This window comes from Epinephelus moara, chromosome 5 (assembly GCF_006386435.1).
Source record: "Epinephelus moara isolate mb chromosome 5, YSFRI_EMoa_1.0, whole genome shotgun sequence".
NCBI classification, from domain to species: domain Eukaryota; kingdom Metazoa; phylum Chordata; class Actinopteri; order Perciformes; family Serranidae; genus Epinephelus; species Epinephelus moara.
The window spans coordinates 24885195-25029373 of NC_065510.1; the positions used below are offsets into that span (position 1 = coordinate 24885195).

General features: G+C 41.1%; 5 protein-coding genes across 16 annotated transcripts in view; 4 read left to right on the forward strand and 1 right to left on the reverse strand.

Moving 5' to 3' along the window:
• The first annotated feature begins 839 nt into the window (after nucleotides 1-839).
• Nucleotides 840-4285, forward strand: tnip2 (TNFAIP3 interacting protein 2). Of its 3 annotated transcripts, none has more exons than XM_050044394.1 (6): nucleotides 840-1503; nucleotides 2009-2227; nucleotides 2340-2429; nucleotides 2600-2863; nucleotides 2978-3094; nucleotides 3204-4285. In XM_050044394.1, the coding sequence occupies exons 1-6, from the start codon at nucleotides 1186-1188 to the stop codon at nucleotides 3480-3482; spliced, it is 1287 nt and encodes a 428-aa protein (XP_049900351.1). In that variant the 5' UTR covers nucleotides 840-1185; the 3' UTR covers nucleotides 3483-4285. The 3 variants fall into 3 exon arrangements, with proteins under 3 accessions (XP_049900351.1, XP_049900350.1, XP_049900349.1); XM_050044393.1 differs by having other exon boundaries at nucleotides 844-1503; nucleotides 1922-2227; nucleotides 3207-4285; XM_050044392.1 differs by having other exon boundaries at nucleotides 845-1503; nucleotides 1922-2227.
• A 7247-nt stretch (nucleotides 4286-11532) lies between these two features.
• On the reverse strand, nucleotides 11533-33661 carry fam193a (family with sequence similarity 193 member A). Of its 3 annotated transcripts, none has more exons than XM_050045485.1 (23): nucleotides 33264-33661; nucleotides 31453-31527; nucleotides 29524-29766; nucleotides 25124-25299; nucleotides 24877-25044; nucleotides 24222-24468; nucleotides 23972-24096; nucleotides 22587-22734; nucleotides 22404-22478; nucleotides 22218-22292; nucleotides 22012-22124; nucleotides 20457-20699; nucleotides 20127-20283; nucleotides 19785-19931; nucleotides 18160-18438; nucleotides 17612-17834; nucleotides 17203-17514; nucleotides 16347-16629; nucleotides 16070-16256; nucleotides 15617-15856; nucleotides 14504-15413; nucleotides 13640-13721; nucleotides 11533-12577 (listed from the first exon to the last, which is right to left on the reverse strand). In XM_050045485.1, the coding sequence occupies exons 1-23, from the start codon at nucleotides 33483-33485 to the stop codon at nucleotides 12484-12486; spliced, it is 4824 nt and encodes a 1607-aa protein (XP_049901442.1). In that variant the 5' UTR covers nucleotides 33486-33661; the 3' UTR covers nucleotides 11533-12483. The 3 variants fall into 3 exon arrangements, with proteins under 3 accessions (XP_049901442.1, XP_049901441.1, XP_049901443.1); XM_050045484.1 differs by having other exon boundaries at nucleotides 17155-17514; XM_050045486.1 differs by lacking the exon at nucleotides 31453-31527 and having other exon boundaries at nucleotides 17155-17514.
• Nucleotides 33662-33990: 329 nt separating this feature from the next.
• On the forward strand, nucleotides 33991-52621 carry arfip1 (ADP-ribosylation factor interacting protein 1 (arfaptin 1)). 4 transcript variants are annotated; one of them, XM_050045489.1, is made up of 10 exons: nucleotides 33991-34246; nucleotides 35667-36043; nucleotides 39761-39862; nucleotides 41971-42079; nucleotides 42580-42681; nucleotides 44007-44119; nucleotides 44345-44566; nucleotides 46938-47095; nucleotides 49211-49385; nucleotides 49485-52621. In XM_050045489.1, exons 2-10 carry the CDS (start codon nucleotides 35669-35671, stop codon nucleotides 49638-49640), a joined length of 1512 nt encoding a protein of 503 aa, XP_049901446.1. In that variant the 5' UTR covers nucleotides 33991-34246; nucleotides 35667-35668; the 3' UTR covers nucleotides 49641-52621. The 4 variants fall into 4 exon arrangements, with proteins under 4 accessions (XP_049901446.1, XP_049901448.1, XP_049901449.1 ...); XM_050045490.1 differs by lacking the exon at nucleotides 33991-34246 and adding an exon at nucleotides 34255-34493; XM_050045491.1 differs by lacking the exon at nucleotides 42580-42681.
• Nucleotides 52622-57757: 5136 nt separating this feature from the next.
• fhdc1 (FH2 domain containing 1) lies at nucleotides 57758-107394 on the forward strand. Its single transcript, XM_050045487.1, has 12 exons — nucleotides 57758-57909; nucleotides 79420-80252; nucleotides 83047-83108; nucleotides 88837-88939; nucleotides 89078-89163; nucleotides 90199-90299; nucleotides 92451-92521; nucleotides 94900-95007; nucleotides 95787-95857; nucleotides 97870-97987; nucleotides 98152-98316; nucleotides 99963-107394. The coding sequence occupies exons 2-12, from the start codon at nucleotides 79746-79748 to the stop codon at nucleotides 102138-102140; spliced, it is 3570 nt and encodes a 1189-aa protein (XP_049901444.1). The 5' UTR covers nucleotides 57758-57909; nucleotides 79420-79745; the 3' UTR covers nucleotides 102141-107394.
• Nucleotides 107395-115459: 8065 nt separating this feature from the next.
• The window catches only part of trim2a (tripartite motif containing 2a), a 42879-nt gene continuing 14159 nt past the window's right edge, over nucleotides 115460-144179 (forward strand). For 2 of the 5 annotated variants that reach the window (XM_050044395.1, XM_050044399.1), the window contains exons 1-2: nucleotides 128279-128445; nucleotides 142963-143141. In XM_050044395.1, the coding sequence (XP_049900352.1) occupies nucleotides 143008-143141 (134 nt within the window). In that variant the 5' untranslated portion in view covers nucleotides 128279-128445; nucleotides 142963-143007. Of the gene's footprint in view, nucleotides 115600-128278; nucleotides 128446-139155; nucleotides 139288-142962; nucleotides 143142-144179 lie in introns of those variants that run through there. The other 3 variants (XM_050044396.1, XM_050044397.1, XM_050044400.1) reach the window with 3 other exon arrangements.

The following is a 144179-nucleotide window of genomic DNA, read 5'->3' on the forward strand; positions in this document are numbered from 1 at the left end:
TCTCCAAGAATACAGGGTACTCACCATGCAGTATGATATAGTGGATTTTTCTTTTTAAATATAACTAATTATATACGGTAAACTCAAGTTTCATGGCGTCACAGTGGCACTGGGCTAATCCCTAATAATAATAATAATAATATCATTATATTCCATGTATTATCTTACGGTAACGGACATAGTGCTTTTTGTCCAACATTTCAGAAAGCAGAAATACCCCAAACGACTATCTAAAGCCATTCATTGGTCAGTCATACAGTATGAGTCACCTATTAGTGTGTACATCTCCAATACAGTCACTCACTGACTGGTGAGGCCGTAACTGCGCAACTCAGGCCGCTTAGAAATATTAAATTACATCATAACGAACAGAGGAGAGGCGACCGCACTCCTGATGCCTTCACAGCCATGGGAAAAATCAACACCTCCCTGAGTATGTTATATATGGGGGGGATTTGTTGTGACAGTCCAACTGCACTGGTGTGACGTTTAGGGGGTGGGATGCGTGGAAACCCTGTAAACTACCAGTGGGAAAATTAAATGCTCATTCCATGCTAAATGTTACTTAAAGGGGACTTCATGTTTGAAGCTGCTTTCTCTTGTAGAGTACAGAGAGTTTGGGGTAAACAATTGTTTGTGATGCATGATGCGAACATTTTTCCTTGTAACACCCAGGTTATGTGGGTCAGTGTGCAAAAATAAAACAAAAAGTCATAAACATGCTGCTGACATTTGCGCACTAACAAAAGCAAAAGGCTGCTTGGGTAATCGCACCGCTCCGTCAGAGAATGCGAGTTTCCGAGGGCAGTGAAGGCAGCACTCTTATTTTCAGCACTTGGTGGCACCGACCTTTAACTTCTTTTACCTTGTGTTGAAAATATGTCTGTGTGTTGTCTTTGCCATGTGTGCCAGCAGGCTATAAACCCCCCTTTTACCTCCCTAATGACGGTCGACGGTGAATCTCAGGCAGGGCTCAGTTTGACGCTCAAAAAAGTCCGCGGGGAAGTTCCCTAGGAAATCCCCCAAGACTGTTCGGGGATATTATTGTCGACACCGATGCGCAAAACCCTCGACACAATTGACCTCCTCGGTCCATTTCTAAAGACACAGCGGGTAGAAGCAGAGGCGTCAAATGCTGGATTATTAAAAGACTGATCCGTCTGTCACAAATCTACGAAGCCGACCATGGATAACGTCAGTATAAACACGGATACAGACGCGCTGAAAGACAAACTGCGGAGCTGCAGCACGCTCAATACTCTGTATCATGAGACGCGGCAGGAAATCGAGCTTCTCAACAAGCAGATTGATGTTAAGGACAATATCATTGCAGATTTAAAAGCCAGGTTGGGGAGGTACGAGAGGATCTACATGACTGTGGGAGATAACGAGTCAGTGGTCATCGGGCCGTCCAAGTCTTTGCTGGAGAGTTTGTGTAAGGAGATATGCAAGCTGAAGCAGAAGAGGAACGATATGGAGTTGAAGGCGTCGAGACAGGCAGAGGTAAAATAGTGCTGGAGATGCTTTTAATGTGTTGATCCATACAGATTAGTGTTAGAAAGTTGGCTGATGGAGAAAAGTTAATACAGTGGCACAGGTCTGCCCATGTAGCACACTTTGAGTAGGTATCCTCAAGAAATAATAAGCTTATAATACCCTAAAGTCCATATTTCATTATTTGAGTAATGTTTTTTACCACTATCATTGTCATCTAGGGGTGGTGTGATGTTCAGTGTTGTTTTAATTTGGCATTTTTTACTGTAAAAAGTCAAGGACAACCCCAGTGACATGAACAAAATTAGAATAATACATTTTAATCATATATGTATCTGTACACATCTATAATACATATAATATGACAAAAATATCTCATTAAACCCTGATGTGGTCATGCAATTAACCCCCCTCGTCCTCCTCCCAGGAGATCCAGAGGCTGACCGTGCAGCTCCGAGAGAAGGAGCTGGAGCTGGAGAGTGTCAGGTGTCAGCCCGACCACGAGAAGGATCAGGAGATCCAGAGGCTGCGGTCGGCCCTGCAGGAGAGGGAGCGCTCAGAGGCCACCAGAGCCGTGCTGTGCACATCCCTGGCCGAGGAGGCTGACCAGCTGCGCAGCCAGCTCGGCGCAACGGTGAAGGTGTGCCAGGAGCTGCTGGCCAGGCTGGAGAAGGAGAAGAAGGCGGGAGGAGGAGAGGTGGAGGATGTGGCTCTGCAGCAGAAGTCTAAGGAGGTGTGTGATCGACCATTTTGGGGGGCTTTTTGCTGTATTTACTTGTGGATTGGACCTGTTGTTGTCTCTTGGGAGGGCTATTCCGTGACCTCTCTTGCACCATTTTCTCCAGATGACAGAGTCCTCTGATCTGAGTAGTGTTAACGCTCAAATCCGTCAACTTCAGGAGGAGAATCAGCAGCTAAAGCAGCGAGTGGCATATGTAAGTCTTCAAGTAGATGACACTTACTTATATTTTCCCTTGAAATCAATCAGGCACTTCAAAAAGTTACATTTTAAAATGACTGTGCTGACATTCAACTTCAAAGTGAAATGCAGATCAGAGCACATGATCAGAAGGTCTAACCTTTTATGCTGTAATTCTCCTTTCAGGTGCAAGGTCTGAACTCTCAATGGCAGAAGTATGACTCCAGCAGGGAGGACTATATCAGAGGTTTATGTCAGAGGCTGAAGGAGACCTCTGGGCAGGGCTTGGTGCCAGGGCTTGGCTCCATAAGCACCGGGTTGCTTCACCAGGAGATTTCCAGGCTCAATGGCTTACTCGAGGAGAAGATGAGCGAGTGTGCGCGGCTAGGTAGAGATGTGGAGGAGATAAGGAGGCATGACCAAGAGCGCATCCAGACTCTGGAGCAGCAGGTCGGTGCTACATCGTGGTCTCATTCAAGATTTTGTTTGTAGAATTTGACTGGATACAGACAAGTGATTTTCTGAAGAAACAAAGACTAAAGGTTCTTTGTTTTCCCTAATCAGGTCCTCATCTACGCAGAGGACTTTAAGTCGGAGCGTGCCGACAGAGAACGAGCACAGGGCCAGATCCAAGACCTGAAGGAGCAGGTTTACCAGTTGAAGCAGCAGCTACACAAACAGGTGAGGTGATGGCCCTTTAACAAGGTGGATGAGTGCAGATGTAGACACATTTACTTCCTTTATTGGTTCTTGTGCAATCCTAATGGTGTACGAACATAATTGTCTTCAGCAGGGTACAAGCAGAGACAACAGAGACGTGGTTCCCATGTGCCGTGTCCACATAGGACACAGGATCACCTCAAGGCGACATAAGGACTCCTCAGAACCTCTATTGAGGACCACTGCTGAGATGCAGCAACAGCCTGCAGCTGCGGCAGCAACACCGAGTCCTGCTTGGAACGAATGCCCAGGCATGTCAGAGCTACAGTGCCCGCGTTGCCTCGCCACGTTCAGTGACACGGACGCTGCAGAGTACCTGAACCATTGTGAAGAGTGTGCCAAACTATAAGCGGAACAACACTCATTTTTGGAAAAGACACTTATCTCTCACTGACAGTAACTGAACACTGAAGAGCAGCACTACACGGCAGAAAATAACCTGAGTGGAGTTTCCAAATCGGAGAGACTTGACTACAAATGAAACGACTGACTTAAGATGTTTGTACATAGTGAAGCAAAACTGTACAACCCAAAGTTCCCCTGTCGCAAGAGAAATGAGTTCATCAGTCTGCATAGTTGAATATCCAGTGTCAGGTTCTTAGTTTTCTCCTGTGGCAGTGCAGGAGATTATTGTGGTGGGAAAGTGGATGTGAATGCAATATATCGAATATCATATACCTCAATGTGTCAAATTACAAACCTGTTGCACTTTCATGACATTTAGCCAAAATACTGAATCGTAGGATCGTACGATTAAGAGATTCATGACGCATAAGCTTCTTACTTTGGATAATGTGGTGCTATTAGTTGTTTGTTTTTGATTGAACTTTACATATTTCTGTTCTGTAAATTATATATTCTTAATAACAGATTTAAAATATATAACTATTATATTAATATTTATTCTCTGTACATCAATAATAGGAAAAGGTTTTTTGCCTTTTTTCCACCAAAGCCATGAAATATTTTTTTTCCTGGTAAACTTTTGGGATCAAAAATGTTCTTTATAAATGGAAAAATATATTTGATCCACTTTTTCTAACAGTGTATGTAAGAGTTGCATCCCAACTGACAATAATATGCTTATTTTTGGAGAGTTTGTGCTGTTTTTCTGGAGCTGGCACATTATTTTTGTAATAAAAGACTTGTTTATCCACACTTTATCTTATGGTGATTTATATAGCTTTAAGTATGTTTCATTATCGCGTGGGGTATTTTAATTCTTGAGACAGTCTGCAGCCTGGAGCTGTAACCACAGATCATAGCCTAACCACGAAAATGTTGGCGCTATTTAATCTAAGTCTGTGTGCATGTCTTTTTAGTGTGTGTTTGTGTGTGTCCATCTGTGTCACGTGTATGTGCTTGTGCGCGGTGGAAAACCCCTTCCCAGCGTTGCCTGAATGGGCACGCTGTACTGTGACAGCCATATTCCCAGCTGTTGTGTGGCTGAGGCAAACACTGCAGGGGTACTGAGAAGACCAGAGAAAGAACATAGCTCAAGTTACATCCAACAACAGCCTGCGGATCAGTCAGTGACCAAAACATTCTGCAGTCAGTCGCTGTGAAGTACCTTTTTGACACAAACAGGCCAACGGTGCTGTTTGGTGAATCAGTTGTCATGGGTTTAGTGTAGTAAGCACAGGAAGCTGGACATCCCCTGTTTTAAAGGAAGTAGGCAGTTGCAGAGCACAGTAAAGACGTAGCCAAATAACTTTGTTCTCTGAGTGTGAGTGAACACACACCACCTTTTGCTGCATTGTTTTTAATCAGATCAAGACTGAAAGCTTTTGAAAAATAAGACACACTTTCGACACTTTCTTCTTACAGAAGAGAAGTTGAATACTCTTGCTCAATACTCAGGGGTTTTGTCACTGTACAGCTTTACTTGGTCTGGTACGACCTATAGATTGTTAGCTAATGTTGGCAAACTGTAGGTAGATATTGCTGTGTGATTGTAAAGTGTATGACTCTTAATCTACTTTGGAACATACATTGATTCCCAATGTATAACACCATTCATTATGTAAAAGTCAATATTGGTAATTTTCTTTATACAGTAAACTGAAAATATTTAGGTTGGTTTGGCAATTGTACTCTACTACTACTACTACTACTACTACTACTACTACTAGGGTAAGATGGGGGAAGATGTGCCCCAGGGTAAGAGACCCCAACCCCTTTCATTCCTCTCCTAACCAATATATGGTTCTAAATCAACTCTGGACACATGTAATGAAGGGCTATGATATAGTGAATTGTGAATTTCATCTGAATAGCTGCATTCTTGAGAATTAAAAAAAGGAAGGGAACACTTTACCGTCATAGTATAACACCAAGTCAGCTGAACTTCAGGGATATCAATCTGTCCATTAGGAAGCACAAGTGATTGTAAATCAGTTTCACCTGCTTTTGTGCAAATGAAAGTGACAACAGGTGCAATGGAGAGGCAAAAGCAAGACAACCCCCAAAAAGGAAATGGTTTTACATGTGGTGGCCGGAGACAGTTGCTCTCTCCTTATCCTTCCTGACTGATTCTTCTCTAGTTTTGTGTTCTGCTAGTGTCCTTGTCATTACTGTTAGCATGAGGCGGTACCTGCAGCCCAATCAGGTTACACAGGTAGTCCAGCTCCTCTAGGATGGCACATGCTGTTTGCTGTGTCTCCCAGCACAGTCTCAAGAGCATGGAGGTGATACCAGGAGACCGGCCATTACATGAGGGCTGGACAGGCCCATAGAAGAGCATCAACCCAGCAGCAGGACAAAACTGTCAGAAACAGACCGCATGAGGGCCCAACGTCCTCTACTGGGACCTGTGCTCACAGCCCAGAACCGTGCAGCTCGATTGGCATTCGCCAGAGAACACCAGAATTGGCAGGTCCGCCATTGGTGCCCCGCTCTCATGCGACAGGTGTGACAGAGTCCTGAGATGCCATGGTGAACGTTACACTGCCTGTAACATCATCCGGCATGAACAGTTTGGCGTTGGGTCAGTGATGGTCTGGGGAGGCATATCCTTGAAGGGTCGCACAGACCTCCATGTCATAGCCAATGGTACCCCGACTGCTGTTAGGTACCGGGATGAAATCCTCAGAGCAATTGTCAGACCTTACGCTGGTGCAGTGGGCCCTGGGTTCCTCCTGGTGCAGTGGGCCCTGGGTTCCTCCTGGTGCAGGACAATGCCTGGCCTCATGTGGCCAGAGTGTGTAGGCAGTTCCAGGATGATGAAGGCATCGATGGCATTGACTGGCCCTCTTGTACCTCTGACCTAAATCCAGTTGAGCAACTATGGGACGTCATGTATCAATGCATCCAAAGCTGCCAAGTACCACCACAAACTGTCCAGGAGCTCACTGATGCCCTGACCCAGGTCTTGGAGGAGATACCCCAGGAGACCATCCGCCGACTCATCAGGAGCATGCCCAGACATGGTCGGGAGTGCATACAGGCACGTGGGGGCCATTCACACTACTGAGTCACATTATGAGTTGTCCTTATAAAATTCACACAAGTTGGATCAAGGTGTGACTTTGAATCCAGCCCTCAGTGGGTTGACAATTTTAGTTTCCATTGACTGTTGTGTTTTTTTTTAATTTGTTCTCAACAAATTATACAATGTACATTAGTAAGGATCTTCAACTTTAACAATTAGTTCATCAAGATCTGATGTGTGATTTAAGTGTTACCTTAATTTTTTCGAGTGGTGTATTCCACCAGAACTGTTTTGAGGTAAACTGATCTAATTTTTTGTCACTGGAAAATACTGATCTATGGATTTATATTGGATTGTACATAAAAAGCTGTCATTTTCTGTGAAAGTAAAAATTTAAAGTTAGTCCATTTGGGGCAAGATGTCCCCCTATCTAGTTAGTATATAGTCATATGTGATTTTAGTTCATATCTACATATAGCAGTAGTATAGTAATGTAGTTTCAACAGTTTGCTAACGTTATTAGCTAGCTAACTAGCAATCATGAGCATTACCTATCTAGAATCAGCTAACATTTTTAGCAAACTTGCCGGAGGAAGACATCCCGAAATAAAAATGTAGTTTGTTTTATTTCGTTAGATAGCTCATTTTAACCTTGGGGAAATCTTGCCCCCTCACAAGATTTATATTTTTCGTGCTATAACAACAAAATTGGCTACTCTACCAATTTATTTCTCCCAACCAGGGTTGCGGTAAGACACTGCTTTCAAGGTAACGTTATACCGTGATATAAAAGTTGATGGTTATCAAACCGTGTACATATGACATGTACGGTAAATTGACTTTGTTCTTACCCTACTACTACTTGAAGTGAAGCTGAATATTTCAACCATTTAACCTCTACTTTTAGCTAATTATGTTATCTGTTTAGTCAGTAATTTTAGCTAACCATTTTAGCCACTTATACTTCTAGCTAACTATTTTTACTGCTTGTCCATTTTTGTTGGCTAATTAGTTTACTCAGAAGTCAACTATTTCAACCATTTGTCCTATACTTAGTCAACAGGTTTAACCATTTATCATTCCTTTCAACAATTTCAATCGCTGAGCCATTACAGCTATTTAGATGCTTTAATCCATTTGTGTTATCATTTTTAGCTAACGTTACCTGTTTAAACTCTGGTGCTTACTTGCTAACGCTAGCTTTCACACACTCATAACTGCAGCATGTAGTGTTCAGATGTCACAGCTGACTAATAGTTGTATATTATTTCAATTAAATCATAATTTAATTTTTTTTATTACTTGAGCGGCTCCACACCCTGGGGTACAAGTACTCCAGGTTGTAATGTTATAGATTTATGGGATGGCAACAAATGTGGTTTCTATTTAGCAAGTATTTCACAGACTTTAGTTAAATACTATTAAATATTATATTTCCAGATAATGACTTTGTTTTTCTCACCAAGAGTCGGATAGGAAGATTCCACTCTCATGTCTGTATGAGAAAGTGGTACCAATCTTACCATCTAACTGTAAGGAGGCGAATATTTTCCAAAATGAAGAACTGTAAAATTATTTTGGTGTCTCTCAAAGAAATGTTTTTTGTTTGTCAAATTTCAAATCTTTCCACCAAAATTAAAATTAAGGCTAAGCTTTGGTCAAGAAAAATGCTTAAAATAAAAAGTGTTGAAGAACTACTTGTGAAAACAAAATGAAGAGGTTTGACAGTTGGTACGTCACACAACTCCCCGAGCATTCAAATGACAGCAGGCAGCATCACATGGTAACTTACTCATCAGCTAACCGGGGAAGATATTTGTGGCTGAATAAGTTTCAAACACATTTATGTAATTTACATAACACATCACCATGACTCCAATTCATGTGCCCACAGAACAACTGGTACCAATTTTGGCTTTAAAGGGCAACTTCAGTACTTCGTATATAAAGCCAACCACATGCAGACTGGTAGAAATACACACAGGCCCTAAAAAGGCCATGAGCTGTCTGCTGGGGATTCTCCCCCTCGCCACACACTCCCACGCGTTTACAGCAGGGTCTATAAGTGACTGAACTTCCACACAGAAAAAAAACGCTACCCACCAATCTGACAGTGGAAAAAAATAGGTCACAAGTCCCCACCTGAGGTGTCTGGGAACTTTTCTAAGAAACAATAGAATTAATAAGAAAAGTCAGGTGACAGAGCGGTAGATTAGTTCCTGTTGGAAACTAGTTTCAAAGCGTCAGGATGTGCTGGTGTAGCTGTCGTGTACTTTAACAAAGAGGGAAAACTTCAGCCTGACACTTATCCAGACAAATACAGAATGGATAGATACAGCCTTTAATCTTATGTGTATCCTAAAAGAACGGGAATTTCCCGCCATCACGAGGGAAATCCCAAAAAAGCAGACGCGTTTATTTGAAAATGGAGTGCTGTCGACTTAAGCAGATCATTTTTTATTTATCATACATTGGTTGAGGTAGCTGGTGTGAATGCTGAGTGTTTTTTAAAGGATTTTTTGGTAAGAGAGTCTAAGGTTTTGGCTATCAAAAACAGGATAGTGACAGACTGTAGCCAAAAAAGGAGGAGGGGATTCCCTCTTTGGAAGTGTATGTGATCCTGAAGCGCTCCAGGCAGTTGACAATGAAAAGATCAGCATTCTGATTACAAGCTACAAGGCAGCTGTGATCCCTTCTAATAATCCTATTGGCGCTGGCCCCTGTCATTGTCAGACTGCTCTGAGTGCATCATTGTGTTTTACTTCATCAGCTAGGACCATTTCTTCACAGCAAAGGTTAAGACAGGGGAACATTTTTAAAAGGACACATAGTGGAAATTATTTTTCAAGTTACTTCTACAGATGTATTAATCTATTATTAAGTGAGGGGAAAGTGTTGACCTCAGTAGCTAGTGTCTCTGCAAATATCAAAAAACACAAATCTGTGCCAATTTCATGTTTTATTTAGATCACGGCCCACGTTTGTCTCTGAGACATTTAGCTCGGTGCTTTTGGCTTGTCTACGTTAGCGTAGTTTTGTGGGGCATTTGCTTAAATGTGGTAGATCCCATCTTACATCACTGGTGACTGAGAGCGAGCACGCTCTACAAACAGCCAGCCAGTCATTCATAGCTGAAAAAAAAATTATGAGTCAGATCTGCTCTGGTGGCTCTCACAAACCAAAACCTTTTTTGTCTTCCCTCGTATGAAGTACATTTACCACAGGTCTCTCAATCATCGAAATTTGAATGAGTGGTAATTTTTCATTGTGAAATCCCTTGGTTTGAGGAGAGAGTCACTCTTCAAACAAGTTAAGAGGAAGCAGTCTGTGGGGAGCATAACTGTAACTCACTTCCTCTACACCTTATCCATTTGGCTATAAATGTAAGATATGAACATACTGTACTTGTTAATATTTAACATTTTTCTAAATTAAGAAAAATCCTACTTTTATTTCAGTAAGAGTGAAAATATGTTAACATTTTGCATCCTGGAATTGTTGGGCATCTTATTCTCTTTGTTTCAGATGTGAAATTAACAAGTAAAATGACCTCAAATTGAAACTCATTAGTTCCTAGTTTTCTCAAGCTTTGCCCAGACAGTTAAACATTGTACTGAGCATATTTAACCACTTTACATAAGTAAGGGAAGCTCAGCAGTCATATGTAGCTTTTAAAAAGTTTACAAAAATGCCACCACGCCTGTTTAATCCAAACAAACTGGTGGAAAAACACCAACGGAAACTTTTATTGCTGGACACTTTGTCCTGTCAGTGCTATTCAGTGAAAGGTATGCATTAACTCATCTACATCTAGATAAGCCAAAGCATGACCTCATTTCACGCTCACTTCACCCTGAGGGAATGTACTTGATTTCAAAACGGCCTCAAATCAATTTTCCCTAGAGTTTCATGTGCATGTATGAAATGGGGCTACATGTAAATGCCTGAAGTGGCCCAGTGGCGGCTACCTTTGTTTGTTCAACGTGCTTAACAATTGAAACTGAACCTCGGGATCTACATGACTCAGTTACAGTGGCCTTCTTGACTTATTTTGACTGTCAATTAGTGGATTTCCCAAAAGGAACACGTATTTGTTTGAGGGTGTGACTCACCCTGCAACCATGTGTAGCTGCAGACATGCAGAGCAGCAACAATAGGTGAAATTCCTGCTTTGCCGCAAGCGGTATGTGCGACACACCGGTCCCATACGGGCATGATCGCACTGAGGTGAACTGACCTTGGAAGGGAGATGAGTTTGTCAGTTTTGCTTTAAAAAACAAATTAAAATCCAGCATAAATTGGGGAACTTCTGGAAAATAAACTTTTGCTTTCTTGCCAAGAGTCACACAAGAAATATAGTACAATTCTATTTGTGTGTTAAATAGGAAGTTGCAGCCAGTTAGCTTAGCACAAAACAGGGAGAAACCGTTAGCTTGACTCTGTCCAACAGTAACAAAATCTGCCTCCGAGCATCTCTATGACTCATCAACACGCTATTATCTTGTTTATTTAATCAGTACAAAACAACAATATGCCATTTTACAGATGCTAATGTGCTGGACTATTTAATAGCAGTTGTCACGCAATCGCTGAAGACTCCAAGAATCTATTGGTCCTGGCCAAGTCCAGCACAAACCCTCCATAAAACAGCCTATTGTTGTATTTACACCTTTTTTTGGGAACAAATTAAACAAACACAATTGTGTTAAGAAGTGATTTGCTGGTAAGCGTAGTCCAGTCATGCTAAGCTAACTGGCTGCTCGCTGTAGGTCTGTATTTCAAGGACAGGTATACTCATATCTGTCGTAGTGATCGTCTTATCTTACTCTGCCAGAGAGCAAACACACTGACCTCCCAACAGTTAAACTATGTCTTTACATGTAGGCCTATGTGTAGTTTTAAGTGTCCATGTCCTTTCTACTGCATGTAGGAAATAAGATTTGACACAAGACGCATAATCCTGCCATACTACTGTATTCCATCTTTCAAAAAAGAAAGACAAGATTTAATATTACTTAACAATATGTTAAAAGTAGCCAGTTTGGCTTCAGTGTTAATACAATATACACTCTATAACAGATTGATAGTGTGAGTATTGTTCTTTTTCAATTTCATTCTGAAAGTATTCTGATACAAGCTGGCTACAGGTCAAAAATAAAGAAAACAAAAACTGTAACTGGTACACTTTTACTCAACAGTTTGTTAAACAGAACTTAAAAACCAAAAAAGAACATTGTCAAGTATTACGATTTCCTCCTTTCTGTGAAATAGGGTGGAGGTGGTTGTGGTGGTGGTGGTGGTGGTGGGGGGAGGGGGGGAGCAGGGTGTGGAGACCAGCTGACCAAGCCCATTCCCTTGTCAATCATGTGGATGAGATGCCGTGCTAGGAACGGGGAAACGATGGGATAATAAGCCACAATATCTCAAATACAGCTTTTAATTCATTACATTTCTCTTTTTTTGGAGTTTCCATTGTCTCTTTTTTCTTCTTTTTTTAAAGGAAACCATCCAGACATAGTAAGCATCTTCTGACTACAGGTAAGCCAATATAAGAAAATAATTTCAGACCATGGCTTTTTCAGTCAAGAGAAATGCCCAACTCAGACTAAAAGCACACAAGCACGCAAGGAAAATTAATCAGATGTAAAGTAGCATTTTGTGATTCTTTTTGTGTCATTTAATTTTCATTTTTGTTTTTAGTTCTGCAGGTGGATCAGTCCAGATGGGTCTGTGTTGGAACCACACAGCGACAAGAACAAAGCAAGGCAGCGTGGGTGTGATTTGGGCACAGCAGGAGAGAAGTTCTGGGAGGACAACAGCTGGGTGGAGGTAAAGGGATGGGCAGGGCGGGGGGGAAACGTGTGGGTTGGTATAGCTGTTAAGGTACTGATTGTGTCCTGACAGTCACTCACTAACACCCTCAATGTGCAGCAAACGTAGCTTTCTTCAAACTAAAGTTTGACCAGTTGATGGAAAGCCGTTGGCGGGTCTGCCGTGCAGAATCCAAGCAAAACCTGCGGGAAAAAAACAAACAAAACAAAAACATTAACCTTCTGATGAGCCATTATCCCTCCCTGTGGAGCTTTTCATTAAAGGTTTCTCACCAGAGCCATTTTGTATATCTTTGAGATAAAAGTTTCTTTACATGCAGAAGGAAGGAAGACAAATTTGATGATTTTTAAACCTGCACCGTCTACATCAATATTTGCTAGCTAGTGGTCGTCGTCTTCATAATTTTGCTGGCAACCTGATGCCCGTCTACCTCATTGCTATCCAACTGTCAATCAGTGGAACAATTCATAACTGTGGACAACTTACAAAAACATTACTCCATAGCACCACTACTGTTCAAAAACTCCACAGGTACCTTTCAGGCTGACACCATGAGAAAAGCTTTCAGAACTAAAGCGAAATTTATACTTCTGCGTCAAATCAACGCCGTACCCTGCACTGTAGTCTGACGTGCACCTCCCCAGAAATGTAACTATGCGTCACACGACACAGACCTCCTGTCTATTTTTGTAAGCTGACACCATTTCCAGCTTTAATTTACTTTAATTTCACAGATAAGAAACATTGAATTGTAAAGGCAATAAAGCCTCTACAAAAATAGCATTTTAAGTCTTGTGTGTGATTCATCCTTCGGGATTTATCCTGGCTTAATATGAGCAGAGGAAATCTACGCTCGTTGCTAGGCTAATTTATACAGTGTAAAATGCCATAGGCTTGTGCTAATAACATTAGCATGTTGTGTCTGTGGGGAAAATGTGTCCAGATAAAGACAAGTGTTTGTCTGTGAATGCTGCGAGTTACAGTGAAGCTGATTTGTGTACTTGTGTTTGAAACTGTCTCTATTAAGTCATGTTTAATGTGTGTTTTAAATCAACTAAACTTTACAGCACTTCACAGAAACCTCCGCCACTGACTAGTGTTTTGAAGGTGTAACTGCAGAGTGACACAGACACACCACCACGCCAAGTATGAATGCTCACAACGGTGTAGGCAATGTGCGTAGGGTCTAAATCCCCCCTAACTCATCAGTATTTGACAAAGTGAGTTACTTTTAATGTACATACCTTTTGAAATATTCCACCTCCCTCTCTGTTTCATCCATTTCAGTGCTGTCCAGGTCGATGTCTTTGGGCAAGAATACATCATCTAAGAGAAAATAGCATAAATGTATGTTAATTGCTCTTATTTCAAATATATGTTCATTTTGTAGGTGTATTATTAAATGAGAAGAACTTTGACACGTCAGTCTTGTATGCATCTTTGATACTACCATTGTGTGGTGTCTAAGCTGGAAACAGTGTACACACAGGCTCCAAATAAAAGGGAACGAAGTCCTGCACAGTGTCACGTACAGCTCGTACAGTGAGTGCAAGAATTCCTCTGAAAAAAAGTTAGGTTTTGAAGAGACTCAGATTTGATGAGTCGATTCTACACCAGATTGTCAGAAAAAAATGTTATCTGTCCACTTCCCCTTGCAATTTTATTTTAAGTTTCAGTATTTCTGAAAGCCAGAGTGTGGCCAAGTGTTTGGGGCCTAATGAAACACTGGCACCTTGTCAGTGGAGAAGGCTTTGTACAGCCTCACTTGTCAGAACACAGTGCGACACCAATATTTGTTAGAAAGTAAAACCACTTTAGGCAACACCCAGTAATACCTGCACACGGCAGTGAGACGTAAATGGCAGCAGTGATCTGTACAGTGCACACTTTCACTAACAACACTGGGATGCCATATATACCACAGAATACCCAAGAGACACGTGAGGAAACAGATCGAGCTGTCTCTGGTTAGTTTGTTCTCTTAAGGACACAGTTAATATTTCTCTCACTCGCACGATGTCTGCTATTTCAGGAGTGAGGCCAAACAACTGGACATTAACATACACTTGAACCTTTAAATCAAGCTGTAGACCATGAATAATACCGACCTATTGAGGTGTTCATCTTGTCCCCTTTCTTCTTCTTGTTCTTCTTGGTCTTGCTTTTGGGCTGTGGGGACTCTGCACTGGGAGGTTTGCCGTTCTGCTGCGTCTGCTCAGACTGGGACGCTGGAGGGGGAGACGGGGAAGGGTTTGACACAGGTGGACTTCTCCTGTCTTCCTTTATTTGGGTCAGCGGTTGTTGTAGCTGCTGCTGCTGCCTTTTCCCACTGGCGCTTCTGATATTACACCTGTCCTCCCTCCTTGGTTCAGTGGTCGGGAGAGGAGCCAGGGCCTCGGCAGGCCTGATCCGCATTGCTTTGGTGTCTGTCATAGCGGTGGGGGTGGTGCCGTTAGCTAGCTTTGCTGCCACATCAGAGCTCTTGGGAAGCTCTGGAGCCTTCTTTGCTGCAGCCTCACAAGTGGCCACTTTAGCAGACTGCTTGGACTTCACTTTAATGTTGACCTCAAGCTGAGATGGAGGAGTGCCATTGTGGAGGATGGCCGGACAGTTGGGGATGTTGTTCTCAGTAGAAAACCCCCTCTCACTGGTGTGTTTTGGGCTGTGCTGTGTGCTGGGCAGGGATACAGGGTCATATCTGGGCTCCTTCTGGTCAGGGAGGCGGATGAGGGTTTGAAGCAGTGACTGTGACTTTCCGTTCTGTAGGTTATCTAGGACGTTCTGAGCTGTCTGTTTTAGGGGCTGTGGGTTGTTTTGTGGGGGAGCGGTGTTTTCCTTTGCTTTCTCTTTCTTTTTCTTCTTGGCAGCGCGATGTTGCTGCAGCTCTTGCAGCCGGAGCAGCTCCTTTTGAAGCGCTGCCTCTTCCTCTTCCTGCCGCTGTCGCCGTTGCTGCTCTTCCAACTGCTGCTGCTCCTCCCTTTCACGGGCCTCTGCCTCCAGACGAGCCTTCTCCTCCATCTGAAGCACACAGAGACTTACACTTTAAGCATTACGGCAACTTTGACTAAAAAAAAATCGTAGTTGTCAACAAAAAGATCTGTGCATTTTTAGTACTAGCAGAATTACTGTACTTCCAAGTGCTTTAAACTGGATGTATATACACTGGAGGTCATTGAGACAATTCTAAAAAGACTTCTGAACTAAAAAGGAGGGACAGTTACCTTCTTTTGTTTATGCCTGGCCCGTTTGGCTGCCTTAGAACTGGAGGCAGGTTTATTGTCAGCACTATTAATGAACTGCAATAGGTCTTCTACCCGCCTGTGGTCCTCCACCCCTCCATCTCGTTCTATCACTGGTTGCTGCTCCTCGCGTTTAGGCTGCTCCTCCTTACGTTTTGTCAGACGCAAGCGCAGCTTCTCCCGCATCTCTGCATAGTTTCGACTGGTCGGAGCAGCTGGGGGCTGGGAATAAAACAGAGTATCATCATTGAGGACGCTATAAATAAATACTTCCATGAAGCTAATTACTATGATTCACTAGACTGTACATGCCATATTTCCATATTTTGTTTAACATAATGTGCAGAGGATCAAATGTTTAATTGAAAATCAATCCGTCTTAAAGAAAATGTAAATATGCACTTGTGATTTGCAGCATAAATGTGTGTGTCTTACCCCGCCATGCCCAAAGAATTCGCAGTAGCAGCAGTCACAGTACTTTCCTTCTTTCTGGTTTGTGGAGGTGGAGGTGGAAGAGCTATGCTCGGAGCAGCTGTCCTCATCCTGACTCTCCTCCCCATCATACGGCGGGTGCTCGTATGCCCCATTCCCCTCACAGCGATGGCCTTCACAGTCAGGATCACTGAAAAAAAAAGGTCTCAGTCACTAGTAATACATTTGATGAATGGTTGTCCATCTTCATGAACCTGTAGGATTATGGTGGTGGTCTTACCTGCAGACGCTGGGTGGTGCACTGACAGGACCATCTGCTGAGGAGGCCGGAGGCTCGGCAGGCGGGAGGCACAAACCCTGGTGGGCCTCCATGAAGTCTGGGGCTGGAGCGGCCATCTTTGGAAAGGGCTGGGATCCCATCGTGGGAAGGTGCGTGGTGGGTGCTGGGGGCAGGGTGGGGCCCGAGAGTGGAGGGAGGGAGGTCAGTCCTGTAGGGCAGGTTCTGGGGGGAGCTGGAGCAGGTTGCCTATGGTCCTCTTTACCTAGATTGTGAAATACATCATCTAGAGGAGACAAAGATATGCTGGTTGAGAGCATTGTTTGGTCCTTCGTTGTCCCAAAACAAACTCTTTAAAACACGCAATTATTCAAAAGCTTTCACACAAATTTAACTTCTGTCTTTTGTCTGCAGTGATTGCATTATTAGTGACCATTGTAAACATCAGAAAGCTGGCAAATTAATTAGTCTAGTTTGCCAGCCACAAACATTACCAAAAACTGTTTTATCCTCTTTTTAAAAATGCAAAATTATGTACAATAGCTGAATTATATAGTTTTTTCTTACATTAAAAAGAAGAGGGAATTAAATTTCAGTTCGACATTAAAAGCAGAACTGACTACACTTAGTTTCTCGCTTGATGTTGTCTGTTATGTCTGTATTTTGATTGCAAAGGTAAGAGGCAAAACATTTTCATTGCTGGGTTTCACAAAGGATGTCACACCCCTGTAATAACTGTGATGATTGTCTAAGTGGCTTATACTTTAATCATCAGTGCAAACCTAACCATTCCTCCTACCACCTATATTACCTAAGGAGTTGGGTCTTTTAGATGCTAGGTGGATGGGTGGGTTATTACTTGACTGGACAGTGGTGGCAGTGCAGGACACAGAGGACGTGGAGGCGGAGGTGGCCATCACTACTCGGTTGGTCTCCATGAAGGCATCCTGGAAATTGTAGAGACACTTCTTCTTGGCGCCACTCTTCTTCTGCTCTTTGGCTTCCGAAGAGGAGCATGATGACGACGACGATGATGATGAGGACGATGACAATGACGAGGAAGTGGAGCAGGAAGGGGGGATAGGGGTGGGTAGCGAGGGGTGTTCCCCTTGGGGGCTGATAGATGTTGGGGGGAGGGGCACGTCAGCGAGCGGTGGCCCAAGCATGTCACCTGTTGATAAATAATGTGCGACAAGTCATGAGTTTAACCGTCTTCGACTTGCTGGGTATTTTTAAAATTTAATTTCTGCCGTGTTAGAGTGGCTCACCTGGCAGTGACTCAGGCAGCAGCACAGACGGATTCCAGCTCTTCATCACAGCAGCATCCCACAGGTTCTCAAACTTGAGCGAGAGGCATTGCAGTGAGCTGTTCCAGTCACCTGCTCCACCTGCACCGCCAAAGCAGTTCTGGTAAACGTGCTCCGGTAACGACGGGCTGAAGGCCGGCTGCTTGGCCGCTGAGTGGTTTGATGTAGGGTTTGGGGGCAGAGGCTTGAGGAATAAAAGAAATAAGTTACAAAACAAATCATGTCTCTATGAGATGAGCTGAGCTTTTTACTTCTCTTAGCTTGGGTTCATTCTGACCCCTTGTGGTGTAAAATGAAAACTACAGTGAAACTTAAGTGAAACTAAAACACAACTAAGCTCATTATTGTTCCTGGAAACTTAAAAAAATCCCCAGTGATAAGGAAATGAATCAATTTTCCTTTACAGGGACTCTCATGGTATAATTTTACACACTGTAAAAAGAAAGTAATCAGGAAAATGTAATATATGTGTAGCCTTATGAGTGTACGTGCTCAAGAATTACCCTCACCTTATTGTGTGTGAGAGGAGGACTGGGTGGGTAGAGTGTAGGGTGCAGCAGGGGCCGGGAGAAGTTGTGTAGGGGCAGGTGGCCGTGGATGTGGGGGTAGAGGTGTAGGGCGGGGTGGGCAGGGGGTGTCTTGTTGTCTGTGAAGAACTGGTGTCCAACAGTGGGTGGAGGTGCAGCGTGGAGCCGACTAGGGGGCAGGCATGTGGCAGGGCCCAGGGTGGAGGAACTGGGGTCCTGGTTGCACACGTGGCACTCGCAGGCATGCTGGACCTGTTCTACCTGAGTGTGGTAACACAAATTCACATGTTGGCGACTCGTAGTCTGGAGTGCGTGTATATCTGCACTGCCCTTAAATGTATTAAAGGGTTATTTATTTATATGTAGAGCTGAAACAATTGGTTAAAGGACAGAAAACTTATCAGCAACAGTTCTGATCACCAATGAATTATTTTTAGGTTATTTTTGAAGCAATAATTCTCTGGTTCCAGCTACTTCAAAGTTAGGACTTGTTGTTTTTTTCTGTTCTATACAGTTGTTGATTATCGGTCAGACAAAACTGAAGAAACTGAAGACGTCACTTTAGACTGTAAAAAACTGTAATTAGCATTTTTTTTGCTATTTTCCCAACAAATTTATTGACAAAAGATTGATCAACAATGAAAATAATCGTTAACTGCAGCCCTACGGTCTAGGGCTGACACCTTGGGGTTGATTGGTTGGTCGAGATGATGTTGTCTGACCCAATTTTGATTGGTTGGACAATCAGTTTTGTTACTTTCGAAGCATTTTTCCCCCCAGCTGAAATGCCGAGCTGGGAACACTTGAGATGCACAGCAGTTTTTTAAAAGTTCAGAAACGTTGGTTGCGTCTGGTTGCTATGATATGAAACATCCAACGAAGTAAAACCATCGGCATAAGGTAGAGTACAGGCTCTGGCCTTTGCTCTGGATGAAGGACAAGCAGAGGCTTAAGGAGAGGACCGATTCATCAGTCTACGTGGCGGGCAGTATTCATTTCTCTTCCATCGCTGTTGCTCAGCACTTGCACATGTTGGTTGTGATGATTGGTTTCTGTGGTATTTGTCTTACACCTCCTCCAGTATGACTGGATGTCTGAGTAAAAAGTGACAGTGACGAACACAGCCTAAGTTGAACACTGTTCAGCTCTCGGTGACAAGAATAAGCCGCCAGGTGTGCAGCACTCAGCACAGAATAGACACTAATTTCCTCGTCATGCTGTTGGTGTTTGTAGCATGGTGTAAATAAGCAACGTTTCAACTGCAGAGAATTGGCCACAGAAAAAAACTCTCTGGTGGAGACACAATGCTACCAGGTAGAGCGCACTCAGTGCTCCGTGGCTGATTTAGAATCTAGAGATAATGTGGAGATTTTTTTTCCCCACTGACCGATCGACTGATAAAAGAGAAGGTAGAATTTCAGTCAAACAACATTTCTTATGGTTGACTACAGCCCTACTACAGTCAAGGATGTGACATGGGAACTAGGGCAAGTCTGTTTTGAGAATTATTGGAAGATACTGCAAAGTTATGACTGTGCATGTGTGACAGGTTAGTTTAATTTTCAAGCTACTATGACAAATCAGGGCTAACAAACGTGTTACATCACCTGTTGGTGGTTGTAAGAAGGTGGGGGACTGTTGGTCTTTCCTGAGGAAAGCTCCTCTTGCTGCCCTTGGGGCTCCCCACCAACCTCACCATCAACTTCCTCCTCGTCACCCTCTGATGAACTGCTGCTGCTGGTCATGTGAGGAGACTGAGACAGAAATGTGTAGAACAAAGAGGACTCAGTTAGGGAGTAGCTGAGGAACAGTACAAAAAAGACATTTCCCGAACTACCGGCAGCCCACTCATAATGAACATCAGTTTCATCATCCAGAAACCTGGCAGGGAAATTCATAACTAATCTTGGGAGTTTTTCTGAAGTAATATACCGCAGTACAGAACTCACCCCTGCCTTTAGTTCCACGTTTTCACCCTCTCCATTGATGTCATTATGGAGGCCATTCACAGCGGCGTTCACAACGCTATTGTCCTCATAACCACTCATAGGGTAGATGTCCCCGAACTTACTGGACAACGGAGGCACTTCGTCATCATCACTAATACTAGAAGGAGAGAGAAATGAGTAGTCATGTTCGGGGTAAGATACAGAGGGGGGAAATTACTATTTATAGGAATAGGTGTGCATTTACTAACTGATATACCCAATACTGATCTGTGCCCAAATGATTGTTACAAAGCATTAACAACCATTTGATGTGGACAGTGACAAACTTACAAAGTGTTTGTATCCCCCTCAGGCAGAATGAGCCTCGGATGCTGCTGAATGGTGATGGGAGAACTGGAGTTGGAGCCCGATGCGGAGCTGCCGGAGGAGAGGCTGGGAGGGTGCACCTCTGCCAGGTAGTCGCGGGGAGGTTCCCCTTGCAGGGGCAGCTTGATGTGAAGGTCCTCAGCGATGGGAGAGTCCATGATGCCGCATGTCAGGATGTGGGAGAGACTACAGTCATCACATGTGCACCTGTTGGTAGGGTGGTGGGCGATACGGACAAAGTTTATATTGCAGTAATTATCTGAGCATTATCTCAATATACATATGTTATTAAGTATTCAAAATCACATGGTTAAAAGTAAGAAGTTAAACTCATGTTCATCTTGTTGAGTTCAATATTTTTTTAATGTTTTGTTAGAACACCATCTCAAAATGAGACTGCTGTCTTAATAAAATTATTAAATAATTTTACATTTTATTCTTTCATTAATACATAACCTACCTATTGGGATAAAGGGGGCAAAGTCAGGCTTATGTTGTGTTCACACCAGGCACGAATAAAACAATTCACACCAGTGAATTACATGTAAAGTCAATGTAAAGACGCTAGTAGATGCTTATTTCCACCAGGCGGCGTGTTGGACACAACGGGAATGACATTAAATACTTGAATGAAGTGTATAGCGCAATTTCGCACCATATGCTTATTCGCAGGAATTGAAAAATCTGACCTTCAGTGACCAATTCGCACCACGATAGCCAATCAGCATTGAGATCCTCCAGGGATGTACCGGCGGAAGTTCATTCATCGATTAAGCAAATTCACGTACGTATGACAGGGGTTATTCCCGCATATGAATCGAGTCAACACAAAATATTCTGACGTTCAAACTTGCTTGATGTGAAAATTCGCATTGGCGTTTGGTGTGGACACAACTTTAGAATTGCAAACAGTCTGTAAATTTCCTACAATTTTCCAAGGGAAGTTAAGCTTGGGAATTCTGGAAAGAGATGTTATCACAATTTCAATATAAAAACCCCACCTTTTCAACAGTAAACTTATTTGGGGAGAAAACACATTGAACACTGCCTAATTTCATGTTTTGGTTAAAAGTAAACCTGGAGTTGGTAAATTTCTAGAAATTTTTAAAGGGATGTATTCCAGGATTTTTTTTAACTCTAGTCAAGCTCATAGTTGCCTTACTTTTAAATAACCATTTTCATATCAATTACAGATGCAACTATACACGTAAAACAAAGCACAAATTCAAAATGTTATCACACTTCAGCTCAGTGATTAGGTGAGACACAGGCATAATATTTAGGGTGGGATCATTTTCTTGACAACTCAGAGTTGGAGAATTAAATCTTTCATAAACTGAAGAACATTTGACATGAGAAGATCATGACAAAACTGTTAATAGATTAGGGTGGTGGATTAGAATATACTTTCTTTAATTTATATGTAAAGGTAGTTTCAAGTGTATATCAAATTCACTACGCTGAAAGCGACATGATCTCAGGCCAGACAATGACACATCAGTGACTCCTGGAGACTCACCGTCTTCGATAATTGCAGTTTGGGCAGTCTGGAATACTCAGACGAGATGAGAGCATTCTCATAGTGTCTGTGAAGTTGTTTTCTCCGGTGGGGGACTTCTTACTGTTGGGTAACTACACAGAGAGCAAAAAAAGAAAAGAAACTGCATTAAAGCTCAGAAATACACTTTTAAATCTGCCATGATGGCTCATATTCTTATCATGTACCTGTTCTTCTATAAACCTTCTCTGCTTAAAGAACTCCCAGTCCTCCTTAAGCATTCGCTGCTTAGTCTTCAGAGTCTGGAAATGAGCAGATAACAAGAAGAACATTAACTTCTATAAATGAAAGAAATTCAAATTTAAAGATAATAGAAATTGAATGTGTTCTGATACAATTTGCAAGTCTCTTACATTTTTGCTAATCAAGGACTTGTGTGGCTCTGTTCTTTGGTTGGTGAGACTCTGACCCTCCACCTTAAAAAGCAGCTGTAAAAGAGTCACATCCTTACTGCTTTAATTGAGGCATCTTTATCAAGTATCATCTTCTCATAAAAACATTTCAAAACATGTCTGTTTTGTCTTGAACGTGTATACCTGTTCATCTACATAGTCATCAATCCTCTTCTCACACTCCTGCCATTCAGTAGCCACCGTCGCCATCTCCTGCTGCAGCTGATGGTAGCTTTCTAACAAGGTCCTGTACATATCTTCATTATATGAATCATGAGAGGCTGTGCCATGTCTGGAAAAAAGGTGCAGAACACACAAGTCGTTAAAGACAATTATATGGTTTCTGTGTTCACTGTGGTCGACAGTTCATTTAAAAGATAATTCAACTTTAAGTGTCGAACACTGATCTAATTTGGGTCAACAATAGCAGACTAAACAGGCCCTATTATGCTTTTCCATATGTTTGTTAGAAGGTTATGTTTTCACCGGCGTTGGTCTGTTTGTTTGTATGTCTGCAAAATAACTCAAAAGGTTATGAATGGATTTTGATGAAATTTTCAGGAAAGGTGGATAATGGGACAAGGAAGAGATGATAAAATTTTGGTGGTGATCGGTTGAAGTAAAGTGGATAAAATAATAAAATAGCGCTAAATAGCACTGTGTATTCACCGAGTTTTAGAATAGACTCATTCCATGACCAGACGTGCGCCACTGGTTGGCAGTGGCGAGTAGGCGTACTTGGGCTTGTCAGGAATCTCGTCAGTCTATCGTCTGACTGAATGGGGGTTTTCCTGACTCAATGACACCGTATGTACAAGACGCTGCTGTTGATTAAAACTGCCTCCCAGCTTGATGTTTTGGTCATGCACATAACGTTAGCAATTGACAAACATTAGCGGTTAGTGAAAGTTAGTGAAAGTTAGCTAAACGTTAGCGATTACCTAACGTTAGCCAACATTCAACTTTGGTTGCAGATGTTTGCAATTTCTGCTTGATTTCGGATTCTATTCCAGCTGAAGCATGTCCGGTTGTGAGGATTTTAGTTTAGAAGCTTTTATTGATTTTTTTTTTACGGCAGAAACTGGCATTATAGTCGGTTGCAGTTATTCCCCGGGTACAATGACAGTGAAGAGATGACAAGAGTGCAAAAGACCCAGAAATGCTGACCAATCAGAGCAGACTAGGCCTTTTCAGGAGGGGGCTTAAAGGCTCGGACAAACCTCCCACATTGAGAGCTCACGCAATTCTATTCATAGTACAATTGACAGCCCCTGCAGTAAATGGGAGGGCCGGGAGGTGAGCTTACCGTCCTCTAACTGACGACATCAGGTGAGAGTGAAATTGCTGTTGGGTCTGGAGTGAATGTCTGTCAAATATCAATCTTAAAACTACACTCCCCACTGAGACACTGGGCTCAGTGCGGACCCCATGGACATAGGTGAGAGACGAGATTTAGACAAAAGGGCCTTTAAAGTGATAATGATGATTCAGTAAGTCATCATATATTTCTGTAAACTAGTAAAACTTACTTCAGCTGTGCAACCAGTGCAGGTAAACTGCTGTGCAAGATTGGTTCAGAGAACACCAGATTCTCAAAAAGGTGCTTGTTGTGCAGCTCCCACGTCACCTGGAATTTCTGAAGGTGCTCATTTTCCTGAGAAAAACAAAAAGGGTTAGAATCAAATACAGTAAAAAAGACTATGAATGTTATTTGAAGCCACTAGCAGGACAACTAACACAGTATCTTTGTTACTCTGGCTACACAAAAGGTAAACTGACCAGGGTGAGCAGGAAGCTGCTGATGGTGCGTGCAGCTTGACAGAGGGCGTTGTACTCCTCTAGCAGCAGGGAGATGAACTGGTAGGCCTGAGGAGGACCCAGGGCTGCAGACACAGTCCCTGCTGGTCCTGTAGTCTTGGGTCCTGTAGAGAGGTGCTTCAGTAGCCGCACCTTCATTTCCAAGACGTATTCACGCGCCTGCTGCTCCAACCGTTGATATAGTTGGTAGGGGTCCTTCTCACAGAGTCTATGGGAAGAAAATAAAGCATTTAAGGTTAAAATTGTAAAACACTGAGACTGGATAGGTTGGCTTAAATAAAAACTGTTAATGTTACAACCAAATAAAACTGATATTCTCTCTTTAATATCCTTTAGTCTACAGATTAAACAATCCCCTCAATGATTTGGGGCAAAGTCAGAAGTCCTGTTTCAACAGGAAATACATCATGTCAAGGAAATAGAGAGCAATTTTCTGGGGATTTCAGCCTTACACATTACAGTACAGACTGCAGTTTCGAGTTGTTGACATCATTCCTTACGATGGCTGCCAGGCCTGATTGTTTTTACAGAGGCTTTCTTCCTGCATCCACAGTTCAATAGAGACCCCTAGTGGACAAACACTGTGGAAAGGAGAAGTAAGACATAGTAGTTATACCTATCGACCAGCTCCTTCATGCCTTCCTTGTCTCTCTCTAGGGGCTGGTCATGGTCATCTGCTAACGGTGTTCCAGTCTGACGGTAGATGCAGCGCACCAGGTAGCGAACCTCTGACCAGTGATTCTGTAGCTGCTGTGACTCCCTCTCTGACTCAGCAGAAATCTCCCTGTTATTCAGGACAGACATTCATTAAGATCACATCATCTTTGAAGATTAAATAATACACTGAAATCAAATTTACTGACCGTCTCTCATTGCAGGCTTCACAGCTGCACACTGTATCAGCAGGCATCGGTGCGGTGAGGTCCGGGGCAGGGAGCATGGGTAGTGTAGGCACAGCAGTGGTCAGTCTGTCCCCTGTGGCTGCCTCCTGGCCCAGGTTTCCGTTACCCACAGGCATGTGCAAAAGGAAGTCCTGGCTCTGTGGGAAATATCACAAACAGTACACTAAGATACAGAACAATTTTTAGACTCTCTTAAGATGCAAGTGAGCATAGTTTGAGAGAAACTTAGGAACAAATGTGTTGTTGGTTAAATCGTAATTGTTGTTGTTGATTATCGTGGTCATGTTTTAGGGCCCTACCTTAAAACCGGCGCAATGCACAGCGCAATGGGCATTGCTAGTTTTAGACCAACGCAGCTGACATTTTCATGGCCCACACCCAGGTTGTGTAATTAGCTGCGTCCATCTGTGCACCCATACGTGTGTAGGTCTTAAAGTGAGGTGTGGTCAGGCTCATTGTTGGTGGAATGCTACTTTGAGGCAGCAGAAAGCAATTGCACCACTGCAGTATTTTGCTGCTATTTAAAGGGTGCATTATTAAGATAATAAGATGGGCCTACAAAGGTGGGTTCACAATGTGCTTACACACTTGTTTTAAACAGGGATATGCAGATAGGTTGCGCGTCAGTGGAATAATATGTCATTAGTGAGGAAAATAATTATATTCTCTACAATGTGAACATAGCAGAGAGCAGAGCTGCTGTGCAAATTTCCACTGAGAGAAATGCTGTGCTTATTTACGCAGGAGGAGCAGCGTAACTTAATCGTAGTTCAGAAGCTAAAAGTTTAGTTCTGTTTCCTCTATTATACCACAGTTTTTAGTTTTACTGCTTAAATGTCCCACAGTATTTGCGTCTCTTACTGCAGTACTCTCAGCAGAAAACCACCAGCTTCCCCAACTTGCCGAATCCACCATTTAAACAGCAGTGCGCCAGGCGCAACTGGCTTTTACAGGGAACGGGAGATGACATTGTGATTGGTTGAATTCATGTTACGCAGAAAACACACAAATGATTAAGGGGCTACATATGACCTGTGTGCCGCCTGTGCCTTACTTTGCGCTCCGATTTTGCATCATTCAACTAGCAAATGTGGATTTTGACACGCCCTAATTGCACCTGCGCCATGCACTTTAGACCATGCACTATAGATCCTTTAAACTGGGCCCTCTGTGTCTAAAGTCTAACACATGCTGCAATGGCACATCTTATAATGAGCATACACTGGACATGTCAACAGAGAGCATACAATAAAGCAAATAATGTAAGTGTGGGTCCACTCTTTTACTCCATTTCTCCAAGAAAGAATATCTTTGTAAAACTGGAACTGCAGCTTGCAGAAATCTGGACATTGATACACCTCAGCGATAACTTTCTCCTTGTTCACTGTGGCAGCTACAAGGCCAAGAAAGAAGACATGCTATGAGCCGGCAACAGAAGAAGTCCAGGTACAGCAGCTGGGATGAGCCAATCCAAGGAGCAAGTCTTAAGCCTGTTTAAGAGCCCGTAATAAGGACACGATGCCAACCATGTATCCATACAGCAGGACTGGCACGTGAGTGTTTCTTAGTTGAATCACATTTTGGAGTTTTAAGTTTAGTAGTCAGTCACGAACCTTTGTAACTAAGATGGGAGCCTCACTGGTTTCTGATCTAATCACTGCCAAACTATTGGAGCTCTAACTCAGTGTTAAATTTCTGCTCAGTAAAAGCTTTCCAGTTGTTTGTTTACTACAGGGCAATGATACTGTGAGTCTGCATAGTACCCCACTGCTGTAAGGATGCAGTGGAACAATAGCCTGGTTCCAGACCATAGACCCCGCCCACTCAACTGAGTAGGCTTGCATCTCTGGTCTGGCATACTTCAATGAATTTGCGATTTATCTCGTCCAAACGATGGACGGACCAATGAACGCCGGGGGTCTAGCGATTAGCCAATCAGCGCCACGCTGATGTCAAGCTGTACGCCGGTGGGTAACTGGTGAGGATAGCAACAATGGCGACCGCTACAGATCCTACAGACCACATTAACGATGCTATCGAGGTATTTCGCCACTACTCGCGTTAATGGAGGACCAAATTAAGGAAGCTGCTAAACTGGATTTAACGGCGATGCAGCTGGGCGTGCACGACGACGGAGACATTTTAAACGGGCAATGCTCGCTTGTTTTCGGCACCCCCGAGGCATGGATACTAATGACGTCAGATTCTGGGTGAGTCGTTGATCTCTACTGATTGGTTAGGGAAAAATCAAATTCCCTCCCCCTTGTAAATCGCCTTCAATGGAAGCCATGTCAGACTGAAGGTTCTGGGAGCTTCAGTCTGACACTCAGGCTAGTGGAACAATACATTTATGAGGAAACCAAACCCAAGCCAAACAGCCGAGACCAAGGCACCCACACCCACAAAAAGGAAAACAAAACCCCGACATACCTGACGAGCCTTAATATAAAGCCTGATCAATAGCGTAAGAACCAGCTTGACAATGTCACAGTTATGATTTTGGATACAATTTGAAGTTATACCACTCTGACCAGTGTTAAGTATTCACTTGCATCTATACAAGTATAAAGCAGGGTGTACATTTGTGAACTAATGTGCAATTTTATTCCTTGCAGTGCAACATTGAATCATGGGTTAGTAAGGCAAGGTGTCGTTGTGCATGTGTCATTGTAGTCTTACACTCAACACGCTGTTCGCATGTGTTAGTTTAGACATTCTGCTCCAATAGAGTGCCACAGGAATGAGTCCAAAAACCTGGGAATAGGCTGATTTTAGCACCTGTGATCAAATGGTTTTTTTGGCGGTTGCTAACAAGTGGCTAAATGAGACTACAGAACGTCATCACGCCGAACACAACATTACAGCCTCATTGTGGTGGCTTCACTGAAGTCATGCGACCGTAGTGTAGTTTGTTTAGAGCCTAATGTTAGCGTTTTACTTTTTGCATTTGCATTTCAGCATCTAAAATCTTAAAAGTAGTGTTCATGTGTGAAGATTTTTGTGAAGACCTTCTTTTACCACAGAGTTTATTTTCTGCAATAATCCAAAACCCAATGGGAAATACCACTGGCTTTAAGTTGAGGGAACCACAGCAATGTTATGTTCCAGGTTAGCCTCCAAATATGCGTCATCCCTGCAGCACTCTATATGCAATGCCCTATTTGGAGTTTTAAATTTCTGGTTAAGTTTCCTGTTCTAATGGTTGAGTAATAATCCAGGAACTTCCCATAATTCACAGACAAGTCGTCAACGTGCAAACAGTTTACCTCTGTGTTAAAACAATAATCACAGTTACCAGAGATGACTACTCATGATCTCTGATTGACAAGTTTCCTGGAGGTTCTGCTCACACAACCAAAATGTGGCTACAACCACAGCACAGTACGGTACAGTTGCAGTGCAAATGCATAAACAGCAATGACACTCACTTTTCGGCTCTGCTTAAAATTGAATATGTGGAATATAAAACTGATTTTTCTGCTCGTTCTGTTGCATTTAATCAAACCAGACATGAACAACAAACAATCTGCAATGAAAAAATAAAGGGTAGTCCTCCTTTTATAAATTCAGTGTATAGTAAAGAGGTGTTAATAACAGCCTTATTAATTACAATTAATAATCACACCCATATAAACACAACCAGGAGGAAGAAAAGTGACTTTGTAGTCTGGTATAAAAAAATGTTGAATCACAAGATGTTTCCACTTCTACACTGGCCTTGTCCTTACAGAGACCCGAGCTGAGCACATCGCCAGGCCGTCTAACATAAAGAGGCTCTTTATATAAAGAGGCATAAGTCTTGGACATCATGACATTTATAAAACATAGGCTTTCGAGGGTATTTACAGTCATGCTCGGATGTGTTAATCCAACATCTACAACGTATAAATAACATGTCAAAGTGAGGGACAGACATAATAAAAAGAACAAATGCACACAATGTATGCTTTAATAGAATAAAGCAATCTGAGTATTTGATCCACTGCATTGGCCTTTGTTTTGAGAACTCAATACTATTTTCTAGCAATAATTCAGAGTGAAGCCAAGTCAAAATATTAAACGATAGTGTGTCCTTTATAACATTTTTTAAAGCAACAGCTGTAGCTTCTGGTTGCTCCATCTGTTCTAGCTTTTCTGGCAAAGAAACGGATGTGAACACAAGAGCTACACCATCCACTGAAAGACTGACCACAGCTGTGTGAGTTAAACTGCAGATATATGGCATCAGTGCTGAGACAGATGATGTTTGGAAACTTGGATCATTCAAAGAACCAGAGGACCCGCAGTTTTTTTCCACTGCAGCCACAAACTTTTGCCCACCATCTCTTAACTGCAACGCTCTTTATACACAGATGACTTACCCCCAACGACTGCTCCAGAGCAGTGTGTCGGTCCTCCTTCTCCACTGTGCGCCTGCAGTCAGAGCACACCCACAGAGGGAGCTGGAGGGCACTGGGCGTCTTGTTGGGCTGTGCTGTACCGTTCTGGCCCAAGATCCCTGCCTCTGAAGGCACGGCACTGTCTTTGCGCTCACATCGGCATAAGAGGCAGCGATCGCCGGCCGTGTAGGGCGCCCGCTGGTTCAAGCCAAACGTGAATGGGGTCTGTGGTAAGTATGTTAGTGGGAGGAAGTAGAGAGAAGCAAATACACAATAAGATATCCAGCCACTTTAGCGTCTGCATAAAACGTTTTCCTTATCTCTTTATTCTTTTTATTATTTTATTTCTGTCATATTGTAAAATCAGCAAAGTATACTGTCACTATTGATATAAGTGGAATAAAAAGAAGTGCTCCAATATAGACCAATCTGCTATGAAGTTTGGTCTCTGCTATATATTAAGGCAGATTAAACTCTATTTCTTCGTAACTCACTGCACCCTGGATACATCAGCTGTCTAAACTGCTCCTCTGCACTCCATTAAGACACTGAAACCTTTTCCTAATGTGCAGACTTGTCAGCAAGTGAACCACAGAGTGGCACAAACACATAATTAGCAGCCAGAAGTTTCAATTAATGATATCCACATCGGCGGTGCTGGGTAGAGAGCAAAATGGCTTTTAGGGATTTTAAAAAGACGTTTGCTTTGCGCTTATCTCAGCAACATTTTATAGATGCACCAGTAGTTCCCGGGAGATTCTGAATCTGTGGGTGCTGTGGGTTACTCAACTTAATTCACTCCTCCAGCAGTGGTATTTCTGACTGCACTAAAAAGCACAGAAGTAAAGCAATATTTTTCCCCCAGTCATTTGGCTGTATATTTTGGTGTACTGCAAAGGTCAGTCGGGGCGTAACAGCTGAAGTAGTTCACGGTTTGATTCAATACAACTGTATTACAATCAAATACATTTTTGGAAAAAGCAGTACCACACGATGTTCCTCGCATTTTTACTTTCAATTTATTACAACGATAAATGTTTAAATATTTACTTACTATGCTGCATGTAAACAGGACAACATATCTGAACATATTCAGTAATGTATACATAAATACTTTTGTAAGAATTGAACATTTTAGCTTTTGAGAAAACCTGCGGCAGGGTTGGACATGAACTTTTTACTCCACCTGCCTCTGTGGCTGGTGGATTCTAAAATCTATCAGCCACTCAACAGATAACTGTTGGGGTTTTTTGGGGGGCTGGTGAGTGAAGCAAATACAGCAGCCACCTGCATATTTTACCAGTATTTGGCTGGTGGCTTGTGCAAATTTCCAACCCTGACCTACAGAGACTTTACAGGGATATGGAGGAAGGCATACATTAAAATAAGACTCATTTAAATCTGTAATGTCATCATCGGTTGTCCTGATGCTGTGATATAGCATATATATATAGCTAAATGTTAACAGAAAGCTGAATTTGAGTTACCAGCATCATAACACTGCTGTAAAATGCAACACTGACACTGAAATTACTGTTGCAACAGATCACTTAGGGCGGGCAGACACAACACAATGAGACTGGCTCCAGTCACGTTCCAGATGTGCAGTCTGAATACAGATGTTGGAGCATCTTTGTGCCACGCTGTTGCAAAATGCACAACTGTGTTTGGATCCCATACCAATGACACCTCTAACAGTTGTGATGCTCTGGACACTGAATGTTTTTAATTTTGTGAGTAAAGGCAGTAAAATTGAGCCATCTTGTGGTGTGCTTCCCATTCTAGTGCACCTAAAGTTCTGGCATCAAGGTGTAAATTATGTTTGGCAAACAGGACACGACTTAAGAGAAAAATCTCACAGTGGCGTTTGTACTTGGACTTGGACTTTGGAGAGACCTGATGTAAAGTTACCTGAAGGACCCCGGAGAAGTCAGCGTTCACTGGTCCTTCTGTAAACTGTGGTGTGACACTGTTGTTTACTTGGACCTACGGGATACAAACAACTCAGTGTTTACACAGAACTGTCCACTCAGATACTTTATTAATCAGAGTTAGTATACCCTTACTTTATATTAACACAATCTATGAGAGTGAATCGCCTGTCGCAGAAATTGATGACTTTGTTTAGAACCTATGGCTGATTAACTTGGTGAGTGTCGCAATTATAACATTGAACTTCAAACCCCTACATGGTGAAGTAGATGTCTGTATTTTCTAAGTTTCCAAGCTATATGTGTGTGGTGCATAATCAAGGCAGAGAATTGTTAAGCTATACAGTCAAGCATGCCCAGGATAGGCAGGTAGACAAGTATATAAACATATAAGCATAGTGTCCATAAATGATGTTTAGACATTTTTCCCACTTTTACCTAGTAGACTGTAGTTTAGTTGTCCTTTATTGTCTTTTTTGGCAATTAGCATAAAACTGATTGATTTTTACAGCAGATAATTTGGCCCCGGTAATTACATACAACTTATTTGCAGGCAAACCGCTGTGTTTTAACTACAGCAAATGAATACCTTGTTAGACAAACTTCTGTATATCAATATAACTGGACAATAACTGTGACCACACAACTTGTCCAGTTTTTAAACATGATCTCATATAGCACTCATGAGTGTATTATTTTCTTGTGATGAACAGAAGAAGCAATTCTCAAGAATTGTCTGGATGGAGAGGTTAACACAACATCCACACAACAGAGGCCAAACATCCAGGGATGGTGTTATTTAATTTATAGGAGGCTGGCTGCTTGTGCATGTATCATAAACATACACACATCTGCTAAATAATAGGCTTTATTTACCTTTATAGTTTCCACAACACAGTGAATTTACACAGGGGAAAAAATGCACAGTCCACTGACATGCAGTATGACTATACAGTAACTAACTACATTTCTGTGAGCCCAAAAGCTATCCAACTAACCTCTGAGCTGACATCTATCTATGAGTTGAACTATTACACACTGGTCAGTTACAAAGAGACTAGCTAACATCCTATGGTCCTAATTTGAGTTATTGTTTTAGTGCTAACTTTTGTGCAAATGGTGTATCACTAAGCTACATTAATAAGTGAAGATAGTCAGCATTAGGTGGTTCAGATTATTACCTGGCAAATACACCTAAGTTAAACTCTAAATAAACAAGGAAAGGTCAGCTTGTAAAAACACATCGAGGCCCAACTGGGCTGAAGTTGTTATCCTCACCATTAGCATTAGCTAGCATGAATGTTTATCTGTGTAACAGCAGCCTGTGGTTGAACTGTGTTGAACCTAACGGTACTCACGAATAATCTTGGTTTGGCCAATGTAATCTCCACCTGCCTGGACTGTGTTAGCTCAAAATAATGTTTAGTTATCTGAGTTGTTGTCGATTCAGCTGCGGTCTCTTAACTTGAGCTAACGATGATAGTCATAGCGTACGTCCAGGGCACAAGTAGCCTAATGTTTACGGCTGTTTATTACAATATAATAAAGCCACTTTAACGAACATTACACCGTTACACGACCTGCTAGCTGGTAACGTATTCCCCAACGCATAACAACCAGCATTAGCGGTAATTAAGCCAGTTAATTTCTAGCTACGCATAGGTTAGTTAGCTAGCTGCCCTCCTCGCATCAGTGTCGGGCCCGAATCTGATTTGTGTCGTTGATAACGCTGCTAACTAGCCAGTCGCCCCGTTTTCACATCCACCAGTTAACGCTGGGTGACAGTCTTACCTCTCCGTTTATGCCCGTGATGGACCCAATATTCCCGTTGCCTGTGCTGCCAGGTGTTAAAAAGCTGACGACAGAGGCAGGTGTAGCTGTTCCCGCACAGCCAAGGGCCGAGGCAACCCCGGCCTTGCCACCGCTGGTATTGCAGACAGCACTGCAACTACTGCCACCGCCCCGCTTGTTCTTCCTGCGTTTAGCCCCTCGTTTAGCATCGGTTGGACTCATTTTTTTCCACAAAAGAAGCGAGACAACTTGCCGTCCACACTTGGCAGAGTCTCGAGTGGAATGCCTGGCGCAATCACTCGGGTATAAATCCGGGATAGCGATTTATAGACTCCCAAAACGACAGACACTCAGTTCTATCAAAGTGCAAGCCGACTTCATAGATTCCAATATGGCCTCTAGCTGGATTGCCTCAACCAGGCTTCAGCTTGCGTTGCAACGCAACTGTGCGTACCCAGTCGCAAGGGCTTATGGGTAATTGAGTTTGTTGTATAATATCGCATTGTGCTAAGCGAGGAAGCTGACGTTGTAGCTGAGATAAACATTAACAAGGAAGCTTTAAACAGTATGATAGTCTACTCATTGTCGTGTTCCTACATAAAATGTGTCTCAATAAATATACTCGGTTACACAAAAATTAAATTAGCCTCTTTCAGACCGTTGACACAAACCGTTGCAAGCGCCATATTTGACCAGCAGGGGGAGCGCGCATGCAGCAAATGATGCGGTCTGCTTCTGATGACAGCCGAGGGCCCGCACTGTGGATCAGTCTTTCCGGGGTTCAAACAGCAAGTCTAGTAAGCTTAAGGCGAGTCGAGGACCATCGATGATAAATTGATAGTATATCTATGCAACGTTTGCGTTAAAAACAGGCGCACTGCCTTTCAGAAACACATCCAGTGCGGCACGGCATCAAGGATTTCCGTGGACTACTGCAGCGGCTAACAGTTCGCAGCTAAATAGTTAGCCACGACCGCAGACAGGTAATGTTAACTAAACTTTTGAGCATCGCCGTTCCCTGTAGGCGTTGACTTGCATATTTGGCGAAATAGTAAGATAACACTAACCATTTAAAGTTCTTTTATTTGAGTTTTTAATGGGTTCGTTATCCGCTGTTTAGCTAGGTTAACGTTAGCAAACAACACGTCAACGGCTGTGATACATTCACGTTCTCTCAAATTAGTGGACAGCTTTATAAGACCACTGACTGAGAGGGAGAGAAACAGAGAGGTTTGTTGAATGATTGCTACTCTAAATAGTCTTAACAATGCAGTAAAACACTAACATTTCCTCATGTGACGTGTCGTTGCTAGCATTTAAAAGTATTTGATCACTTTTGGGCACCCTAGCTAGTCACGTGACTGCGCTGCAACAGGTAATTGTCCTAACCTTGCTAAACGTGAGAGCCAGTTCCGGTGTGTGATGTGACAGGGAAACAGAGCAAACAATGTGGCGACAGCTGTAATGCCGGACTGTCACCAGTACTTGTAGTAACACCCAGGTTTCCCATATACCCTAGCTACATGTCAGACATCAGTAATCACAATATACATGGGCCATACTTTTCTGCAGGGAGCTGAGAGGTTGGGAATGCACACCTTAACATTGCCTTGCCAGCACTTAGCTCACATCTGTGCATGTGTATCTAAGGCAAGGATTGCTTTCAGGTTTCAGTTGATTTGTTTTTATAGGTGTTAGTGATTTACGTCTATCAGATGCATCTAATAGACAGTTAAAGTGTATTTGCAGAACACAAAGATGTACAAAAGCAAAGTAGTAAAAGCAATCAATGGTGGTAGCTGGAAATGACCTCTCTCTTTGCTTGATTTGCAGGACATTGGCCTACATTAGACCCAAATTAAATTTGCCACTGTATTTGCTTGTCTGGGTGTTTTATGTGTGTGTCTTTGTGTATTTGCTATATGAATGCATCTATGTTTCATAGGTATAGATGATGCATACACTATGGAAACACATTTCCAACTAGGGAACAGTTGAGTCTACCTAGCCTACAAACATGTATTCATTCACATATTCATTCAAAATAAATGCAGTTATATTTTTTCTTATGTTGTACAAGATGAGCGAGGAAATATATCATTTCCAGCTGCTGTCTTAAAAGAGGAAATTGCAACATGGCAGGGAAAAGTAAAAAAAAAAAAATGTTATCATGCAGTGCTAGAACATTTTTAAATATCTTCCAAGCAGTGATAAGTGCTTTTAAACAACCGGCTGGCTTTTTCCAAATACTATCTGGGATTTATCTTTAAGAAAAAAACACATGTTTAGATCTGTGGTATGTTATTCACATGCAGACACAAACTGGGCGTACTATATTAGTGCACAATGCAGTCTACTAGCTCAGTAGGACCTATTTATACCCTTCTGTCTGTCTGTTTTCAGGTATGTCTGAAGTTAGTCTTGAGGCTGAAACGGGGAAGACCTCAGCCAAGGACTCTCACATGGATTGTGTGGAGGCTGACAAAGCGGAAGAGAGTTTGAGTGAGGTTGTACAGCAGGAGAGTGTAGACAGCAGTAGGGCACGAGATGAAGGAGGTGATGTGCTGTACGACGTTGATATTGACAGCGCTGAAGAAAACGATGACAGAGATGTTCAGGAGGAGGCTGAGGGCATTCAGAGGGAGAGTGTAGTGGCACGCAGTGACAGCAATGCCGCACACGTGTCTGATAGTGTAGAAAATGGGGGACACGAGACAAATCATCGTGTTGAAACAGCTGGAAGCCCAGAGGAGAGTGGAGAGTCTCACACTGAAACAAAGGTGACATTTACCTTCACTTTGGACAATCAACCTCTTCTAGCACTTCCTCGCTGTGCTCTTGTTCATGTTGCTATTTCGATCTTTACTTGCTGTGATGGTGGTGGTCTCTTTCCTATATAATCAACTTATTATTAGATTGAATTCAGTTGTGAAGCTTCATCTGATGTAATCAGCAACATGAACCTGAGTTATAGCTGTTAGGAGCTTGTGTTTGTTTCTTCCTGGTTTCAGATTCTGCTTTGCCGGAGGTTGCAGAAATATAGCTGGTGTAGCTGTTGCTCTGTGTTGATGGTGCAGTTAGTGGCTTTCTTTCTTTTACTTGTGTGTTTCTCTGTGAGGTGCCTGATGTGTTTGGGGATGATCAACGCTTCATACGTTTCCTCTGCTTGGTATTAATGCTGGCTGATCTCAAAGTGATTGTTGAGACAGATTTATCTTTGCTGTTCATTACCATGCAATATATATGTTTATTATTGGAAAGTATACGTCAGTAAGTATACACTAATCTATGTTTTTGCCTACTTTTGTTGGGCACTGACTCTGTGTGCAAGTGAACATGATGAGTTAATGATACCATTTCCTCACAATGTTTCCCTGTTGCTAAGTTGGCTGTACATAGCGCTCTCAAATTCTACATGCTGTCAGTCACATGGCTGGGTAAGTGAAAGGGATTTGGACTCCTGACTGCACATTCTCAGGCAGTCCTACATTTCTTGTGTCGCTGGAATGTGTGACTCCTCGGGCTGTACATCTGTGTCAGGCCCAGTGCCAGAGTGACACGTCAGATCGCAAGAATTTAGAATCAAAAGTCTTCTTTCTTTTGTAAACCCTGCTCATTTAGTAACCCCTAAATGCATCGCAGTTGTAATTCAGGACTTCCAGATCTAACTTTAAGATGCATTCTCTGTGGTTTTTGCAGCCTCAAACCTGCCATTGTGCAACATGGCTGTGTCACGTTCTTCTGTAGTTGGAGAGGCGAGCCATGATTCCTTCCTCTTCAGCTGACGCAGCTAATTGGACAATTAGTTTATTGTTGTTATCCCTTACTCCCACGTCATGTTAGGCTGTATCCAGGATACTGAACTGCAGGGAATGGCACAGGATGACTTGCCACACCTTGCCTTTATATGCTTGATTAATTTGCAGCCACTTTGCTGCTCTCAGTGCTCGGATAGGCTGACAGTGTTAGCAAGCGTCCTTGCAGAATGTTTGCAGATGTTAGGGTGGATCATTTTGGCTCTGAGAACCCGGATCATCCCTACATCTACCAGTCCCATTAGGTTTTGCAATATGAAAAGTCTTTAATCAAGATATATGGATAGTTCTGCAACAACTTTAAAAAAAAAAAACAGTGCTGGTTGGCACATTTTGTTACAGTCGTTCTTAATTTACACCCGTATGTTTTTAATGCGTGTTATCTGAGACTTGCCTCTACCTGACGGCCTGTCTAAACTTGATGGCAGAGAGGATTATCAGGCATCTGCAGTCTCATCTGCAGTCAGCTGCTACCAGTGCATGTCTGTGCTGATCTGCCTGCATGCGGGCGTCATATGGCCTTTAAGTATTTATGTGTCTGTCACATGACACACACAGCACTCCAAGTACAGTCTTTGTCACACATGCCAACATGAAAATCTTCACTTTGATCTACTTTATATGTTATGTCGGGTTGAGCATATCAGAAATCTTTGGTTCTGGATAAAAAAAAAAAAAGAGGGGCTGACTTTCAGAGAGCGAAACGTCCTAACACGCCAACTTCTTTACATAAAGCATTCTCCTCCAGGACCAGTTTTAACCCTTTGTAAACATGTGTACAGTATCAGATGACACAGTGTGATGGAAAGAAAACATTCTGTCTTAATGTTCTTGCATGAGATACTAGACCTCACATTTAATACTCTGTCTGAGGTCTCTAAATCTCCTTGCACTCTCAGCACTGCCTGTCATTTTATGGTCATACACCACTTTAGTTTAGAAAGAGCAACCCTCACATTTTTGTGTGTGGGTGTCCCTAAGTCTTAAGTGTTGCAGCATTCTTTCGTTCATACTCATAGTTCAAATTAAAATCCAATATATGAACCTAGTACCAGAGGGAATTAACCCTAGCTGTCATGAAAAGCATAATTTATAAAATAAATTTCAACCAAACATGCTAGCTTTGATATGAAATGTGTTACTGATGTGAATTCATGACATAAACTCACTTTTTTGCTCACACAGTGAAACCAGTCGGTCAGCTCAGACGAGTCCCAGATCTTGTTACCTGCTGATCTGGAAGCTATTTGCATTATTTAGACTCCAGTCAAGGTCCACCTATAGTCGAAGGCTCTTCTACAAAGATGCAAATTCAGATTTATTGATTAGTAATACATTTGTTTCATGTTACCCCGCCTTTACCAGGTGTGTCACTAATCCACATCCAACTAGCTTTACACCATTTGACCTCGCAGAGCTCTCAGGTAAAGCTTTATAGTGGTGAGGTCAGTGTCCTAGTTCCTAAGTCCACAGTGATCAGGCCACAAATTGCTCTAAAACTAACACAGCTGTATCTTCAGCCTGCAAGTTATAGAGAGGCAGTTTATTATAGGCTAACCAAAACTGATGCTGCCAGAAACTGTTGTCTCCACCCTGTGGCTTACTACGAGCCAACATGTAAATGTACAGCAAGGCAAGCCAATGTGTCACAGTGTTATTTCAATCCACAGGGACAATTAAGAGGCACCTGATTTATATGTTTTCATAAAGATTATAACGGGACTTTCCTCGTGATTGTTGATTATATTTAAGGTCAAGGGGAATTTTGTTCCGTGCGTGTTCCTGCATCGCAGGATTTTCTGAGTCAGACCACAAAATGACCAGTTTTAAGCCGTGACACACAGGGTTTAAATGTGGGCTGAAATAATCGATGTCACTGTTAAACACAAGGCCTCGCATTAGCTAGGAAACACTGGCATGAACATGGCAACCAGAAATGGGATACTGCCGGTCTAAAGCAGATGTCAGAGATAACTGGTTGCTTCCCTTCTTTGCATACAGCGTCATGAGGGGAGGCATTGTGCACTTTATGGCACATTATATGAGATACTATGTTGACAATACTCCAACCAAGAATGTATTTATGTAGATTATGAAGGTGATGTAAGGCTCTTGGTAACATATTCCATCCTGTTGTGTTTAGAAATTACACAGAAATGGTGTTGTAAAAAAGGGGTGTTGAAAATTGTTGTCAGTTGTTGCACAAGAACTACAGCGGTCCTGGTAAATGCTGCGATGCTGCAACTGAGGTGACTCATAGCTCACTGAGCTCTCCATTCTGTCCAGGAAACATGATGAAAGAAATTGTAGAAGGAGGGCGCACTGACCAGAATACTAGTATTTTTATTGCCAAAATGTTCTGGGGTGGGAAAGTTTGGGTGAAATCAATATCTTTTTAATCTAATCAGTGTAGGTTACCATATGTCTTAGGTATACTTAGGTCGTTCTTTGATCATTTTAAACTTTCAAACTGTTCTCCCCAGTGTATATGATCATCCTGATATCACACACTCATTACCCACAGAGTCCACCACCGCTGTGTCCACAAGATGGCAGCCCACAACTTCTGTGTCCCACTAGTGGCTCCTGAGTCTTCTTTTCTTAATGGAGGTCTCCATCTTTGAGGTTGTTTTGGGAAAGCTTTGGAGAGTAACCTGCTTCATTTCACCCTCCTCGTTACAGGAAAGCACAATGACTGAGGAGTCCCATAGAAGCTCAGCCGCTGAGATCCCAGTCACCAGCAATGGAGACCTGGATCAGAGCCCTGAGATGGTATTCCAGAGGGTAAGGGCTTTGTTTCAGAACAGCATCTCTCAAAACTGTATGATTATCTCAGGAGAAATATTTTTACCAAATATCTCAATATCGATAGTACAACGACATTGTAGGGTTGACTATTGGTGCTTTAGCAAAATATTTGCACAATAAGATTTTTGATAAATAATCATCAGTAATGTGGATTTAATGACTATGCTAGTTAAGTCAAATAATAGAACAGCTACAACAGTATGGTAAGTTCAGAAGATGACATCACTTTATTGTAATGCAGCCTTTAAAACCAGGAAAAGACACTTACTTATGCTATTCAAAATCTAAGACAGTATCTAATCTCATATCATGAAATCGACTGTCGTTCTCAGACAGTGTGAGTCTACTGACGTCCAAAACAAAACCTTGACTAGGTCTTCAAAGTCCTTCAGTTGAAAGATGGTGTCTTTAACAACAACACTACTCCTTGTTGTAATGTCTGTCTTTCAATGATGCATCAAGTATAATATCTCTCATTAAATTGACATGACATAAAACATTAAAACTGTATTTCTTAATGAAAATTAACAGTGAAAACAATACGAAAATTTGATATTTGTAGTGTACTAGGGCTGCAACTAACAGTAAACTTCACTATCAACTAACCATTATTATCTCATTTAATCAATTTCATAGTTTAGTCTATGAAATATCAGAAAACAGTGATTTAAAATTGCTTATTGCTAACTGCAGCTCTACAGAATATGTTGGTTTCAACCTGTGTGGCAGGGACATACTCAGAGAGTCAAGGTGAGATCCCTCTGCAGTGAAGTCATTCTGATAGAAACCTCAGGGTGCCCTCTCTTTCCCATCCATCTGACTGAGCTGGCAGCTCCTCCAGATGGCCTGCTGTGTACCCCTAATAGCTCACAGTCACACTGACAGTCTGTGGCAGCAAGGACACCACAACCACAAGCATGTATGCAGCCTCAAAATACTGAGTCTTAAAAAAGGTAGCTCAGGTATTTAGTGTATCTGCATACATAGATTTATTAGCAGTGCACCACACTCTGTAGCTGCAGTTTGTAACTTTAGGTCTGCAGTGAGTTAAGTTTAAACGTTAGAGTGATATAAATATTATGAAGTGTTTGCAGTCATCCATTCATAACAGTACAGCAGTAGCACCGACATCAAACCTAATGTTCTCTGCTGTTTTATGTTCGTCTCAACCTTCAGTTTGAAGTCACCGCACAAGCATCACTGATTTTAAGTTCTGCTCAATAATGACAAAACGTTAACAGGCAGCAAAAAGCAGGTGTGTGTGGAGAACATGTTTATGTTGATTTAAAAAAAAAAAAAAAAAATCTGTCACCACATTTACAATTAAAGATTTTCAGATTAATGGCTTTTATTTAGGGGTGTAAGAAAATACTGATACACTTGCAATGTTATGTGATACTGTATTGATTCTCAAAAACACTATCATTTTTTAAATCAGTAGTTTACATGCAAAGATTTCTGGCAGTGGTTCATTTTGTGTTGTGTTTAAACCCACGACTGCTACAGTGTTGTAATCTCTCTTCAGCCAAAAATCATAATGTATCACCTCGATTACAGTATTGCAATATATTGAATCATATCACTACCCAGAGCTCATGACCATGGGTGAGGGTTGGGACGTATGGGCCAGTAAATCAAAAGCTTTGCCTTCCGGCTCAGCTCCCTCTTCACCATGACGGTCTGACGCAGCACCCGCATCACTGCAGAAGCCGCATCAAACCACCGATCCATCTCACGCTCCATTCTACCCTTACTCGTGAACAAGACCCCAAGATACTTTAAATTCCTTGCTTGAGGCAGTAACTCTTTTCCAACTGAGAGGGGGCAATTCACCGTTTTCTGGCAGAGAACCATGGCCTCAGAATTGGAGGTGCTGACTATCCTGACTGCTATTATCATACTTTTTTTTAAATATTTTTTTTGCTTTTTTGTGAGTGCATTTGCATTTTTTGGCGAACCCCAAATATCAAACACATGTATATTAAGTACAGAACGTTTCCTGTCTTTGCTGCCTGTCTGCTAGGAACCACTAAACCTCTTATTAGAATTATATTGTAATATAGTCCCTGTTTAATTTTTTACAGGACTCCTACCCCAGTGGCCCCGGGGCCCTGAACCTTTCAGAGTCCTGTGTCTCCGCCAGCAACTTTGCGTCAACAACAGAGGGCATCATTGAATCAGGACCATACAAAGGTAAGACATTTCACTTTATATTGTTGCTCTGCTTGTTTTGTGTACGTACAGTTTCTAGCAGCATTCTGTGTTTACAAACAGTTTTTCCTCTCCATGTATTCACAGTGCTCCACTTTGGGGTTTTAATCTCTGAGAGAATTGAAAGGAAGACATTTGAATTTGTAAAGGTGGACATCCAATTGAATTTAATGAGTTTCCTCTGATCTCTGTATTGTAACCCTTCTTTCCTTTTCATCATCATGCTCCACTTATTAAAAATGCACCATGGAGTGGTGAGCTGTTGTAGCCCATTACCACAATGTTGCCATGGCTATTTTCCATGTTATTTACTCTGGTTCAGGTAGGCTTTTGTTGATTAGCACACTGATCCTGCGGCACAGAGAGCCACCATGATAAGAAAAACACGTGCAGGAAATCAGCATCAATGAGATATTTCTCGTTACACTTGTTCAGGCTGGATGGTGACATACTAATGAATCATAACTCTGAATATCTCTCAGGGTCAGCAAGCCTGCCCACATCACCCGTGGCACCTGTAGCTCCCAGCTCAGCTGTTGCTAGCCGTCTGGCACGCTCTTCCAGCGATAGTCAGGCTGAGCAAGGTACCAGCAGCAATGGAGTCTGAATCAGATGATACTGAGTCATCACCATCTGCACACTAAATTAACCACAGTCCTTTTGTGCCTCTCTTGGTTTTTCATCTTACCTGCTCCTTGTTCCCACAGGCTGTGCTACATTCACAATCAAACCTCTCCTCTTCGCCTTTCTTGTTTAAATGGCTCTCCAAACTTTGTCCTCATATAAGTCTGGGCTAATGAAGTAGTTTTCTGCTTTGCAGTGGCTAATGAAACGCATTCACACACCTCTTAGAGTAATTTTCCTCAGAGTTAGATCTGATGCAACCTCTTGATGCCTAAAGCATTTGCTTGGCTTGGAAAAGAAACTGCTTTCACGTTTAATCTCAGTGGGTTTTCCTGTTTGTAACCTTTGTCCTTGCTAAAGTTGGCACCTGTAGCCTCCCATAGTTTCTATCTGTAAGGCCCGAAAGGACCAAATGTGGTAAATGGATGTCAGACAAGTCAAAATATAACAGAATACATGGATAGATCATTTTGTAGGTAAAGGTCCAGTGTGTAGGATTTAGTGGTATCTAGCGGTGAAGTTGCAGAACTGAAACTTCTCCCTTGTGCCAAGTGTGAAGGAGACTACAGTGGGTGACTTTAAAATGTGAATGGCCCTATCTAGAGCCAGGTTTTTTTTTGGCCATTCTTGGCTACCGATGGAAACAGCAGGAGCCTCTAAATTCCCGTAAGGTGATATTTAGGAGCTCCGTCCTAAACATAATAACTCACCAGCCCTATGAGCTGTTATCAACTGCACTGAAGCTAACTGTCTACAGTACAGCAGTCAGTGCACAGAATTTTAACCATCTATGTGTTGTGTAATTGTAGCATCACTGTGTGAACTCTTGTTGTATCTGAAGCATTTTAACTGTAAAGCAAACATTTATTTTTATACTATGTTTTAGTTATTTAACTAATGACATATTTTCTGTCTATATTCTTGACTTGTCTGATAACCTTTACCTATATTTTGTCAGTTTCGGGGCTCGGTATCTTTCAGCATTTCCCCTCTGTGCCCAACAAAGCACTTTTCATCACTGTTACTGTGACTGTTAGCATTTTAAAATGGTAAGTCATGACTAATTGTATTTTAATGTTCATTTTGATTTGAATAATCAGATGTCTTCGGCGTCCTCTACTGCCTTAAATTTAGTATGTGGTCTGAATTGAAGATTCAGTGTTAACGTGATGATCTTATTACACTGTCTGATGATTATAACCTCCCTAATTTTCACCACAGCTTTCTAGCCTGCAAATCCAATAACTTTAATCAGCCGCTAAGTGAATGACTTTGAATTGTCCAGGCCAGATGAATGCACAGCCAAACAGTGGAGCAGTGGTCCTTTCAGATGACTTAAAGAGCCCAGCCATGGAAAAACTGGACCTAGTGAGAAAGTGGAGCATCAACACATACAAAGTAATTCTCTCTGTCCTTGTTTCTTTATATGTTCTTCCTCTGCTGTGCTTCTTCTCTCAGCCTTTGTCTGCTCTCAGTTTATTAGGATGTTGGCAGAAAAGTGAAACGGACAAACACAAATGATTGATATCTTCCGTTGTTTTAGATTTTGATTTTTGGCTCAAGCAGTACATTAGCTACTTCCACAGTTGTCCCTAATTATTTAAACCCTGCTGTTCTTTGCAGTGTACCAGGCAGATCCTGTCAGAGAAGCTGGGACGGGGCTCGAGGACCGTAGACCTGGAGCTGGAGGCTCAAATCGAAGTCCTCCGCGACAACAAGAGGAAGTACCAGAATGTAATCAAGCTGGCTCAGACGCTGGCCACTCAGCTGTCCCAGATAATGCAGACGCAGAGGCAGCTGGGCGACGCCTTCGCCGACCTCAGCCTCAAGTCACCAGAACTGCATGTGAGTCCGTAAATATAGATGCAGTGATATCAATCGGATGAGGTAGGATAAACAGGAAGAGGCATCTTATTATCTTTACTTAGTGTCCAAGTAAAGACACATAAAATACTACAGAATACATGTGTAGGGATGCACCGATTTATCAACTGAACATTGGTATCAGCCGATATTCCGATAGCCGCCTTGTCGACTACCATCGGCCTATCAGCGAAGACGACATTCCCCATTGGCAGGAGCTCATGTTTTTCTGTTGTTTGCAGGCTTAAAAGCAGGGCTCAAGACTAATGGTGCCCATTGTCTTGGGGATAATATGAAATGAGTGTTTGAGATGAACAGAGATCGTCCCTGGGGTGCTTGCGGGACAAAAGGACACAGTAAACTCAGTAGCGATGCGTCAGGGAACACACCCCATTTTTTCCCCAGATAATGTTACACTGTGAACTACAAATCTGTACTGACATCAGCAGGAGGAGAGCTAGAGAGCTACGCCGCTGACTGCTGGGTTGCATACTAGATGAGTTTCATGATTCGTTCAAACTTTATTCTGTAAAAATGAGCATAAGGTGAAGGTAAATTATGACATTATCATGATGTGTTCTTGTAAAGTTTAGTTTTTGGGGAGAAACTTCAATAAATATAAATATAATACAGCAATATAACATGGATATTAGAGGGGGAATTATGATAAACTATTCACAATCAAAAGGCTTTTGAAGCAGATTTTCTTTAAAGGCGACGTATGTAAGAATGTGGCCAAAACGGTTACTGCACTCAAATTCAAAATACTGCCACGAGTCGTGTCTGTCTCCCGTTCGAGCAAGTCCAGCTTCTCTGCTGCTAACGCTGCTGCCAGGATACAGCGGAGGAGGAGCCGGCTGCTAATGCTATGTGCTGGGACACTGCTAATGCTGCTTGCCGTGCTGCTAACGTTTGTTTCTCAAAAAAATCAGTCGGGTCGATGACCCACCTGCACATGGGCTCCAATGTATGATCGAAAATGAATAACAGTTGAAAGTATTAGAAATGTCCATCCCCGTCTAGCTATGATGCTAGTTAGCCAACTTTGGCTAAAGCTTACCTGTCGAGGAGAAGAGTAGCCACTTCGACATCTGATTTCAAATTCTTCAGTCTCCACCGTTTAAAAGCATCTCCTATATAGAACCTCGCTTTGCCTCGAGTTTTGTCTTGGCGTTTTTGGGAATCATAACGAGGTCGTTTGGGTTTAGTCGCACTGTCAGCCATTGTAGCTCAGTTGTAACTACTGGCAACCTGGATGCTGAGACTCTACTGACTGCGTGACTGGTAGATGGCAGTGGGTGGCGCAACAGGCCAAAACACAAATTCAAAACATAAACATGATTTGTGGACTGTAAAAAAATTTTTTAAATGCGAATATTCTGGCTGTACTATTGTTGTCGGTGAGATCAGTATGTTATATGAACATTATTCCTTAGTCTCTGTGACATATTAGGATGATTTTACGACTATTTGCTTTAGGTTTCTTACATATAGCTCCTTTAAAAGATGTTTTAATGTGAAAGAAGGTTATATTAAAGGTTGTTAAATAGATTTGTATGGTTGAATTTGTGCTCATTCAGAGGTAGTATATGAGCTAAATTACTTGATAACAGTTCAGTTATTTTTTTATAGTGTAAATTTCTTTGTTTCCCTGGCACAAAAGGGTGAATAAATAACAACAAAAGCAAAACAAACCATAACAAAAAACATTTGTATCGGCTATTGGACAAATGAATTTAAACAGCGTTGCATCACTAAAATGTGTATATTGACTTTTGGGTCATCTGCAGAGCAAACTTGTTTTCTGAGACTCTCCCCTGATGCCTCTGATTACTATTTATTTCGATTTTATTGAGGCATCCAAAGTTAATGGCTTAAAGGCAGTAAAGAGTCATGCATAATTAAAGTTTAGGTCCTGCTGTTTCTTCCCAGTCCTCTGTGTTACTGAATTTATCTTTGTTGCTCCGTGTTTCAAATACCAAGTACATTCTCTTTTATATTTGAGTGAGCGCATATACAGTACTAACAGTAATCTAACTGCTTTACATCATAGCAATACAGTTTTATGTCTCAGACACTGATGTTCTTTTTGTAATTATGGCTTACCTATTTTCTAACTATATTTGAGGAACTGGTCTCTCTGCAGATTACATTTTTGTGTTTAATTGATGCAGATGCCAACAAATGTATTTTTTCACACTTATATTTTAATAGTCACTATTACCCCTGTACAATATTTGGAAAATGTACTGTATGTTGCTGGCACCCACAGGTACTTTAGTCACTGTGGACAATGATACTGAATAAGAAAAATTCAGTGATGTGATTGAAATCTCTTTGACTCTTTCTTCAGGAGGAGTTTGGTTACAACGCTGACACCCAAAAGCTTTTGTCCAAAAATGGAGAGACACTGCTGGGTGCCATCAACTTTTTCATCAGCAGCGTTAACACACTCGTGGACAAAACAATCGAAGACACCATGATTAATATCAAACAGTATGAAGTTGCCAGGTAGGTGATGCATGATCGTGTGTGCTTATTGTGGCTGTGCAACATCTTCAAACCGCAGTCATTATCTAACTATGTGGAGAAACTGTCTCAGTCCTGGCTGGATCTTTGTAAGATCAAAGTTTCATCTTTGTCAGGTCAAAAAACCTCCACAGAAACTTCTTTGTTCTTGCTTTTAAAATGCAAGAATTCAGGCACTGTCAGAAGTCTTATTCATGATAAATGAAATGTGTGGATTGGGTTGTCTTCTGCCAGAGGAAAATTTGATATTGGAAATTACCAGAGTTGCTTTAGTAGCAAAATTTACAGCGCACTTCAGGCAAAAAACAGTAACAGCAGAACTTTCTGTGTCTTCACCATTAAAGCCCCCCCACACGTACACTCATCCAGGCATTTAACTCAAAACTTCAAGCTGTAGAAAAATGTTATAAGCATACATACTGTGTGTATAAATGTATATGATAGGAGCGTTGTGGAGTATAAACAAACAAACAATATTTACATTCCATATTACTCACCCAAAAGGCATTGAGCGTGACCTTGAAGTCTGATAAATGCACTGAATACCCATTGTCCATGAAACGTTTGCAAAGCCAAAGCACTCTTCCTCTTTCCTGCCTTTGTTGGTATGTTGCTGAATTTCTTGGAGCACAGCTGCCACCTGCAGATCAGTGGAATACTGTGAAACCATCTGCTGGACTGTTAATTGAATAACTCGTTGCACTTGTATCCTCCTGTCTCAAGACAAACAAATTTTATATTTAAAAACTGCTCTGTAGCTCTACTGGAGATCAAAAAGTCTATAGGGCACTTTAAAAACATAACAAACTGGACTTGGTGTACGAGACAGGTTGCATTAAACTTTCTTATTTTCAGTCATTTTGATTAACAAGGTCATAAAAATTCCATTATAATCTACAGTAATATTACCTGTGATTTTTGTGTTCAAATGTAATAGTATTTAGTTTTCATTAATTAATATACAGAACAAGTGTATAGATTACGCATTTAAAAGCAGGGGTGTAGTGCTGTTTGTTTGCCAAAGCGCACCTATGTGTACACAAACACGGTTAAGTTGTGGCTCGTTTTGAATGACATGTAACCACTGCTTAATCAACTATAACTATAAAATGAAAGGATATTTTGCTGCCTTGTCATCTTTATTGGTTAAAAGTTAGCAATAAACAAAAAAATTAACTGTGGCCCTCAGCCTACCACTGGTGGTGTGTTTTCTTGCATACATCACCACTGATGTTGTGAATCAGTCGACACACCTTAAATGTCAATATGAAAACTTTGTTTTTGATTCTCTTGCATGACATACACTTAAGTGATTATTAGATATTCAAGCGCTTAAAAAAATGTATGCATTTCAGCCTGATCAGCAAACTGCAAATATTCTGTGTTCTCACTTGGACAAAAAAGTGGTGGAGCATCGTTCCAGTGCGCTCTGGCAGCACTACTCTCCAGTGGGCATGGAGAGAAAATATGAACAGATACACCAGGATTGTAGCAATATAGCCTATCAATGCGATGGCTTAAGCCAGCTAGACAATGATGTCATGCACGTGAGATCAAAAGCAAAGCAAGACAAGACTGGACTATAGTTAATTAATATGCACACTCCACCAGCTGGGCAGGGGTGTGATGAATTACTGACAGTTATAGTAGATTGCCCTCACTGTTCTAATCTGTCAAAACGACAAACAGCTGTCAGATTTTTCCATCATTGTTAAAACAGTTTCAGTGAGAGACTCCCCCCTCACTCTCCACCTTCAAGAAAACCCTGAAAACACACCCTTTCAAAACGGCCTATAACCTCTAAATTCAGTGTCCTTAGCCCTTTCTGGACGATTTCCCTCCCTACATCCTATGGATTTTTTTTTTGATTAATGTTGCTCTTTGTAAAGCGTCTTTGAGTATACTGAAAAGCACTATATGAATCCAATGTATTATTTATTATTATCATTATTAGTCAGTGACGGAAAATATTCATTGAACACGACCTCTGGTGCAGATATGTTTGTTGTTTATGTTGATTTCTAACAGTCTTGCTTACATAGTGATGTATAACAATGTATTCATATGTATTTCATATATTTGACACCACACTTCTAGGGTTGAGTACGACGCGTACCGTACAGACTTGGAGGAGCTGAATCTGGGCCCACGTGACACCACCACAATGCCCAAGATCGAACACTCCCAGCAGCAGTTCCAGATCCACCGCGAGAAGTACGAGAGGATGCGAAACGACGTCTCCGTCAAACTGAAGTTTCTGGAAGAGAACAAGGTAGGTTAGAATCTGGTCGTGCAATCCTGCACCAGCGTATTGTCTTTCAGTTCAGCTCTCTTCACTATCTCTTTATTTCCCCTTCCTCCCCCCAAACAGGTGAAGGTATTGCACAACCAGCTCATCCTGTTCCATAATGCCATAGCTGCGTACTACGCTGGAAACCAACAGCAGCTGGAACAGACACTCAAGCAGTTCCACATCAAGTTGAAAATGCCAGGTGGGGACAGTCCATCCTGGTTGGAAGAGCACTAATCACTCCTTTTGAAGCCACAGCGGCTCAGTTTGACAGGAACTGTCACAGTCTACAGAAACTACAGGAAACTCCCCTCCTCTCTTCAACTCTACTGTCACTGCCTTTCAAACTTTTATAACTGTAAATCCTTTTAACTCAAAACACAAAATGAAAAAAAAAACCTCCTACAATCCTTTTTACTCTCGTTGTGAAATCATCCTTTTCATCTCGCAGTTATTTGAAATCATAGGAAACGCACTTTTATACTGTTTGACAAATCTGTTGAGCAGGAGCGGCTGCAGTAAACACATTTGGAAACTCTAAATGGCCTTTTGTATTCCAGCATATGAATGTTGCATCCCAGCTCAGCAGACACGTTGGCTCCCTACAGCCAACTACGGGATCAAAACGACTGCCGTTTTACTCATTATTAATTTTACTCTGCTCAGCTGACTGGGATGGGGACGAACGCTTTATGAAAGCCTAATCAGGAAGTTTCAGGAGAATCTGAACATGAATTCTCTCATGATTTGATTTTTACACCTGTTGTGACAGACAGCGGAAAACGGCATTCAGATTTATGAATCATGCAAACTGCTCATTTTTGCAAGCAAAGTGATTAATAATGTAGTTTGACATGTTGGGAAGTACATGTGTTTGCTTTCTTGCTGAGAGTTCGTTCAGTAGACCGTTTCATTGCTATTCTGTTGCTAGGGCAACATCTTTGGTCCCTGTTTACTTCCTGTCAGCTACAGCATTTACAAACATTCCAACAGGAAGTACACCTGGACCCATTTAGAACATCTAAGTTTTCAAGTTTGAAACAGTCTATATGAGGTGTGTTATTGTGGATCCCACTGCGTTTTTGGTGCTGGTACAGGCTAAAACTTGAACTAACCATGACCTCTGTCCTAACCCTAAATGCCTCAGACCTCAACACATCAATGTGACCAGTAATGGCCAGTCACAGCGCAGTAGGGCAGGACTCGCCAAGAGAAGCAGTGGGATCCATAATGCTCATAATGCTGCATTCAAGTGCACCCTGGATGGTCTCATTTCACAAGCTGGGAAGTCCTTCTTCCGACTTTGGCGAGTTTTTAACTCGTTATGTGGGAAAACATGGACGCAACAAAGAAGATTTTTATATTTAATTGCTCAGAATGTTTAATGTCCCAGTGGAGATTCACGTTGCCAGTCTGAACAGTTTGAAGCTTTATGTTACAAAGTGATTTTGTCCGACTTGTTGCTGCACCAGTACATCCCCTGAAACCACTAAAATTTTGCTTTACCTGACTAATGCTAATGAATAACTTCTCTCACTAATCCAAATCAATATACATGGACAGCAGCTAATAGTAACGTGTTAGCAAAAAATTGACATGCAATATGTGAAATTATTTAAAAAGTTTATCACCATCAGCCGAACATTTACTTATGTCCGCCATGTTTCCGCATATGTGACATCAACTTGGCAACTCATGTACCAAAATTTTCACCAACTTTCCCAGTTGTTCCTCATTAATGTGAATTTTCCCAGTTGGGGAACTAATTTTCCGATCATTTCAACACCACGCGAATGCAAGGTTAGGCAACAACCAGCAGCCATTTAGTTTAGCTTAGCATTAAGACAGGCAACGGGTGAAACAGCTAGCCTGACTCTGTCCAAAGGTGAAAAAACATTCTGCCTATAAGCACCTCTAAACCTCACTAATACAAAAACCAAAGTGTAAAGAAATTGTGGTTTCATGGGAGGTTATGTACCTTAAAATGGAGCCAGGCAAGCTGTTTCCCTCTGATTCCAATCTTTATGCTAAGCTAAGCTAACCAGCTGCAGGCTGTAGCTTTATATTTAAAGACATTAGAGGAGTATCGATCTTCTTAACTCTCAGCGAGAAAAAACAAATGAGAATATTTCCCAAAATGTCAAACTATTACTTTAAAATAAAATGTCAAAGTCACATTGATGGCTGTTCACAACAAATCCTGCATGTTGTGATATGATTACGTTGACATGATGCTACTTTTAATCAACATTGCCCTCTGTGTTTTTAGCATTTCCCTATTTTGTCTGCGTTCATGGCATACGACTGAATGGGTACAAGTGTTGATTCTCTTAAATTCCAGAGAAAATGAAGGACCAGCCTTATGTGACTAAATGTGCCTTGAATTCTTGAATTTGTTCCTCTCTTCCCCTCTGTGCTTTGATACCTGGTCTTGTTGAAAACAGGCGCTCTCACTACCAGTTTACGGGACCAACTCTTGAAGGAAGAGAACGGACCAAACACAGATGCACACATACACACACATAAACACACTCGGAGAACAGTACAGTTAGAGCCTACACAACTGTACGTTAAAACACTCCACGCAGCACAAATATAATACTCCAGTAACATTCAAAAAGTCTGAATATATTTTAAGACTTGCTGTTCTCAAAGATATTTATCCATGTTGCACATGCACATTTATGCATTTGAGACTAATTACGACAAACTTGTAAGAACTGTATGATATGTAAACCAAAATACAACTAACTTGACAAACTTTTTTGTAAATTTGAAAGACCAGCATCCTTTACCTGAGCTGCTAACAGTTTCTTTCATTGGGTTATATTAAAATATATTTTTCAGACAGGACATATTGCATGCTGGTATTGATAACCTGCTGTCATGTCCTCACTTTGTTGATTTGTACTTTTCCTATGGCTCACCATAGTGGTTTGAGAGTGTGAATCTTGTACAACAATCTATTGTTTCCCTGAAATAGATGGATATATATTTGTAATTTTCTCTATTTTACCTTGTAGTTTATTATCAATGCTGCCATTTGGCTTTGTTTTTTCCCTGAAGACCTACAGAATGATGTGCTAGTACTAGTACGTGCTGGTGGATCTCTACCTTTGTAAAAATGAAACATTAACAAATGTTGAATTAAGGAAAAAGGATTCTGAATGTTGTGTAACCTCTTTGGGAAAATAAAAGTTTCTTTTCTTTATCATCTAGAGGTGTTTGTAGCAGATTGTATGACAAGTCACCACCAGGGGCCAACAAAGAAACCTGAGGCAAGGTAAAGCCTTAGAGTACATTTGGCCACAGCTGTCATTTACACTGGGAACGCTGGGGATGTGTCCCCACCACTTTTTGAAATGGTTTGATTTTGTCCTCATCACTTTTTATAAGCATAATTTGTTAAAAATGTTCTTAAAAATAGCTTGCACCAAGAAATACTAACTAACAAATGAGAAAGTTTTATTTGCATAATAGTAAAACACACAATACAGTGTAAATATAGAAAAAATAATGTGCATTATCTCAACTAAAATGACCCCAAAAACATACATGCGCCGATCAGTAACTTTAACAAATTCTTGACACAGTTTCTCCTTGTCAAAGTTCTCCATTCTCTCTCTGTAAACATGACAACAACAAATTCATTTAAATTAATTACTGTGTCATTGATGTGACTAGATGCCATGTGCACATTTGAAGAGGTTACTTCCCCAAACAAAACAAGACTGATGAGTAAATCATGACTACGTGTGTTGGCTCAGCAGAGATAACATTAAACAGAAAATGTTAGGAAAATGATTATTTGAAAGCAATACAGAAAGTCTGAGAGCCTCACTGCATTATATTCCATCATATTTTTATATTTTGAATTGTCACCTGCTGCCTGGAGTTTGAGTGTTTTTCTTTATAAAAAAAAAACACGTCTGTCAAGTGTTTGACACTCCACATTTCGTGGAGGAGGACCCCAGACACCATGCTTCTTATGTGCACTCCACAATGCCGAAATAAAGCTGTGGTAGGCTGTGCCCTTTTGACGCACCATTTTTGCCCAGCTTGCTATAATACCTCTGACCTCATACTGATCCCCCCATTACATTACCTAAAATTGCATATGTTGAAGAAAAGAAAAAAAAAATCACCTATGAGCCCATAAGGCAGGGGTGTCAAACATATGGCCCAGGGGCCAGAACTGGCCTGCCAAAGGGTCCAATCTGGCCCTTAAGATGACTTTGCACACCTAATATTGATGCACATGTGAAGGCTGAGAGGTTAAACACTGAGTAGATACTTCATGTAAAATACTGCCTGAGAGGCTTTTCACCCCAACCACAATACAGCTCTCTGAAATAACAATGAATACTTTTTATGGTCATATTTAAAGATATTGAACACTGTGCAAAATATTGTCAACCAGCAGCTTCAGTACAAAAGTATCTGTATCAGACTTCTGTCTTAAAACAATATTAGTGGAACCCTGCTGCTCAGGCACTGACAAAACTTCAGATTGTAAATGGTTTGTAAGGCAGGGGATGAGTTAACCTGCTTCTTCAACAGCTTAAAGGTCACCTGTAATGACAGTGAGTAGCCGACTGACTGAATGTGGAAAAACTGAGTCATACTATTAAATTTGCACATCATTTTCCTTTCTTCTTTGTTTAGTAAATGGATCAACGTTTTCAGAATGAAAGAAAAATTTGAAGGGGTTGCTATTTGTAGGTTATAATGCAGTGGTTTTACTGGTCCGGCCCACTTGAGATCAAATTGGGCTTTATGTGGCCCTTGGACTAAAATGAGTTTGACACCCCTGCCATAAGTGGTCAGTCCTCAGTCTTCACCACTTTATAATACAAAGTGACGCCCTTGCATTTGTCTAACAGAAAGCTACAGTAAAAAAGATACAGACATGAACACTGAGGAGGCAAGACAAGCTTACGACATGCCCTCTGAGAATTTACAATTATATTCCAAGTAAATCTTTTCTGCTTTCATCCTATTTTTTTGTTGCTTCCCAGAAAGACAGCAGTGGTTCATACTCTGTTGACATATGGATTGGATTTGCCTTGTGTTTACTTAAGTCCAGGTGCTTTTAGGTTCCCCTTTAGGTTTTTATAATCACAAACCCACCACACCCACAGGTATACATTTGACAGGATCTGGTTAATCCTCAGAGGAGTCTTGAGGATGTTGATCACAGACTCAGTGATGTGTTTTATCTGTAGATACATTGTCAATCAAATGCGTCTACGCAAATAAATTTCCATTAACCAGATCTATAGAAGCAGTTTTATGTATTTTAGTGGAAAGGAACAGAGTGCCGCAGTTTAAAGATGTAAAGTTAAACATATGAATTAATTAAAAACGTACCCACAATTAAAAAATGCAAATGGATTTCATTTAATAAGAACACTTAGAAACATTTCCACTTTTCGGTTATATTTATAAATTATTTGTAGTTCAGTTATTTGTACAGAAATGAGGGATGTAAACAATTTCATAGCACTGAGGAGTTGTGCTTTTGAATCTAGTTTAATGCACTGATTTACTGTGCTATTTATGACAGTAGCTCTTAATGTGTGTGATTTTGTTCACCAATATAACAAACGACTGTCACCTTGACTTACAAGATATAGAAGACAACTGGGAACAACATGCAAACCCCCTCTTTACCAGCCAGTCAAAGTGTGGACTTGTGAACCTCTCACCTGCATGCTTGGCACATGGAGAAATTTCAGTTCTGCAACCTCACCACTAGATGCCATTAAATTCTACACACTGGACCTTTCAAAAGCAGTACCCCAGTGCTAGTTTACTCTGTAACAAGTTAAAGTCTAGTCTCTTACACAGATGCCGATGACATCAGCACACTGGCTGACTCTGTCGTCTGTGGACATTCCCATAGGAAAGTTGTAATAGAACTAGCACTGGCTCCCAGCGGCAGTGATGTGATTGGATCCAAATCCGTGTACTTCCGTACTTCCTCGATCAACGGCTGATTAGCTTTGCCTTACACCCGCCTACACCAGAATTGCTGTTCCCCGAATTGTTGTCCGTAGTACAACAGAAAAGGAAGCGTTCAGTGCATCGCAAGAAGAGATTAAAATGGATTTGATTTCATTTGATTCAGCTATATTGCAGAGCTGCAACGTCTCTGTGATTTCATTTGATTCAGCTATATTGCAGAGCTGCAACGTCTCTGTTACATGTAACACACGTGCCAAATGATAAATGCATTTCCAGCAGATACTGAAATAATAAAGGGTCTCTATTAAATACGTGCAGTGTCACGTTTAGTGTAAATTGTCACATTACCAGAGCTGTTTACTTCCTTATTACTTCATGAAACAAGGATGGCTGCATCAAATCTCTCAGACAAAAGGTTACTAAAGTACGTTAACGTAAAGATAGGACAGAAAGTTTTGGTACACATTATCTTTAAGGTGTTTATATTGATATGTGTATTTGCAATTATTCGACTTTGTTCAGTGTGGTCACAGAATTAGTGAACATGTTGACGGTAACAATAGTGACCAGTGGGATAACACAGCGCATCTAAATGTACATGTACCTATACACATACATAGTTCTTGCTCTACCTAACCTTCTAGTCTTCTTTTTTTAGATTCACTTTGAGTGAAGTTTTGGATATGTGGGATCTAGGTGACAGATCAGACAATGTACACGACCTTACAGTTGTCCCCCAAAATCAAAATGATGCTGTCTTCAGTGATCGTGATAGCTTTGTGTCTGATATAGACCATGAGGGGGAGACAGGCCATTTGCCAGCCAGGCTGTCGAATTCATATGCTAAAACAGATCATGACAGGAACAACTATATAAATGATTATGACCTCCCTCCTCCTGCCTGTTCTTATTCTGAAATGTTGAATACTGCCACTTTGTCAGTGATTTTGGCATCAGACACTTGACGCCAAAAGCCACCTTTCACGGCAGTATGTAATGCAGCCGGACGTGACCATTGGTGTTGCTATGATATGGCGCTCGTTGGCCGGACAGCACCTATCAGGGCAGTGTGATACTCTGCGGTGTGATACCAGTAGGTTGAAACACTACTGGTAACGATGTGATATAAGGAGCACAAAAGTCTGTGTAGGGTGGGCAGGAGGGGTGGTTGATGGGTCCAACAAATCCCGGACTTTCACCCAAGAGCCTAGTGTTTGCTTCCTGAATGCCAATCCAAGGTGTTTAGTTTATTTCTAAACCTAACCATGTGCTTTTGTTAATGTCATGGTATTGGGAGTGCGTCCTAGCCTGGAAATCCAGACCCAAATCTAGAAAGATTTAGGGTCTGGCTATGAGTAATGCAAATTGCCCAACTTGAGGGGCGGCACCAAGCATGCATTTGAAAATATCACTGCACACAATTGGATAACACTACGACCAATCAGAACAAAACACGGGGTGACGTATCCAGAGCGCTACCAGCGGAGCTAACTGGTAGATTAGACCCTTGCCGTATCCGATCGGCAAAACAGCAAAAACGTCCTTCTTGCAAAAGAAAGATTCAAGCGCTGTCTTCTGTTCCTCTTTTAGAGAAAAAGCCAAGTCTAACTCGTTCATTGTAGCGGCCAAAGCCGTTTCACACAGCTGGTGTTCATCCGTAGCCATCTTGCAATGTTTACTGACTGGACTTCGTCGTCGCAGCGCTGTCGTCATCTGTTTAGCTCGCCTCTGGCCCGCCTATATCAGATACACCGATGTGATTGGTGCAGCTTGGCTCCAACGGCATGGGTAATGAGCATCATTACTGATTGCTAGAGTGACTCGCTGAGCAAATTCAAACTGTGCTCTCGCGAGAACTCTGGATTTCCAGGGTAAGTGCGTCCTGGAACGTCAACAGCAGATGCAGAAAGATACTTAGCATGTCATATGTCAATGTAAAAGGCCACTGACAAAGCAGTGATATGTATAAGGGGTTTTGATATGTAAAGTAGTCACTTAAGAGTGATGCCAGTGGTCACAATTGTGACTGACCATAAAACACACTTTCTCACTTACTTTTCCCTGAAAATTTAAAAAAAAAAAGACCGATTATTTCAAAGGGTTATCAGTGACAGATGATTTATATAGTTTTGTGTCTGGGAAAAAATTGGGATTAAACAGGTTAATTGCAGTACTTGTGTACTTGGTCACTTTCCACCACCACTCCTGATTGAATTACATTAACCCACCTGAGCATACATCATTGGTTGCAGCCTTGTGATTGCACCAGTGGTCACAAGCACCGTGTGGCGCGCGCAGGGACCGCGTGAGCGCGCCTGTTCCACCTGGCCCAATCACGTACAAGGAAGCTGCTGCTGCTGCTGAGTGTGTCTGCACTGTGACTGCTGCAGCTCGGCCAACACACAGCTCCAGCTCACCTGACCTGACCGGCTCATAACCTGAAACATTACTCAGATTTTCTCCTCTGAAAAGTATCGAGCACTAACTCTAACCGTGTCGGAGCGCGTCACGAGCCCCGGACAGCCCTCTCATCCCTCCGGTAAGTCAAGCAGGACGGTACCGCCGCATCATGCTGTGTGTGTGTGTGGATGTGCCATATGTAACGACCTGCTGCAACTCTGCTGTGAGAAGTCATTGTACCGTGAGAGTCTGCAGGTCCGTTTATTAGCAAAGCAGAGAGCATGTAACCTTCCTACTACTCATATCTCCTCTGTGAGCCTTTAAGGTGACAACACAAGGTGTCCTGCAATGCAGTTAAGCCCCAAAATTACATCATTAGGAAGATTTAGTGTAGTTTAAGGCCTGGATCTGTTGCTCTGCTGTATGTTGGTGATGTAAACACAAAGTAAAAACACTGGATTGTTCTCAGTATTTTAAAGAAGTTGATGATATCCTTTTAACATTTCTACCAGAGAGATCAAAATGAAAAGTAATTAGTGTGCATAGGAAGAATTTTGTGTCTGAAGGTGTAAATGTCATTCAAGCAAGCACATTGTAATGTAAAAAAAAGTATTAACACCTAATGGAAAGGTTTCATGTTTTATTGTGACACAGCATTGAATCAAACATTAAATGCAGCTTTGTATCGTCACTGATCAACAGAAAAAAAGAGTAGGTAAATAGGCACTGTGGTTAGATAGCAGTTAGAGTAATAGTCTTTTTCATGTTGGAGTAACAATTTTTAATTCTTACTTTCAGTGTAGGGTCTCTTAGCAAATGACTGAAGCTCACAAGTTTTGATTAACTGGTAGTTTACCTACATGCATGATCCATAAATATAATACTTGGGCTGGATCTAGTTTGAAATGATTGAATATTAGTATTTCAGTTTGTGTTTTGGTGCTTGATAAAAATGTGATACATTTCCCAATACTAAAAAATACAAAACCCTCATTTAATTTAAGAAAAATAGCCGAAGTGCTTAAATTCAAAATGTCTTTTCACAACTGCATATACATATGTACATATGGAAGCCCATTTCCGCCAATGTAATTCAATAAAATGAAAATCTTTCTTAAAATAATGACTTAGTATCTCAAAATGATAACATTGTATTGCAAAGTAATGATTTAGTATGTCAAAATAATGAGTTTGTCTTACAAAATAATGAGAAACTTTACCAAAATAATTAGTTTTCTCAAAATAATTATTTAGTATCTTGAAAAAATGAGTTAGAATCTCAAAACAATGACAAACATTCTCAAAATAATGACTTAGTATCTCAAGATGATAATCTAGTATTGCAAGGTAATGACCAAATATCTCAAAAATAATGAGAAACTTATAAAACTAAGCATTTACTCAAATCAAAATAATTATATAATATGTTGAAATAATGAGTTAGAATCTCAAAATAATGACAAACTTTCTCAAAATGATGACTTGGTATTGCAAAGTAATGATTTAGTATCTCAAAATGATAACGTAGTATTTAAAGAAAATGACTAGGTATCACAAAATAATGATTTGTTATTGCAAAATAATGAGAAACTTTCTCAAAATTATTAATGACTAATCCCCAAATAACTTAGAATCTCGAAATAATGAGTTACAGTCTAAAAATAATGAGAAGCTTTCTTAAAGCCATGACTTAGTATCTCAAAATAATGATTCATTTTGAGATACTAATTAATTATTTTGAAAAAGTTTATCATTATTTTTTGAAATACTAAGCCTATCATTACACTGACTTGCAGGATCTTTTTCTTCATCATATGGGCGGAAATGGGCTTCCATACAAACAAAAACTTTGCCTAGATGAAGCAGTTTCAAATTGATTTAAGCTTTGATATGAATCAACAACTTTCTGACCATATAATAAGTGAACAAAACTATGGATCCGACCGAACATTTGATTCCAGTTTTCAGTTTTTGATACTCTGTGGTGCTTCAGATAGATTTTGGTTGCCACCACATAAGGTTAACACACAGCCCTGTATATCCGATGGACATTTTTATCCCACGTTTAAGTGATCACTGGAGTCAGAAGCAGTGTTTCAGTGTTGCAGTGGTTGTTGTGGCTTCACTAACAGAACTTAGTGCCCTTTTAGTTCAACATGTATGGCTTTATAACTTTGCCCCTGTTGGTTTTGTTCTGCACCTCAGACCCCGGCTCCCTCGGCTTTTGTACACTACTATACATGCTGAGATGAATTAGAGGGCAATCCATTCAAGTGTGGGGAACAATACCCCCGTGGAAAAAAGGGTTTCTCCCGGGTCAGGTCAAGGGAGAGGGCGGTGTCACCCCCCGGTTGCTGTGGAGGCCGAGAGTAACACGGAAAACTCAATTCTCTGACGTCATCCCCGAGGAGGAAGATGTTGGGGGGCTTGATTTATTTCTGTGGGAGTAGGGAGGGGCTGAATAGTTGTTGGCAACTTGGGTCAACTCGAGAGGTCTTTATTGCCTGAAAATCTGTCCTTGTCTTCTAAATTCAATTTGAGCATGCAATGAGAGACGGTTAAAAAATAAAAAAACATAACAAAAGACAAAAGAAAAGAGAGACAATTAAAGCGTCGTTGGTGGTTGCCTTTCTCTGATGTCATGCCCAAATGTCCCACCCATGTTAGCACCTAAATCTCTCACTGTCTAATAAAGAAAATAAAGCCCAAAATAAAACTTTACAAAACCGTCAACAACTGACACAACTTCTCCGCCCCAAAATAAAAAATGATTCAAAATAAAAACAAATATTCCTTGCACATATGTCGTCTCGATAACTATTGTTTAGGGGATTTATGAGCATTGCTCGATGGCTCCTGCGTGGTGTTTTGTGAGAGTCTGTTATGTGATCCGTGCACATGTGCCTGCCTGCAAGTCATGTTTCGCAGGTATTAAAGTGCATTTTAATGAAGCCTGCTGTGTCTCTGGGCCCTTGGGCAAACACTTTTCCCCACTGCCATGTAAACATGTTTGCATTCCCTCCATGTTTCCCTGCTGTTGTCTCTATGGTGACCTGAGCACCTGCTTTATTTGTCATCTTTGTATATCATTAAAACCTTACCCAGGATGTGTTGGTTTAAGCCAGTCGTTAAGTCAAGTTTTTACTTAGTTAAACGGTACGTGTCATTCCGCTCAAAATGCTCCTGATTAATCTGAAAGCTTCCGTGGCAGACGCAGGTTTAACGCTGTGAAAGCCAAGAGGTACCACAGAGATTTGCCTAAAGCTGATTTTGGCACCGGGCTCAGATTGCTGAGGCAACAATTGGGAGCGCGGAGCCAGAGGTGATGGAGACGCAGTGGTCTGCTGCAGGCAAGACACTGATCACCTGTTAACAAAAGAACAAACAGAAGACGAGGCAAAGCTCTGTTTTTGATCCGTAGCCTCGCAGACGGTGTACTCTGTCTCATCTCATCCCTCCTCCCTGTCATTACCTCGCCTCAGTGGGTTTTGTTTCACCTGGTTTACTTTTACTCCGGGTGTGTAATGGCGTTGTATTTTTTATTAGGAGGGTTAGTTTTGTGATCTGAAGTGTAGCATACTTCTGGAAAATGCTCTCTGGAGTCTGTTTAAAGCTGCTGTGTCATTGTGCGGGACAGTGTCGCTCCAGTGGGCCATAAAGTATAACAGTATATGTCATTTTATCTTGAGATATCAGTATATACTAAGGTTCAGCAACATCTTTGTGTCCACCTGATGAGTTTAACTCCAATATCCACTCTGCTTTTAGCTCTGATTTGGTCTCCACCAACTCCTGAAGGAAACATCTAGTTTTATGCAGCTAAATGCTTTACTGCTATCACCAGGTAGTTGCTAATTTTATTGGACGGTTGTTTGGTGCTGGCCAGGTAGTGCAGTTTGTCAGGACACCTTTTAAAGAAATGCACTCTGTTGCCAGTTTATTAGGTACACCTAGCTAGAAGAAATGCAGTTTCATACAACAGACCTGTTATAGATCCAGTTGTAGTTGAGGAGGTGGGTGTACTACAAGGTAGATGGGTTGGTTACCAAGGAGGAAGTGGGTATACTCTCCCATATATATTCCAATGTTGTTGTTTTTTTAATATTTATAAACATATCTTAACTCAACAAGTTACCTAAAAACATATACAACTCCCACCCCCGACGTTAGAACATATGGCATCATATAAAAAGAGAGATAGTAGTTACAAATTCCAAAAACATTTCCCAAATATGAATAAATCCAGAAACCCTATTTCTCACTATATAGGTGAGTTGTTCAAGAGTCAAACTTACTGTTAAATCCTTCAACCAACCGCCAAGAGAGGGGCAACACACATTCTTTCAGTAGAGCGCAATTGAACGCCTCGCCTGTAGCAAACATAATTCATTTCTCTTTCCTAGGCAGGATAGGAAACAAACGTAACAAATAGAGCCAAGGACTTAAAGGTATTGGAGATGAGGGCATCCAAGACACAAACTGCAGCACTGACTTCCAGGATCTTTTAATCTTAACACACTCCCACAAGCAGTGGTACAAGGTCCCTTGATGTGTGTTGCACTTTATTCCAATGGCTGTTTGGCTGATATGTTGGTATACCATAAATAGCCAGAAAAAGAGGTGGGTGTACCCTGTATGCCTGTGTATAGCCTCCACTACACCTCGGGATGGATCCTTTCTTGAAAGAAGGATATAATGTTCAGTCTTTGTTTCAACTGTTGATGTGTTGATTCAGCTTTATGATCAGCACTGTCCTTTTGTATTGCATAACGCAGAGAGGTGTTAAATATTAAGTCTACTCTTACTGATTATAATTGGGGTGGAGAGTATGTTAAAACTTATGCAGGTGTACCTAATAAACCGCAAGTGATTTCAGATGCCAAAATACAGCAAAATGTCTGACAGTGGACACATTAATGCTGTCTCATGATATCATCAGGCCCAACCCTTTCTCCATTTCAAGGCTGCAACCAGTGATTATTTCATTATCAGTTAATCTGCATTTTAGGATTTTGTTTAATGGCTTGATTGTGTAGTGAAGGAAATAAGTTAAAAATCTTTTTCAGTCTGATACAGGTTTTAGAAACGAAAAAGTCATACATAAATTTACCAGCAGTAAGCGAGACAGTGTTTCTTTTACTTTTTATTCAAGTTGTTCAGTCTATAAAATGTTGGAAAAGTCAAAAGTGGCCTTCACACTGTGCCAGAATTCAAGACGGCATCCTCAATTTGCTTGTTTTGTCGATGTAGTGCAATATTATTTTCTCAGTCATGTGCAATACTACTTCTCGTTGTTATATTAGATTCAATTTAACATTAATTAGCAGGCGCAGTCTGTTTTTTTCCACCTTTTTAAGTTCATTTTAGTAACTCTTGTACTTATCTTACTCCTGTTGTTACTCTGTTAGGCACTGGTTTTTGCTTTCGCTCCTAGAAAACACTTGTATCTTGTATATTTGTATATTCTGCCAGATATTTAATACTTTATTGCTATAAAACTGGGTCCAGTGAGTGACCCTGACCAGGGGGACCCACTGTTTGTCTGGTTGTTACTGGGTGTGAAGCGTTAAAGTTGTTGTCACTGACTAACAGCCCAAATCTTGGGGTACTCCGGCTTCCTCCTCACAATACTCTCTAAAGTAAGTTTGAGGTTGATGCATCATTATAGCAAAGATTTATACTGTACTGAGTGAGTTAGTTAGTATCAGTCCTGTCTCTCATACACGTACATGGTTCTGAATTATCGTCTGTTTACCAACAAAACTTTAATGAGGGACACGCTGAAAACATTTTTCTGCCTGGTCAGTTGTTAAAAGGATAAGCGCAGATTCCTTGTTTGTTTGAATCAGATTTAGAGAGGTTTAACAGCTGGTTATATGATTAGATGAATTCCCTCCTCAGTTACAGGTTAGCTGACGGGCGTGATCTAACCTGTGTTACAGGTGAGGTAGTCATTCATATAAGTCTTAGCTGAACGCGTCTGAAGCCTGTTCAAACAGTCATTGACAGAGCAGCAACGCGTGCTCTGCAAACTTGCAGCTTTAATCTGTAAAATCTGAAAACCTCGTTGCAGACGTGGGATGTTATTAACAGACTTATGCTAAGCTTGGGGGATATGTTGTGTTGGGGGCGACGGCATCTGCACACAGTCTTTACAAAATCCTTCTCTGACTCTGCAGGTGTTTGTGTGGCAGGAGGAGGCGCAGGGAAAGGACTTGTTTTTGGCAGTCGAGGTTTAATATTTGTGAATAATGTGCATCTTCATTAGATTGTCCTCCAGCATGGTGCTACACAGAGCTGATGTAAGCTATAATATGATTTGTTGCAGTGTTGGCAGTCCTTGTTTTTGGTGATCTCCAGCTTTACAATTCCAATATATCCCATATCAGTAACAAGTTCCTCATAAGAAAATAATATTGCACTTGTCCAGGCTTCTTCTAAGAAACGCCTAGTGAGACAAAATTTCTGCCTCAGTCTGCAGGCTACAGCACACTGCAACAACGATAATGAAAAGAGTTTTAATGTGCTGTCATTTTTTGGTATAGATTTCCACAGTATGTGTGTTTTAAAATCAATAGAGGAAGTCATGTAGCTGAAGATAAGTCAAATAAATTAAATGAAGTGGAAATCTTGTACTGTAAAGACTGTCATTTTGGGGGTATTGGCTTGATTTGTCAGACTCTGACGGCTTAAAGAGATACTTTGCCGATTTTCAACCAGCTTTGTATCATAACAGTGTGGTAGTATGTGTAAATTAACTGTGGTAACCTTCTCTCCATCTTAGTGCCCAGATCTCCCTGCTCATCTCTCAGCTCAAGTACGTCATCCAGCAGGTTTTTGCTAGCTCTAGGGCTGTTGCTGCAACTGAAGATTGTCCTAGATTTTTCTATGCCTGGGGCTGTGGACACAGGGTATAGAAGTGGATTGAGAGAGAAAACCACCCTTCAAACTAAGATCAAACAGTAAAACTAGTGACTGCTGATTAAATATAAACCAAGATTCTGTTAGTGTATTGCCAATTTCCCAACTAAAATTTCTTTGGGAACATATATTAGTGCACTGATTGGCTGTAATACGAGACTGCTGTTTCCTGTATTTAAAAAACAGAGGCTAAAAAATCTAAGATCAAATGGTTAAACTAGGGGGTGCTGATTAAACATGAACCAAGATTCTGTCACTGTATTGCCTATTTCTTGCCTAAAATGTCTCCAATATCTCTATTTTAGTGCACTGTTTGGCTGTTATACAAGAATTTGTGTAAAAAGAAGTGGGTGCCATACTGTTTTCTGTATTGTAAAAGCAAAGGCTGAAAATACTCAGGTCAAACCGTAAAACTAAGAAGTGGTAATCAAATATGAACCAAGATTCTGTAACTGCGTATCCTATTTCTTGCCTTAAATGTTTTCAGAAACATATTTTAGCTCACTGTTCAACTCTGGTTCGAGATTGTTTGTTACCAGCTGACCACAATATTGTTTCCTGTGGAAAAATGGCCAGGCTTGCAATATGTCACCCAGCAGCAGCAGCATTATTGGCCCGCTGTTGCGCAGTGCATTCTGGTAGTTGTAGGTTTTCTACCTCTTGAGCAAAAGCGCATGCCACAGCCATTTTCTCTGTTTTCTCCAGTCATAAAGCATCAATTTAAAAAGTTTTTGCATCTTTCTGCTGAATAGACAGCCCAGTTTTCTGAAAAGATCATCTTTCCAGCAGTAAAATACTTCTTTTAACTCTACTGTAGCGCCTTCACTCCACCTCTAAAACAGGGTGTTAAGTGTACAGTATGCGTGTTTTAGCAGACACACACGCATCATGATTGCTAGGAAAAGAAGCCCAGTCACTAGATGACTCATTAAACAGGACTCAAAGTGCAGCAGCAGAACACAATGCCATAATTATTTGATGTGATCATTAATCAGAACTTTAGGTGACCCAAATAGCCTTCTAAGTGTTTAGTACTTTACGGACTGAACTACATAACCCAGAAACCCACATTGCTGTCATAAGAGCTCCCTAAATCTCAAGTTCAGTCACACTGTTGGCACAAACAACCACAGACACTTTCCTCTAGAGTTGCTCTGTATACAGAGAGTTGTTGGTACAGTTTCTACCAACTCAGTTAGAAAACACTCATTGTTCACCAGTTATTCTCAACAATATATTGTATTTTAGTCACTTTATAGAGTAAAAATGAGACACATGAATGCAGAATTCTTTGCACAACTACAGAAAAAAAATGAAATACTGAAGGTTTGGAGGTTGATAATCAAGCTGCTCAGGAAACTTTATGAATCAAGAAGACATGGCTGTCACTTCCAGCTGACAGCTTTTCTCTCACACTGAATGGGACTCTGATGCAGCGAGAGATGGAAGGGAGATTGCGGTCTATTTATAGTAACGTTTGTGAATTGTGTGCCAATTTTGAGTCCAGGAAGAGGAACATGTGGGCCAGTTTTTCGTTGTATTTAATTGCCACAGTGACGATCGAGCAGGACTGGACAATTTTTAACACATTTAAGAGGACAGCACATTGAAGATGCTGTTTGCAGGAGACATCTCATTTTTTATGGAGCGTATTTCCTATTTCCTGCTTCTTAACATCAGCAAAGTTGCCTGATGTTGAGATGTTGAGTCATAAAATGAGAATAGTAATCACCTGGCAACAAGCAAGATGGAGACCATCCTCTGCAGATAGAAGTAGAAGATGTGAAGCTCCATGTTCGTCAGTATTGCAGGTTAGGTTTCACATGGCATGAGGTGCTAAGTACTGTACCTTGGCCTCATTAGGAATTTATTCCTCACTCTAGACAAATAACACCATGTTATAATCCCCTTAACCCCCGTTTTGCAGATTTGAGAGTGAAGAAACTTGTTCGAGCCACGTTAATCCTCTGTGCAGAGCCTTCTGTACAACACATGGCTGTTTGTGCAGCACGCAGGTACATTGTAGATGTAGCCTAACTCATTCTGCAACATTATTTTGAAGTTACATGTCATATGCAGCACTGTTTTAATCAGAGTGCCCTAAATAATGGCTTCTTGTTTCATCATGCGTTGAATAAAGGATGGTTAAAGAAAAGAATGAGCCTGGGAGGAGCCGTGCCTTCAGCTGTGACGATGTCTGAACAAAAGTTAAGAGCCAAGCAGACAGGTTGGAGTGAGTAAAGGAAATAAAGGAGACACTCATGATGAGGATTATCTGATCTGACAGCTTGTGGATAGAGTCCTGACATGTTCATTGATGTACTGCTCATCCAAATCTTTATCGCTTTGTGTCGAGGGAGCAGGGCTGAAAGCTGGAGTGTTTTAACTCGCTGATCCCTCAAAGGCGATTAAGAGTTAATGTAATTGTGTTGTGTGAAACGTCCACGTACAGGATGTCTGCAGGCCATTTCAGTTTACTAAAAAAACAAAAGATCTTAAGAGGTATTAACATGTCCTCTACAAAGGTCGTAAATATTCTTGTTGGCAGTGATTTTGTTTATAAAATGTTTTTGTCTTTGATTTTAGCAAAATTCTGTCTGTAAAAAAGTGCATTTGTTCCAGACCTCAGACCTTATAAAAATCATATGTGGACCTTAAATTAATTAGGGATTTGTAATTGTCAGTCCATCCATTAATCCTTTCATTTCCTGTTGCTCATCCAGTTCCAGGTTGTGTTTAATGATTAATTTATGATAAGGAATTCTGCTACTGACAAAAATGTGATATAAAAGTAAATACATTCATGCACTTAAATAATTTTAGGTCATTTTATCTCTACAGGATTTTGTTGATAGCTTTTGTACTTTGGCCGGTGTGACATGAAACAAGTATTTAAGTCTAAGTATAAATACTAACACTGAAACTAATATTTTGTTTGATTGATTTTCCCATGTAATAGTCTAATAATAGTCTACTCCTTGTCGCTCATTGAGAAATTCTGGATCCGGCTTCTGCCCACCGCCGTTTGCAGTAGGTCAACCGGTCAAAATGTTCGAAAAAAATCTCAGCACAGCTAAGCAACAGGTGCGTAGGAGGAAGGCGCCACCCCAAAGTATGCAAAAATCAAAAAAGGCTCCCGCACACTGTCTCACTCTCTATTTTTTTTTTATTTAGGCAACGTTTCGGTCTGATCGACCTTTATCAGGCATTAGGAGGCTGACTGGTGAAAGCATGGATGTATAAAGACAACTGGATACAGTGTTCAAGGCAGGGCACATTCGTTCTTATGAAAGTTGCTCAGTGGCGCATGAAGCCAAGAAAGTTGAACTTACGGGGTTAGCCAGCCGCTAACTTGACTTGGGCAGCTCTTCTACACTTGTTATTGGACCAAATTAATCAAATCCCGACAGTGAAACAAGTCATTTCAAAGGGGTTTGGTAGCTCAAAAAACAAACAAACATATCCATTAATTTAAAGAGGTCTCCTTCTAAATGTAAGTCTATGGGAAAAGTGTTTTTGGGCTCAATAGCATCATGTGACTGACCTGTAAGTTGTAATTCCACTGTTTGGCCACTATGAATTTGGCTTCAAAGCCCAGCGCACTTTCTAGGGGCCTGGTTGAAAGACCAGTGTGGGTTAAGATGGCTAGTGTTAGCCTTAGAGGAAACATCCGGAGAAATTTGGCGATACACGTTTGAGCCTCAGACTCAGAGTCTGTTGTTCACCAAAAATCAGCAACCGACAGACATATCAGAATGGTCGGTGTAGTTAGCATCTTTTATTTGTTTGTATTTGTTAGCTTGTAACAGGCAGTGACTGACACGGTGTTAGTGGTTGTGAAATATACAATAATATCTGCTATGATGTTCCAGTGTGTTCACATTGGTCCAGTTTACATCCAAAAACTGAACACTATTATGTTTGCTGTCAAAACATTGCTAACTTTGCTGTACTGACAAGTCCACTGCTGGATGTTTCGGGTTTCTTTGCTGGTGTTGTGTTGAAATTTGTTCCCCCATCAATGTGTTTCATGTACTAGACAGCAATTGGCTTTGGTATCAGTGCGTACCTAATTGAGCTTGCACATTGTATGTTTGAATCTCAGATTTAAGGAAAGTGCGTAGACATCGCCTTCTTCAGTGGAAGCATGTGAAAACACCTCTCTAGTAAGAAACTTTGCACAAATACAAGTCAGTATAGTCAAGGTCAGACATTTTAGGTGATATAAACAAAGAGAAACCCTTTTTTGTTTTGGTGGCATTAAACTGCATTCTTTGTGACAAAACGCCTTTAATATAACGTGGTGAACTCTGCAGAATCCCTCACATAGCAGCATACCTGTCTATTTTCTAGAGATAAGACCCAGAAGTTATATTTCTTATTCCTTTTACCAACTTGTTGCTTCCTGCATTATAAATATTTCACTAAGCCACAAATGTTCACAGGTGACTCGCCTCTGGGTCAGCACCACTGAGTGTCTGTCCACTCAGGACAGCAGCAGTCAGGTTAGAAGAGGAGTTACTTTATTCATGGAGGCCTGAATAATTTACTCTGTCAGGTTCTGCCAGGGTTCACTCAGAAAATACAGACATAACAGTACCAAGCTCTCAATCTTTGAAAATATTCGATAAATCCAGGATTTCCTGAATAATAGGCCCCTTGTCCGCAGCGTTTCCCAATTAGACTCCTGTTACTGCTGTGTTTTGTTCACGTATTGCGGTGCATTACACAACCAGAGGCACGAGGTGATAAATGGCCTCCAGTTCACCAGATATTTGATATTCAGTTTATAACTTAAGCACATTTTGCGCAGATAACACAAACTGTTAGAAGAGTAATTGATTTAAAAGTTTAGAGATATTTTACATAGAAATGACATAACTTTATTTGTCCTAAGTACATTTTGTTTGAGGAGGAGGCGGCAGGCTTTAATGTGGCTTATGTAACAGTGCAGCTTTACATGGGTTGAATACATTAGTGACCCTGCTGCTGCAGTCTGTCACCTTCTGCCACATCTGTATGATAAATTGCAGTCTCTCTGTTGTTACCAAGAACCGCTGCGCTGTAAACATTTGGCTGTGTTTGCTACAACCACCTAAAAGGTGTCATGTCATATCCTCTGTTTGCGAAAAGAGCATTTTTGGCAACAAGGTCCTTTTGTCTTTGGTATCTGGGCAGTTGTCGCTGGGGCAGTGTGTGTGTGTGTGTGTGTGTGTGTGTGTGACTGTGTGTGTATTGCTGCTGAGAATATACTCAACTCCCAGTCTATTGTGTGTCCTCTCCATTGTCAACATGACATGGAAATCAGAGAGATAAGCCAGCGCCACAAAAAGTGTTTCCAAATGGACATGAAATCCTTTTCATCCAGGGAGTCCCAGTAAACACACTGAGCTGCTGCAGCAAACAGAAACACGCAACCCAAGTGGTGAAACACAGACATTGTGCGCATATTTGTTTTTAATTATTGTGCAGTTATACTTTAATCAGTTCAGTTAAATTATGTGTGTAAAAGCCTTTAAATAGCAGCCATGCGGAGATCCCCCGAGGAAGCCATTAACAGGGTCTTGATATTAGTGGTGAAATGATTCATGACGCGGTTTGGGCTCCAGTGACAGCAGAGAGACAAACAGGTAGTTTTAATATCTCTCAGCTAGGATTATGTGAATGATGTATGAATGATTGTTTCCTGCTTGAACTCTTAGATGTTGTAGGTACTGTCCCGTAACAGGGACGAGGGCGGACTACACTTACATACAAGAGGCAAAACTCAAGGAAAAAACCAAAGGCGATAAAACAGTTGTTTTGTATCACTGTTGATTAATTATCTATGGGGTTTGGATTGTGTGTTGGACAAAACACTCTGGGTGCCACATTGGACTCAAGGAACTTGGAATTTTTTTTACTATTTATTGACCTGCTGCAGACTAGTTGATTAATTACAGGATAAAAAGATCAATAGATTAATCGATAATGGAAGTGAGTTGCTGCCCTTACAAATTTGTGTTGCAGTAAGGATGAGAGCAACAAAAAAATCTAAATGGAAAAAGTCCCGTCACCGGCTGCCCCTTCACCGCTGTTTGGACAAGCATAGATCAAGGTGGTCGGGGGGGATCAAAAACAAACAGGTCTGACAGCGACGTCCCACTGAGCCCTACGTAAAACGCCTCTCCGCTAACGAGCGTTCCCATGGTAATGATGATGGAGCGGGACTGGCCAAATTCCTCGCGAACGCACCTCTTTGCCCCCACGGTGTCAGTGAAAGACCTCGGCCCAGCAGGGTGTTTACTGACCCTCAGGAAATTGAACTGGAAGTTATCAACAGGGGATTATTACAGCAGCCGGTGGCACCTTGACCTTGAGCATTACACATTTGTGAGAGAGAGCGGATTTTATTTGTTTTGGACTCAGTGGCTCCCTGGACGCGTGTTGACAGTTACCTCCGGTTTAAATCCTTTAACGGCTCTGCGGGTGTTTTTTTATAGAACAAGACAGAAAAACAATCCAGCAGGTAGTCAGAGGTCTCTGCATCAGTTTTGGTTTGTTATGTAACTAAAGGCAGGTGACAAACTTGGCATTCTTCAAGTGTACAGACCTCTTCTGGAGGGTTAACACCATTTTTCCTGAAAATATTCCTTCATTTGGTGCTTTTGAACATCCAAAGGTGTTTGATTGGGTTGAGATCAGGGGACTGTTAAAGCCATAGCATATGATTCACATCAGTTAATTGGTTTTAACCTCTGAAATGTGATTAATTTCTGTTTTTCATACTCAACTAAACTGAAATCCTTTGGGCTTTGGACTATTGATTGGACAGAATGACACATTTGAAATTGTTATCATAACAATTAGAGCTATAATCTGGCCCAAAACTTGGCTCGACCCAACATGAGCCAGCATAGTTTCTGTCTAAGCCCAACCTGAGCCTGAACAAACACTATTAGGAGCTACATTTAACTAAAGTCTTCTTAGTAACAGACATTTGTGACAAAATGTCACATTCTTCCTCTACCGAATGTTCAGCACAGCCCAAAAACAACCCTGTCTCACTCCCAACGAGTGCAATACTGAAGCTTGGTCAGTGGCCCATCGGCATCAGACGCACCTTTTAGCGGTAGAATGGGACGCGAAGGACGGCGGCATTTGTTGACGCTTTGGGCAGCTACCATAGTATAAAGAGAGACAGAAAACTCCACATAGGGTGGTGATGGAGGGGCGGGGGATGGGTCAAACAAACTCCGAACTTTCACCCGGGACCCTGCTGTTTGTGTCCTGTGTGAAACCAAAAAACAGTTTTTTAAATTACGACTTAGTGTGCTTGTGTGCGTGTAGCATACTACATCATAATATGCTAGTAATAAATGTGGTCATTTTAAGCCCAACCATGATGTTTTTTTTAAAACCTTACTACAAACTTTTGTTTGTAAAACTTATGGAAGCAAACATGGAAATAAAAGTTTTTTACCAACATTTATTTAAAAAATGGCTGTATGCATTTAACAAGCAGAAATTGTACTGTGCCTGTGGAAATGGGAGGTTATTTTAAAAAGAAATGACACACGTAAAAAGTGTTAATTGACACCCAGTCCCTGAACGTCCAAAACTGACGCAGGAGGGATACCTAATGCATTGTATTTGGACATGAGTGTCTGTATTTGAGAAGCTGGGTGTAAGAATATGTTGCCAAAGACTCATATGTCATATAGGCAGTAGTCAGTCAGTAGTCGTTAATGGCTGGGTCAGGTCGGGCCCAGTTCAGTTTGGGCAGAGAATCAAACCTCTAATCACAATTTGTTGAGACTTTTTAGGCCAAGCGATTTAATTGATTACTCAAGAAAATGATAAGTAGATTATTCAGTAATGAAAATAATGGTATAAGTTGCTACAGTTATAAACACGAAACCCACAGCAGTAGAAAGGTACCCTACCCAGACACAATAGGTTTGAACATAACATTGACCTGGCCCAACCCAGGTCCTGTGTGGGGTCTCAGTTACTAGGACCCAAGCGGACCTGTCAGAAGCCCTACCTCAGATTTGTCTTGGGACGCCACTGCTGAAGAGGAGCATTTCTACATTCATGTTAACGTTGACCTGTTGATCTAGGCTGTGTTACCTGTCACAGACTAATAACAGTGGGTGGGGTATTTCCTGTCACTAATGAAGACTGATAGAAGTGGGAATGCCTCGGGGTAGACAACAGGTGGACCTTCAGATGAAGCCGACAGTCTGTCTGTGTTCACTGGTGGCAGCAGGTGGATGAGAGGAATCTGGACACACAGACTGCTTTTCTCTCCCTCAGGGCTTCTCTGTATAGTGTTACTGACAGGTGTGTTTCCTCCTCTGTAAATCGTTTTGGGCAAAAGGTTGTCAGTCAGCCTGGTTGGTTGTTTCAAATATAATTAAATGGTTGTGAAATACCACAAATGTGTCACTGCCACAGAGCTGATTTCTTTAGAGAGGCAGGATTAATGTACCTGGAGCCTGAACACAATAACACAGTGGTCAAATGTCTGTTTTACTACAGTTACAGTGCAAACAGGAAAATTGTAGGCTGTCTCCAAGTGTGTATTAGGTCGAAGGAATGGTTTGACATTTTAGGAATTTGTGATAAGATGGTTGATACCTCTGTCATGCCAAAAACACACCAAGCAGGGCTGAAGTACGGCCTACAGCGAGCTGTCATGCAATGTCATCGGAAAGCTTCACTGGCCGCTCCGAGCTGCGGTCAATTGATTCTGAGACAAAGTGCATCCACATTAAAAGTTGGGAATAGTTTCACTCAGGGGTGTCAAACATATGACCTGTGGGTCTGAACTGGCCCGCCAAAGGGTCCAGTCTGGCCCACTGGATGACTTTGCACACCTAATATTGATGCAGTTGTGAAGGCTGAGAGGTGGCAGGCCTCAGGAGCAAGTTTAACAGAGGCTTCTCCACCCTGAGTTTTCAGAAAAGACAGTGAATACTTATTGTGGTCATATTTAAAGATATTGAACATAGTGCAAAGTATCAGCAGCTTCAGTACAAAAGAATCTGTGTTAGGGATGTCACGTTTATAGATTTTCTTGGTACGATTATTGTCAGAGAAATAATCACGGTTTTACGATTATCACGATTATTATGCATTAATTAATTTCACACTATAAATGTGTAAAATTACATGAACACTCCTTATAGATCTTTAAATTTCATTTATTTCCATGCCAACATAACAAAAATAATATAGCAACAAAGAAAAGTAACCAAAAAGTACAAGCTTTAATGACAATAATCCCATTAGAATTAAACAAAAATCACCTCTGTGTTAAACATCCACAGCAGGAGGTCTAGCACCTAGTCTAAGTTTGTTTGTTTTTTCTAGGATGTGTGTGTGTCTTTTTTTTTCTCTTGAAATTACAATTACACAAATAAATTGAGAGCATATCTCATGCATTGTTAATAATAAATGAAACAGACATAGTGCTGGAAGGACAAGTCCAACATTTACTTTTTGCACACTGACACTGAAACAGTAAGACGACTAAAAAAAGGATTTGACCTCACGCTGTGTGCACACAAACTGCAGAACTATCCATCAAAAAAGTTTTTGAGACGTGCCTTAGCTTGTCACGTTGCACTGTAAGCCCAACTCGTATCATACCACTACGCCATTAATTGCAAATGACACGCTAACATATAATTTTTAATTCAATGTTACATTAGATAAATTGAGATTGACGTTTTTTTACCCAGTTATTGTGCATTTACCTTTACTTGCACATGTAAAGCCAGGTGGTTGTCCCGCAGGTGTTGTATCATGTTGCTCGTGTTTGATCCTTTGGCCGCGACTTTTTTGCGGCATGTTTTAAAAAATGGAATGCCGTTGTCAACAATGACCCCTTGGTCATTTTTGCAATAGCCATAATGATCCCACACGGCTGACTTTATCTGTTTTTTGGGGGGGAATAAGTCTTCATCCATACTTCATCACTCGGAGACGCTTGTGTAACTTTGTTTTCATTCCGTGCGAGTTGCGCTGATCTGCCTTCTGTATATGGTTCCGTGTCCCGGCATAATCTTTGGAGAGTGACGGTGTTGAGGAATCTGTATCAGACTTCTATTTTAAATCAATATTGGTGGAACCCTATTGCTAAGACACTGCAAAACTTTTGATTTGTAAATGGTTTGTAAAGCAGGGGATGACTTAACCTGCTTCCTCAATAGCTTCTACTTTAGTTTGGTGTGGTGATACCAGGATTACTACACAGGAGTGGAAGTGTATGGAAAAATGAACATGTAGTGCCAGTGAATAGTGGACAGACTGAATATGGAAAACTGATATTGTTGAAAAAGCACTTATTTTTCAAAGACATCTGTTTATTATCTGTTTTGTAAATGAATGATCGTTTTCAGAGTGTATTGTATTCTTTAACAGTAAAAGAGAGGGAAAATTATGGAGGTGTTGCCACTATAGGTTATAATGCAATGGTATTACTGGTCTGGACCACTTGACATCAAATTAGGCTGTATGTGGCCCATGAATTAAAATGACTTCGACACCCCTGGTTTAACTTTTAATGGTGAATTTCGACAAGAGAATACTTGCAGCCAATCAGTAACAGAGTGCTGTGACTCCTGTGACATGTTGACCCTATGTTAGAAAGAATTTCTTCCTGTCTGACACACATGAGCACGCCTCCCAGCTGCAGAAGAATGCAATTATTGCCGCTTGGTGTATTTTCAGTGTCAGATATGAGAGTGGTATCAATATTCTTGTCCAACTCTCTGTAAAGAAAACCCACTTCCCATAATGTCCAACATTTCCTTTGAATATGAATCTACAGCTGGGATACGGTTAGCTTAGCAGAAAGACTGCAAGCTGGGAAAAACAGTTAGCCTGGTTAAGAAATAAACCAGCTACCAACAAATTATGGATTTGTGCTTTAGTTTTTTGTATTAATCAAAGCAAAATATGTGTCGATTAAAGAGCTTTAGAGGTGCTGGTACTAGTTTAACAGAGCCAGGTTAGCCTACTAGTTTCCCCATTCCCAGTCTTTATGCTAAGATTGTTCAACGTCACTGGTTGTAGCTTCATATTTAGCTTCCAGATATCAAATATGAAGCTATAGGACACAGTTGGCTTAGCTTACCTTGAAGCCTGTAAGGGAGAGCTTTGGTCTTTCTGACAGTAAAAAATGGCTACCAACACCTGGCAGCTGTCACTCAGAAGGTAGAGTGGGTCATCCACTAATCAGAAGATCAGCGGTTCGAAACCCCGGCTCCTCCAGTCCGCATGTCAGAGTATCCTTGAGCAAGATACTGAACCCCAAATTGCTCCTGATGGCTGTTCCGTCAGTGTGTGAGTGTGTTAAAAAAGGAGTAGCAGGTGGCACCGTGTATGGTAGTCTTGGCCACCAGTGTAAGACTTTAACTCAGCAAAAAAATTTATTATTAGTAAATTGTGATGCTGAGCAAAAGCAGCATGCAGGATGGTCTTTTCTCAAGACTGTTACTTTATAGCACACCTGCATCTGAGAGAGTTGGATGTGCATATATTTCCTTTGAAAGGATAAAGAGAGATAGAAGCTAAAAGAAGAAGCAAACAGTTTAACTCATTTTGCTCCAGAGTTTTCTCCATCTGTTTGTGCATCCACGTTTTAACGCCACAGAAGGAGATGACTGTGTGAGGTCAGATGTTCTCACAGTCTTATGAATTAAACATGAGTGACAGTGTGGTCCAGCTCTAAGGACGGGACAGCTGAGCACGCAGGCTGATGTTGGCAACATGAGGCCATTGGTGACGTGTGCTTTATTAATTAGTCATAATCCCTGGGTATCAGGTGGAAAAGGCTGCTAACTAATGGGAGGTTACCACTAAGATGTTACTAGTTGCGTAAGAGGCTGAGAGTTGATTCAATACATGAGCAGGAAGTGGCCACTGGTATAATGTTTGATACCAAGGATGTATTATTTCTGATCTTGAAGATGTTTGTTTGCCTTCAGCACTTTAAGGGAAAGAATTTGGTTTCAGGGCAAAGTATCATCATCATCATGCCTCTGATGTATCTCCTTTTTTTGTGTCAGAAGCACTTTTCATTTCTTTGTTCAGGCCAAGAAGAGTATCAGATCACTGTAGCCATGTCAGCTGTGGCAGTGAGTGATGTGTTGTCCTGAAACTGAACCAGTTTCCCTCCAGCTGAGAGCTACAGTGCAACCGTAGATTTGACAAAGAGAGATAGAGGAGGGAAGTACTTCCTTTCCTCCTTGCCTGTAACACTGGAGGCTGGTTGGGTTTTCCCATTCTCATTTACTATATTATCAAAAACGAGTTACTTGTTAAATACATCATGCTCTGGTGTTTTTGAATGAACGTTATTTCAAACTGAAGTAGTGAGAAAAAAAGATTGTTCAGTGACTCTAATTTTTAGAGATTTAAAGATCCAGTGTGTAGGACTTACGGTATACATTGGCAGAAATGTTTTCTTTAGTGTAAAATCACCAGAAAGAATCATTGTTTTGTAACTTTGGATTGAGCCGTTTATATCTACATATGAAGAAGGTTTTCTTCCTCGAAGTTCATGTTCTTTCTACAGTAGCCCAGAACAGACAAACCAAACACTGGCTCTAGATAGGGCCACTCGTGGTTTGGCATCAGCTGCTGTAGTTCTCCTACAGGCTTGGAACACAAAGAAGTTTCATTTGGTTGCAATCTGTAACTTTTCCACTAGATGGCTCTAAAATGTACACACTGGACCTTTAATCTTCTAAAAGTGTTTAAGAGTTCGATTAGTAAAATCGCTAGATATGTGAAGTGGTTTTAGCTCTACAGAGCTTTGTGTCTCAACAATAAATAAACTGATAGGTAGTGCTTTTTTACTGGTCGAGGTGCTTTATATTAATATACTGTTTGTGTAATATATAACCAGGGAGCATAACTCAATATCACGTTAAGGTGTAGGGTGTATTTGTGCTAGTTTTTAAATGTATTTAATGCGTGATTTCAGTTTAATTTTGATGCCAATTTTAGTTTTTGTAAGATTATGATAGACTATAATTTTAGGACTGTAATAAACAATTGCTGTAACTGTTTTCATTGCTGATTAATCATGTGGTCTATAAAATGTTAGAAAAAGTGGAAGTAAAAGATGCTCAACGCAATTGCCAGAAGCCAAATGTTAACAAATTTCTTATTTTCTCCAAACAGGCCTCATAAATCTGAGGATACCTAATATACTGTCACATAAGGCAAAGAAGAGCATCTAACCCTCACAAATGAGAGGCTGGGATTGAGGAAAATTTGGTAATTTTGCTCAAAAAATAAAACCCAAATAGTTGGCAATTTTTCTGTTAATTAACTAATTGATAATCGGGTAATTGCTGCAGCTCTATATGATGTATTGTGGTATTATGGTTGTATGCTATCATTGCATGAGGCTTCTGCTGGCACAGTCTTCTCCGCCTGTGTCCCCCCTCACAGTGAGCTGTCAGATTAGTTTTGCAGGTGTTATAACACAACTGAAGACTCAGATTGAGTTTCATTCTTTATTGTCCTCTGTGGAGGAGATTTACTTCACAGCCCGCACAATCAAACACCCACAACAGGTGACACGCAGGATATAAACAGATAAAGCACATTACAAAAACACCAGTCTATCAGGGTGATCCCAGCTTATTTAAAGCAGTGATGGCTGAGAGCACCAAACTCAAAGCGAGATTTCTTGCAGAGTAGTTGTCTGTATCTGCAGCCTGAGGGGAGGATGAAGCATGGTAGGATAGTGAGGTGATGATGAAGGCAGAGGCTCTTCCTTTAGAAGTTGTGTATTTGAGTGAATGTGATGTCCTCCCAGGCAGAGAGCAGTTCACAGATTTCTCTTTGTGGGCCTGGAATCACGACATAAATGTCTTCTTTAGTTGCCTCGTTGGATCTGCTGTTACGTTGTCTTCCAGGGTGACCTTGCAAAGCAGTCTGACAGAAGTTGCCCAATCTTGACTTTTTTTTTATTTTATTTTTTTTATTAGAGCACTGTGTTGTATTGTTAATGGGGTTGCTACGCTACAGGCTCTTCCCTATGGCAACAGATGATGCTGATCTGAATACATGAGAGGCTGCGGGTTGTTTTCCATAAAACTACAGTCAGTGCTGGATGCTGATTGGCCACACCTATCTGTTTCTCTGACGTCTGCTCTGTTGGGTTTTAGTAATTGTTGTTTCACTTGCTTACACTGCCTCTGCTAGGAATTAAATAAACTGAATTAATTTAATTAACACTGAAGAGTCAACAGCCAGCAATTATTGAACAGAGCAATTTTATTGAGAATTTATCTAAATCAATGTTATTTATCTGCTAAATCCACTGATGTGTCCACCTGAGCAGTAGAGAACTTCTGCATAACACATGACATTATTAAATGAGACAATTTGTTTAAGCCTTAAGTAACTTATCTTTCCTAGTGGCCCGCTTCATGAGAACTTCTTAAGAATGAAAATGATACCAAACTGTGTAACAGAAGCTAAGCTGTGGTGTAACGTCTCTGACCATTACACACCCCACAGCCCGACTTCAAAGTGCTTCAGAAGTAGAAAAAAAAATCGGATTTGCCATTTCCCTCATTGTGAGCCCCTTTGACTGGGTACCCCTTCTCTTTTGATCTGTCGCACCCCTTAATTTCCCCTAATTTCAGATCGTCCCTGACAACACGCATGACTGCCTCCTGTATAATCCTGCCCTGTGTTGTTTTTGTTGCTCTCGTAGCTCCATGGCCATTGCCGCCTCCCGCCCTCTCCCGTCGGGAGGTAACCTTCAAAGGCTCTGCGCGGCGCGATGGATGACCAGCTGAGTGATGGAGATGGACAGAATCAAAGGACGTGCTCCCTTCATTGTGACCAGATGAAGGGACACTTACCTTCTTCCAGCAGTGAGGGGACGCACGCTGCAGCATTTTGATCTCCTTCAGAATTGTTGCACCTAAATAAAAATCCTTTGGAGATACTTTAAATAAGGAGGAACTCCTGATCAGATATATTCAGTCTGTGTACTCTCTCAGCATAGAGCTCATATGCTGACTGCTTATCCCTGTGATGCTTGTTATGAGTTGTCCATCTACAACCAATGAGCCGGAGAGCTGCAGCAGCGAGGGAAGCAGCTGCACCACTTCCTCCATCACCACCTCTGACCCATCCTCTATGTCTGGACACAGTCACACCACTCAACCTTCCCTCAGTGACGCCCCTGATATCTCTAAGCATGAAGCTCCCCCACCTCCGCCTCTGCCACCCCCACCTCCGGGGGCACCCCCGCCACCTCCCCCCTTGGTGACAACATCCTCCAACCACAACGCGAGGAAGAAGCGCCGCGTCCGCAGCTTCTTCTGGAAGCCAATACCGGAGGAGAAGGTACGCGGGAAGCCCAACATCTGGACGCTGGCGGTGCGGCAGCAGCAGTACCAGATCGATGTTCGCTCTGTGGAGGAGCTGTTCGGGCAGCAGGAGGAGGCGCTGACAGGCATACGTGGGGCCACGCCAGCTGCTGGAACCTCTGCTCGCATCTCCAGGTCCCGCTCCTTCAAGGAGAGCAGCAAGGATGAGGTGAGTGGTTGAAATACTGACAGCAGCAACACTGGGACATTTCTCTTGACAGTTAACAGAGATGACAGGTGATGGTGGAGGTTAGAGTGCTGACACAGTGATTACACAACAATCCTCTTAAAATTAAAGTGGCCCACGTCTGGGGAAATAATACCCTGGATTTACTTTAGACCAACAAGATTATTAGAGAAGATTATGATGAGGTTCAAAAGTGCTCTTAGTGTGTTGTTCGCAGCTTTTTTTACGAGCTGAAGCTGAGGAAAGCGTTTTACAGATTTAGGGGTTTATATTTTTTTCTTGCATGTTTCTTCTTCTTTTAAACTCAGAAGAAACCAGAAATCTTGCACACTGTCTGTCACAGTTAGGATTCAAGCCTGTGTCTTCTCTTATGAAGGTCTACCAACTGATTCAAATTCAGCAAATGACAAAGCTACGTTAGTGGAAACATGGAGTCCTGATGCCTACAAACTCTTCCATCCACTTCCATTGTTTCTGCAAACATGTGCAAGACATGCTGGTTACCTCAGGTCCTGAACACACCACTGACAGCGTAAGAAAGTCCCAGCTTCATAACCATACAATGCTACAGCACATAACTCTACCCTGCTCCCACTGTATTAAGATATCCCTGCAGGGACGCGTTAGGTAACAGCGCTCAGTTACATTTTTTCTTTGAGCCTAAGAAATTATTTGTGTTCATAAACAGAACAAAAACATGCTTGCGTCATTATGGACTCCTGGAAAGTAGCATGTGAACTGTAAAGCGATCCCTGCGTGAGGCGTAGGGAGACTCATGTCACAGACTTACTTGCCTCTGTGTCCTTACAATGAACTGACTGCAGCTGCGTGAACCTCAAAGTGAGCAGTTTGCAGGGAAAAGTTGTTACTAAACTCTCCTTTGGGAGTTTTTAGCCACCATTTGTGCACAAAGAAGAATAATGCATCTCTAGTTGCTGCTCTTTGTGTGTTATATCATGTATTGAATATATTGTCCCAAACCATACATCATTGTTGTTAGTGTTTTGATAATGGTGGTGAAGAGTGCTTTTTAAAGAGGGCTTTGCAAAGCTTTGAGTTTGAGATAATTCCGTCATTGTGTAGACACAGAAGCACATTGTATCTCGAGTTGCTACTCTGGGTGTATTATATATTGTATATGAAATGTAGTGTCCCAAACTTCACATTATCATCTTAATAACAGGAGATCAAGGCATGTGTTCATTATATGACAGCTGCAAACAGTTTTCACTTTCAATTGATTATGTATTTCTCGAGTCTTTGAAATGGGACAAATGCTCATCACAAATTCTCAGAGCCCAAGTTGATGTCCTCAAAGACCAGCAGTCCAAAACCCAAAGATATTCAACTTCTAATGATATTGAACACAAATCTGCAAACTGAAGGGTTGGAGCCAGAAAATATTTGCCTTTTAAAAAAAAAAAAAAAAAATATGACTGAAACAATTAATCATTTATCAATATTGTTTCAGATTTATTTAATTTTTTTGTCAGTCCGCTAATCATTTCAGCTTGGACTGGGTGATATTGAGAAAATCAAAGGTCACAGTGAATATTGCAGCGATATTGAAGGGTTGACTATTGGTGCTTTAACAAAATGGTCACACAATTACACAATACAGATTTCTGATAAATTATCATCAGTAGTGTGGATATATTGCCTGGGATCCAGACCTTTGAATCTACTCACTCTCCCAGATGGTTCATCTGGCATTGTAACATCAAACAGCGGTTTCTCGGTTGAAATAAAAAACTAATGAGCGTCGTGGGAGCCTACATTAGCCAATCAGCACTACATGCAGGATTAACGTCATTGTCAGGCTGTTGTCAAGCAGTGCGAGGAAACCAGTGAGAAGGACTAGCAACAATGCAGAGTGCTACAGACAGCAAAGATGTCTTCTCAATATCATCTGACATTGTAGTTTGTTTTTACTTTGCTCCTCTCCACTCTTAAAACCCTGTCAGAAGTAATAGCGTAGCTATGCATCAGTGTGCACTTAAAATGATGTTAGATTTAAAAGGTTAATATATTAATATATTGGTCTCGCATGACTGGTTAAGGAAAATCGAATCCCATTTCCCCACGAAAAGTGGTCAGAGTGGAAGCATTGTCAGACTAAAGATGGACACAGAGTGTAATGAGATGAGAATGGCAAGTTTATATAATGACTATGCAGGTAAAGGCAAATAATAGATTGGCGAGAACAGTCTGGTAAGTGACATCACTTTACTGTAATACAGCTTTAAAACCAGGAAAAGAAAACACTTAGATTAGTACAATATCCAAGAACTAAGCTGATATCTAGTCTTATACCATGATATAATATTCATGTATTGCCCAGCACTTTATTACATACAGTATGTTTTTAGGTATGATAAAGAAACATTAATTTAAAGGGTTCCTCTCCTTGTCTCCCTTCCTTCACCTGTACTCGTTGTCCAGAAGTGTCTAATTGCTCTTTCAAAGCTCTAATTAGGTCTTGTGAGGGAGCCTTTTTATAAAGGTACACACTGTACAGGCACCTGTTGAAGGAAGGGAGTACAAACCATTATTAATGAAGGGGGCGTGAACCACGTGTGGCCCGGTGGAATTTCAATGTCCCATAGGGTGACTGTGGGTGGTGGTGGGGGGATGTTCTGCAACAACAAGCAGGAGTAGTTACGAGAAGGGAGGGGGGTGGGTACACGTGTGTTTCCTTGTGTATTAAACCACAACTAGCGCACATTCATTCATTCATATTCATATTCATTCAGTGTCATTTCTTTCTTTTTTTCAGATCAGCATCCTGGACTCCAAGAGGGGGATGAATGTGGGCATTTTCCTGAAGCAGTTCAAGAAGTAAGTCTTCTGCCTGCTTCACTACATGAGTACAGAGCTGCTTTCATAAGGCTCAGTGGAGTATGTATAAATGGGTGAAAAATAAAGTAAAAAAACAATAGAAGATGTCTTAATCAGCCTCCAGAACAGCTTTGATGCTCCTTGTTATAGATTCTCCAGGTCTCTGGAGTCTAATAAGAGCTGCTATTCCTTATTTGGTGCTTTAATGACGATGGTGAAGAGTGCTTCCCAGAGAGGCATTTGTGTCATTTCCTGTGAGTCAGCTGATGACCACAGCACACAGACAGAAAAAGTAGTCAAGGAACAGTTGCCGCTGGTTGTGCTGATCAAAGGAGTAGATACGATTATTTTTGCTTTTAAGGAGAGTTGATCCCTGTCGATGATGAGGAGCAGCACTGGATCATAAACTCAGAATGGGAAAGAGCCAAAACATCCAGCACACTCTGTCGATCGCTTGTCCTCACTTTATTCATGAATGAATTTTTACCTGGTGAAGGTCTGAGCACTTTAATGTCATTATAAAAGTAAGGAAACATTATTCATTTGTCATATCTGTTCTTTTTCCCACTAAAGTCAAGTCAAATCAGTTTTATTTCTATAGCCCAATATGACAAATCTCAAATTTGCCTCACTGGGCTTTTGATTCTGCACAGCACACGACACCCTCTGTCCTTGGACCAGGCATGTCCGAAGTCTGGCACGGGGGCCAATCGTGGCCAGCGGACAGATTTTACAAGGCCCGCAGCTTGACTTTCAAGATATATTACATGTGGCCCCCCACACAATATTGAGTAAATTGGTTCGAACCCAGGGTGGGGGAGCCCTTCTGTGTGGAGTTTCCATGTTCTCCCTGTGTCAGCGTGGGTTTTCTCCGGGTACTCCAGCTTCCTCCCACAGTCCAAAGACATGCAGGTTAATTGGTGACTCTAAATTGCCCGTAGGTGTTAATGTGAGTGTGAACGGTTGTTTGTCTCTGTGTCAGCCCTGTGATAGTCTGGCGACCTGTCTAGGTTGTACCCTGCCTCTCGCCCAGTGTCAGCTGGGATAGGCTCCAGCATCTCCTTACAGGATAAGTGGTTATGGAAAATGAATGACCACTTTGCATTATTTCCGTTCACCTTACAATGGCAGGACTATCATACAGTTTGCAGACACGCACCAAGTAGATGCTTCACAGGTAGCAGACATGGCCACAGCAAAGAGGCGTAAAGTCGACCGTGAGGGCTGCCGCTTGATGAAACAGATAAAACAGTGTTGTTTGTCTGTGAGTTTGTTTTCGATAACTCATTTGATGTGAGAAGCAGCTGGTGCCCAGGTATTTCACATATTGTAATCTGGCCAACCCTCCCCCAAAAAACCCTTAAACTCTAAATGCTTCTTCCTGGATGGACAGACGTACAATAGATACTGTGTCTACAGAATAGAGCAACAGTAAAATGACAGCATGGACAATCAGAATGCTGTGATTATAGATGGGTTTTAAACATAAATGAAAAATATGGAGCTGGAGGAGTTTGAGTACCTTCATGTGTCGTCACTGTGTGTGGCCTTGCATAGAAAACAATGGGTTCAGACACCTCTATGTATTTCTTCAGTCATCAGTTTTATATTTAGATAATGCAAAACAAAATTGTAAATCACCAAAGACACAGGGAACTCCACCCAGGGAACAGGAGTTCAGGAGGAAGCAGGAATGACAAAATGAAAAAACACAATAAATATTCTAATGATAATGATGACTGTAAATAAATATAGACAGAATGCAAAAGAGGAAAAGAACAAGATAAAGACAGAGAATAATGTTACACAAACAATAGGCCTAAATAAGTAAAAGAAAACATTTAATTATTGTAAATTTCTCCAGCTTTTATTTTTAAGTTTGTCACCTGTTTGCAGATTATACTCATTATATTTCTGTGGGAGAATGTAATGAAGCTCACTGTGGTTGTTAAACAGTTTTGGAGATGTTACGATCTTTAAATCCAGATTATGAGGCCACAACAGCGAAGAACAAGAAGTACAGAAGGTCTAAGGTCTTACTTTTTTATTGATCCCAATGTTATCTGAGACTCAGGAGAAAGGGAATAAGACGGATCGTTTTTGTTATCCTACTTCATGTTCCACATTTGATTACAGCTGTTCACACACTGAATGTGTCTTAAAAACACTCAGTTTGTGTTTTAGTTCCTGACTGAGGGAAAATCCATTAAAAAGCTTAATAACAGAGCGATTAGGGTCAAAATCTGTGTCACTTCTTCTAATAGGCTTTCTTAGCTCTCTCTATTGTTTATAATGAATTGGTTCAGGAAATCCGGAGACGTGTTCACCTGGACTCATTAGAGCATTGTGTAATGCAAGTCGTCTCGAGCAGAGTTTAAAAAAAGTGTGTTAGGTGTCTTTTTGCATGATGGTGTATTTGCATGGCTCCCCACTGTATTTTAATGACATTTGACTGGAGGACATACTGAGCTGTGTGTGTGAGCAGTGAGCTCATCTCAGATAGTGTTTATGTTTGTGTGTGTGTGTCTCTTCAACTCTGATATGTATCTATCCTTCGTCCTCTCCTACATGGGTTTATAAGTCAGCTTTCACAACATAATTTCAAAGTGCAGAACTCATTTAGGTTCAAATATAGCATGATCTTCTTTATAGTAGCAGAAAACCAAAAGTAAAAACAATATACAGAAATAGATTTGCAAAGTGGGAGAAGCTGCTGGTTACTGATTAGTTTCTTTTTACCACTGTAAAGACAACTCCCATTCTGGTTTTATCTTTTAACAACAATATTACTAATGTTCGTCAACACAGAAACAAAAGTGTCTCCTGGATTATTTAGTGACACTATAGGTTTATGTTGTGACCTGCAGTTGTAATTGTCATTTTTTTGTCCACTTGCTATGTTGAATTAGCCTGGTTCCAGACCATAGACCCCGCCCACTCAACTGAGTAGGCTTGCATCTCTGGTCTGGCATACTTCAGTGAATTTGCGATTTATCTCGTCCAAACGATGGACGGACCAATGAACGCCGGGGGTCTAGCGATTAGCCAATCAGCGCCACGCTGATGTCAAGCTGTGCACCGGTGGGTAACTGGTGAGGATAGCAACAATGGCGACCGCTACAGATCCTACAGACCACATTAACGATGCTATCGAGGTATTTCGCCACTACTCACGTTAATGGAGGACCAAATTAAGGAAGCTGCTAAACTGGATTTAACGGCGATGCAGCTGGGCGTACATGACGACGGAGACATTTTAAACGGGCAATGCTCGCTTGTTTTCGGCACCCCCGAGGCATGGATACTAATGACGTCAGATTCTGGGTGAGTCGTTGATCTCTACTGATTGGTTAGGGAAAAATCAAATTCCCTCCCCCTTGTAAATCGCCTTCAATGGAAGCCATGTCAGACTGAAGGTTCTGGGAGCTTCAGTCTGACACTCAGGCTAATGTTGAATGGCTCTAAATGCTACAATACCTGCTGTTGCTATGGAGACAACACCCTACCATATTTGCATGTCATATGGACCCAGAATCCAAAATTGTAGTAATGAACTCAGGAAGTTTGTTTTGAGTGTAAAAGTACACTTAATATACTCTTTGAGGGGTGCCCAGTAGCTCAGTGGGTAGAGCAGACACCCCATGTACAAAGGCAGTGTCCTTGTCACAGTGGACGTGGGTTTGATTCCAGCCTGCAGCCCTTTGCTACCCTGGAAATCCAGAGTTCTCGCGAGAGCACAATTTGAATTTGCTAGATTTGGGTCTGGATTTCCAGGCTAGATCTAGTCTGGGGCCGTTAGTGGCCGTTTTGGTAAGGAACCGGAACCAGGGCGAGTGAGACAGGATCCGGAATTCGATGAATGCACCTTTCCGTCAAAATAAAAGCACCAAGCTAATAAAAACGTGGTGAAACTTATTTACAAGAAAAGCCCCAAGCCATTTGGTGAAACTTATTTACAAGAAAAGCCCCAAGCCATTAAGTTAATCGATTTTCTTACACCCCTCATCGCCCCAAATCGATGGTGCGCCAGAATTTAAAGTTTTACTTTGGTGAACACTTTTACTTTGGTGAATTCGGCATCCGCTCTCTAGACCGGAACCAGAATCCAGACAAAATTCAGAGTGAATAGATACCAGGCCTGGTGACGCAAGGCTAGGCTAGACCTTCCCTCTCTATCACCCCTTCACACTTCAAACTGTCCTGTCACTGAAGACAAAAAGATTATATACTTTTTAAAAGACAACAATTACCGAAAGCGAAAATAATAACAATAAAAACAAGTTTCTACAAAGTGAAATCTTTAGCCTCAGTTAGCTGTTAGCTGTTTTTGGGGTGTCCATCCTCTGTCCCATTCTTGTGAGCACGATATCTCAAGAACACCTTCTTTGTTAAAATTCTCCACTTCCTTGCTCCCTGATTTTTCTAAGTTAAGACTTTTCCACCTTCACTTTGACTCAATAATGACGTGATTAGATTTTGGTGCTCAAAGGTCACTGTGACCTCACAAAACACATTTTTGGCCACAATTCAAGAACTGCTACACTATGTATGATCAAATTCCACACAAATGTCTAATAGGATAAAATGATGAAACGTTAAAGGGTTTTGTTGGGGAGTTTTTCCTTATCCGCTCTGAGGGTCCAAAGGACAGAGGGATGTCGTATGCTGTAAAGCCCTCTGAGGCAAATTGTGATTTGTGATATTGGGCTTTATAAATAAAATTGAATTGAATTGAGTTTTATATCCAAATGATGATCATGATGTTCTGTAAAAACACTTTTCTGGCCATTACTCAGCCTCATAACTCAGGAACAGAAGGGTGACACTAATCTTGGGTGTCCATCTTAAAACTGTGCTGCTTGTATAGATCTTCTGTGCTGCGGGGAAGCATCCACATTTTAAAATATGTAGCTTCTTTGCAGCAACATCCATAAATGAAGACTTGTCAACTGTCATGACTTGTGACTACATATGAGACTGAACAGTCATGGAAGTAAACTGCAACAGCAACTTGACTATTGCTGGAGGCAGACAACCATGACACAGTAATTCTATTTTTTGGATTTGGGAGAGAGTTCTTCATGTGCCTTAATATATTTGGACAATTTTCCACCATACAGCATCTATAAATGTTGTAAATGGGCATTGTTCCCCTTTAATATCTTGTCCTCTATCCTCTCATTACAAGTAATTTCAAAGTGTCACATTAATCCTGCAGCAATCCATAAATTCAGGCTCAAAGATAACACAGCGTGAAACTCTTATATAGTGACAAAAGACTTACCATTATGAGCAGTTTGCAGCCCTATATGTGATCATGAGTCTGAGTATTATAAGCCTCATAAAGGTGATATTTATTACAGAGCAACTGTACCGGGTTGCATCATATTATAAGGTGTCAGCTTACTGGATATTGTCCATGAAGGTTTTCTAACAGTCTTCTTTTATAGCAGTGATGTAATTGGGGATTGTGCTGCAGCACTACAGACTTGGGTGTGTCATAGATAAATGAAGTTATGGTCGTGTTAAGGAAGGAACAATGAAATGCTCACATGTGAAGCTGAATATTGTCATTGGCAGTTTTTTTATTGTTCCTGACAGGGACGTCTGACTCTGTGAGTAACAGTTGGATGTGGTGCCTTAGTAAACACAGGGGAGGCAGCTATAAAAGAGAGAGCACCTGTGCTATTTATCATGGAGGTATACTGAAATGAATTGTCTGTTTCAGGTCGAACCGCTCCATTGTTGAAGACATATGGCGAGGAGAGGGAAAGATTTATGGAGCAGAGCTGCTCAAAGACCTGCTGAAGCTCCTGCCTGACGTAGAGGAGGTCTGTGTGTGTTTAAGAAATGGCTTTTAGTATAAAGTTTTTGAATCAAAGACCAAATTTGATGATAAAAGACAGTGAATGTAGATGGGAAACAATCGAGCCTGCTGAGCTTCCTCTCTCTCTGTTTTCACCCAACAGATCAAGAAACTTCAGTCGTTTAAAGGAGACCCAGACAAGCTGACGCTGGTCGATTCCTTTATGTACCTCTTAATCCAGGTGCCTCGGTAAGTTGATTTCAATGGTGTGTACACAGAGTCATTTCAGTCAAAGGGAAATGTGACGTTGTTTGACAGTGAGTGAAAGAAGAAAGGGTTTGCATCGTGTCATTTTGTGAGGATGGATTTGCATTTTGTGGGGACTTTCCAACGAACTTGTACCTCTAACTCATGTGTTTATATAAAAGTGTTATATTTGTGTGTATTTATTTTTCTGCAGCAGTGCACATTGACAATTTAAACTGTATTGCACCAGAGTTGGTAAAGATGGACATCTAAAGTCTCTTCCCAAAGTGTTAGAATGACCTGCAAAGATTTAAGTGTCACACATATTTTACAGTTGCTAAAAGAAAAAACATTTTTTTTGGATTTCTTTCTTGTCATTTTTCTGCAACCACACTGAACACATTAACACGCAGTAGTACTCACTCTAGTGGGCATAAGATTAGAGGGATAAGAGGGTATTAGATGAAGTTTGGTCTGGTTGTACGGCGGTGCTTCATACTTTTTAAGTGTATCCAACATGGTGGAAGGGTCCCAAACTTTCTCATTTTACAGCTAAACAGTACACTAAAATATGTTTCTGAAAACATTTGAGGTGAGAAATAGGCAATGCAGTAACAGAATCTTGATTCATATTTGATCTGTGCTGCCTAGTTTGACGATTTGACCACAGTTCACGAGCTGTAAGTGAAATAACTGACAGCTGCATTAGAGACTCCTTGGCTCTGATTGGTTGTTTTTGTTCACATGCAGTAAGGCCATTACAAATGCTACAAGGGAATAGAGTAGGCAGAGAAGTATGATTATCTGTCTCATTTAGTGCTGGGTGAATATAGTGACAGTTTCTGCAAATATGACAAAAACCTATTTTTTGTAAAAGTTACCAACTGCAGCTTTAACAGAAAAATAATGTTTCGGACTTCCACAGAACCTTGGCCTTCATGAAACGTTTGTTAACTTCTTTTCCATCTCATCACAACCCACAGAATAAGATTCCCCTCATATCACAGGTGTAACCGCTCTCTGCTTCATCTCCAACAGGTTCGAGGTTCGGATCGAGGCCATTGTCCTCCGCGAAGAGTTCTTCCCTTCCTGTGCTGTGATGAGCCGAGAGATCGATGTCATCCGCGTCGCCACAAAAGGTAATAACACACAGGCTCTGCTGCCTTCACACACACACGCACACACGCACACACGCACACGTGCTCAGACAGGTGACCCAGATATTTGAGCTGTCAGCGGTGCTGAACAAGAAGTAGGAATGTGTCACCTGAGATATGCTGTTGTGGGGACAGAGTGGAAAGACAAGGCTGTGTCATCTTTGTATAGCTGTTTTTTTTCTACATGTAACTGATACATTATTTAAATTGTCAAATTTAGTTTGCAAAAATTGGCCCTTGTTTTTGTTAAATTTCAGTGAGATGTGTCAATGTCTGTACACGCAATGAAGGGAAATCCTCATTTTATTAGCTGTGATCAATCCCTTTATGTCGTGTTCACACTATAAGTGACACAGCAACAGGCTACAAGTCATTTTCTTTTCTTTTTTTTTTATATATATATTTTTTTGGGCCATTTTGCCTTTAATCGATAGGACAGTTAAGCGTGAAAGGGGGAGAGAGAGAGGGAGTGACATGCAGCAAAGGGCCTCAGGCTGGAGTCGAACCCGGGCCGCTGCGGCGACAGCCTTGTATATGGGGCGCCTGCTCTATCCACTGAGCCCCTACAAGTCATTTTCAATGGAAGCTTGAAGCTACAAATGTGATGTGCTACACACTCAAGTTGAGTTGGCCTCAATTTTTTCAGCACTCCAATGACGTATGAAGCTTCAGCCAATCATATGTTTTTGTTTCTAGCTGTGGTACTATTTCCTTTAGCTTAGCTAGCTGATGCTAGCTTTTTGCACATTGTCAGTGCACAAATGGATACAATGGGGCGGCAGAATGTGATGTTAAAATTGGGGCTCAGGAATTCATCAAAAGATTTTTTTTTTTAAAAATTTTTGTCAAATACAAACTATAGATGATGTTCAGTTGTGGTGCTGTGTGGTGAGAAGAAGACATACACAAGCCTGTGACGACGGAACGATGTATCTCAGGAACAATCGCTTGAGCAGCACTTCAGCGACGACTCAGCAATAATGTAGCCTGTCACGTTGTTGTTGTGTCACTTGTGCTGTGAAAACTATTACTCTTGTGATCAATCCTATAGAATTTTCAGGCTTAAAATAGCAACTTCTAGTTAGGTCCCACCCATTTCTGGTTGAAGTCACACCCACTTCAGGTTTAAACTCTGAGTACAGATACCGATACAGATAATTTCGTTGTTTGAACAGACACAGATACTGATGCACTTGCTCTTCCCTACTGATATGATTAGCAATAAGCAGTACAGCCGGGGCTGACAGGTATGCCATTTGTTTTGCAGTATTGGACCTATTGTCCTAATGATGAGACTGGATGAAAAGTTAAGGGTTCACCAGAGTTGTTACATGAATGTGTGTACCAAATTTCATGGCAATCCATCTGTATCCATGCTGCTAACATGGCTAAAGATGACATGTTCTGCTAAATTTGTCATGTGCGGTGAAACAGCACACAGAGCACACATAACAGTAATGATAATAATAATAATAATAATTTATTTGTGTAGCACCTTTAAAAACAGATTACAATGGGCTTTGACAAACACAACAAAGCAGGAGCAAGATACCCCAGAGGCAATGTAACAAGAGAAGCCAAAAAGTAATGCTGAACTAAGGCAAGACAAAATTTAAGGTGTAAGGAAGCAAGAGATAAGATGCAAATACAGGTTAGAAAGAAACTTTTATTCTTTATCAATATCTCCAAACGTATTCTAGGCGTTTAAACTGACCAAGAAAAATCCTAAACAGTGCTTTTTGTACGCAGCCATCAGCCTGTGTCACTTTAGCTGAGTCACACTGTCCTGCCGCTCTGTGGTTTATTGGCTTTTTCTTAAACCCTCTTCTACAGTACTGTGACCTTTTCACTGCATTGCAGAGCCATCAGTTAAACACCGCATGGGACAAATTAAGTCGAACTTTTGTGACACCTTTTAATTAAAACTTTTACCCATATTGTTAGAGCTGAAAGGGCAGCAGGTCAAAACCAGAAATAATTTTGTCACCTTTGTGTGGCATATGCTGGCATTATTGCTGCCGATCGTCGTTCTGTGTGGTGGTGGTGGTAAATGAAAGTGAAGTAGTGTGTAATGTGCTGCTGTGATCTGCGCAGGATTCTCTTAATCGAGTTTCTATTGATCTCATGCCATAGAGCTGATGAGCTGCGAGGAGCTTCATGCCATTCTGCATCTGGTGCTGCAGGCCGGAAACATCATGAACGCTGTGAGTCCATCAGTCATGTTTACTTAATACATTAACATCTCTCTTCGGTCTGTCTCATGTAACGGGTTAGGCTGCCACTATTCTGGTTAAGATTTTTGTGACACTCCACCACAAGCCTATTCAGGCCGACTGAGGACGTAAATCTGTAACAATGCACTGTAAATATATTGTTTCTGTTTTTCCTTAACCAGCTGGGCCTTGGGCAATGGTTAAGGAAATGCAGCACCACCTCTATGTACATGCACATCACGCACTGTGGGTAGGACATCAATAAGAGCTGTTTCAATTTACAATGAAGCACAACTACAGTAGGTACCATTAGACCATTACAGGCATTATGATATACATAACTGCTCAAAATAAAATGAATTATGCATCAGGGTCATTACGTTAAAAGAAAAAAAAATATGAATAAAAAAAATATAATCACATGGTTTTTGTCTTCCTCCTCTGTGGATTGCTACAGTGAAAAATGAAGGAAATGAGCCAAAACTTTTATTACAACCACGGAAAATAAGCACAGCTGAACCAAAGTGATGTGTCATGTCTGTCTCTCCCCTGCTCAATTCAGTACCGGAGATAGTAGTTTGTGCAGGCAGGTTGAAAAGTGACAAAGCAACCTCCAGAGTAAGTTTCTAATAACTTACAAACACCGTACAGCGATTACGCTTAGGGCACCCAAATGGCCAGCAGCAGTCCTGCTCGAACGGGAGTAAATGGTGCATGTAATAGAGACGCTTAGCATAAAGACTAAAACCAGGGAGAAACAGCTTACCTGGCTCTGTCCAAAGGGAAAAAAAGATTTTGCCTACCAGCACTTCTATAGCTCTTAAAATTAACACATTATGTTTTCTTTGTTAATTTATACAAAAACTGAAGCGTAAAATTGACAGTTTATTGTTTTACAACAGCAAAAAAGATAAGAGGGTTAAAAAACAGCCCACCATTACCTCTAAAACGTACTAAATAACATGTTTGTTTATTTTGTTCAGGGGCTGGTAGGACGATTTCTCTAACTTTAGACCGAGCTAGGCTAGCCCCTTTTCCCCCGCCTCCTCTTTTTATGCTAATCTAAGCTGAATGGCTGCCTGCTCTCACTTCTATCTTAATTACTTACTTATCGCTCCTTTAGCTGTTGACCACAGTTCACCAGAGTCTTCTGTCGTGGACTTTCTTTCCAGCTGTTTTCATGTCAGCCAGCTCGAGGTCCCTGCACCAGGTGTTCTTGAGCTGGCCTCTTTTTCTTGTGCTTTTGGGGTTCAATCTAAAGGTCTGCCCAGTGTTACTGGCCCTTATTTATCAATCTAACATACAAACCAGCACAGATCCAAGTGTAGAAATCATCTAACAATAGGGTTCATGTGTTAGTCATGAAACGTTCTTATCTTGCCAATAACGAACGATAAAATCCTAAACAAAGTTGTTGATTGTTTTCAGCTGCCACATTAATCATTATTTAAATATCCCGCCTTAATATATTCTCGGTTTAGAGGCCTCACCCCTAGACCTCCGACATGGACAGGCATAATACGGCCAAGAAGAGAAGCTTCTCAAGGAATTCAGAAAACATAGAATTGAAAGAAATCACTGCTGCAGTCAACAGCGTTGCTGTGGACACTTGAACTCTACCTGAGTTTGGAATATTTAATTTATACATTCATGTCATATATCGACTTTTAATATTTAGCCTATATTTTTTATAATATTGATGTAGTTATAGTATTTATATAAAAGGGGCCACGTGTATTGGGTATGCTTCTGTTTGGGCACAACAGGTGGCAGAAGAGACACAGATGCACCAGCTGTGTCCAAGTTGGACAGCAAAAAATGTAATCACATAGAAATCTGCTACTAAAAAATGTCAGGAGGTTTTAAATAATTATACTAATTCTAATAATGTTTTAATGCTAAATGAAAGAAACATGCATTAGTTGGTCAGTGTTAAGAAACAAAAATGCTCAGCCTTCAGTGAGCCTTCAGTCAGCATGGAGCCAGTCCCACAGAGTCAGGCAGCTGTGAGCTGTGATAGAGAGCATGCTTCTAATCTAGGCTTGGGACCGGCCATGGTGAAGTTAGTTTCATACTTAGCATGGTATAAATTTTGTAATTTAACTCCTGCCAAGAAAGCAGTGCATCTTTACCCACAGTGTTTCACCTATTCTGTATTCATTTCTTGACATAAATGAAGGTCTATAGAAAATCTACTGAGGAATAATTAATCAGGCTTTAGTTATAAAGGCTTCACTTGTTAGTAGATCAGTTCATCATTTAAGTCTTTTCATGGGATCTGTTGCCAATATAAAAAATACAGTATATGCCAACACTTATCCTTCAACATCTTAATATGTCTCTGTGATTTGTCCCTCTGTGTTTCTCAGGGCGGCTACGCTGGCAACGCTGTGGGCTTCAAGTTGTCCTCCCTCCTCTCATTGGCCGACACCAAGGCCAACAAGCCGGGGATGAATCTGCTGCATTTTGTCGCCATGGTTAGTGAAGGCTTCAGTTATACAAAATGCACACATTAGCATTAGGGGCTATAGTATCTTATGTAATCCAATACGACGCAGCAGAGTGGGGTGTCAGAAAATTACCACATCAACACTCCTCTGACACCACGTCAGCATAAAACTGAATGGTTAAAGCTTCACTGTGTGTTGCAGGGTTACTCACTGAGTTGCATTTAGTCAAACCTCTATCTGCTTTTATATGAGAATAATAATCATATCTCTTGTGTTTTTGAAGCCGTTAATGTGTAATTTTAATTTAGTTTATGCACTCAATGACTGTATTGTACTGTATCTATGAGATGCTCTGAATTGAAGTGGTGAGCTGTACTGTTGAAACTCTCCTGGAGACATTGCTCAGATATCTCCAAGATAACTAGACACCAATTTTATCCTATTAATATTTCATATGAGAAAATCTGTCCTGACAGCTGTGGTTAAATCACACAAACTTTGAAATGTGTGAAGTAAAAATCTAAACAAAGTGAGACACATATTTCAGTTTAATGCAATAAAAGAGTTGTTCATCATGTCAGCTGCAAAGAGTTAGTTTCATATAAAGCTTTCACAGCGGGGCAGCTGGAGTAAACAGACTGCAGGAGGGCAGGTGGACAGCAGATGGTGACAGGAAACAGAAAAGAGCCAAGAGAGGCTGGCCAAGGGCTTACGTAACCAAAGTGCTCCTTTACACTGCGATGATGACACTTCACCATGCAAAAAACTATTTAGATATAAATTATGTGACACGTGTCTCCACACAGGAGGCAAAGAAGAAAGACGAGAAGCTGCTCAAGTTTCCAGAGAAGCTTCAGGATGTCCAGAGTGCAGCCAGGTAAACTGCTCCTCACAGTTTAAGACAAAGACTTTGTCATAACAACAAGAATAAACATTACATAGCTTAATTTGTCAGTGCTGTTGTAGCTTGGCTGTAACATTGGGAATGATGGTATCAAGCAGGCTGGAAAGAATCTGCTTTCCACCACATTACTTTGTTTTCCAGAGCTTCACCACTGAATACAGGCGGTTTGTTGCATTGTTCAAAAGAAACTCAAAAGCTTTAACAACACTATAATGACACCAGTAACTCCAAACCTCTGTTTAAAGGAATACTTCACACACTAAATGATCATTCATATATCAATTACTCACCCATGTTACCTTGAATTCAGGAAGAAAACGTTGTTTTTCTTGCATGCCTCCACAGTGACCGAAGAATCCAAAAACGGAGAGAGTTCTTGATGAAATGCAGTGAAAGGGGGCCACGTTTAACAACAGCAAAACTATGTTAAAACATCCATTGACAAACTCTCACCGAGCTTGTGCAGTAAAAGTCTAATTATCCAGTGGTATTATCAGTATTTCTCAATCACACGTCATTTTCACTAAAACTCTTCTGCATAAGCAGTCTCGCACAAGGATGAGGAGCTTGCCTGGGCAAGTGCATGAGTTTAAACTGTGCTCAATGGAATTCACGAGCAGAGTTCAAACACACGCGCCTGCCCAGCTGGGCTACTCTAATGCCAAAGTGTTTGATGATGTTTGGTAGATAAGGCATGAAAGATAAACTACTTTTTTTCACAAATTTAATGTAACATGCAGCGGGTAATTTATATAAAAAGGATTGTTTTATGGGTGAAGTATTCCTTTAATGTTTTAGGCACAGTGGCCTCTGAAAAACTTATAGATATATTTAATAGATATATTTAAGTCTGAAGTTCTGTCATGTTTTGTAAATTACTAAAAATGGGGAAAAACCATGATCCAGACTGAGGTTTTATCAATTTTATTATGCCTCTGCACCAGTGACAGCCATGACTGGAGGCATTTTAATTTTCGGATTATCCATCCGTCCCATTCTCGTGAACACAATATCTCAAGAAGGCCTGGAGGGAATGTTTTTTTATTTGGCACAAACGTCCACCTGGACTCAACAATAAACTTATTGGAATTTAGTGGTCAAAGGTCAAAGGTCACTGTGACCTCACAAAGCATGTTTTTGGCCATAACTCAAAAAATTCATGCACTAATTATGACAACATTTCACACAAATGTCTAACAGAATATAACGATAAAGTGACAACATTTTATATCCCAAAAGTCAAAGTTCAACTTTATTGTGACATCATAATGTTTTTAAAAAAATACTTTTCTGGCCTTTACTCAACGCCATATCTCAGGAACAGAAGGGGAGACATTTGGTCAGAAACTGAATTAGTGACGCTAATCTTTAAACTGTTCTGATTGTAAAGATTTCCTGTTGCCGGGTTAATGATATCTGTGAAGCATACATGTTTTACAATTATGTAATTATAATTATATTAATATTCAAATTTGTAGCATTGTCTACTGTCATGGATACATGTGATTCTGAACAGTCATGGATGTAAACTGTAACTTGACAGGTTTGCAGAGGCATACAAGATCGAGGTGGTGATTCTGGTTTATTGCTGAATTGACGACCTCGGCATCCAGCCTCATTACTTAAGCTGACATCTAATTTAAGTGCAGTACTTTGAGAGTCATGTTCAGAACGCAGTGGGATGCTGGTGGCTGTCAGGCTCTGTCAGCTTCACAAGGTCGTCCTCTGTGTGGAGACAGTGCATCTCCTGCACCGCAGAGCCAAGATTACTCCTCCCACACTGCGAAGGCATTTCTCATAGCGGCGCTATCTTCACCTTTAACGGATGACAGTCTGACAGTGCATTCAATAAAATGCTGTCTCATATTGTCCTGCACAGCAGTGTTATGGGGACAATCTGCAGTCAGTAATTTGATGATTATGTGTGTCGTCACCAAAGCACATTTTCCTGATCTGAATCTTTCTGCTGTAATGTTTTCATGTAGAATCTCAGTGGAAAACATAGAGGTGGAGTTTTCCTCCTTATATGTTCGTATTAAATCCCTGGAGGAGAAAGTTCAAGGAGACCAGGAGCTACTGCAGCAGCTGGAGCCCTTTCTGCAGGTGAGGCAGCAGCAGCAGTTATGTAATACGTTCTACTCACAAACTCGCGTACAGAAAGTTGGATCCAGGCCACTGTACATTTCTGGCACTGCTGACTCAAGTGCTATAGATTACGGCATCCATAAAAGTGCCACAATAAAAAATGTATGTGCCTGATGTCTCAGAGTTCGGCACGGACGCTCCAGGACCTGAAGAGACGCAGGCTGGATCTGCGCAAAGAGGGGAACACTCTCATCGACTTCTTTTGTGAAGACAAGGACACCTTTAAGCTGGACGAGTGCTTCCGCATCTTTCAGGACTTCTGCATCAAGTTCAAGAAAGCCGTCAAGGTCAGTTTTAATGAGAGAATAATTCTGATTTTAAAAAAAAAAGTAATTGTTTTGAGCCTGATTCCCACAGGTTATAATAACCTTGTACTCACTATGTTAATTGCTCAGATCTGGGAACAAATCAGTGTCGCTAAAGATAAGTCAGACTGGGCAGGAAACACAAGGAGACACTTACACAGGTTTTAAAGAAACCCCACGTTAGCCAACTTCCTTTGGAAGAAAATAAATAAATTAATAAAAATTACTACCCAAACTGTTCATTGTAACTTTCCATCACAGTGTTCAGGACTTTCACCTTTCAGTTTCAGCCTTAACTTTATTGCCCTCAGGGGAAACTGTCTCACAGCCAGGTATAACACAGAACACAGAATTACTTCCTGATTCAATTTTTACCTAATGTAAGCTCATGGTTTTCTTGTGCAATTAAGTATTTTTACTGACATATCATGAGCACCCAGTGGTTTAAATACTGGCTGAAGTGTTAGTTATTTATAGCCTGTCTAATTGTCGCTCACTTAGTTGGAGTGATGTCACTGCAGTGACATCGTTGGTGGTACGCCACGCGTACAACTCGCAGAAACTTGGACACGCACTAGTACAGTGGTTCCCAACAGGTCCGGCCACAGGGTCCAGATTTCTCCTTAGTCATTAGTTGGAGGTCCACACAGTTCAGTGCATTCAGCGTCATACTTGCATTTGGCCATGTCGTCGAGCGAGTTTGCCGTCTCTGTCAAGTAACTGTCTGTTAGTTACTCACTCTACAGCAGAAAACAACACTTGGATGGAAATTCACTGTACTTAAAAATATAGTGTTTTTTTGTTTTGTTTTGTTTTTCACAAACTTGACATGTTTCCGAGTCATTTGCGGAGACCCACTTTTGGACCATGACCCACCAGTTGGGAACCACGGGGGTAGTACTTCCTTGTGAGCGTTAGATTCGCCTGCCATCAAATCACAGATTCATCAGATTTCTCAAAACTGTGCGTTGAAATTGGATTGTTTAACCACAACTGAGAGAATAAAGTAGATCAAAGGAAGCTGGATTATAAACAAAATATTTAGGCTTTGTTTAGTTAAAAAAAAAAACTTCTCCAAATTGAAAGGCTTGATTTTACTATTCTTCTTATTTTTATAAATTTAAATGTATCCGTGTAATGTTATCCATAAATTTGATGTAACATAGCATTTTTTTTCTCAACCATTCCCTCCCAAATGTATCATTATAGGGGCTTTGTGGCTCAGGAATACATGACATTTTCAATCGTTGGACCATTTTATTAATCATGAGAACTCAACTATGCAAACCAAGCTTTGCATTTTGGTCACAATGACTGTTTTGGGCTCTCCTGCGTGATATTTTGGCAGTTGCATCCAACTTTGTCAAGCAAAGCTGGTGTGTTGCTCCAGGGGCAGGAACTGCATCAACAGAAACTGTTGGCTTAAATAGGAGAGCAAGTCATGCACACTCAGTTACTTTAGTGAAGCCAAAACTAACAGAAAGAAAGACAATGTTGAAATAACTGGGAAATATCAGTTAAGATGAGTGAATTTAGAGGTAAAACAAGATGCTTGAAGTGTTCATTTCTTTCTAGTCTGATTTGAGCTTCTTCCTCTAAACATTTCTCCACTGTCCTCATTCTCTCAGGACAACTCAGACCGTGAGTTGAAGGAAGCTGCCAGACAGCGTCGCCTGAGGGAGCTGGAGGAAAAGCGCTTTGCGTGGTCGGGTGCAGATCAAAGCGGTGGATTTGGTCGCAGCAGCAGCGAGAACGACGTGGAGATGCTCACCAAGGAAGGCCTGCTGGACTTCTTCCAGCAGAGGTCTCAGAGTCCCCACAGCCCGCTGGGACGCTCCGCCAGCGCCCGCCGCCACCGTCACACCATGACCTCCATAGCAGATCGAGAACTCAAAGGATACCTGGAGCTATTCGGAGGCACTGGAAATCCCACTGACTATTCCAAGTTCAACAGCCTACCTCGGTCGGGCCGTGCCATGCAGCGGAGGACGACCCCCTGGATCTTAGCCCAGGATGACAACCGCGAGCTGGGCTGTGACAGACAGGTGACGTCTCCACGTGCAGAAACTGAGCCTATCAGCCCGCTGGCCAGGTTCTCCTCCTCTGGGCTGAATGATAACGACCCATACAACAACAATAATTACTCATCGGTGTCAGAGGGCAGCGCTCTGCCTCGCCCCTATTTTGTCTTTCAGAAGTCCGCCCATCTTCACAACCCAACAATTACCGGCCACATGAATGTTAGTCTGGAGACGCACACTTTAGTTCGAGGACCTCAAGCTTTTGACCTACCTAGTCCAAACAATAACAGCAGTCATCTGCACTTTGTCAACCAGGGGGATGTTGTGGTGACTGATTTGGAAAAGGAGAGACAGTCACTTCCCTTAAATCTGGACATCCTCCGACATGATAAAGTTTTAGAAAGAGGAGCAGATCCCAAGGCAGCCTGGGGAGGGAAAATAGATCCTCCCATACAAGCCGGGGTCTCTCCTGAGAGAGAGAAAGAAGAAGAGGACAACAGCACAGTTTCGTCAACAACCTGTGATACACCCCTCCCACTAGATACATCTGTGTCCAATAAGAAACCAATGTTTTATATTCTAGACTGCACAGAGGCGGACTGCTCTGTCACTTCGGATTACTCTGAGGTTGAAAGCTCATCTCTTACGAAAGAGGGACATTTCAGAACGACGACTGACTGCGGGAGATCTGATCAGGAGAGCCAGCAAGATCCAAGCTCTCTGTCCTCTAATTTGGAGTCTCCTAATGACCAGTCCATTTCAACCAATGAGCTTTCAGCGCCAAAATCTGTGGACGCATCATCCATGACCCCGTCTGCTACCACAGAAGAGTGGGACACAGAGAGCTGTGACACGGCAGAGGGGAAACAAGGCGCGGAAAAAGATGCACAGAGAAGCAGCAGAAAACCAGCGCATACAAAGAGTAAACCTAACAAAGCGACTAAGGGCAGTGGAGGTCGCAATGTGCGAACATTAACCAGCAGCGAGACTCAGGGCATGCGGAAAGTTGTGCCCATTAGCAAGCTTACAAGGACAGGTAGCAACAAGAGAGCAGATAAACCTTTGGGGCAAGACAACGGAGAGCCTCGGCGGCCTCTTCGGGACCAGAGCACCCCAGCGAGAGGAAGGAGCGAGAAAACCACAAGACCTCCTCGACACTCCAGCCTGCCTCCAGACGAGTCAAAAGCTCACAGGGGAAGCAGCCTCACAGGCGGCATTTCCAGATGGGCACGCGATTCGACCCCAAGAAAAGGTTCCATCCACAAGCCGAGCGCCAAACCCCTGAGGAACATCCCTAAACCCGCACCTGAGGAGAAGATGTGCCGCTCCACCATGAGAGCCCTAGCACAGGCCCAAGCTCAGGCTCAGGGCGCGGCTTCCTCTGAGAACAGCAGCTGTCACACGCTCAACGTAAAAAACACCTCCGATGTCCCCAGCTTTGCCCGCAACACAGTAGCTTCAACTTCTAGAACCAAGAAGGAGCTGGCCCCTCCGTCTGTCCCCTCCACCCCGTCTCGCAGCCCCTCGCTTCTAGCTCGGCAAACACCGGGGAAGCAGAACAGGTTGTCATCTACAGTTAGTACCAGCGAGGAGCGGCCACAAGGGACAAACCTGCGACGGGTGCAGAGTGTGAAGGCAGCCAGTCGCAGCGCCTACCGCAGCGAGACTCCCCCACCACCTTCAACACGTGAAGAAATCCGTAAGACTGGTAGCTTTTCTGAAAAGTCCGTCCAGTCTAGAGACTCGGTGACGCCCAGCAGAGGTGGTAAACCAAGCTGGAAATAAACAGACTGCAGAAAGAACAGAAGAAAGAGACTTTGATGTAAATTGATATTCGCTCTTCTTCCCCATCTACAGTGCCGACTCGTATCATGCAAAAGACAGGATTCTGAAAAATGATTTTAAGCTATCTCACCATGAGGTTCCTCCAGTAGCTGACTCTGTTTCAGGTTTATGAATTGCAAAGAGCAAGATGCAATGAACTGCTTCATGAGTTCCTGTTTTGTTGTTTTCACAACTTCTCTTTTTTTTCTGAGGGGGGGGGCATTAACTAAACTGACAAATGGCAAATTGGTGTTTTTACCCAGGAGCCTCTTTGCCTGCTTCGCCGTCTGTTTCCTGTATATGCTAGTGTCTGTGATGCTGTTGATGCTGAACACTACTGACTATATGATGCTGCTAATTAGCTCCGACAATTTGAGACTGAGCTTCAGTGTCCGTTTCATTCAGGGTTACAAGATCTGTTGTACCTTAACTTGCTGCTGTTACAGTGTCTTCTACTGTAGTTTTGTTGCGTCCTCCAGTAGAGTATCGCTCCTGTTTGCTTTTTGGTTCCTTTGCTTGATACCTCAGAGAGATCGCAGTGGCCTTGTACCAGCAGGAAAAGTAGAATACGTTCATTTGGCTCTGCATGATGAAGATGTAGATCTGATAAAATGGTTTAAACTGCAATGTCACTTTTTTACAAATCCCTGGTATAATAATATTACTACAATATATAAAGTCACAGATTATAAGACAGTGTATACCAACTGTGGTACTTGTTGTACCTTGTGTATGTATGTGTGTCAGTAGTTTGTAAATGTGTTAGAACTCCTCCATAATCTCATGGAGTAGACGTGCACGTAGGGAATCGTTTCCTGTATACTGTAGGCTAACACACAATCTGATGCTTTAAGAGAAAAGCATTGAACATGTCTGAAACTACACTGAAATAATCGTCAGTCACGTGATTATGTTGACAGTCTGGTCTAATGTTTCTACTGTGAATGTAGTCATGTCAGATGTTCTCTAGGCCTGCACCTTTCCTGACATGGTTAAATCGCAACAATAACTGGTCATAATTCAGCCTAGCTCCAGTTTGTTTTTGTAGCACCATTACATTTGAGTCACAGAGCTGAGCATATGATTTTTGAAATATTAAATATGTCATTTGTGGGGGTTTTCATAGAAAAATACAGTCTGCTGCACAAAAGAGTTGTGCAGGAATGAGTCCTAAAACCTTGAAATGAGTTAGCATTTTAGCTCTCCTGGTTCCCTCATCTCGAAGTCAGTCATTTTTGAATGGGTTTATGGTGAGATACTTGAAATAAGGTCTGTGATTAACACAAGCTTAAGAGACTTTCACATGTTGTCACGTGTCAATGACATAAAATACGTCTGTACGGTTTGGGGACCTCAGAATTGCATTTCTGCTTTTCGCAGATGATGTGGTTCTGTTGGCTTAATCACACCATGACCTCCAGCATGCACTGGGGCGAGTGTGAAGCGGTCAGGAAGAGAGTCAGCACCTCCAATTCTGAGGGCATGATTCTCTGCCAGAAACCGGCAGATTGCCCCCCCTCAGGGTTGGGAGAGAGTTACTGCCTCAAGCGAGGGAGTTCAAGTATCTCGGGGTCTTGTTCACGAGTAAGGGTAGAATGGAACAGTTTGGTGCAGTGTCTGCAATGATGCGGAAACGTCGTGGTGAAGAGGGAGCTGAGCAGGAGGGCGGAGCTTTCAATTTACTGGTCCATCTACGTCCCAACACTCACTTATGGTCATGAGCTCTGGGTAGTGACCGAAAGAATGAGATTGCGGATACAAGCATCCGAAATGAGTTTCCTCCGTGGGGTAGCTGGGCTCAGCCTTAGAGATAGGGTGAGGAGCTCAGACATCCGGAGGGAGCTCGAAGTAGCGCTGCTGCTCCTTCGCATCGAAAGGAGTCAGTTGAGGTGGTTCGGGCATCTGATCAGGATGCCTCCTGGGTGCCTCCTGCTGGAGGTGTTCCGGGCACGTCCCACTGGCAGGAGGCCCCGGGGCAGACCCATGCCACGCTGGAGGGATTACGTGTCTCATCTGGCTTGGAAACACCTTGTCCCACAGGAGGAGCTAGAAAGTCTTGCTGGGGAGAGGGACGTCTGGGGTACTTTTCTTGGCCTGCTGCCCCTGCCACCCGGCCCTGGTTAAGCGGATGAAGTAGACATCTGTAAATACCCCCACTCATTAATTTTGAAGCTTTTATGTGTCTAAAAAGACATTTGCTAACAAGTGGCTAAGTGAGACTAAAGAACATCATCACGCCGAATGCAGCTTAACAGCCTCGTGGTGTTGGTGGTGACGATGAAATCACATGACCATATTGATTTCTTTTATAACACAATATTTGCTTTGAACGTCTGACGACTGTTTTTTTGCTTAAAAATGTGAAGATTATCTTGCAAAAAAATCACAAAAATCACTTCCTTAAAGTACCATAAACGGTTGTTTGCCAAAGATCTTATTTTGTGCAATAATCCAAAATCCAATGGAAAAATCCCGCTGGCTACTTGACAAGGGAACCAGGGCGAAGCCAACTTCTGACTGGGCCCAAAAAAAGGTCATACCTGTAGCACTCTACAGTGAAGTCTAAGCAGTATATTTCCAATTTAAAAAAACTATGTAACTCATTTTTCAAGTTGCACAAATGTTTCGCAATCCAAAGATGGTAGCTGGAAATGACATATTTTCCTGCTGAATTTGTACAAAGCGAAAGTAATTTTGAAACTTATATTTGTCCATATGTATGTTATATTGTATTGTTTTATATTTTCATACAAAATAACTGGTGTATACGTATGTTGCTTGTGTCGTACAGAACTAGTAGGAACTAAAATAATTTCCTGCTACCTGGATAGGAAATATAGTCGCAACTTGGACAATGGGTCAGAACATCTTTTCTTTATCATGTACCAGATTTAAGAGTCTGTCAATACCTTTAAACACCTTTAGTGTTTATAATCATCCTTCTTGGCTTTTTTAAGATCGCCGGTTATTTATTTAAAAAGCAAACAAATGCGTAGCTCCGTAGCTCAAATGCAAAGGTAATACCAACGAGAGGCACAAACTGAATTCTGCCCTGTTGACCATTTCACACCACTTGCCTTTCAAACTGCATTGTGCCATTGTCTCGATGGCAGCAACACACACCACAGTGCATTGCCTTAAAGCTTAATGTAGCCGATCCATCACCAGTAGAAACTCCTCGATTGTAAAAGAAAAAAAAAACAAGGAGGGTAGAAACTTTTCCTACATTCCATCACACCGAGCTGAAACAGTGATAGTGATTCACTTTGTACATAATGTAAAGACATAGTATTTTTCTGACTATCAATATGTTTACATAGCATAAAAAATGAAGGGTAAAAGAGAGAAATATGTGAGCGCACAGATATTTTGAAATGCTCCAAGTATCCATATCTTGTATCAGATGTTGAGAGCTCTGACCTACAGTGTAATGTTGACATGTGGTGGCTTCCTTCTTCCTCTTCTTGTAATGCAAATTAAGTTGATGAACACAAAAGGCCCAGTGTGACATGCCGCTGTGTGTGTGTGGCCTGCATGTAGCCTAAACTTAGAGTCCATTTCAAATAAAGTAACAGAGGACTGTGACTACACGTCAATTAGCCTAATTACATTATTGATCAATCTGACCAGTATTTTCTTAGTTAATCATTGGGTCACAGTGAAAATTACCTGTTGCAAAGTCATCCTGAGGCCCAACTAGACAAATTCAAAATGCTTTTTTTGGTCCAAACACAAATATATTGACTTTTCAGTTATGGTAAGAATTTGATGCTTTTCTCAACATATAACTAGGGAATTTCTTTTTTTTATTTTTGCATAAAAAATCACTCACATGATTATTTGATTTTCGGAATTGTTGCTGATCATTTTACCACCGACTGCTAAATCAATCACCTAATTTAGCTCTTTACTTTAAAAAAAATAGTAATGAGTGTCCATCAGGAAATGCTATAACTCATGAAATTTCACTGCCATTCAGCCTAAAATTAAGACTTTAATTTGAGCATGAAAATTCACCTTTATTACAGTAGTTAAACATGACTGAGAGTTCTGGAAAAAGCAGAGTAGTAAGTGGACTTTGAATTACTGAAGTTGTAAAACACATGCAAGATCTTTAAAAGAATCTCTTACTTTAAACTTGAGATCACAAAGATTGTTGAAAATAATTCCACTCTTTCAACCGTTTTTCAGCTTATAAAGTATAAACGAAAACTTCCAACCAAGGAAAAATGTGTCTTTAACATAAAAAAGTCGCCCTTAGATGTTTAATTGTGGATTAATCTTTTGTTTCATCACGTGAATTGGGTTGTTTTAAAAAAGACAACTTATTCTGCATCAGCTGTATAGATGCTATTCCTCCACCCTGGACACAATTAAAACAATAAGTCTCACTCTCCTTCACTCTGTCTGTCCTTTGAGTCGTCCTTTGTGTATCCCACAATGCCCCCTGCTGCTACCTCTTTAACTGCACCAACCCCCTCCACCCCCACCAACCAACCCCACCCACCACCCAGGGCATTACAATGCTGCCCTTTACATTTCATCTGACTGACTGGCCTACAGCAGTAGAGCTGCTGAGGAATTTGAATACTTACTCACCCTTTTCGCCACAACTTCCTTGTTAAGGGGTGGTTACCACAGCAACAGTCCAAACATCAATTACCATTGCTTGCTAAAGGCCTGTAAACCTTAAGAAGGTCACTGCTGTCCACAAATTTTTGTCACATTATGTGGTATTGTTTCATGTCACTCTGCCTAAAACCTGCTCACAGTATGTGACTTTATGTTTAGAATAAATCTTATTTTGGGATTTTTAAATTTGCAGAATTGCTGATTCTCTAGTATGAATATGTATTCCCTCCAGTTATCTTTCAACAAATAATTAAATGTGTCTTATTCTGGCATTAATTTACCCCCGAGGATGTCTCTCGTACACTGGAATGACTAGTGTGTTTATTTTTTTTTACTTTGTGATGAGAATCGTTGAAGTGTCTGCTGTAGTTTTCACACCTGAGGCGAATATATGTAGCTGCTCTGCCGCTCAGCTTTGGTCTTCTACAATCTGAACAATGAAAATAAAAGACTGATCACTGCGATCATCTCCGATCAGTAGACCACAGGGCTGCAAATTGTGACATTACTCTTCTGCAGTTTGTATTTCTGATGATGACATCTGAGAAATAAAATAAAATCACGTTGCTGTGTAAACTGAAAACTTGGCCTTTGTTTTTCTTTGACTGGTTTTTCCTTCATTATAATGGACGCTGCTCTGATCCTGAACTTTGTTTGACTATGTAAAAATATTTGGTTTTCTGCAGTGTTGAGCCCACAATGTGGAAACAGACTGCTAATTCAAAGCTTTGCATTAAAGGTCTGTTGTGTAGGATTTAGTGGCATCTAGTGGCGGACGTTGCACATTGCATCCAACAGAAACTTGTAGGAGAACTTTGCCGATGCAAAAACACAAATGGCCATATCTAGAGCCAGTGTTTGGTTTGTCTGTTCTGGGCTACTGTGAGAACAACTTGGCAGACTATGTGGAGGAGGAACCGCTCAGTATGTAGATATAAACAGCTCATTTTAAGGTAACAAAAACACGATTGTCAGTTTCAGATGATGATAAACTAATGAAAAGATAGTTATATTTCATTTCTGCTGATATAAATGCCACTAAATGCTACAAACTGGACCTTTAAAACTATAATGCCCACAAATCGCTATTAGTCTGTATTTTTTCAAATAAATATGTTAAAATAAATACACAAAGACTTTAAGGGGAGGTGTTTTTCTTGTTAAGATTATTGTCAGTTATGTATATGATTTGATTCTAAACAGGTGGAGTTTATATTTTCACTGCATTTGTTGAAGATACTTACAGAAAGGGAACATCAAATATTGACCAAGACCAAATGTTCAGTGCACAAAAACACTTCAGTGGGTGAACCTCAGCCTCTCAACCACTAGAGTGCAGCAGAGTACCTTGTGAGTCAGCAGTCCTGTCACTCTCAGCCAGTACTCTGATTTATTTTAAGGTTCCACAGTGCAGGGTTTGAATGCATTTTGGTATTTGACAATATTGTGTCATTTTGTTGTTTTTGGACACAGTTTTTGAATTTTTATGCTATATTTTAGGCTTTGAGAAACCCAATAGGACCAAATTAAATACCATTGTGTGAGACACCCCACTAGTAAATGTAGAGATGTGACTGCTGTTGTATTAAAAGGTTTGACCTGGGGTTTCACATCCACTCTATATATGTATGTTTGTCAAGAGGACTAAACGCCTTTTCAAGCAAAGTTTGTATGTAACTGCATTTACTGCTAGCCTCACCTAACACAACAGTTTACAGTGATTACAGCTCAGCTGCAGAGGATGCTTCTCACCCTGTCCCAAGCACAAGCTTCCTGTTCATGAGTAGATGCACGCTTCCTTCTGCACAGTGATACAGTTGGCAGATGCAGTTTGGTAGAAAGAAAATAGTTAATGTGCTCATAACAACGTCTGTGGGTTATTTTGAGTGACTGTGTCATGAGTTTCACAAATGGATTTTTTTTTGTTCTGAGCACCACAAGTTAATGGCGCATTCCAGGCAACCTGTAACTCGTGTTTCCAGTGCAAGAATAAATCAATACAAAATACGTTTCCAAACACACAGATAACGTAAAATAAAAAGTATAATAGCAAATGTGACCTTATGCGCCGTTTCTCCTCCTTCGTTTCGCTCAAATGAGTAAGGAATTGGCACCTTTGGTGACAGAAGTGATCATAAAGAAACATAAACCCCGCACGGTCCACCATGTTGCTTTGAGAGTTTGGCGTGACTTGCCTTACGGGCTCAGAAACTTGCCTGGAACGCAGCATAAGTGCCAACTCGTCCAGTTAAAGTCAAGACAAGGCAGACACTGATAAACAGCACCAAAGATAAGAGGAAACACATGTTTTTGATTTTGGGGTGAACTGTCCCTTTTAATAAAAACAAAAAACACTGTTCAGCCTTCTTATGTGATCATAACAGCTGCATACATCAGGATCTATTAGAAATGAATGATTGCCAAAATGGACAAAACCCCAGGATGGCACACATGTTGTTGTCTGACATGTCTGTTACGGCTTAGTCCTGTTATATTTAGGCCTTCATGCTGGAGGCATTGCCCAGTATGTATTGTGTAGCATGAGATGTCAAACGGCTCGTGACTTGGCACGTTTATCTCTAGATCAAAGTTGCTGTAGTCATGTGCGAGGGATTATGCTCCTCGCAATCCCTCCTTATCCTGCAGCTCAACCCAGCACCTGAGGAGTAGGATCTTTACTTTCACTCTGATGCTGCTGCAGGACGCAGCGAAGGGTCTTACATGTCATTCACAACACATAGCTCCTGGTTTTGGATTTTGTTGGATGGATTAAAGAGCAGCTTGAGGATGTTCTCCTGCTCGGCAAGTACGTCATGATGCAGACATGGGGTCACACAAGAACCTGGACAGGAAGGAGGTCTCATCAGCATCACTACAAAGAGTGAGTCACAACTTCTGTTTGTTTTATGAGCAGTTTCGAGTGCATGTTTACTACAGCAATCATTTCTGGGAGTTAAAAATAAAAAGCACATCTAATTTTGGTCAATTTCAAATCCTCCATCTCTGAATGTTTGTACATTTGCAGCCAATTTTCTCTCACATCAAGAACTGAAAACCAAAAAACAGAATAGTACAATGAAAATTAACCCCCCAGAATGAGGCTGTGACCTTCTACTGTAATTTTTTACTCATGCAATCTTGAGTTCGTGCTTTGTAACACCAGGTGACAGTCTACTCAGAGTCGTACTGCAGTGTCCCTTTGACGACCTTACTCCCTGCTGTCACTGTAAAGGACACAGTGTCACAGCGAATCACTCTGACCTTTAACAAATACAGTATATCCACATAAATGTATGTCAACATGCTGGGATGTGGTCGACTCGTTCTACTACACCTACAGGGATTATCAGTGTGAGATCAACTGAGGACCAATGAGATTAGCGGCCAAACAAAACACAACTGCCACTTTGTGTCCAGACTGTAGAGTTAAAAAAAAAAAATCATACAATAAAAATATGCACTTTGAAATGCTTACAATGTCTTTTAATGAGGATTGAAGGAAAAGTATTATTTGTCAGTGTTGATGTGATCTCCCATTAATTGCTTCTGTCTTCAGATCTACATGAAATGAACACACGGTGAGAATCGACCCACTGAGCTGACCCCACAGACACAGAGAGACGAGACAGGGAGAGAAGACTGGAGGAAATATGGGGTGAGACAGAACTGATTTATGATAAACTGCTTCCCCTTCCTGTTTGATCACCGCCTTTTACATACTGGGTCACAGTACAGTGCTGAAGACTCTCTTTCTTTATGTAATATTCAGAAAAAAAGATAATATTCAACTACTTTGATAATTGAATGATTATTTTGGTCATTTTTCAAGCAAAAAAATGAAACACTTTCTGATTCTAGCTTGATTTATGTGAGAGTTTGTTACTATTCTGTTCCATATTTTTGGGTATTGTATTGATGGAAGGATAAAACAAAGAATTTGGGCATTGTGATGGCCATTTTTTGAGTATTTTATGACTTTATACAAACAAAATAATTAATTGATAATTCAAGATATAATCAGCCAAGGGCATAGGTGAGCATCAAACAATTAGTTTTCTGCATTATGGTGAATTTTTATGCACCAATTTGAGCCTTTTGCACATTAATTTATGGTATAAATGTCTTTATTTTGACAAAATAAGAGTCTTCTGCTACGTTCATGTCCATATCGGGGGAGGACAAATGCACATGTTTAAATATTGGGTGGGATGTGTCCCTTGTGTCCCCCTCCGAAATCTGAACCTATGTAATCAGCACATTACTTGTGTAGCGTAGATTTATCCCCAGTTGAACAAAGTTAAGTTGGGCACCAGACAGGAGAATAAACACGATCCTACACTGTCATTTTTAAGAGAAATATTAATTTAAAATAGTTGGGGAATTAGCCTGGATAGCTAGTACCCACTGCTACAAAACACGAAGGGAAAAACACAAATCATTGTTTCATTCTTCAGTTAAACCTCTTTATATTCAGTCCAAAATAGACTTATATCAAATGATTATTGTTAAAAATCAAACACAAGATTTCACACACCAATTTCCTATTAATAAAAAAAACAAGGTGTATATGATATGTTCAGTCCAATCCAATTCAGTTTCATGTGAGTGGGGAGTGTATGTGTGTGTGTGTGTGTGTGTGTGTGTGTGTGTGTGTGTGTGTGCTTGGCTTTATGTTTTTTTCCTTTAAGGTTTTTGAGCAAAAATGTCCATAACTGAAGTTAGCTTTAAATTTCTGCTTCTTAAGCCACACTCTCTCCATTCATGCAGTTTGTTGGTTGATTCCCTCCCCCGGCTCACAGGTGTGCCTAATCTGTCTCCTCTCACTCCTCTTATTCTCCACCTTCCTCTCCTGTCAGGACTGGAAAAAGCTGTTTTGTCCTTTTTCTTTGCCTTTCCTCTTTCTGCTGCAGGTGATAATGAGAGTAATCCCTGGCTGCAGCCCTAAAATTCAGATTTACAGTCAAATTATTGTTGAGTGAGTGCGCACATTATCAGTGATGCTGTTAAAGTTAAAATAAGACTAAAGCACCACTTACTGCAACACAAGTGGTTTCTAAAGGCACGTAAGAGCCGGAATAGGGTCTGAAGATTTGCTGCTAAATTTACATGATTTATTCTGTACTGTTGCTTTTAATTGAACTTTTAAGAGCTTCGTAGGCACAGCAGTTATTCTTGAATGTAGAAAACCTCTGTATGAATGCATCCTCTGAGTCAAGGTCCAATTTCATTCTAAGTCCCATATAGCACAGGGAATGTGATACACCTCCTTCATTTCCTTCATTTCCTGCTGCTTCTGCAGTCAGAACAGAAATCACTCTAGGCATATTTTCTGTTTTCTCCTGGTTATTATACAGTTGTCTCAGTCTTATATGATACTGTACATTTAACAGCAGCCTTCCTAATAACTGTTTCACTCTAGAAAATCCCAGTAATTACCATTTCCACATCAAAATTTCAAGCAATTTGGTTCCCAACATATGTTCAATCAAAGCAGCGTGGATGAGACAAAAGACGTTGGTCAATTATTCAGCAGCCATTCACAGGACTCTCTCTGTTAATCCCGCCATGCTCTGCTGGACTAATGACAGCAGCAGGTGCAGCTGTGAGCAGAGCGGGATGAGATTATGGTCAAACTCAAGTCTGAGTATCCTGGTTTGTCCTTAAGCTGTGGAAACGTTGTGGTGCAGGACTTATTAACTGTTTACATGTTGCTCCTTGGATGCTTTAAATTTGATTCTTAATCTAAAGGTAAAGAATGAGTGTTGAGTTTTCACAGCTTCATTTCGTCTTCTGGAGCGACCTGTTGTCGTGGATCTAAACTGTTTGACTGGACTTGAAGTTTTAAAGCAGCTACTGTACCTGTTAAGTTACTTTAACATAACAGAGGTGGGATGCTGAAACAAACAGAAATCTTTGCACCCAGCCTGCGATTGTGCACTGCATGCTAAGCAGGTGGCCTTTGACTGCGACACACACAGTGCATTAGTTTTCTAAAATAGTTGTGAGGCCTTCAGATGCATCACGGTCGCCCCTCCCCCACAGCCAGACAATAAACCTCATGCCGCCTTTTTTTCTATCACACAAAATCTTTAATGGAAAAGGAATGCAAATAACTTGTTTCTGTCTTTCTTTCTTTTCTTTTCTATTTCTTTTTTTTTTAATCTGAAAAGACTCTTTCATGGGCTGCTGCATAATGTAGGGTTGTCATGGCAACAGCCTCCCTCATAAGAAGGGAGGGGCTTGACTGGAAGCTGCCGTTACTATACTGGTGCTGGGATGTCCCGTCAGGAGGAGAGCCGGTGTGGCTTTAAAACTTTACTGCTTTTGTCATTTAAAACAAATGTTTTTATCTCATTTGTCCTTTTTAAAGTTTACTTATGTACACCATGCATCTGTTTAAAGGTGGAATGTAACTAGGTATATTTTTCTGACTGCAAAAGTTTGACATTTTGCAAAGTACTTTTTGGATTTCTGGATGATAATTAGTTGACATTATATTTGTCTGTTAATTATCAGCTGGCAGTTGGTTAGCTTAGCTTAGCACAAAGACTGAAAACAGGGGGGGGGGGGCAGTTAGCCTGGCTACAAAGGTAAAGAGTAAAGATCAAGAGGTCCTAATCAGTTATTTCCCACTCAGCTGAAGAAATTTCTAAAATCTGCATCATTATCATTTGTTAAGCAGTCACTACTTGAATTTTACCTTATCTTATCTTATCTTGTATTGTCCTGTCTTGCCTTGTCTTGTCTTGTAATGTCCTGTCTTGTCATACAGTATCTTGTCTTGTCTTGTAATGTCTTGTCATATCTTGTCTTGTAATGTCTTGTCTTGTCATATCTTGTCTTGTAATGTCTTGTCTCGTCTTGTCTTGTAATGTCTTGTCTTGTCATATCTTGTCTTGTCTTGTCTTGTCTTGTCTTGTAATATATTGTCTTGTCTTGTCTTGTCTTGTCTTGTCATATCTTGTCTTGTCTTCTAATGTCTTGTCTTGTAATATCTTGTCTTGTCTTGTCATATCTTGTCTTGTCATGTCATGTCATGTCTTGTCTTGTCTTAAGAACATATATTTTTCATAAACAAAGCCATACTCTTCTCAGACATGTGTTTACTTAAAATGACATTTAACACATTTTTTTTTCACTCCTAAATATTACTGTCAGGCTGCAGCCCAGTGATACTCAGATCTAAGCTTCAAGTCCCACAAGGTGACGAAAACATCATTTTCCACCACAGAAACATCGCTTAAGTACAATAATTTCTAAATGAAAAAGATGCTGAGAAATTGATTCATTCCTTTATTTCAAGTCGACTTGACTACTGTAATGTACTTTTTACTGGCCTCCCAAGAAACACCACTGAGAGACTTCAACTCCTTCAAAACTCTGCAGCTGGGGCTATTAACCAGAACCAAGAGGACAGAGCACATCAGGCCAGTCTGAGCTGCTCTGCACTGACCTGTTACATGTAGAATTGATTTTAAGGTCCTCCTCCTTGTATACAAAGCCCTAAATGGGCAAGGACCGAGCTACATGGCTAACTCACTTGTTAGCTATTTGCCTACAAGAACACTGCAATCATCTGCTGTTGGTTTATTGGAGATTCCCAGCAACAGCTGGAAGAAGATCAGGGATGCAGCCTTTGACAGTCATGCCCCAAAGCTATGAAACACACCACCTATAGATATCAGGGAAGCTAGCTTACTAAATATTTTTAAAAGCTAAAAACGTATCTGCTCACTTTAGCCTTTAACTAGCTCTGACTTTCCTAATACAGGTCTGAAACTCTTTCTATTTACACTTTTACTCTCTATTTACACTTCACGCTGCTGCAACTTTTTAAAATCTTACTTGATTTTATGATTTATAGATTTACAACTCTTTACAACGACAATGATTTTATGAATCAGTTCTGTTTTTTGTTCATTATATTTCTTCTATGAAAAGTGTTATATAAATAATGTTTATTGTTATTATTATTATCATTATTATTGCTCAACTTAAGACCCACAGGGCAAATTTGGCCCTCGACTGGACGCCGGGTGACCCGACGACCATTTTCTAATTCACAATAAAAATAAATAAATTCACACTAGGATTTTTTTATGCACTTTGAATGTAAATAAGGTGCCAGAGTGCAATAAAAGTATTTCAGGGGAGCTTGTTTGTAATTAAAAAAAAGAGCTGGAGGAGGACCCACCAGAGGGACATTCACACTGAGCCCCAAATGTCTTCAAATCCTAGAAACACCCCTGCGTACACCTGACCTGTGCAGGGCTGCTGTGGTTGGATTTGCCACCTTCATTCAGTTTATCTTATAAATATTATTAATGTTTGTTGAGTAACCCTGATGTTGTATAAGTAGGAAACATTCAGTATTTTTCCTGAGTACAACACATGACATAACAGAAAACAGGCTGTGTAACCACTGGAGGGAGAAGCAGAAATAATGCATGGATACGAGGCTATTTTTACACGTGAATGTAATATTGATGACTGGATCAGCTCTGCCTGCATCCGGCTGCGGGTGCCTTTCCCTTTTATTGTCGGCGGATCCCTTTAATAAGTGAGGTGGAAGTGAGTGGAGGCGACTCTCAGCTCAGTCTCAGTGAGTGTGTGTGTGTGAGAGTGTGTGTGTGTGTGTGCAGAGCAGCAGGCAGGCAGGCAGGACGGTGCAGGGAGAGACAACCACAGCAGTTAAACTGGGAAAAGTCCAGTAAGGATCACCGTCGTCATCTGATGCATCCTCGTGCGTCACTGTAGCGTCCACACCGGCAGATCAGGAAACATTTAGGTGAGTGAATCGGAACTTACTGCATGTGTTTCTCCAGATACCATGGGTTGAGATTGAATCAGTGTCCACACTTTGTCCCTGTTGTTTCTGTGTGAGAGTCTTAGATTAATGCACAACATGGGAGATGCTTAAAAACGCAAAATTAAATTATGCATGCAATCATGTAAAGTGCAGCACTGCCTGTGAGGTAATTTACGAGTTAAATAATCGGTTTACAGCAGCAGCAGCTGCAGGTTTATTCCCAGGACAAGTCTGCAGCATGACAAGCAGCAGGCCCATGCATGTGTGTGTGTCATCTTAAATCTGTAAAAACTTGAATGGACCTCTGTGCCTGCTGATGCACTGACTGAGCTATGAGTCAACCAGGATCTTGTGCAGTTGTTTTATGTTTTAGGTACATAGTTTCATGTGCATTGGCTCAGTATTAAATTTCAGAACACTATATCTTCAGCTCTCAGGGTGCATGTGAAGATTAGCTGAAAGTAGCTGCAACTGTAAAGAGATATTTAGATAATAGTGATTATTTTTATCATTTGTAGTTAAACTTGTGAGTAAGTGCTCATAGATTTGACATTTAAGTTGAATACACCTTCCTCACAGCACAGATTTTGACTTAAACACAGGTGAAATAATATAAATACTTGCTGTACTTCAGCTGTTGTAATTTCTGGAATAGAGCCATGATAATATTCTTTGTTCCACCTGTGCTATTTCTGGTAAAACAAGTCAAAATATCTGCTATGAAAAAGGTCTAAGAGTCTGATTTATTTGGAAACAACAAGGACGCAGATTGCTTTGATACCAGTGAGGCTAGCAAAATTCATTTATTTTTATATTTATATTTATATTCAAATAGAAAAACATGTAAAGCGCAAGATGTACAGACTTGACAGGGAGGAAAAACAGGCGATGCTCGTCAATAAAACATTACAAAGTCTATTTTGCTTTCAACAGTACAATCAATATACTGCACAGCATCAGGAGAGCCTTGTGTCTTTGCTTATAAAAACTCTAGCAGTTAAAGTTACATATTTCATTTGCACACCAGAAACATCCCTCAAAAGAAGCACGCAGCTCATGTTCATGATAATGATAATTCAGTAAATTTATTTTTGTTCTGTTATTTCTGCAGTACTGTCACCAGCTGATAAAAACCTGATCACTTTATACGTCACTGGGGCGTGAAACTACTTTAAAAATCTGATAAATTTGTTGTCATTCACTTACTTACCAAGAAAAGATCAATACCACTTGTTTTTTTTGTTTTGTTTGTGTTTTACTTTAGAGAGAACCAGGCTAATTGTTTCACCTTTTATAAAAGTATGGAGCTGCAAACAGCAGCTCAACTTAGCATACAGTAGACAGTTTTATTTACATTGTGCCAAATCATAACAAAAGTTATCTCAAGCAACTTTTCATATAAAATAGAGACCAAACAATCACCCCATAAGCAAGTACTTGGCGACAGCGACAAGGCTGAAAGAACAGCTGGGAAACAGCTAACCTGGCTCTGTCCCATGCTCAAGTATCTGCCTGCTGCCGTTAAATCTCACCAGTTAATGCCCTGTAATTTGTTTGTTTTATTCGTACACAAACAATAATGTAACAAGAATGAGTTTGGAGTTACTGCGACCATGCATTCATGTGTTCATGCAGCTGTCGTTTGGCTCGTGGCCAATCTTACCACCAAATCTTGTGCAAGTCTGTGAATCCATTTTGGAAGTTACACGCCTTTTGTGATAAGCCACTCCCATCACTATGCTCCCTTCGAATGCAAACACACACCTTGATCCATACACACTTGACCTACATGCCAAATCTCAGCCTCCTTGGATGAAAACTGTGGGCGCTAATTGGTGGGGATTTTTTTTTACACCAAACTGACTGACCAACTGACGGAGCAAGCTACAGAGCTGCAGGCTGCACCTAAAAATGACAAATTTATGGTTTCAATGCGGCTTCCAATCTCCTGGTTGTAGCTCCAGTACGGTCAAACGAGTGAAATAACCATTGGCGAATATTCGCCTGCCGTTCACTTCCATTCAGTACAAGCAAATGCATGAATAAAACATTCTCTTCTGATTGCAAAGCATATTTGCATCTTTGCGTCTTTTGGAATTAACTTTGGTGAATTTGAAATCGGCAAAGTCGCAGCCTCAACCGATAGCAAGGAAGTATATGTGGAAGAGACATTAATATTTGCTGTGTTTAACCAGCCGATACTGTATGATATTGACCATGAAAAATACAAACTGCCCCACATGACAGATGCTGACTGGCTGGCAGTGAGTCAAGAGACAGGCATGTCAGAAGGTGTACCAATAACATCACATTTCATGGTATTTGTTCATAAGCTACTGTACCTATCATTAGCCGTTTGTGTCACAACCAGCACTGCTGGTTATCACTTCTGCTGGTAACTCACCCCACATGTTATTACACCCTGGCAGACATTACAGTGGTACATTCTCATCCAACTTTTGGCAAGAAAGTCATTAAACACATTTCCCAAATGTCAAACTATTCCTTTATCTTTTTGTTTGAACTCATTCATAAGTAACATTGTCTAAACTGTGATTATTTTAAATACATTTTGACATTTTTTAGGTTGAATAATTTTTCAGTTACAGTGATAAGTTGATAGGATGACGGTGTTTAGTTGCAGCACTGTTAACATCACTTTGTCTTTACATAATATTGTTTCTGCAGCACATCACCGAGCCACATTCAAGTCATTAGATGGCTCCAGTCTTCCTCATAGATAAACTAAAAGTGGATTAACGTCTCATTACATCTGCCTGCTCTCTCTGTCTGCCTCTATCTGTGTGTGTGAGTGTGTGTGTCCTCCTTTGATGTCTGATCCGTAGTTTTTCTACGGCAGCTGTTTTTGTAGTCATTGTGACATCAGAGGTGTTTGAATGCAGTAAGTGACTCTGGGAACAGGAAGTAGAGAATGATGCAGTAAAGGCTGCATAACTCTCCCATCACTGCAGAACAGTGTGCTGCAGCTGCAACGCTGCAACTGTGGAGTATTCTCATGCTAATCAAGAAAAGCACTAAGATGACTCAGTGCAGTGATGTAATGCTAAATTTGGACTGTGATATAAATTCGCGGGCTAATTCGTCAAAACATCAAGGCTTCTCATTGAAGAGAGGACCTGGTGCTTTTACAGTGATTCCACAGTGGAGGCTGATTGCATACATACACTGAGGTATCAGTTATTTAACTTGACACGTACAGTCGTCTGTAACAGTTCAGTTAATACTCCAGTACAATATAACATCACCATGAACTATGGTCTAAAAAGTCACTTTAGAGTTAAAGGGAAACTTAAGTATTTTTCATTGTGGACCTTGTTTTCCCATGATTTTGTCTAAATGACGAATGGAGACAACGCTTTTGAAATTGACTCAGTATTTGGAGAGACTGCAGTTGAAGCCACAGTTGCAAAACATGATGCAATGGAATTCTTATGGGCAATTGTGCACCATCAGTTTACGTCCATTGAAAGTTCTTGTTTTTTCCACTGACAGCCTGAGATGGTTTTTATAAGGGTCTGAAAAGATTGATGAAAATACTCTACAGGGAAATGAAACACTTTCCTTACCTTTAGATGGTGTGTTTGTTAATGTGACCAAGTCTTGCTCAAGGAGAATGTATGTTACAGGAAGAACAGTGGAAACATGAGTGACATTTGGAGAGAGGAGTGCTGGGAGTAGCTGTTAAGGCTGCCTCCTAAAAGTTGGAGATTCAAATCATCAGTCTGAGACCTCTCAGTTGACTGAGATGTTTGTTTTTAAACTAGTCAGTGTCCTGTGCATAGCACTTCTGGTGATGTTTTGGTCCCCAGATTTTGCTGCTGAGTGAGCGATCTCGACTTCCACGCTACTTTTTGGTACAGACAGCTGCAGACATGATGCAGCGGCACAGATGGGGGGAACGTTTTCACTGTTAGGCTCTGAGATAATATTATCTTCTCTCTTCTGCTCAGAAATGGTGAATTTACAGCTCAGTATGACACAGTGTCTGGCTTTTGTTTGATATCTAGTGTCAACAAAAAATGCACATTTCCAATGCGTTGTTAGTGCAGTGAGCTTGTTTACTATATTAAGTGAATGCCGCTGTCACACTGAACGTCCTGCTGAACCTCATTCAAACTTAAAAACTTTATATGGACAGAATATTGAATCGTCAAATATCCGTATTGGCCAAATCTGATTCAACTGACATAATTCTGAGTCGGTTACAGCCCTAGAGTTTGTTGTGTTGGAGTACAGAAAGCGTAGCTTAGTGTCTACGTAAAGACTTGAATCATGGCTGAATATTTAGCTGATTTTGACCATGTGGAAAAATCAGACATCTCAAAACGAGACCTCTCCTTGAGCGACACTTGGTTACACACAAATAGACTGGATTACCAAAAGGCAAGATAAAATGTCTCTGTACAATAGGATCCTTTCCGTCATGTTGTCAGACACCTCTTTTAACAATCTGAGCCTGTCAGTGGCAAAAACAAGCACATTTATTGGATGTAAATTGACAGTGTGCAATTCCCCATAGGGATCACATTACAGCCTGTTTAGCTGCTGCAGCTGAAGCGCTCTCTCTCTGTTCTCAATACTGGACCAGTTTCAGAAATTATCTCCAGTCGTCACTCAAACACAAAAACAAAGGAAAATAGGGTCCAGGTTAAAAAATATCAAAGTTCATCCTTTAAATCAAGGTTTCTCTGACAGACTGTGAACAAATACTAAACGTTACAAACTTAACAAAGGGTTAGATTAGTGCTGGTATTAAACCACAGTACTTTTTGGTATAGACAGAAATGTATTTGCAGGATTAAGCATTAAAGTGTTATCTCAGTGCTCAGATTCATACTCTTTGGTACGTCTTTGATCAGACAGTTTTTCATTTGTAATAAGTTTTTGTATGGTTTGTTTTTAGACAACATTTAACATTTGAGAACTTTGGCTTCTTTAGTGAAGTTTTGTTGAAAATATCTAGTTTATATTTCTCAAAGACGGTAAGGTATTGATTTGATATCAGTATCACAATGCAGGTCTAGTATCAAAACATTTCAAGCAAGCTATTGCCCCGAGTAGGACTGTTTTATTAGCTTTAATGGGTGTACCCATTAAACTTGTAACTCAGTTTATGAAGTTTGTGAAGATCTGCCTCCAACTGATGTTTTTTAAGGTGACGGTGAGCTTTTAATTACCCAGATAAAGACAGACATCTGATTCCATTGGAAATGTGGCCTGGTGGTTGTATTGATGTTTTGCTTCAGCTTGTACGGTCAGTGACTGAAGGCCCTGCAGGCTTACTGCTCTGTGACCCTTTGACCTCCCGGGATCAATGGACACTCTGCTGTGAGCGACAGCGACGTTTGTCTGGTTAAAGCTAATTGATTAGCATCGGTCATCAGCCAGCTTAGTGACTCTTGACCAAGTAGTCGTAGCTCTGACTGTCTGAGTGTAAAGGATTTGGAGAAGCCACACTGTGTTTGTGTGTTAAGGGTCGTAATGTTTCCTGCTAAACAACAGCAACAAGACGCCTTTCAGGGAGGGGCGCTCTGTCACTGAGACGGCTGTTAAATCAATGGATGCTGCACAAACTGTAGCAAAGACTGCAAGTGTGATGCATGTATGGGGTATAAGTATGGTTAGCCAAAAAGTCATTAGCACTGTATTTACAATGCTAGAGCTTGTTTTGTTGTTTTACTTTTTGCCTACTACTTTAAGTTGTTTCCTCAGTAGATACCATCGGATATTTTAATGTGTGTATATATAGCATGTAATTCCCTTAAAACCAAAAATATATGTTGCCACATGACTGTTTCTGGATGGAATAAATAAAACTAGATGCAACTTGTTCTTAATGAGCTTCAGAGGTGTTGATCAGGCTAGCTCTTTCCCTGATGAAGGGCTGGTGCCAGAAACGTCACATGTGGTGATACAAATAAAATTTGCAAAAGGAGCAGTTCTGGTGAGCGGACCTGTTTGTGTATTTGTTCTTCTGTCCAGCACACAGTATTTATCATTTCTGGATGTGCGTGCTGTTATTTTGAGTCTTCAGGTTAGCTCTTTCCCCCTGTTTCCAGTCTTTATGCTAAGCTAAGCTAACTGTGTCCTGGCTCCAGCTCCATATTTAACGCACAAACATGGAAGTGGTATCGATCTTCTCATCAAACTCTTGGCAAGAAATAAGCGTAGCCTATTTCCCAAAATGGTGAACCAGTCCTATAATGTAGGATATGTCTATTTGTTAAAAAATGGCCATCTCAAGCTCCCACTGTAACATCATCTTACCTATCCAAAAACAAAAAATATTCAGTATTCAACAGAGAAAAGCAGCAAATCATCAAAACTTAAGAACCTTGAAGCAGCTGATGTTTGGCATTTGATAACTTAAAGGTTCTGCACACCGACATGGTCCTGAGAGGAGCTGTCATCAGGTTGATTAAGTGAAAAGACCTATGACTTTGTTGAGGCTTTTAAACAATTTATTGATCATCAAGATTGCTGTTAATTTTCTGTTGATCAGCTAGTTGATCAGTTGACTATTTAATTCCACACAAGTGAACACATTATTAGATCCAGCTTTATAACATCTGAATCCATGGCTAGGATTTTGAGAGTTCTCATAAATCTGTTTTAAAGACATATTATATAAGAATTGTTGGCCACTGAGCAGTGAACAGTGTTGCCAGTGAAAGCGAAAGATAACCTCAGGTTTTTCCGCTTGGCGTTTTGCCTTGCTGTATTTTTTTTTTTCTGCGCTGCAGCTTTTTCTTGGATACATGCTGCTCACAGTCACAGGCAGAGTCAGAGTCAGATACTCTGCAGATAAACACACTGTCACCAGGCAAGGCAAGTTTATTTATATACCACAATTCAGCAACAAGGAAATTCAAAGTACTCTATACATAAAACATCAAAAGCATAAAGACAAGCTGCAAAAGAAACATAATATAAATGGACATTGAAAAACAACTGATTAAAGAATGCAAAAATACAAAGTTAGAATATACTAAGACAGGTATAAAATACAAGAATAAAAGTTACAGTGCAGTGTAAGCAATGATAAATATTTGATTTGATAAAAGGCAGCAGTAAAAAGAAAAGTTTTCAGCCTTGATTTAAAAGAACACAGAGTTTCAGCTGACCTGCAGTTTTCCGGGAGTTTGTTCCAAATATATGGAGCATAAAAACGAAATGCTGCTTCTCCATGTTTACTCTTGACTCTGGGGACACAAAGCAGACCTGTCCCAGAAGTCCTGAGAGGTCTGGATGGTTCAAACTGTAGCAGAAGGTCAGAAATGTATTTGGGTCCTAAATCACGTATGCTTCATAAACCAACAGGAGAATCTGAGAAACAGGAAGCCAGAGTAAAGACCTCAGAGCTGGAGTGTGTGGATCTACTTTCTTGGTCTTAGTGAGGACGCACACTGCTTTGGCAGTCTTAAATGATGATTGAGAGGGATTACTTCTCTATGCGCCTATACATTTTTGTATATCAACCTTCAGACTACTTCTCCCTGTAGCTACAAATACCTCCTGTGCTCTTTGTCACAGCTCCGTCTGTGTGAACTTGTGTATGCATTTTCTAACAAGCCTTCATAATCTAATGTGCATGTCATGCAGCAGCCAGCAGGGTTTATCAGCGCTGCACAAAAGGAACATGACCCACCCAAATAATTAGCACAAGTGTAAAAAAAAATAGGCTGATGATGCTTCTTTCGCAGATTTTGATGACTTGTTTCAGCTAATTGGTCTTATTTGCAAACAAACAAAAGCAGGTAGTTCATGGCAGCCAATGACTGTGTGCACACTGTGTTTGTGTGATCATGCCAACCTCGTATTTGTCATTCAGACTGGCTGTTTGCATTTCAGATTATTCTGTGTTCTCTCTCGCTGGCTGTTATTTTGCATCCAGGTCGAGCAATTTGTCTTTGTTTTCTTTGCTGGAGGGGAGTGAGAGAAGCAATAGTCAAAATAACACCAACAATTTTGATGGCCTATTGTTGTTTTCACCTCTGTTGGTCTAATGTCTCATTTTCTACATAGTAGGTTACAGTCCCATTGGACTCCCTGTAGTTATCTTCTGACAAACTGGTACCTAGTCAGCCCAGAACAGCACATTACAGTGTGTCCTTAGTAACTGGTTTGTTATTTTAATATAAAATGTTTTTCATTTTCTTGTTTTCCAGTTCTTATTCTTAGACCATCTGCACAATGAATGAATATTGCATACACTAAAAAGCATTGTATTTCATGTCTCCATCACGATAAGAGAATTCATGCATGATATGATGTTATTTCCACTGCAGAAGAGACTTGATGATCACGAAATTTAGGTAGGGAAAAAAGTGGATATGTCGATACTGGTATCAGTTAGATAAAAAGAGTTGTTACATATTGGCATATTGGATATCGGCAAAAAATCCAACGTCGTACATCCCTAAAATTTCATATACAGTATATTGGTGAAGCTCTGAAATGCAGTTTAGCTCTGGATTCAAATTCTGGATCTTTTATGAGGTATATTCAGCTGGTTTCCCTTCACTTGGGTAAACCATTGCAAGTCACATCATATAAAGCTAAGCTGAAAAAGAATTAAATCATAGTTTCCTTTAGTTCCTACAAAGCCATTTTCTGTGCTGTAAGTAATCCAGTTAAGTGGGAGTGGATGTACAGAGGGAAAACAGATGCATTTAGATAATTACTACAAACATTGTTTGTGGCCTGCCAACAAGATTAAAGCTTTCAAGAAAGGGGGAAACTCTCCGGGTGTATATTTGTATGTCTGTGTTATATGTGTGTGTGTGTGTGTGTGTGTGTGTGTGTGTGTGTGCTCCTGTAGGAAAGTGTATGTTGGGTTGTGTACAGCCTCAGAAGACAGAATGAGTTATTTTGTTATTGTGGAACCACCTATGTTTCTCTGCCAAGATGGAAGTATGAAAAATGTGGGAACAATGAGGGGAGGCCTGCCCTCTTGGCAGCAGGTGTCTGAACAGGATGCTCATTTTGATATCATGTTGATGGATATTGGAACTTAAGTCCACAAAAGTTAAATACCAAGATGCTAATGTAAACACTGTTGTCTATAATCGTAATGCAAAAAGACCAGAGTATCAAACTTAAGTACTTTTTTGGAACTGACAAAAACCAGTCAGTAGTGCTGCAGAGTATCCAAATGTCAGGTCTGATTTGTTGTCTTGTTTGACTTTGACTTGATGGTTCTTGAGTTTAATTCACATTTTGCCAGTTGAAAAAAGCCTTTCTGGGGCTTTTGATCATTTCCTCAGTGAACCGTTTGTTCAGTCATTGTGAAATTGTAGATGTTCAAATCTCAATTTGTTTTTGAGCACATAAGTCCTTTCAATGCTGCTGTGATTAATCACCTTATGTGTGCACTAGAACAACTATTAAATGGACCGTGTGGTGAGATTGTTTAATCAACTGCTGTTTCCAAGGTCAAGAACACACTTTGATGCACATGATTTTGCCAGTTTTAGACTGTTTTATGAAGGCAAAGTTCTTGTACGACTGCCTTTTAGACATTAACACAAAGAAATGTGTTGAATTCAGACAAGACTAGGAGTCTGCAGCTCTAAGGCTCTTGTGAGGCTGTGCTCAGGGACAGCTGTGCTTTGAGCTCATTTAACATGTGTGGACAGGGCACGCACAAATGACGACTCGAAGATATTGTTTTCCGGCATTTATTCACTCCTGCAGAAGACAATATGACACATTAACTGCCTTCTGGGCACCTATTTCTGCACCTCTGCTCCCCCACCAATGCAAAACGGCACTGTGAGGGGCAGGCAGATGGAGCTACGGAAACCCAGGAGGTACAAAAGAGGCGATGTGCATCAAATTCATTTCCACAGGAAACATTTAAAATAACACTAAATAAAAATTAAGATAGAGAGAGCATGCTAAAGATAAATTCACAAACACTCAACAAAAAATTTAAATGATAAATAAAATTTACAGAATATAGTTTAACAACAACAAATAATTAAGTGCACTTCTAGGCTGTGCTTATAGGGACAGCTGTGCTTGAGCTAACATCAGCAAGTTAACATGCTCATATGCTGATATGATGTTTACAATGTTAGCATGCTAACAGTTGCTTGTTAGCACCAAACACAAACTACAGCTGCAGCAGGTGGGAGTGCCATTTTTGCAGGTGTTAAGACATAAAGTATTGGATGAATTAAAATGAGCTGATTATGGAGCTAGATGAAAAGTCAGGGGATCACCAAAGTCATTAGGATGCATCCTCTGGGGAAACTGACCCTGTGTTCTGTATCACATACTCTTTCTTTTTACCTTGAGAAGGTACTGCAGCTGCCCCTTCAAAGTAGGTACTGTTGCATGGAGTATACATACAGTTTGGACATGGTACTTCATCATAACATTGCGGCTTGAACATTGACCTTCCTGTTTGTATAGTTGCAGCTGGTAGCACACTTTTTTGTGATCAATTTTTTATTTAGTTTCTTTACAAAGTATTAATAATAAATCATATATACATATTGTTGAAACTCCAGGAAAAAATATTGACGTATTGTCTAACCCTTCCCTCCCCTGTCAGGACTACCTGTGATGGTGACAAGAGAAGGGAAAAAAAATACATACAAGGATAAGTAAGATGAAAAAATGAGCAAATACAAAAAACTAACTAAAAAAAATACATACGTATCCATACGTATCCATATAAAGCCCACACAGTTACATGAATACGTATGCAGATATCAACACATTCAGCATAGTGAGCCACAGAATAATGACCAACCTGATTCATATGGGTAGATTTAGCTTGACAGTTTCAATGTTATTTACCATGGCCCTATTTGACTGAGCAATAGAGAGTCCCAAAGATATTATGTCATACAGTAGGGAAACCCATTGAGTAATGTGGAGTGTATGTGGGCGCTTCCACCTCTGTATTAGCATTTTCTTTGTAGCTGTCAAACCTAAAAGCAACAGTCCTCTCTGGGAAAGTTTAAGAGATAATGAAGAATCATCACTTTGGAATACAGGGTCTGTCGATTCTGATTACTGTATATATCCCATCAGAGAAGCTACTTGAGACCAGAAAAACTCCACCTCTGGTTACACAAAATTTGTTGCAAAAAGAGAAAGTATGCGGATCAGAATGCAGCAGATTTTAACGTTATCACTTGGAGGTACAACAAAAAGCCATTTGCTGGGCTCGCCAGAGACAGAGGGCAACCTAGAGACTGCTGTTGTTACTTTGCAAGCTATATAGCTTTAACTTTAAGGTCATAACCGACACATTATAGATTCTAACACCCAGTACTATTTTAACAACATTGAATATATCTGCTGTTCGTTATCTTTATGATTATTTTATTCGCTCACACAAATCCTTTTCCTATTACTATTCAGCTGGTTTTCAGTTACTTGAATGCGTTGTCATCTGTCAGTGCAGCTTCTGGCAGCTGTCAAAATGAGCTGTCAACAAGCTGTCATCTGTCTGCGGCTCAGTCAATGTATCTTCCGCTGCGCAAAGTATTGTGGGTCAGAATAGGCAGAGAAGCATGCTGGCTTGCACACTGCAAAATGGTGTGGTAGTATGGATATTGGAATAGACAGTAAATATCTTTGTGAAATTTAACAGCAATCCATCCAATAATTATTCAGATATTTTAGTCTGGACCGAAGCGTTGGACGGACCAAGCCACCTTTAAGTCTGCAGAGCCAAGCTGCTAGCTAGAAACATGTTAATATTTCTCAGAGCACAGAGTCAAATGAAAGCATTGTTTTGCTTTATAACTTGTGGGTCGCGCAGTTCTCTTCCTCTTGTCTCTCCTGAGTTGTAGTCTTTGATCTTGTTGCATCATCTCCGTCTTGTTTACCAGCTTTGCCTCAGTGCACAGAGTCCCCCGGGGCAAACAGGACAGATAGTAACTTGCTTGTTTAGCTAGTAAGTAACTGCAGTTTCCCTTATTTGAACTATCATGTTGTGTTTATGACTGCGCTGAGATCATTTTTCAGAGGATTGTTAGGGTGGCTTTCAATCGTGGACCATCTTGTTTCAATTACTTTGGCCAGTTGTTATTCTTGAGCTCTCACGTCAGTGTCAGCAGTCAAGAATGGCAATATTAAAACTGTGTTTGTTTTGTACTCTGCAGTAGATTATGGCAGTGTTCAACTTTTTAGAGTTGTGTTTTTAGCATTAATGATTTGGAAGTATGCTTTTAGAAATGATGTCATTGCAGCTTGCTGCAGAGAAAAGCAGAGTGCACATGGGGCCTCTGTTGGAAGTGGAGATAAAATTGTGCTCATGAGGGTTCAGCTTAATTTATCTTTATTAAAAAATGGAAAAAAGGCATTAAGCATGTAGCACCAAGACATAGCTCATTCTGTGCCGATTGTATCGGGGTCAGTGTTCGGACAAATGAAATAATTTGGCTCCTGTTGGACAGTTTCTCTTCTCTCTCTGTCAGATCTTCCGTCCTCCGTCACTCCTTATCTACTTCTCCTCCGTCATGCCTCTGGGACTCTTGCCCTCACTGGGTTTAAAGAGCAGCACAAACTTCAAGCCCCACCTCCTCCAGCCTCACTAAACCCTCTGATTGGTCCTTGCATTCCCTCTACACCACCGGCGGGCCCTCCCTCTCCCATCTCTGCTCACCCTGTGGCTCCCCGTCAGTCTGTTTGGATTATTGTAACAGCTCAGGCCTCTCACATGCGCTCCCCTCTCTGCCCACTGCACACACTATATCAGAGATGAGAAGGATTAGGTGACAGAGAGCAGCGTTTGTTTTCACCCCAGAGAGGAGAAGAGAGGAGAGCAGCCATGGAGTTGAAGTAAGTGGGATGTTTGGGATTTGAGGGTGGAGAGGAGGCTTGGGGAGAGTGAGTAATAGATGGAAAAAGGACATAAGGAAAGGAAAACAAGGGAAGATTTACTGTTAAAGGAGGAGTGAAGCCATACTAATGTTGTTTTGGGGAGAGTCCTTATACAGAGAACAGTGTTTTTGAACTGTCAGTGTGTTTGGCTTCTGCAACAGGAAAATATTCTTATTAAAAAATACCTCAATAATGCCAGGTTATTACCCTGGAAAGCTTGCCTGCTAATACAAGAAATACAGGTTCCAGCTAGACACGTTCTCAGGTGTTCACATACTGTAGCAAAATACACAGTGTTTACATTCTGCAGACGTGCTGCAAGGGTTTTTTTTGTGCAGGTGTAAGCTCGCAAGAAATTATCTGAGTTACTTTCATTTCCCTTTCCTGTTTGTCATGCTCAGCTACTCTGGCTTGAAGCCAAGAAGATGCACTGTACATGTGCTGGGAGAAAGTCAAGCTTATTATACAACTGAAAATTTGTCAGCAAGGGGTTTACATTGTCTACAACATATGATGGTGGTTGAAAAGCACTCAATTGATCCCATTATATAAGTCAAAGTGTTTGTTAGTCTGTTATTTATCAGTGTGGGGAAGCTGCAGGATGAGTATAAACACCCATTAGAAAGCAGGCTGTTCATCAGCTGATGAAATATGGCGTCTAGCAGCATCATTAAACTGTCTGGGCAAAAAGATTTGATGTCATATTGTGACACTGGTTACTCTTTCACTGTTGACTAGTTACTGTGTTACAGCTGTTTACAGTGAGTGAGAAACACAGTGATGGCTTTTCACTGGAACTTGATCCACTTTAATGACTGCCGTGAAAGTTGGAAAACAGAACGCTGACAACAAACATGATTCGTCTCACTTAAGGTGCTGCACGGCTAAATGATGCTGCCTGACTTGTGTTGTGGTGGAGAGTCAGATGACAGGATTGACACAGTATCACTGTGATGTTGGTCCATGAAATATAAAGCTACAGCCAGCACCTGGTTAGCTTAGCTTAGCACAAAGACTGGAAATGGGGAAACAGCTAGCCTTTATTTTTGAAAACAGGGGAGATTAACATACTTACTTAGAAAAAATGAGACACAATTTGCATTACATATGCTTTTTATAATGCAGCAAATATCAATTTATCAGTACTATATCATTTGTACTCTAAATGGACTTTAAACCTATTGTTACAGTTCTTTGCCAGCACAGCTATGTTAAATGTCATACAGGAGGATTAAGGTTCACCTGAATCAAAAACTGAAACCACTCTCTATTGTTGCAGACATCGAGTCACAACATTTTAGCGTCACTGAATTCTGGTTGTCAGATGTGCAGCGTGGACGGTTTCCAAAGGCCCTACGCTTGCACATCTGTAGGTCTTAATTAGAGGTCAGGAGTTAACATACATGAGCTAACACACGCTGACACCCAGACAGAGAATGGCCTTATCTCGTGCCACCAGAACGTGCGGTCGGTTGAGATATACAGTCAAGTGACACATCAATGCTGGGTTTCCTTTTTCGGAGTACAGCCTCTTTCTCTGTCACATGTAAATTTGACCTTACAGATATAAGAGAATCTGAGGGAATTTGGCACAACACTCTCAGAACACATCAAAAGTTTGTTAAATGCAAAATATCTTAAAGGTCGAGTCAGCGATTCTGGAGAAAGATGTTGATATTTAAACTCTATCATGAAGTAATTCCATGTCTTATGGGTGGTGATGTGGAAGAGGAAGAGTAGCCAGCATAGAGTTGTGTTTCACATGTACAGAGCCAGGGCTCTTTTTTCAGCTTGCACGCTAAACAGACAACTGGCGGACCGTGAGGAGGCACTTGCAGAATTTGACAAAGTCTATTGGATTAGAATCGCTGATTAAAGCTGCCAGAACAAAACCCTTAAATTGGCACTCACAAAATATTTATGAATTAATACGTTATTTTTAAAGATAAACATTTCCTTGACCAGTAAACTTTAATCTGTGGTTTGTTGTGACTTTTCAAAGGTGGGAGGACGGTTGATGTTCAGGCTGAAGGCGTGCTCTGCCGTTGTAATCTCTCATCATCCTGTCCCCAGTGGATGCTTTAGATTAGCATGAGAGTGTTCTTATAATACAGGGGTGGGGCTTATGTCACACTGTCCAGTATTAAAGGCATGCAAAGCCCATGAAACTGAAAGCTGCTGTATACACTGCAGTATAAAAAGGTGTGGCTTTAATTATTTTGCGGTTACTTCCTTGGGTCTACTGTACTCCAGATGCTGTAATTACTTTTGGTTTCGAAACTGTTGCAGCGTTGATGAAATGGTGTGATTACCAGCGTCACCATGGACGTAAGCCTTATCGACAGACCATCTGGCTTTAGGCGCTGAGAGGATTTAGAATACAATAAATGCTGAAAACAAACAAACTATCGGTTATAATCATGATACAATGTGTTTTATAGTCTGTAGAGTAAACACAGTCAGTGTAGCATTCAGATCATGTTGTTCTCTCCTGATGAGTGATGATTGTAGGTGTAGTGGACATGTGGGAGCTGTTGAGATGAAAGAGTAATCTTAGTCTTATCTTGTGTCCCCAGAATGGAGGATGGTTGGCAGCTATACGGTGAAATGACACCTACTTATTCGTTCAGAGTGGAGCATTTTTCTCTGAAGCATATAAAATGTGACAGTCAGTTACATGAGAAGATTGGTAGCACTCTTGACGGATTAAATTTGGTACAATCATGGTTCCCGATGATGAACTCTAATGACTGGTGATCCCCTAACTTTCCCTCCAACACCATCCTGAGGTTCATCTTTGTTGTCAAGAGTGAAATGTCTACAAAACTATATAATAGATTGCCATAAAAGTTGAAACACATACTTAGGTTCCCTTCATGATATTTTCTAATAATTTTGGTGATCAGTTTTCCCCAGCACCACCATCAGGTCATCACACATCCTCCACACCACCCTGTCTCGCTTGGAAAAGAAAGGGAGCTCTGTAATATTGCCCTTTATTGACTGCAGTTCAGCATTTAATGCTGTAGTTCCCTCCACAATAGTCACAAAGGTCAAGGAGCCGAGATCAAACACCTCACTGTGCATGTGGATCCTTGATTTCCTGACAGGCATACCACAGGTGATGAGGACTGGCAGACACTCCTCTTCCACCCTCATCCTTAAAACCGGAGCACCCCAGGGCTGCGTTTTTAGTACCCTGCTGTACACCCTGTAAATACGACTGCGTAACCACTTCCGACTTAAATACCATTATCAAGTTTGCTGATGACACAGTGTTGGTGGGCCTGATCGCAGATAACAATGAATAGGTGTACCTGAGAGAAATCGAGGACCTGACCCACTGGTGTCATACTGATAGTGTCAGGATGATAGTGGACTTTGGGAAGAAGCAGCAAAGCAACTGGGTGGACAGCATTGTATACCTTGGCCCCATCACTGAGGGCCTGACCTGGGTGCTGCATACTGACTCAGTGGTAAGAATGGCAAGAGAGAGACTGTTTCACCTTGGATGCCTGTGGTAATTCTGGGCATATCCTCAAATACTGAGGAATTTATACTCCTGCACCGTCAAATGCGACTGGATCATCACAGCCTGGTACAGAAATGGGACCGAACAGGACTGTAAGGCCTCACAAAGGGTGGTTCGTTTAGTTGTACATACCCTGCCCTACCAGGCAATACAAAAACAAGGCCAGAAAAATGATTAAAGATCTCAACCAAGGTCGGCAAGAAGGTCCCGGTTACACTACGCTGGCACTGAGAGGCTCAGGACGAGCTTCTACCCTCAGGTCCCAAGAAACCAAAATGAATACCCTGCTGCTTAGCTATGCTGTTGACATGAGAGCGGTATGGATTCATCTAACCTAAATAAGAATATTTACTAAAAAGCCAAACTGTCCCTTAAAGTGTGTCTTTGTACGTATTTGTACGAGGCAGATAAAATGACAACGATAGTAGCATAGTAGTAGTAGCTGTAGTAGTAAGACTTTTACGATAAGTTAACTCATCAAATAGCTACACAAAAGAGAACAAAATATGATTTACTCTGGAAAGGTGTGCAGAACAAAAGTACATTTAAAACAATTAAACACTCACAATAATAAAATCTGACTTCAAATTGCTGATTTTAAAAGTGGCTGCATGAAGAGAGCAGCAATAAACTGTCCTGTGACTCTCGACATGGTGTAAGCAGTGAACCTGTGTGTGACTGGACTCTTGGACTTCTAACCTGGCAAGCTAATAAGTCTCACATCATAAAACATTATAAAACATTCAGTGATGTGCAGGTGAACAAAGTGGTCTCCATCAGCACTGCCACACAGAAACAGCTCGTTCCCTGACTGAACACGTAACAGATCCACCTGTTAGTCTTCACTCTGTTTGTTGTTTACAGTCTGAAAGCAGTGGTTGTGTCCAGCAGTGTCATTATTGTGCAGGGTGACATGGCATTATGTGTGTACAGAGAGAAACAGCTGAGGTCAGAGCTCTGGAAAGAGCTGTGGGATGGACACCAGAGGGAGACCCAGAGTAACATACAAGCCACTGCAGCCTCTGTGTAAACCAAAACCCTAAACTATAGATAAAAGAAGTGTTTAAAAACTGTTTCCTCTTCATACTGGTGAGTGGAAATGAGCTGGTTTTAAAATCAAAGCTTGCTCTGGAGCAGTTAAAGGTTACCATCGGTTGAAGTTGTGTTGTCTTTGCAGGAGGAAGGATTAGTTGTGAGAACCGTTGTTGTTTTTTCTATCACAGCGACTAAGTCAGCTGGAAATGCTGTTTTTGCTTTACAGTCTTTGAAGTGTCTTAATGCATCGGGGGTGATGATGTGGGTGTGAACAGGGAAGCAACAAAAACAGGTTAAGTGATGTGTTTACTGTGTGTTAATGTGTTTGTGCCCTGAGCTATTAGTGTCTCAACTTTATGTTGCTTTCATACAGGCCTTCCAATGATGTAATGGTTCTGTTGGGTCTGTAAGAGTACAACACTTAAAGCCCTGACCTTTAATTTTTTGCCAAGCTCAGAATGGCTTTTGTCCTGACTGAAATGTCCCAACAACTATTAGATGGACTTTTATTAAATTATGTATGAACATTCATATTCATGGTACCCAGGGGATGAACCCTGATGACTTTAGTGACCCCCTGACTTCTTCTTTAGCGCCAACAGGAGATTGATTTTGGAGAACATTTTGAGTGAAATGTTTCTGCACCCACCGGATGGATTGTCATGTTCCTGTCAGGATAAATTGAAAGAACTTTGGTCCGTTGATTCATCAAGTGGCATCATCATCAGGTCAAAGTTACATTCGTACTTGGTTAATGACAAAATACACAAAACTACCATTTCCATCAGGTAATTATCAAATGTTAGCATGCTAACATGCTAACTATGAATGTGACAGTGGTAAACTATCTCTGCTTTTGGAATTGGATACTTTTTATGCCTCTACACCGGCAATAGCTGTAGCGGGAGGCATTATGTTTTCGGGTTGTCTGTTTGCCCCTCCTTTCGTCCATCCATCTCATTCTCGTGAATGCAATGTCTCAAGAAAACCTCAAGGAAATTTCTTTAAATTTGGCACAAACGTCCACTTGGACTGAAGAATAAACTGATTAGAATTTGGTGGTTGAAGGCCAAAGGTCACTCTGACTTCGCATTATTAGAAAAAACTCAAGAATTCATTGCTAATTTAATAATAATTACAAAACTTCACAAGAATGTCTGATAGGATAAAATAATAAAGTGATGGCATTTTATATCCGAAAGGTTGAAGGTCAGCTTCACTGTGACATCATAATATTCTTCATAAAACACTTTTCTGGCCATTATTCAACATCATAACTCAGGAACAGAAGGGGAGACATTAGGTCAGTTACTGAATTGGTGACACTCATCTTGGGTGTCCATCTTGAAACTGTGCTGATTATATAGGTCTTCTGTGCGGCCGGGGGGAAGATGTGTGTGAAGAGTCCATGTTTGCACAGAGATGGATGTAAACTGTAAGAAAGTTGACTGGTGTGTGGAGGCATACGGCGGTAATTCTAGTTTTTCTTACTATCAGTATGTACAGCAGCTCCCCTTACAAAGTACACACTGTTGCATGGAGTATGTATAAAACAGGGACATGCTACGTCATCACATTATGCTTTAAACTGTGCTTATTGTTATCACTTAACGTTACCTTGTAGATACAAAACAGCATTAGTTGTGCTCGCCAGAGACGGAGGTCCGTTATTACTTTGCAGTGTATGTAGTGTCAGCTTTTAAGTTATAACTGCAGATTCTAACATGGGTATTATATTCATAACAGTATAATTAATTATGCATTTCTCTGTCATTAAGGTTTTCATATTTATGTTCTTTTGTTGTTTTTAGTCATCTTTATGATTATTTAGTGGCTTCTGTCAGCTGACAACGAGCTGTCAATTGTAATCTTTTTGTGCCTCAGTCAATGTAAGGTATCTTCTGCTGTGCATCCGACATACTGCATTTGACATACTATGTATTGGGGCATAATCTTTTTCTAGCATACTAAATAGTATGGTAGTGTGGATATTGGATCCCACAGGTTATACCTGCGGTGTTTGAAATTGCTGTCACGTTAGCAAGCTGGATTTACCCTTAAGCTCAAAGCAGCACTTTGCCTTAGCACAACCTCACAGAGACGTGCATGGCTGAGGACTCTTTGTGTTGTTGTATGTTAAATTTAAATGTTACAGGATGACATTTAAAGACTGCAAAACTATTTTGGAAACTTTTATAGTAAATTTCTATAGTTTAAATGATATATAGCTAAAGACTCTTAGTGACTCTTAGTGTTGGTTAAGTTAAGCACATTTATATAAGCGAGGAGTTTAACTGGCAGGCAAAAAAAGAAGTAGCATCTTCCTTAGCAGTCATTAAATCAAAGCACCAAAAGGCCTTTCAGTCATCGCAGGTTCCAGTCCTGTGTTCTGATTTCTACAGTGGTTGACTCTTTACTTTACATTCAGGTTGTACACTGTGCCTATAACAAATCAGAAACAAAGTGATGATGACGTGTGTCTATCATAAGAGCTGGTGGTTGTGAGGATGTGAGTGTATGAACAGAGTTTGCATTATCCAAATTGAGAGCAGCCTCTGTAACCACTGATCAAAGGTAGAGCTGTGGAGCATCCTGTGGGTTGTGTTTTTTGTTTATAAGGGTGCTTCAAAGCTTAAGGCTAGTAATATTCTATATTTTTCTGATTGATGGTAAGTCCAATGAAGAGACCGAAACGAACAAACAAAGTGATAATCTGTCTCTCTATGCTTATGGCCCCATCCTTTAGAGTAATGAATCCAATTTAATTGTGCATCTGCATATCAATGCTACACGCACATAATGACTGTTTGGCCATTACGTTTTCTTCTTTCCTCCGGAGTTGCATTAGTTTCTCTTGTTCTGTGTCTCACTCCTCTGACTGACTCACTGCGTTTGGCAGAGGTTGAGATGAGATCACTGGAAAAGCCGTCAAGCTGCCAGACATGAAATGTGTGAAACAGCTCTGTCAAGATCAACTGAGGTTAGTTTTTAAATGCAGAAGTATAAATGCTACAGAAGAATTTAAGGACTCCCCATGCTTTTTGTTGTACTGTTATTTGCTTGTAGATGGAGAACAGCAATTTCAGGCAAATCAAGCAACAAATTACAAAACATAAGAGGTCATTTTAGTCAGGCTACATTTGTTCTCCAACTAGTGAAGCCATTCATGTCTTAAATAGACTCCCATTCCTCCAATCAAGGGTAAACAAGTAGAGTATTTAATGCCCTTACATGAAAATACATGATGCAGACAATAAGGCTGATGATTGTGTTGGATTGCTGTTTTGTTTCACTTCATACATTCATTCTGACATAGTCTTCATGTTAAATAACTTCTTGTGGGGAGGGAGAGTTATTTTGTTTTGCCTTAACTAGTCATGGCACATTACATCCTCATCCTTGATGATGTTATTCTTAGTTCATGGGGAAGCTGTAGTTAAAGCAGTTGCCAAAAAAAAAGTTCCGTAAAGTATTTTGAATTAATTTTGAGAATTGCGTAGGTTTTTGGCACTTGGAATTTTTGTCCCCCCTAAAAGATGTCTTAGGCTGGAAGCCACTTTTAGGGTTCAAAGGTATAACTCCTAGAGCCATAAAATGGTGTGCATCAGATCCAAATGGTTTAGTGGCACAAGCAGATGTCATATTTTTTTTTATTACTGGGCCCCAAAAAGGAAATAAATAAATAAATAAAAAATGAAAAAACAAAACAAAACAAAACAATGGGTGGTTTTGAAGCCCCAGGCAGTCCCCCGAAGTATATAGCCTACACATGGACAAAAATACATTAGATATAGACATATTAGATTAATGTTATACCAAACTTCTGGGGCTCTAACTTTAACAAAATTTAATATATGGCAAGTATGACAAGCCAAAGTTGCAATTTGTTTCCTGTAAGGCATGCCAAAATGGCAATGTGGACTCATTATATTATGCAAGCTGTGCAAAGCTGTGCAGGATCAAGTGGCAACCTTTGGGGCTGAAAAATTAAAGGATAACTTTGGTATTTTTCAACCCGGGCCCTATTTCCCCATGTGTATGTGTGCGTATGATTCATAGGTACAACTGGCGATCTGAACCGGTCAGTGGCGAAAAAAAACACTTTTAATGCGCAAACTTATACGGGACACATTTGCCCCCGTTACCGTTTTAGCTTGTTTCGCGGCTCCCAGCTGCATCCGCCTCCCTCAATACTAAACCAATTTTAGAATGAGTTGTACCTATGAATCATACGCACACATACACATGGGGAAATAGAGCCCAGGTTGAAAAATACCGAAGTTATCCTTTAAGCCAAACAGAAGTGCCCAAAACTGCAGTTCCTCTAATGGCCACTAGAGGCTGGCTCCAGAAGTGAGTCAATACCCATAGAGCCCTCATGTTAAAATGCCCAACTTTACAGTAGAAATAAACACGTTTACAGCCTGGTATAAAAAAAATAGATTTTGGTCTCTATAGCTAACGTCCCCTGTCATGATAACTGTACAAGACTTGAATTTTTATATAACTCATCTGTTTACATTTCATCAAGTCTCAAAGTTACACATACTTAAGGGCATGGCTGCTTTGAGTGAGAGGCTGTCTGTGAGGTGTCACCACAAACTATAAGTCAGATCCATCTCCACAGCTCCACCCTGTCTTCCAAATATATTCACTTCTGATTCCAAAAACCAAGATGGCGACGGCCAAAATGCCAAACTTAATGCTTCAAAACAAGAGTCCACCAACCAATTGGTGACATCACAGTGGCTACATCCATTATTTTATACAGTGTATGTGCAGGACGATAATATTCCCATTCTTAATGATGACCCTCTAAGATTTACTAAAATTGTTTGACTGTTTCTCTAATCAGTGTAAGCAGCTGTGAATGAGCACAACACTTGGCCAGTCTGGAACCAAACAATTAACAGCCAGAACAGATTTTCATGGACATCCAATTGTGCAAACAGAGCCGTTTTAAAGCAGTCATTTTGTTGATTAAATATACACACACATCTCTTTCTCTCTCACTGTGGCAGCTCCATCACATACACACATGCGTATAGTACAAAGTGTGCCGGCAGGATGCAAAATATGAAGTATTGTGCAGCATCAGAAGGTCAGTGTTTCACTGTCTGAAGGTTAAAGCTTTTGTTTTATGGTTTAGGTGATCTGCTCTTGTGAATGTAGAAAGCTTTGTAGAGAGTTCAGCTTATCACACACAGTAGTTCAGTAATTGAGATCCATGCGTCTGATATCATGTGTGCCCTCAGAGACCTTCATCTTTATGCTTTCATCTCCTCTCAAAAAAAAGAAAGGAAATGATTTTAACCTTGTCGTTATGTCAAGAGAATATGGAGGAGTAGCAGCATACTATATTGTTAATGATATGCCCACTCATGCTACGTCATACTTCACAGTGACGTTGTGAACAGTGTGTGTGTGTGTTTGGGGGCATATGAAGACATGTGCACATGCACGTACAAGAGCGCCTCTGGTTTTGGCAGATTGAAGCACTCGGCTCACATCTTCACTTTCTATAATACTTTAATTCCTTTATACTTAATGATTCTCTTTCATCTTTCATATTTTGCCTTTGACTTTCTCTCTCACCTCTTTTTGCTCTGTCTCTGCATGTACAGTGAGTCAGCATCATGCACACACCCCCGCACACACACAAACAAGCACACGCACATGCACTCAGAAAGCTCCCTTTAGCTTTAAGTCTATTGGTGGAGGGGACCCATAACTGCTGTCCCTTTTTTTCTATTTGTTAGATCACCATCCGTCAGCCAGTAGTCTCTCACATACTCCTGATGCTGCACACGCTCGCTGCACTGCAGTGAGCCAGCATTTACTTCAGACAGAGGGAGAGGAAGGGAGATGAATGGATGAGACAGACTGAGCCAAGAAGTGATGGGAGGAGAGGAAGTGGCGAGGGGAGAGTAAAGGAGGGAGGCGGGGGGGTGTAAAACTGAAACACAATCTGGCTAAATCGCCCCTCCTCAACTTCGCTCACGTGTGTGCGCACACACACACACTCATAAACACACGGAGGAGCTGTGTCGCTCACACACATCCTGTCGTCTCCTGTTTGCTGCTACCTGGACTGGAGCATCATCTCATGTCAGAGCTGACATGACGGCAGCTTTAGAGGGATGTTAGTAGCTGTTTCACTCACATGGAGCCAGTGTTTCGGTGTGTGTGCTGGAGTGGATGACGCCTGTTGATCCGCCTATAGATGCAGCACTGTAAGTCTTTCTATTAATAAGACAAATATTTGGAGTAGCTGGTGTGTGTGAGCTCACATTGTTGCATGATTATCTCTGGGAGTCACTACATGCAAACAAGGTAAAATTCCTCCAATAATATTCCCCTGTTTCATGTGTGCTCTCCGCTGCGTATTAGATGACAGCTCAATCCAGCAGGAATTATTCCGCTTAGCTGGTGCGGATCTGATTATGTAAGAGTGGAGCGTTGTGAGGCTGCTGCGACCTTGTGCACCGTCAGCACAGGGCTGCTTCTGTTGTGGCTGTGTGCAGGATTTAGGAATTTCACTTTTATAATCAGTGCCATATTTGATGCTCTGTTAATCTGCTTAATCTGGCCTGGGGAGCCGGTAAATTATTAATGTACAGCCTAAGACCTGAGCTTTTGTGTTTGTGCATGTCTGTGCTGGCATACAGCTCATATATTGTCATTCAGACCTTTTCTTTTATACATGGAGACAATTTTATGAATGTGGTTGTAGCTTCTGTGCTGCTGAAATGTCACACTAGATTGTGAACATCTTGTCGATGTTTTGTTAAAGTCATTTGCAAGACCAGCTCTGTGGGGCTGACCTGAGCTGCTCAACACAACACTATCTGGCATCTGACAGCAAACACATTACATACCAGCCGTGTAACATATTGGAAACGTCGGTAATAACCCGCTGACAGCATGACAGCATCATTATAACAGTAATTTTATCCACCGCTCTCCATTTTCAGGCTCACCAAATCACCACATGTGCAGTTCCAGCCTCTCATATCTGTTTTCAGAGAGGGGGGAAAGACAGGAGGAGGCTTGTATAAGAGAGAGAGATTAAGAGGAAATAGAAGAGAGGAGAGGAGAAGGAGAGCATGCACCGTAGAAAGAAGCACTGTCCCCGAGGGTTTCCTCTCAGCAGCAGAGGTGGCCTGTTTCTGTGCCTGTCTTGAATGTGAAGAGACAATAAAAGCACTGACACACTTTCCGTGTCCAAGTTAGCTGCCAGATAACGTTACTGAAGAGTCAGACGTTCAAATAAAGGCTGCGGAAAAAAGATGCTCCAGATAAAACTGAATAGGAACTTCTCCACAGTTAGGAAGAATCGGTGTAAATATGCTGTAGGCTGGTTTTAAACTATTTATTTTTGTAGGTTCAGTGTTCTCTTCCTGTCTTGCTGATGAGTGCTGAACGCAGAGTGCCTTGCTTTCACTTTATAATCAAATATTTATCACTCAAAGTGCCTTTTATGACAAACAGCCAGCCGACTTTCTGCTGCTGTGCTGGTTCCCAACATGAAGGTCGAGAGCCACAAGATGAATTCAGCTTTATTTGTTTTCTCAGACTTTCATCTGATCATGTAGAATAGTTTGTCTTTAGGCCTCTTACAATGAGAGCACACCGGCTGAGACTTTTACTCCCCTAATACCAACCTCAACTCAGGTTATCTGCTGATATTGAGTACTGATCCAATGCCAGTACTCTTGTTCCTGGATCTAAAATGTGTGTATACCTTATGATCCAAGCAGCCGGTCATGACAGGATGGATGTGTGTGACAGCTGAAGCTTTTAATTATATAATGACATTTACAAGGAAACTGTGTTTAATGTGGATCAATCACATCAAGCAGATACCTGACCCTTTTAACCTCTTAGGTCAGGACAGGTGACGATACTGCTCTGGTTGATCATACCAGTGAATCCCTACTAAAAAGGGTTCTCAAAAAGGGTCAAGGGTTCTCAGTGCAAACATGAACTGGCATGACTGAGGTTTTTGGTGCCCCTCGGGGTCTGGTGTCCTTTGCCTGATTGGAAATCCGCCCTGAGTTTGGTTGAATTGCACGCAACTCCTGGAGATAGGAAATGAGTTGGATGTTTTACAGGAACTGGATACCAGACAACTGCATATATGCGCTAGTGTTTCTCCTCCCAAGCCCACAGACTTTACGTTGGGATGATGTAAGGCAAATTAAAATCACTTTTCTTGGCTCTGGGAAAGTTTTACAAATATGAAGCCTCCATGGATTAAACATTCATAATAGGAAGTGTAATGATTGTCATGCATTTGGTATTTGGAGGGGTCTCGTCAACAGCTTTACAGACATCTCGTTTGAAAATGCTTTTTGGGCTGCAGGGCCTTTTTAATTTTTGATCACAAGTAGATCACGTTTGGGGCCATGGTTTTACTGCATTCTCTGTCAAAAGAGCTCCATCTCTGGTGCCAAAGTTTTATTCTTAATTTCCAAGGCAAGATGGACAAAAAGGGATAGTTCAGATCCTTTGAAGTCAGGTTGTATGAGTTACCTATCCATAGTCAGTGTATAGATGTCAGTCAACACACCAGTTTGGAGAAGCAGATAGAAGTAGCGACATGGAAGCTAAACAGTGTACTGCTGGGGATGGGGAGCAGCAACAAAATGCATTTTAACCACTTAAAAAAAAGTTGCCACCTCAGAAAATCTGTATCAGTTTAAGTGTACCATATATTGGGAATATTTTCACTGCTCTGCAGACAGTCCATTCTGACAAGGAAGCCATTAACGACTGCAGTTCCTTATTCATGCTCTCGTTGAAGCCACCAGACTCCATTGACAAAAATAGTAATTTTAGCCTATTGAACATGGGAGCTGCTGGTCCACTGCTGCCTCACCCAGTTAGTTTGTTTGTGTTATTGTGTGACTTTGGTGAATCTGAACCAACTCTTTTAAATGCCAAAGTCCAAGCAATAACACAGACAAACTAATTAATTGAGGCAGCGGTGGACCAGCAGCTCCTGTGTACAGCAATGTTAAATCACAGCTTTTCTCAATGGAGTCTGGCTTTATAGAGAGCAATATAACATCTTCAATTCCCCGTTGGACATTGCTGTCTGATGGCAAGGTGAAAAGGTGAAAATAGTCTGGATATAATGTACGCTTAAAACTGAAATAGATTTTTTTTTAGATAGCTAAGATATATTTTGTTGCTGATCCTGTCCACAGCCATATATTGCTTAGCTCACTGGCATCTACTGTATGTAATACTCTTACTAAGGATAAGTAACTCATAATACAACCCCACTTAAAAAGATCTGAACTATCCTTTTAAAGTTTAATGGAAATTTGAACATCTACATTTCAATAACAATCAGGCAGACTCCATCTGCTGAGGAAGATTGTCCCAACAACAGACCATGCAGTGAGATTAAGTCAAGAAATTATTCTTTATATCTTTTTTTTAGAGCTCTAAAACTTTATTCCACAATACTGTGAATGTTCAGATTCTCAGTTAGTTTGGCATTTTTGCTAACACTTGTTGTTGAAGCCATGACCTCTGTTTGACCTCTCAGATGTAGTTACTGTTCCCGGGCTGTTTGTCCCTCTGACTGATAAGTTTATTCCTCTGAGCAAAAGGAAAACCATCTTGTAGTTTGTTTTGTCTTGGTGACCTGCTGATTAAAGGGATGTCCCTAATTTTAATATATCTGTATTTATGAGTTTGAGTTAAAGCCTGAAGCCAAAGACGCTGGTTGGTGTGTCTGTTTGTGCATTTCCTCTCTCAGCGAGGGGTTCGAAAGATGAAGGCATTCTGCTTTAAACTCTGATTTTTACAACCCGCAGATTTCCATTCGCCTCCACGGGTCATCACTGCAACGTTTGATCACATGTGGTGTCTTTTTGCTTTGTTTCTCCCTGCAGGGTGCAGGGTAAGAGGAAGAGGGACTCCTATGTCAGAGTTTTAGGATGGCCAGTGAAGGCTCCACTATTCCCAGCCCTGTCGTCCGCCAGATTGACAAGCAGTTCTTGATCTGCAGCATATGTCTGGACCGCTACGAAAACCCTAAAGTATTGCCCTGCCTACACACCTTCTGTGAGAGGTGAGTGGAGTCACCATGATGTTTCTGTCTTATGTTTTAATCCTGTGAACTTTGTATACTGGACAGGGATGTGTGTGTGCGTGCGTGTGTGTGTGTGTTGAAGTTTGAATGTGCAAACGAAGAGTGAACAAAAGTGTATTTTGTCCTGAATTTAAATGCACAGTTTGCATGTTTTCAGCATGAAAGTGATGCTGTGGCAGAAAGTGGGAGATGCAGTAATAATATTTTCTCAGTAGTGCAGCGCTTTGTAAATGTGAGTATTGTTTCACATGAGATGCGTCTCTGCTGTTGACTTGGGTGTGTTGGTGCCATCCTCTGTGACAACCAGCCTTTGTTTCTGACACAAGAGACAAACTGTGGACGGTGCCTGTCTGTCCCTTTTTACTCTGGTTGCTTTCGCAGAGTCATTAAGATGTCAGATTAAACAATACAGAAACTTCTCTCCTGGTATATCTGTTTCACTAATAAATGTCTGATATATATATATCTGAACAGATCACATTTTGCATCGTGGATCTTTTGTCTGGTTTGGCTTTGATTTTTTTCTTATCTGCCAGATAGCAACTATATTTAACCATATTCCATAATAGTCAAAGAGCACCTGAATGAATGTATAAACTGTAACACAGTGCTAAATCCTCAATGGCAGAAAGGCATTTTGGCACTGACCTGAAGCTTCCTCTGCTTTATTTCTGACCACAGCCACCATGATGCTTTGTGTGGTCTGTGCATTTGTGACCACTGCTCACTAATGTAATGCTGCTCTACAGTGACTTTCTTAAGTACATTATATACAATAATGCAGCCCAATACAACACGTCTGCTATAGATCTGTGGAGCTTATAATGGTGGTAGTAGTGGTGGTGTTATATTATACAGGAAGGTGTTTCTACTGTTTTTCTCCTCCATTAACATAAGAGAAAGTGAAAGAATACAGAAAGTGTTTCTAAATATTGTCGTGTCCAACCCTCTCTGACACAGTGTCATTATTATAAGATGGATTTATGGCAGGGACAATGTATTTGATTGTACCAGACT

Bases quoted from the DNA above. Each gene is read 5' to 3' on its own strand.
- arfip1 (XM_050045489.1), top strand. From the start codon at position 35,669: ATGTCTGAAGTTAGTCTTGAGGCTGAAACGGGGAAGACCTCAGCCAAG. The intron at 36,044-39,760 runs GTGACATTTACC...TCCTCGTTACAG, and splicing joins AGTCTCACACTGAAACAAAG to GAAAGCACAATGACTGAGGA. The intron at 39,863-41,970 runs GTAAGGGCTTTG...AATTTTTTACAG, and splicing joins CTGAGATGGTATTCCAGAGG to GACTCCTACCCCAGTGGCCC.
- tnip2 (XM_050044392.1), top strand. From the start codon at position 1,186: ATGGATAACGTCAGTATAAACACGGATACAGACGCGCTGAAAGACAAA. The intron at 1,504-1,921 runs GTAAAATAGTGC...TCCTCCTCCCAG, and splicing joins AGGCGTCGAGACAGGCAGAG to GAGATCCAGAGGCTGACCGT. The intron at 2,228-2,339 runs GTGTGTGATCGA...CATTTTCTCCAG, and splicing joins TGCAGCAGAAGTCTAAGGAG to ATGACAGAGTCCTCTGATCT.
- fhdc1 (XM_050045487.1), top strand. From the start codon at position 79,746: ATGCTTGTTATGAGTTGTCCATCTACAACCAATGAGCCGGAGAGCTGC. The intron at 90,300-92,450 runs GTAATAACACAC...CTCATGCCATAG, and splicing joins CATCCGCGTCGCCACAAAAG to AGCTGATGAGCTGCGAGGAG. The intron at 95,008-95,786 runs GTTAGTGAAGGC...GTCTCCACACAG, and splicing joins TGCTGCATTTTGTCGCCATG to GAGGCAAAGAAGAAAGACGA.
- fam193a (XM_050045484.1), bottom strand. From the start codon at position 33,485: ATGAGTCCAACCGATGCTAAACGAGGGGCTAAACGCAGGAAGAACAAG. The intron at 25,045-25,123 runs GTCAGTAAATTT...CCTGAATAACAG, and splicing joins GAAGCCTGCAATGAGAGACG to GGAGATTTCTGCTGAGTCAG. The intron at 22,293-22,403 runs GTAAGAGACTTG...GCTCATTTCCAG, and splicing joins AGTCCTTGATTAGCAAAAAT to ACTCTGAAGACTAAGCAGCG.